Genomic DNA, 144,179 nt, shown 5'->3' on the forward strand with positions numbered 1-144,179 from the left:
AATATCTACACCACCATGTGTATAAACATGGAAATATCTACACCGCTATCTGTAGAAACATGCAAATATCTACACCGCTATCTCTATAAACATGGAATTATCTACACTGCTATATCTATAAAAATGGAAATATCTACACTGCCATCTCTATAAACATGAAAATATCTACACTGCCATCTCCATAAACATGGAACTATCTACACTGCGATATGTATAAACATGGAAATATCTACACCACCATCAGTATAAACATGGAAATATCTACACCGCAATCTGTATAAACATGGAAATATCTACACCGTGATCTTATAAACATGGAAATATCTACACCGCTATCTGTATAAACATGGAATTATCTACACAGCCATCTGAATAAATATGAAAATATCTACTCTGTTATCTCTATAAACAAGGAAATAACTACACCGCTATCCGAATAAACAAGGAAATATCTACACTGCTATCAGTATTAACATGGATATGTCTACACTGCCATCTGTATAAACATGAAAATATCTACACTGCCATCTGTATAAACATGGAAATATCCACACCGCTATCTGTGTAAAGATGGAAATATCTACACCGCTATCAATGTAAAGATGGAAATATCTACACCGCTCTAAGTGTAAAGATGGAATTATCTACACCGCTCTCTGTGTAAACATGGAAATATCTACCCCGCTATCTATATAAACATGGAAATACCTACACCACTATCTGTGAAAACGTGGAAATATCTACACCGCTATCTGTGGAAACATGGAAATATCTTCACCGCCATCTCTATAAACATGGAAATATCTATACTGCCATCTGTAGAAACATGGAAATAACTACACCGCCATCTGTATAAACATGGAAATATCTACACTGCCATCTGTATAAACATGGAAATATCAACACCGCTATCTGTATAAACATGGAAGTATCAACACTGCCATCTGTATAAACATGGAAATATCTACACCGCCATCTGTATAAACATGGAAATATCTACACCGCTATCTGTATAAACATGGAAATATCTACACCGCTATCACTATAAACATGGAAATACCTACAGCGCTATCTCTTTGAATGTGGAAATATTTAAACCGCTATCTCTATAAACATGGAAATGTCTTCACCATCATCTCTATAAACTTGGAAATATCTGCACCGCCATCTGAATAAACATGGAAGTATCTACACCGCCATCTGCATAAACATGGAAATATCTACACTGCCATCTGTATAAACATGGAAATATCTACACCGTCATCTGTATAAGCATGGAAATAGATACACTGCCATCTGTATAAAGATGAAAATATCTACACCGCGAGCTGTATAAACATGGAAATATCTACACCGCTATCTGTATAAACATTGAAATATCTACACTGCTATCTCTGTAAACATTGAAATATCTACACCGCTATCTCTATAAACATGGAGATATATACACCGCCATCTCTATAAACATGGAGATATCTACACCGCCATCTGCATTAACAAGGAAACATCTACACCGCCATCTACATAAACATGGAAATATCTACACCGCCATCTGCATAAACAAGGAAATATCTACACCGCCATCTACATAAACATGGAAATATATACACCGCAATCTGAATAAACATGCAGATGTCTATACTGCCATCTGTTGATAGACAGAAATACCTACACCGTGATCTGTATAAACATAGAAATATCTACACTGCTATCTGTATATACATGGAAATATCTACAACGCTATCTGTATAAATATTTAAATATGTACACCATGATCTGTATATACATGGAAATATCTACGCGGCTGTCTGTATAAAGATGGAAATATCTACACCGCTATCTGTATAAGCATGGATATATCTACACCGCTATCTGTATAAACATGGAAATATTTACAACGTTATCTCTATGAAGATGAAAATATCTACACTGTCATCTGTATAAACATGGAAATATCTACACCGACATCTCTATAAACATGAAAATATCTACACCGCCTTCTATATAAACATGGAAATATCTACACCGCAATCTGTACAAACATGGAAATATGTACACCGCCATCTGTATAAACATGGAAATATCTACACCGCCATCTGTTTAAACATGGAAATATCTACACCGCCATCTCTATAAACATGGTAATATCTACTCCTCCATCTGTATAAACATGGAAATATCTACACGGCTATCTGTATAAACATGGAAGTATCTACACCACTATCTGTATAAACATGGAAATATCTACACCACGATCTGTATAAACATGGAAATACCTACACAGGTATCTGTATAAAGATGGAAATATCTGGACCGCTATCTGTATAAACATGGAAATATCTACACCGCTATCTGTGTAAAGATGGAAATATCTACACCGCTATCTGTGTAAACATGGAAATATCTACACCGCTATCTATATAAACGTGGAAATATCTACTCCGCTATGTGTATATACTTGGAAATATCTACACCGCCATCTGTATAAACGTGGAAATATGTGCACCGCCATCTCTATAGACATGGAAATATCTACACCGCCATCTCTATAAACATGGAAATATCTACACCACCATCTGTATAAACATGGAAATATCTACACCGCCATCTGTATAAACATGGGAATATCTACACCGCCTTCTGTATAAACTTGGAAATATCTACACCCCTATCTGTATAAACATGGCAATATCTCCACCACCATCTGTATAAACATGGAAATACCTACACCGCGATCTATATAAACATGGAGATATCTACACCACGATGTGTATAAAAATGGAAATATCTACACCGCTATCTGTATAAACATGGTAATAACTACACCGCTGTCTGTGTAAATATGGAAATATCTACACCGCTATCTCTATAAACATGGAAATATCTACACCGCTATCTCTATAAACATGGAAATATCTACACCGCTATCTCTATAAACATGGAAATATCTACACCGCCATCCTTAAATACATGGAAATATCTTCACACTCATCTGTATAAACTTGGAAATATCTACACAACCATGTTTATAAACTTGGAAATATCTACACTGCCAGGAGCTCAAGAGCAGCCTGGGCAATACAGCTAGATCTCATCTCTACAAAAAACATAAGAAAAATTAGCTGGCCATGATGACATGCGCCTGTAGTCCCAGCTTCTTGGGAGGCTGACGTGGGAGGATCCACGGAGACCAGAAGTTTAAGGCTGCCGTGAGCTTGGATAACGTCTGCACTCCATCCTGGATGACAGAACAAGAACCTGTTTCAAAAAAGAAAAAGAAAAAAAACCTAAAAACTAAAAACTGGATGTAGTTTGCTAATAACTAAACAGCAAATTAATTGTAACATGCTTACATATCAACGATGTCTTTCTTCTTTGATCATAAACCTGCTCACTAAGAAGCTGCTGAAATCCATGGTAGTGACAGGTACATGTCTGCATCCTTGTCCTGACCTGCATCTTCTTTGATTGTCCCCATCTGTGTCTCCGACTGGCACTGCCGAACCGGCTTGCTACCTGATCAATGTTGTACTGAACCGGACTGCTAACTGATCAATGTTGTTGAGCTCACTGCACAAAGCTCTTCTTACAAGGTAGATTTCTGCCTGGAATAGTCATACTTACACTGTTTATATTCCTTACTCCTGACCCATCCAACGCAGCACAAGTTCTATTTATTGCCATAGAAACATAGGTCATTTGGAAACACCTCCTTCATTTCTATGGAATGTTCAAACATTTCTGACATTTTGGACTCTGTTCTAGCCTCTTGTTAAATATATCCAGAAAAGAGACAAAGCTTTATGGGGGGGCTATATGCACACATATGCTATAGAATAAGCTATCTAAATGTTTAAAAATACTTTCCATCTGGCACCGCACCTTAATAGGTAGACAGAAATTAAGTATGTGTATATCTATCTGTATAGATATTTATAAATATATATCCCCAAAACAAAAACTCATTCTCTTACTTATACATAGGTAGAATATAGGTGAATATATATATACATTTATAGGTAGAACAAAAAAAACCCCTCAGCCTCTTTAGGGGCATGTGTTTTCTCTGAGTAATTGTCACAATTAATTAAAATACATGTGTATGCCTTTTTAGATAAATTCCATCAGACCAGATTCTGTCTGGTTGGAAAATAATAACTGCCTATTTACTACGTGCCCCTGCCCCCATACTATGTTCCAGTGAACTAAAGACCTCTGGCAATCATATATTTACAACTCAGCAAGATTAAACAATTTATTGTTATTTATGACATCCAAGCTGGATCTTCTGTATTATATTCCACATTATCATCTATCACTTTACATTTTGGAGATCCTGTCCAAAAAATGATTATGCCTCCTAACGAAACATTCAGCAGGGCTGCAGGAACAGGCTCCCTGAACAAACATCCTGCCAAAGTACTTTAAAGCACCGTGAGCTGCCACAGCTGTGCATTTTCAGATGACTCAGCAGATTAGCGTGGAGTCTCTTAGCCTCTGCTTGGTCTGTTCCTTTCAGTGATCTCTCACATGGCCCAGGCCATTCGGTTTCAAAATCCTCATGAAATGAGCAGATTATGATCCGGCTTCAGTAGAGGGCCATGGGGTGGGCATGGAGGGGAGAGGGTTTGCTCTTAACACAGCCTGAGCCTCAGAAAGGTTTCAGATGGAAAAGCATGGCACTGACTCAGCTCATGCTTAACAGGAAATAATGCACAGACCACACCAAAAAAGCCCTTTATGTTGTGTGAAAGTCTATGCCGGAGCAGCTGCTGCCACCTCATGTACTGTGATAGAGTGTGCATGTGTGTGTTTGTGTGTGTAAGACTGTGAGTATGCACACAAATGTGTGCTGGGAGGGGGAGGAGATCACACCTTTCACAGTCGCCACCTCAGCCTTAGCTAGAAGCATGGAGAAATGCCAAAAGTCAAGAGGAAGCTGCACCAAAGCAACTGTGATCACCACATCAGCAGGCGCTTTCTGGTTAGTAAAGCTACTGGGACTGAAAAACACACACGATCTCGTCCTTCTTTTATTTTAATCAGAGCAAAATATTTTTATAATAATTGTGTTCTATGAATAAATAATTCATAACGCTGTAACCCATTATCACATTCAATCCTCCCAACAACCCTAGAAGATATGTAGACAAGTATTATTACTTTCCCTATTTTTATAAATGAGGAAATAAACCCCAGGAGGCTAGGCGACTTCCCCACGGTCATAGAAGTTGCAAACAGTAGTATCATGATTCAAATCCAAAGCTTCTCCTTTTGTCTTTATCATTTTAATTTTGAAGGTAATGCATATGCATGTATGATCTTTTAAATCCAGAGATGTATATGGAATAGATAGGAAAAGGGACTCTCCTTCCCCATTATACACCCCCTCCACCCAAGATATATACACTGTTGACTAGAGTATGTCCTTTCAATCCTATTTTCTATGCCTACATTATATACAGAAAAGCAGGATTACGTTACACACAATATTCCAGTCATTGCTGTTTTTCACCAACAAGCTATCATTCACATCTTTTTCATACTACATATAAATTTATATCCTTTATTTTAGTGGTGTATATTGTGCAGTTGTGTCATAAATTATGTACCTGTTCTCTGTTGAACATATAGATTTTTTCTGAGTTTTTCCTTAGCAAAATGCTGCAGTGAGTACCCTTGTACACAGATGTTTGTACATTTGTTCTAGAAAAATCTACAGTAAAGATTCTTAGATTAAGAGATTCCCAGGTTATTAGAAAACTACTCTATTAATTTAGATATATACTTCCAAATTGCCTGACCAAAAAGTTATGTCAATTTAACTTCTATGAACAGTATACAAACATGATAATTTTCCATCACCTACACCAACTCTGGGTAATTTCATCTTTTTTACAAGTTGATGGATTGTTTTAATTTATATTTCTCTGGTTATTAATAAGGTTGGCCACCTGTTCATGTGTTATTATTGATGATATTTGTATTGAAATGCTTGAATTTTCTTGATTTCAAAAAACGTTTTACATGTCATAGATATTAAATATTTGTTGTAAAACTCTCCTTCCAGTATTGTGTATGTGTTTGGTCAAGTAGAATAAACTCTCGTCCTCTGATTTCAGATTCCTTTCTCTTTCCATTAGAAATCCCTAAATGTAAAACTACATATTGATAGCTAAAAACCAGGATGTTTACTAGAGAAAAAGAATACAAAGGCAATAATTAAATATTATATTTATACAAAATACCTACTAGTACGAACTTAAAAAGAGAAAGTAAAAGTCAAATGCTTCTACGACTTCAGACTAAGAAAAAGAACTTTTGAGGTTGAATGTTCCTGAAATTTTTCTTTTCATACAACTACGGACATGACTTCACAAGTTGATGTGACTAAAAATGTAAGATATGAAAGATATTTGAAGACTCAGAGAAGGTGGATTTTCATTTTAACAAGTCACATATATATTCTAGATATCCTCTTATTCGTAACTAAGAGAGTCAAATCAGATGAAAGAATCTAAAAATTTCCCTTTGACTGTGTTAAGTAGAAGTAGTAGAGGCATATTGGCCAAATCTTGAGTGTTTGCAAATTGACTCTTAAGGCTATAGGCTGGCACAGGTCATTGAAGCCCTAGCTTTTTATCTTTAATTTTAAAATCCCCAAACAATTTATACTAATTTTTCCTGTCCATTATTTCCAAATAATCTTGTTTAAAGGTTATTACTGTGCTTGCTCATGTTACTGTTGTCTAACACAAGGGTATCCGGGGCCTTAAAACTGAGAGGGTTAGGATTAATGATTCCAATACCTATGCTTGGACATCTCCAAAAGTGGGTTCCAACTTCTTGTCCTCAAGTCTGTATAGAAACTAGCAAACTTCCAGAGTTCACAAAAGGCTCAAAGAGAACAGATGTTTTACAGAAAATTCTTAGAGCAAGTTTCACGCATAATGTTGCTGATGCGTGTCTGCCTTTTCAATAAACATCACTATGCTTTATCACAAGATTTAATAAAGCAGCTTAGTTAAAAATGCCATCTGGGTCTCTGGACCCATTAAACAAAGCTTAAAATAACCACCCCAGCAACTGGGAGGACCCAGCTGTTCTCATAATCTGTCCCACTCCTTTTACTTCCCCATAAAAAGAGTGAATGAAGACCACAGACTAAAAGCATCCAGAAGGAACTGACACAAACAGGGAGATAGATGGAGCCAAGGGCTCCTGTAAGTTTGCTATTGCTCACATAATAGATTTGCTAATTCCACAACCTGCAGATGGTGATTAAGAACGGGAAGCAGAAAGAGGGAAGAGAGAATCATAGAAGGGCTCATTCAAGTTTTCTAATGTATCACAAACCTGTCCTCCCTAATGTCTGGATCATAGCAGCCCATTCCATTCACCTATTCTCTAGGGAACTCCAATAGAAAATACAAAGCCATCACCACCCAGTTCTTTCTCCCTTCTAGAGATGAGCTATTAGCCACCCAATCCCAGATTCTCAGATCCATTCCAGGAAAGAAGCCCTAGGTATTGAAGCACAGCTTTCCCTCCCTCCCTTCTTTCTTCCACCCCAAGATTTGTTCCCCAGATAGTTCTAGTAAATGCAAAACCAAGTATATTCTCATTCTTTAGAGCAACCAGCATTTCATGGCCAACTGGAATCAAATACAACCTGCACAAACATCTATCTGGAGGACACTCCCAAGGCTCCTACTGAGCCAGCCTTCTGCATACCACTGCATTTCAGCTTCCTAGTTCACAAGACACTGAGACATTCTTGAATTCTGCAAGGTGCACTGTGTGTTAATATCTTGGCTGCTCATCATGTGGCCAATAAAGGGCATGACTAGTCAACAAATAAATTTTCTCTTGGCTAAAACTTGCAACAAAACTGTAAGCTGTTTACCAAGGGGCCCACTACAGGTTATATTCAATATATACAGTCAAATCCTAACTATCTGAGATATATTCAGTTGACCATGCAACTTTATATTTCAGTAAAAGTTCTTTACATTTCCCAGTGCTATCGATGTTACAAAGTGCTTTCATATGCAGTGCTTCATCTGATTTCCAGGATAATTAAATGATCCTGTCATACCTGATTTTTAGATGAGGAAACAAGTGGTTTCTGGGTATTTCAAGAGGCTAACGCATCTGCCCTCCAACTTGTATGTGAAAACCAAAAACAAAATTCCAAGGCCCCTCAACCATCTGAATGGAGTTTGACTCTTTTGGTCAATATATGGCAGAGCTAGGAAAAGAAGGTGAGTCTTCCAGCTTCTGATACAGGGTTTTTTCTGCCATACTCCATTACCTCCAAGGCTAAAGTCAAAAGAGGGTGTGGTTATCACATGAAAAAAATCTGGTTTGGATTTCCCAAATGTGTATGTAGTATTTGGGGATTTACCTTAATTTAACCTACAGTTCTTTGGGTTGTAACAGTCTGACTCCATTTTTGAAAACAAAACAAAATCGATTTTAAATGCTGAATTATAGATCTTTGCTGTCCAGTATGGTAGCTAATAACCACCTATGGTTATTTGCATTTCTATTTTAATTAATTAAAATTCAGTAAAATGCAAAATTCAGTTCTTCAGTTGCTCTAGCCACATTTCAAGTGTTACAGTAGTCACATATGGCTAGTGGCTGGGACAATGCAGATTATAGAACAGTTCCATCATCAAAGAAACTTCTATTGAACAGTGCTATTATATAATGTCATCTCCAGAGAAAGAAGAGTTTAGAAAAAGTCAGAAACGGCCGGGCGCAGTGGCTCACACGTGTAATCCCAGCACTTTGGGAGGCCAAGGCAGGCAGATCCCTTGAGGTCAGGAGTTCAAGACCAGCCTGGCCGACATGGTGAAACCCCGTCTGTAGTAAAAATACAAAAAATTAGCTAGGCGTGGTGGTGCATGCCTGTAACCCCAGCTACTCAGGAGGCTGAGTTGGGAGAATCACTGGAACCCAGGAGGCAGAAGTTGTATTGAGCCAAGATTGTGCCACTGCACTCTAGCCTGGGTGACAGAGCAAGACTCCATCTCAAAAAAAAAAAAAGACAAAGAAAAAGTCAGAAACATCTTGAGGCAGGCATAGTGCTGTCATCTGTCCAATATTGAAGATGATTTAAGAATAAGAAAGAAGAAGAGAACAAAGAAGAGAAAAAGAAGTTGCCTTAGGTGTACCTACCCAGAAAAGGACATAGGCATTCTTGTAGTCATTGTGTTGTATTTTAGCTCTTAAAATTTTTAAGAGATTAGAATAATTTGACGCATAGAAGATCTAAACCACTGAAGAGGCTCTGAAGCAGATAAAAGTAGAAAGAAAATAAAAAACTAGTTAGTTACAAACTAAGCTTAACCACAATTCGTTTAAACGATACTATTTACTCTTCACATGATTGGTTTTTCTTTTGCTTTATAGTATGACATAGTTTATATCTTTAAAGGGGAATTAAAATATTTCTGGGAATTTTTAAAAGTAAGTTCACACAGCCACATAAAAACTACAGAAACAGATAAAACCTATCTTCTCATTTATTCCCTAATCCATTCAAATTAAATATAAAAATCCAAGCAGCCACAGTGATATTCAAAAAAGCAAAAGTGAGACAAAACAAAATTCATTTGTCACCTGTGGAGGTAGTTAAGTCACCTAATCTTCACTCCAAACACCAGTAATTTTTAAAAGACAGAAATAAACATATGTTCTGCCTTCCCGGAAGGAACTATGTTTCAGGGTAGCCAAATAACCCAGTTGTGAAGAAAATGGTCTGCTTATAGAAAAATGCCAGCTAAAACATGTAGATAGAATTAGAGAATTAGAAATTCACCACTTTGAAACCCCTAATGAAATAATCAACTCAAGCAAGGATCATTAATAAATGCTAAAACAATCAAGTAACTATTGATACAGAATAAAACTGAATATACACATGGTACAAAGTTCACGTCACAGACTACTGGCTTGACCCAAGGGGGAATATAGCAGAGGGGATAGGCAGTGATCACCCTAACCTTGCGATCATCTCACCATCACTAATGATAGGATGTGAATACACATTATTGCCTATGAAATAGTCTTTAAAAAAAGAAGTTGAACCTGAATCTAACTAAACATGAAAATAACTACACCGCCATTTGCATAAGCATGGAACTATGTACACCGCCATCTGTATAAACATGCAAATACCTACACCACCATGTGTATAAACATGGAAATACCTACACCGCCATCTCTATACACATGGAAATATCTTCACCGCCATCTCTATAAACATGAAAATATCTACACCGCCATCTCCATAAACATGTAAGTATCTACACCGCCATCTGTATAAACACGGAAATATCTACACTGCTATCTGTATAAACATGGAAATATCTACACTGCCCTCTGTACAAAGGTGGAAATACCTACATTGCGAGCTGTATAAACATGGAAATATCTACACCGCCTTCTGTATAAACATGGTAATAACTACACCGTCATCTCTATAAACATAGAAATATCTACACCGCTATCTCTATACACATGGAAACATCTACACCGCTTTTTCTATAAACATAGTAATATCTACACCGCCATCTCTATAAACATGGAAATATCTACACCGCGATCTGCATGAACATGGAAATATCTACACCGCTATCTGTATAAAGATGGAAATACATACAGTGCCATCGGTATAAACATGGAAATATCTTCACTGTCATCTGTGGAAAGATGGAAATATCTACACTGCTATCTGTATAAACTTGGAAATATCTACACCACTATCTGTATAAATATGGAAATATCTACAATGCTATCTCTATAAACATGGAAATGTCTACACCGCTATCTGTATAAACATAGAAATATCTAAACCGCTATCTCTATAAACATGGAAAAATCTACAATGCCATGTTTATAAACATGGAAATATATACACCGCTATCTGTATAAACATGGAAATATCTACACCGTCATGGTTATAAAGATGGAAATATGTACTCCGCGAGCTGTATAAACATTTAAATATCTACACCGCTATCTGTATAAACATGGAAATACCTACACCGCCATTTCTATACACATGGAAATATCTACACCGCTATCTCTATAAACACACAAATATCTACACCGCCATCTCTATAAACATGTAAATACCTTCACAGCCATCTGCATGAACATGGAAATGTCTACACCGCTATCTGTATAAACATGGAAATATCTACAGCGCCATATCTATAAACATGGAAATATGTACACTGCCATCTGTGGAAAGATGGAAATATCTACACCACGATCTGTATAAACATGGAAATAACGACACCGCTACCTGTATAAACATGGAAATATCTACACCACTATCTGTACAAACATGGAAATATCTACACAATCATCTGTATACACATGAAAATATCTACAAAGCCATCTGTATAAACATGGAAATATCTACACCACTATCTCTATAAACATGTAAATATCTACACGCCATCTTTATAAACATGAAAATATCTACACTGCCATCTCCATAAACATGGAACTATCTACACCGTCATCTGTAAAAACATGGAAATACCTGCACTGCCCTCTGTACAAAGATGGAAATATCTACATTGCGAGCTGTATAAACATGGAAATATCTCCACCACTATCTTTATAAACATGGAAATATTTAAACCGCCATCTCTATAAACACGGAAATATCTACACCGCTATCTCTATAAACATAGAAATATCTACACCGCTATCTCTATAAACATGGAAATACCTACACCGCCATCTGCAGAAACACGGAACTATCTACACCGCCACCTGTATAAACATGCAAATACCTACACCGCCATCTGTATAAATATGGAAATACCTACACCGCCATCTCTATACACATGGAAATATATACACCGCCATCTCTATAAACATGAAAATAATTACACCGCCATCTCCATAAACATAGAATTATCTACACCTCCATCTGTATAAACACGGAAATACCAACACCGCTATCTGTATCGACAGGGAAATATCTACAATGCCATCTGTATAAAGATGGAAATATCTACACCCGGAGCTGTATAAATATGAAAATATCTACACAGATATTTGCATAAACATGGAAATACCAACACTGCTCTCTGTATAAACATGGAAATAACAACACCGCTATCTGTATAAACACGGAAATATCTACACTGCTATCTCTATAGAAATAGAAATATCTACAACGCCATCTCCATAAACATGGAAATATCTTCATCGCCATCTGCATGAACATGGAAATACCTACACCGTCACCTGTATAAAGATGGAAATATCTACACCGCTATCTGTATAAACATGGAAATAACTACACTGCCTTCTATACAACGATGGAAATATTTACATTGCGAGCTGTATAAACATGGAAATATCTACACCGCTATCACTAAAATCATGGAAATACACCGCCATCTCTATAAACATCTAAATATCTACACCGCTACCTCTATAAAAATAGAAATATCTACAACGCTATCTCTATAAACATGGAAAAATCTACACTGCCATCTGAATAAACATGGAAATCTCTACACCGCTATCTGTGTAAACATGGAAATTCCTAAACCGCTACCTGTATAAACATAGAAAAATCTACACTGCTTAGTATATAAACATGGAAATATCTACACCGCTATCTGTATAAATATGGAAATCTCTACACCGCCATCTGTATAAACATGGAAATATCGACACCGCTATATCTACAAACATGGAAATATCTACACCGTTATCTGTATAAACATGGAAATATCTACACCACCATCTGTATAAACATAGAAATATCTACACCGCCATCTGTAAAAACATGGAAATATCTACACCGACATCTGTATAAACATGGAAATATCTACACCACTATCTGTATAAATATGGAAATATGTACACCGCTATCTCTGTAAACATGGAAATACCTATACTGCTATCTGTATAAACATGGAAATATATACACCGCCATCTGTATACACATGGAAATATCTACACAGCCATCTGTATAAACATGGACATATCTACAGCGCAATATCTACAAACATGGAAATATCTACAACGTTATCCTTATAAAAATGGAAATATCTACACCAATATCTGTGTAAACATGGAAATATCTACACCGCCATCTGCATAAACATGGAAATATCTACACCGCTATATGTATAAACATGGAAATATCTACAACGCTATATGTATAATCATGGAAATATCTACACCGCTGTCTGTATAAACAAGGAAGTATCTACACTGCAATCCCTATAAACATGGAAATATCCACAGCGCTATCTCTATAAACATGGAAATATCTACACTGATATCTGTATAAACAAGGAAGTATCTACAACGCTATCTCTATAAATATGGAAATACCTACAGCGCTATCTCTATAAACATGGAAATATCTACACCGCTATCTGTATAAATGAGGAAAAAACTACACCCGTATCTCTATAAACATGGAAATATCTACTGCGCTATGTCTATATACATGGAAATATCTACTTGGCTATCACTATAAACATGGAAATATCTACACCACCATCTGTAGCAACATGAAAATATCTACAACGCTATCTCTATAAACATGGAAATATCTCCACCGCTATCAGTATAAACATGGAAATACCTACACAGCTATCTGTATAAAGACGGAAATATCTACAGTCCTATCCGTATAAACATGGAAATATCTACACCGCTATCTGTATAAACATGGAAATATCTACACCACGGTCTGTATAAAAATGGAAATATCTACACCGCTATCTGTATAAACATGGAAATATCTACACCGTTGTATGTATAAACATGGAAATATCTAAACCGATATCTCTATAAACATGTAAATATCTACACTGACATCTGTATAAACATGGAAATACCTACACAGTCATCTGTATAAACATGGAAATATCTACACCACCATCTGTATAAACATGGAAATATCTACAATGACATCTGTATAAAAATTGAAATATCTACACAGCCATCTCTATAAACATGGAAATATCTACACCGCTATCTGTATAAACATGGAAATAGCTACACCGCTATCTGTATAAACATGGAAAATCTAAACCGCAGTCTCTATAAACATGGAAATACCTAAGCCGCCATCTCTATAAACATGGAAATAGCTACACCGCTATCTCTATAATCATGGAAATATCTACACAGCCATTCTATAAACGTGGAAATATCTACACTGCCATCTGCATAAACATGGAAATATCTATACCACTATCTGTGTAAAGATGGCAATACCTACACCGCAATCTGTGCAAGGAGGGAAATATCTACACCGGTATCTGTATAAACTTGGAAATAACAAAACCGCTCTCTGTATAAACTTGGAAATATCAACACCGCTATCCGTATAAATATGGAAATACCTACACCACCATCAGTATAAACATGGAAATAACTACACAGTCATCTGTATAAACATTTAAATAACTACACCGCTACCTACATAAACGTAGAAATATCTACACGTCTATGTGTATAAACATCGGAATATCTTCACCGCTATATGTATAAACATGGAAAGGTCTACACCGCTATCTCTGTAAACTTTGAAACATCTACACCGCCATTTGTATAAACATGGGAATATCTACACTGATATCTGTATAAAGATGGAAATATCTACACCGCTATCCCTATAAACATGGAAATATCATCACCGCTATCCATATAAACATGGAAATACCTACACAGCTATCTGTATAAACATGGAAATATCTACATCGCTCTCTCTATAAACATGGAAATACCTAAAACGCTATCTCCATAAACATTGAAATATCTTCACCGCTATCTGTATAAACATGGAAATATCTACACAGCCATTCTATTAACATGGAAATATCTACACTGCCATCTGCATAAACATGGAAATATCTACACCACCATCTGCATAAACATGTAAATATATAAACCGCCATCTGTATAGACATGGAAATATCTCCACCGCTATCTGTATAAACATGGAAATATCTACACCGCTATCTGTATAAACGTGGAAATATCTACAACGCTATCTGTATAAACGTGGAAATATCTACATCGCTATCTGTATAAACATGGAAATATCTCCACCGCTATCTCTATGAACCTGGAAATATCTACAACGCTATCTGTATCAACATGGACATATCTACACCACCATCTGTATAATCATGGAAATATCTACAACGCTATCTGTGTAAACATGGAAATATCTACACTGCTATCTGTGTAAACTTGGAAAAATCTACCCTGCTATCTGTGTAAAGATGGCAATAACTACACCGCAATCTGTGCAAGGAGGGAAATATCTACACCGCTATCTCTGTAAACATGGAAATGTATACACCGCTATCTATCTGTATAAACATGGAAATATCTACATCGCCATCTGTATAAACATGGAAATATCTGCACAGCCATCTCTATAAACATGGAAATATCTACACCGCTGTCTCTATAAACATGGAAATACCTACACCGACATGTCTATAAACATGGAAATATCTACACCGCTATCTCAATAAACATGGAAATATCTACACCTCTATCTCTATAAACATGGAAATACCCACACCGCCATTTCTATAAACATGGAAATATCTACATCGCTGTCTCTATAAACATGGAAATATCTAAACCGCCATCTGTAAAAACATGGAAATATCGACACAGTCATCTGTATAAACATGAAAATATCTACACTGCCATCTCCATAAACTTGAAATATCCACACTGCCATCTGTATAAATATGGAAATATCTACACCACCATCTGTATAAACATGGAAATATCTACACCGCCATCTGTATAAAAATGGAAATATCCACACCGCTATCTGTAAAAACATGGAAATATCTACACAGTCATCTGTATAATCATGGAAATATCTACACCACCATCTCTATCAACATGGAAAAATCTACAATGCCATCTGTATACACATGGAAATATCTACACCGCCATCTGTAAACACATGGAAATATCAACACTGCTATCTCTATAAACATGGAAAAACCCACACCACTATCTCTATAAACTTGGAAATATCTACACCGCTATCTCTATAAACGTGGAAATATCTACACTGCCATCTCTATAAACATGAAAATATCTACACTGCCATCTCCATAAACATAGGACTATCCACACCGCCATCTACATAAACATGGAAATAACTACACCACTAACTCTATAAACATGGAAATACCTACACCACCATCTGAGAAAACAGGTAAATATCTACACTGTCATCTTTATAAAAATGGAAATTTCTACACCGCCCTCTGTATAAACATGGAAATATCTACACCGCCATCTGTATAAACATGGAAATATCTACACCGCCATCTGTATAAAAATGGAGATATCCACACGGCAAACTGTATAAACATGGAAATGTCTACTCCGCTATCTCTATAAACATGGAAATATCTACACCGCCATCTGCATGAACATGTAAATATCTTCACCGCTATCTGTATAAACATGGAAATATCTACAGTGCCATCGGTATAAACATGGAAATATCTACACTGCCATCTGTGGAAAATTGGAAATATGTACACCACTATTTGTATAAACATGGAAATATCTGCACCGCTATCTGTATAAACTTGGAAATATCTACACCACTATCTGTATAAATATGGTAATATCTCCACCGATATCTCTATAAACATGGAAATATCTACACCGTTATCTGTATAAACATGGAAATATCTAAACCGCTATCTCTATAAACATGAAAATATCAACACCACCATGTTTATAAACATGGAAATATATACACCGATATCTGTATAAACATGGAAATATCTACACCGCCATGGGTATAAAGATGAAAATATCTACTCTGCGAGCTGTATAAACATTTAAATATCTTAACCGCAATCTCTATAAACATGCAAATACCAACACCGCTATTTCTATAAACATGGAAATATCCACACCACTATCTGAATAAACTTGCAAATATCTACATCGCTATCTCTATAAACAGGGAAATACTTACACCGCCATCTCTATAAACATGGAAATACTTACACCGCAATCTCTGTAAACATGGAAATATCTACATCGCTATCTCTATAAAGATAGAAATATCTACACTGCAATCTCTATAAACATGGAAATAACTACACAGTCATCTGTATAAACATGGAAATATCTACACGGCTATGTTTATAAACATGGGAATATCTACACTGCTATACGTATAAACATGGAAATGTCTACACCGCTATCTGTATAAACATTGAAAAATATACATCGCTATCTGCGTAAAGATGGAAATATCTACAGCGTTATCTCTATAAACTTGGAAATATCTACACCGCCATTTGCATAAAGATGGGAATATCTACACCGCTATCTGTATAAACATGGAAATATCTACACCAAAATCTGTATAAACATGCAAATATCTACAATGCTATCTGTATAATCATGGAAATATCTACACCGCTATCTGTATAAACAAGGAAGTATCTACAATGCTATCCCTATAAACATGGAAATATCTACAGCGCTATCTCTATAAACATGGAAATATCTACACCGCTATCTGTATAAACAAGGAAGTATCTACAAAGCTATCTCTGTAAACATGGAAATATCAACACCACTATCTATATAAATGAGGAAATATCTACATACCTATCTCTATAAACATGGAAATATCTACAGCGCTATCTCTATACACATGGAAATATCTTCTTCGTTATCTCTATAAACATGGTAATATCTACACCCCCATCTGTACCAACATGAAAATATCTACAACGCTATCTCTATAAACATGGAAATATCCCCACCGCTATCTGTATAAACATGGAAATATCTACACCGCTATCTGTATAAAGAGGGAAATATCTACAGTGCTATCTGTATAAACATGGAAATATCTACACCGCTATCTGTATAAACTTGGAAATATCTACACCGCTATCTGTATAATCAAGGAAATATATACACCGCTATCTCTATAAACATGTAAATATCTACACTGACATCTGTATAAACATGGAAATATCTACCCAGTCATCTGTATAAACATGGAAATATCTACACCAACATCTGTATAAACATGGAAATATCTACAATGAAATCCGTATAAAAATTGAAATATCTACACAGCCATCTCTATAAACATGGAAATATCTACACCGCTATCTGTATAAATATGGAAATAGCTATAACGATATCTGTATAAACATGGAAATATCTAAACCGCTGTCTCTATAAACATGGAAATACCTAAACCGCTATCTCTATAAACATGGAAATATCTACACCGCTATCTCCATAAACATGGAAATATCTACACAGCCATTCTATAAACATGGAAATAACTACACTGACATCTGCATAAACATGGAAATATCTATACCGCTATCTGTGTAAAGATGGCAATATCTACACCGCAATCTGTGCAAGGAGGGAAATATCTACACCGCGATCTCTGTAAACATGGAAATATCTACACCGCTATCTGTATACACATGGAAATATCTACACCTCCATCTGTACAAACATGGAAATACGCACACCGCCATCTGTATCAACATGGAAATATCTACACGGACATCTGTATAAAGATGTAAATATCTGCACAGCGAGGTGTATAAACATGCAAATATCTACACTTCTATCTGTATAAACATGGAAATAACAATAACTCTATCTGTATAAACATGGAAGCCTGTACACCGCTATCTGTATAAACATGGAAATAACTACACCGCTATCACTATAAACTTGGAAATATTTACCATGCCATCTCTATAAACATGGAAATATCTACATCGCTATCTGAATAAACATGGAAATATGTACAACGCAATCTGTACAAATATGGAAATATCTACACCGCTATCTGTGTAAACATGGAAATACCCACACTGCCATCTCTATAAACATGGAAATATCTACACCGCCATCTGTATAAACATGGAAATATCTACAAAGCTATCTGTATGAATATGGAAATATCTACACCGATATATCTATAAACATGGAAATATCTACACCGCTATCATTATAAACATGGAAATATCTACACCGCTATCTCTATAAAGATGGAAATATCTACAACGCCATCTGTATAAACATGGAAATATCTACACAGTCATCTGTATAAACATGGAAATATTTACACAATCATCTGTTTAAACGTGGAAATATCTACACTGCCATCTGTATACACAAGGAAATATCTACACAGCCATCTGTATAAACATGGAAATATCTACACCGCCATCTCTATAAAGACGGAAATATCTACACCGCGAGCTGTATAAACATGGAAATATCAACACCGCTATCCGTATAAACATGGAAATATCTACACCGCCATCAGTATAAACATGAAAATACCTACACAGACATCTGTATACACATGGAAATATCTACACCGGTATCTATATAAACATGGAAATATCTACACGGCTATGTGTATAAACATCGGAATATCTTCACCGCTATATGGATAAACTTGGAAATGTCTTCACCGCTATCTATATAAACATGGAAATATATACATCGCAATCTGTGTAAACATGGAAATATCTACACCGCCATCTCTATAAAGTTGGAAATATCTACACCACCGTTTGTATAAATATGGGAATATCTACACCAAAATCTGTATAAACATGCAAATATCTACACCGTTATCTCTATAAACATGGAAACATCTAAACTGTGGTCTGTATAAACATGGAAATATCTACACCGCTCTCTGTATAAACCTGGGAATATCTACAGCGCTATCTGTATAAACATGGAAATATCAACACCGCGATCTCAATAAACATGCAAATATCTACACCGCTATCTGTATAAACATGGAAATATCTACACCGCTCTTTGTATAAACTTGGAAATATCTACAAAGCTATCTGAATAAACATGGAAATATCTACACCGCTATCTGTATAAACAAGGAAGTATCTACAATGCTATCTCTATAAACATGGAAATAACTACAGCGCTATCTCTATAACCATGGAAATATCTACACTGCTATCTGTATAGACATAGAAATATCTACACAGTCATATGTATAAACATGGAAATATCTACACCACAATCTGTATAAACATGGAAATATCTACGCTGCCATCTGTATAAACATGGAAATATCTCCACCGCCATCTGTATAAAGATGGAAATATCAACACCGCTATCTGTATAAACTTGGAAATAACTACATCGCTATCTGTATAACCATGGAATTACCTACACCACTATCCCTACAAACATGGAAATATCAACACGGCTATCTGTATAAACATGGAAATAACTAAACCGCTATCTGTATAAACATGGAAATATCTACAACGCTACTGTATAAACATGGAAGTATCTACAACGACATCTGTGTAAAGACGGAAATATCAACACCTCTATCTATGTAAACATGGAAATATCTACATCGCTATCTGTATAAACATGGAAATATCAACACCACTAGCTGTTTAAACATGGAAATATCTACTCTGTCATCTGTATAAAAATGGAAATATCTACACAGCGATCTGTATAAACATGGAAATATCTACACCGCTATGTGTATAAACATGGAAATACCAACACCGCTATCAGTATAAACATGGAAATTTCTACACCGGTATCTGTATAAATATGGAAATATCTACATCACTATCTCTATGAACATGGAAATACCTACACTGCCATTTCTATAAACATGGAAAGAACTACACCGCTATCTGTATAAACATAGAAATAACTACACCGCTATCTGTATATACATGGAAATACTTACACCACTATATCTATGAACAAGGAAATATCTACACCGCTATCCCTATAAATATGGAAATATCAATACCGCTATCTGTATAAACATGGAAATAACTACACCGCTATCTGTATAAACATCGAAATATCTACACCGCCATCTGTATAAACATGGAAATATCTACACCGCTATCTCTGTAAACATGGAAATATCTACCATGCTATCTGTTTAAACATGGAAGTATCTACACTGCCATCTCCATAAACATGGAAATATCTACACCGTGATCAGTATATACATGGAAATATCTACACCGCTATCTGTATAAACATGGAAATATCTCCACTGCTATCTCTATAAACATCGAAATATCTACACCGCCATCTGTATAAACACGGAAATACCTACACAGTCATGTGTATATACATGGAAATATCTACACCGCTATCTATATAAACATGGAAATAACTACACCGCTATCTGTATAAGCATGGAAATATCTACACCACCATCTACATATCCATGGAAAAATCTGCGCCGCCTTCTGTATGAACATGGAAATATCTACACAGTCATCTGTGTAGAGATGGAAATATCAACACCGCCATCTGTACAAACATGGAAATATCTGCACCGCTATCTGTATAAACATGGAAATATCTACACCGCGGTCTGTATAAACATGGAAATTTCTAAACCGCTATCTGTATAAACATGGAAATATCTTCACCGCTATCTCTATAAACATGGAAATAACTACACCGTGATCTGATTAAACATGGAAATATCTACACCGCTATCTCTATAAATATGGAAATATCTACACCGTTATCTGTATAAATATCGAAATATCTACACCCCTATCTCTATAAACATGGAAATATCTACACCGCGATCTGTACAAACATGGAAATATCTACACTGCTATCTCTATAAACATGGAAATATCTACAATGCCATCTGTAAAAACATGGAAATACCTGTACAGTCATATGTAGAAACATGGAAATATCTACAAGACCATCTGTATAAACATGGAAATATCTACAATGCCAACTGTATACACATGGAAATACCTACACGGCAATGTGTGTATAGATGGAAACATCAACACCGCCATCTGTTCAAACATGAAAATATCTATAACGCTATCTGCATAAACATGGAGATATCTACACTGCGGTCTGTATAAACATGGAAATTTCTACACCGGTATCTGTATAAATATGGAAATATCTACACCACGCTCTGTATAAACATGGAAATATCTGTACCGCTATCTCTATAAACATGGAAATATCTGCAAAGCCATCTGTATAAACATGGAAATACCTACACAGTCATGTGTAGGAACGTGGAAAAATCTACACTGCCATCTGTATAAACATGGAAATATCTACACAGCCCCCTGTATAAATATGGAAATATCTGCATAGGCATCTGTATAAACATGGACATATCTGCACCGCTATCTGTATAAACATGGAAATACCTACACCGCTGTCTCTATAAACATGGAAATACCTACACCACCATCTGTATAAACATGGAAATATCTACAATACCAACTGTATACACATGGAAATATCTACACAGACATCTGTATAAATATGGAAATATCTACACCGCCATCTGTATAAACATGAAAATATCTACACTGCCATCTCCATAAAGATGGAAGTATGTACTCCGCCATGTGTATAAACACGGAAATATCTACACCATCATCTGTGTAAACATGGAAATATCTTCGCCGCTATCTGTATAAACATGGAAATATCTACACCGCCATCTGCATATCCATGGAAATATCTACGCCGCCATCTGTATAAACATGTAAATATCTACACGGCCCTCTGTGTATAGATGGAAACATCAACATCGCCATACGTACATGGAAATATATACACCGCTATCTCTATAAACATGGAAATGTCTACACCTCCATCTCTATAAACATGAAAATATCTGCACTGCCACCTGTAAAAACATGGAAATACCTATACAGTCATCTGTATAAACATGGAAATATCTACAATGCCGTCTTTATACACATGGAAATATCTACACAGCCATCTGTATAAACATGTAAATATCTACACTGCTATCTCTATAAACATGGAAATATCCACACCGCAATCTTTATAAACATGAAAATATCTACACTGCCATCTCCATAAACATGGAACTATCCACTCCGCCATCTGTATAAACATGACAACATCTACACCGCCATCTGTGTGAATAAGGAAATATCTACAATGTCATCTGTATAAAGATATAAATATCTGAACAGCGAGCTGTATAAACATGGAAATATCTATATCACTATCTGTATAAACGTGGAAATACCAACACCGCTATCGGTATAAACATGGAAATGTCTACAACGCCATCTATATAAACATGGAAATATCTACACCGCTATGTCTATAAACATGGAAATACCTACACCGCTATCTCCATAAACATGGAAACATCCACACCGCCATCTGCATATCCATGGAAATATCTACAAAGCCATCTGTATAAAGATGGAAATATCTACACGGTAATCTGTGTACGGATGGAAATATCAACACCGCCATCTGTACAAACATGGAAATATCTACACCGCTATCTGTATAAACATACAAATATCTACACTGCAGTCTGGATAAACATGGAAATATCTACACCGGTATCTGTATAAACATGAAAATATCTACAGCACGATCTGTATAAACATGGAAATATTTACACCGCTATCTGTATAAACCTGGAAATATCTACACTGCTATCTCTATAAATATGGAAATATCTACACCGCCATCTGTATAGACATGGAAATAATTACACAGTCATGTGTAGGAACATGGAAATATCTACACCACCGTTTTTATAAAGATGGAAATATCTACAACGTTATCTCTATAAACATGGAAATATCTACACAGTGATCTGTATAAACATGGAAATATGTACAGCACTCTCTGAATAAAGGTGGAAATATTTACACCGCCATCTCTATAAACATGGAAATATCTACACCGCTATCGCTATAAACATGGAAATATCTACACCGTCATCTGTATTAACATGGAAATATCTACACAGTAATCTGTATAAACCTGGAAATATCTACACTGTCATCTATATAAACATGGAGATATCTACAGAGAACTCTGTATAAACATGGAAATATCTGCACAGCCATCTGTATAAACATGGAAATATCTACACCGCTATCTGTATAAACATGGAAATATCTACACCGCTATGTGTATTTACGTGGAAATATCTCCATCGCTATCTGTATAAACATGGACATATCTCCACCGCAGTCTGTATAAACATGAAAATATCTACAGCGCTATCTCTATAAACATGGAAATATCTACAATGCCATCTGTACAAACATGGAAATATCTACACAGTTATATGTAGAAACATGGAAATATCGACACCGCTATCTCTATAAACATGGAAATAACTACACCGCTATCTCCGTAAACATGGAAATATCTACACCGCTATCTCCATCAACATGGAAATATATACACCGCCATCTCTTTAAACTTGGAGATATCTACAATGACATCTACATAAAAAAGAAAATATCTACACCGCCATCTATATAAACATGGAAATATCTACACCGCCATCTGTATAAACGTGGAAATATCTACACCGCTATCTGTATAAACATGGAAATAACTACACCGCAATCTGTATAAACATGGAAATATCTACACTGCTATCTGTATAAATATGAAATATCTAAACCGCTATCTCTATAAAAATGGAAATATCTACACTGATCTCTCTATAAACATGGAAATATCCTCAATGCTATCTCTATGAACATGGATATATCTACACCGCTATCTAAATAAACATGGAAATATCTACGCTGCCATCTCTATAAACATGGAATTAACTACATCGCCATCTGAATAAACATGGAAATATCTACACCGCTATCTGTATAAACATGGAAATATCTACACCGCTATCTGTATAAACATGGAAATATCTACACCGCGATCTGTATAAAAATGGAAATACCTACACCACGATCTGTATAAACATGGAAATAACTTCACCACGATCTGTATAAACATGGAAATATCTACACCGATATCTGTATAAACATGGTAATATCTACACCACCATCTGTATAAACATGGAAATATCTACAATGCCATCTGTAGAAAGATGGAAATATCTACACGGCAATCTGTGTAAACATGAAAATATCTACACTGATATCTGTAAAAACATGGAAATATCTACTCCGCTATCTGTATAAACAAGAAATATCTACACTGCGATATGTATAAACATGGAAATATCTTCAATGCCATCTGTACAAACGTGGAAATATCTACACAGTTATCTGTAGAAACATGGAAATATCTACTCCGCTATCTCTATAAATATGGAAATAACTACTCCGCTATCTCTATAAACATGGAAATATCTACACCGCTATCTCCATTAACATGGAAATATATACACCGCCATCCCATTAAACATGGAGATATCTACAACTCCATCTACATAAACAAGAAAATATCTACACTGCCATCTATATAAACATGGAAATATCTACACCGCCATCTCTATAAACATGGAAATATCTACACTGCCATTTGTGGAAAGATGGAAATATCTACACCACCATCTGTACAAACGTGGAAATATCTACACCGCTATCTTTATAAACATGGAAATACCTACAACGCCATCTCTATAAACATGGAAATATCTGCACCGCTATCTGCATAAAAATGGAAATATCTACACAGCTATCTTTATAAACCTGGAAAGATCTACACAGCTATCTGCATAAATATGGAAATATCTACAACGGTGTCTCTCTAAACTTGGAAATGTCTACACCGCTGTCTGTATAAACATGGAAATATCTACATCGTTATCTCTATAAACCTGAAAATATCTACACTTGCATATGTATAAACATGGAAATAACTTCACAGTAATCTGTATAAACATGGAAATATCTACACCACCATCTGTATAAATATGGAAATATCTACACGGAAAGCTGTATAAACGTGGAAATATCTAGACAGTCATCTCCATAAACATGGAAATAACTATACCGCTATCTGTATAAACATGGAAATACACACACCGCTATCTGTATAAACATGGAAATAGCCACACCGCTATCTGTATAAACATGGAAATGTCTGCACCGCTATCTTTATAAACATGGAAATATCTGCAACTCTATCTGTGTAAACATAGAAATATCTACACGGCTATTTGTGTAAACATGGAAATACCTGCACCGCTATCTGTATAAACATGGAAATATCTACACCACTATCTGTAAAAGGTGAAAATATCTACACCGCTCTCTGTATAAAGCTGGAAATATCTACACCGATATCTGTATAAACAAGGAAATATCTACACCGCCATCTGTATAAACATGGAAATACCTACACCGCTATCTGTATAAATATGGAAATATCCACACGCTATCTCTATAAAAATGGAAATACCTACACCACTTTCTCTATAAACATGGAAATATCTTCACTGCCATCTGTATAAACATGGAAATATGTACACTGCCATCCGTATAAAGATGGAAATATCTACACCGCAATCAGTATAAATATGGAAATACGTACACCGCTACCTCTATAGATATGTAAATATCTACACCGCTATCTGTATAAACATGGAAATATCTACACTGCGATCTGTATAAAAATGGAAATATCTACACCACGAGCTGTATAAACATGGAAATATCTACAGCGCTATCTGTATAAACATGGAAATAGCAACACCGTTATCTGTATAAACATGGAAATATCTACACCGCTATCTCTATAAACATGAAAATACTTACACCACCATCTCTATATGCATGGAAATATTTACACCGCTATCTCTATAGACAAAGAAATAACTACACGGCCATCCCTATAAACATGGAAATATCTACACGGCCATCTGCATAAACATGGAAATATCCACACACTCATCTGTATAAACATGGAAATATCTACTCTGCCATCTGTATAAACTTGGAAATACCTACACTGACATCTGTAGAAAGATGGAAATGTCTACAAAGCGATCTGTATAAACATGAGAATTTCTACACCGCTACCTGTATAAACATGGAAATAACTACACCGCTATCTGCATCAACATGGAAATAACTACACCGCAATCTGTATAAACATGGAAATATCTTCAATGCTATCTCTGTAAACATGGAAATATCTACACAGCTATCTGTGTAAACATGGAAATATCTACACCGCCATCTGTATAAAGATGGAAATATCTACTCCGCAATCAGTATAAATATGGAAATACCTACACCGCTACCTCTATAGACATGTAAATATCTACACCGCTATCTGTATAAACATGGAAATATCTACACTGCCATCTGTATAAACATGGAAATATCTACAGCGCCATCTGTATAAATGTGGAAATATCTACACTGCCATCTGTACACACGTGGAAATATCTACACAGCCATCTGTATAAACATGAAAATATCTACACTGCTATCTCTGTAAACATGGAAATATCTACACCGCTATCTGTATTAACATGGAAATAACTACATCGCTATCTGTATAAACAGGGAAATATCTCCACTGCTGTCTGTATAAACATGGAAATATATACAATGCTATCTGTGTAAACATGGAAATATCTACACAGCTATCTGTGTAAACTTGGAAATATCTACCCAGCTATATGTGTAAAAATGGAAATATCTACACAGCAATCTGTGCAAAGATGGAAATATCTACACCGCTATCTCCGTAAACATGGAAATATCTACACCGCTATCTGTATAAACATGGAAATATCTATACCGCAGTCTCTATAAACATGGAAATATCTCCACTGCTACCTGTATAGACATGAAAATATCTACACCGCTATCTGTATAATCATGGACATATCTACACCGCAATCTGTATAAACATGGAAATACCTATCACGCAGTGTGTGTAAACATGGAAATATCTACACCGCGGTCTCTATAAACATGTTAATATCTACACCACTATCTGTATAAACATGGAAATATCTACACCGCTATCTGTATAAACATGGAAATATCTTCACCGCTATCTGTGCAAACATGAAAATATCTACACCGCCATCTCTATAAACATGGAAATATCTACACTGCCATCTCTATAAGGATGGAAATATCTACACCGCGAGCTGTATAAACATGGAAATATCTACAATGCTAGATGTATAAACATGGAAATACCAACACCGCTCTCTGTATAAACATGGAAATACCTACACCGCTATCTGTATAAACATGGAAATATCTACACAACTATCTCTATAAACATGGAAATACCTACACCGCCATCTCTATACACACAGAAATATCTACACCGCTATCTCTATAAACATAGAAATATCTTCACCGCCATCTCTATAAAGATGGAAATATCTTCACCGCCATCTCTATAAAAATGAAAATATCTACACCGCCATCTTCAGAAACATGGATGGATCTACACCGCTATCTGTATAAACATGGAAATATCTTCACTGCCGTCTGTATAAACATGGAAATATCAACACCGCCATCTGTGTAAAGATGGAAATATCTACACCGCTATCTCTGTAAACATGGAAATATCTACACCACTACCTCTATAAACATGGAAATATCTACATCGCTATCTGTATAAACATGGATATATCTACACCGTTATCTGTATAAACATAGAAATATCTACACCGCTTTCTGTATAAATATGGAAATATCTACACCGCCATTTGTGTAAACATACAAATATCTAGAGAGTCATCTGTATACACATGGAAATATCCACACAGCCATCTGTTTAAACATGGATGTATCTACACAACTATCTGTATAAACAAGGAAGTACCTACAGCGCTATCTCTATAAACATGGAAATATCAACACCACAATCTCTACAAACACGGAAAGATCTACACCGCCATCTATATAAACATGAAAATATCTACACTGCCATCTCCATAAACATGGAACTATCTACACCGCCATCTGTATAAACATGGAAATATCTACACCGCTATCTGTATAAACATGGAAATTTCTACACCACTATCTCTATAAACATGGAAATATCTACACCGCCATCTGTATAAGCATGGAAATATCTACACCGCTATCTGTATAAACATGGAAATATCTACACATCCATGTGTACATACATGGAAATATCTAGACCGCTCTCTATATAAACATGGAAATAACTACACCGCTATCTGTCTATACATGGAATTATCTACACCGCTATCTCTATAAACATGGAAATATCTACACCGCTATCTTTATAAACATGGGAATATCTACACCGCTATGTCTATAAACATGGAAATACCTACACCGTGATCTGTATAAACATGGAAATATTTACACTGCTATCTGTATAAACATGGAAATATCTACACCGTGATCTGTATAAATGTGGAAATATCTACACCACTATCTCTATAAACATGGAAATATCTACACCGCCATCTGTATAAACATCGAAATATCTACACTGCTATCTCTATAAACATGGAAATATCTACAATGCCATCTGTAAAAACCTGGGAATACCTATAGAGTCATGTGTATAAACATGGAAATATCTACACCACCATCTGTATAAACATGGAAACATCTACAATCCCATCTGTATACACATGGAAATACCTACACGGCAATCTGTGTATAGATGGAAACATCAACACCGCCATCTGTACAAACATGGAAATATCTACACCGCTATCTGTATAAACATGGAAATATCTACACTGCAGTCTGTATAAACATGGAAATTTCTACACCGGTATCTGTATAAACATGGAAATATCTACACCACGACCTGTATAAACATGGAAATATTTACACCGCTATCTGTATAAACATGGAAATATGTACACCGATATCTCTATAAACATGGAAATATCTACAATGCCATCTGAATAAACATGGAAATACCAACACAGTCATGTGCAGGAACATGGAAATATCTACACCGCGATTTGTATAAACATGGAAATATCTACACCGCGATCTGCATACACATGGAATTATCAACACAGCTATCTGTATAAACATGGAAATAGCTACAAAGTCTTCTGTATAAACATGGAAATATCTACACAGGCATCTGTATAAACGTGGAAATATCTACACAGCCGTCTGTATATACATGGAAATATCTACACCGCTATCTGCATAAACATGGAAATAAATACACCGCTGTTTGTATAAACAAGGAAATATCTACATCACCATCTGTTTAAACATGGAAATATCTACATAGACATCTGTTTATACATGGAAATATCTACACCGCTATCTGTATAAACATGCTAATAACTACACCGCTATCTGTATAAATGTGGAAATATATGCACCGCTATGCTTATAAACATGGTAATATCAACACCGCGATCTGTATAAACATGGAAATATCTACACCATGATCTGTATAAACATGGAAATATCTACAGCGTGATCTGTATAAACATGGAAATATCTACAACGCTATCTGTGTAAACATGGAAATATCTACACAGCTATCTGTGTAAACTTCGAAATATCTACACAGGTATCTGTGTAAAAATGGAAATATCTACACGGCAGTCTTTGCAAAGAGGGAAATATCTACACCGCTTTCTCTGAAAACATGGAAATATCTACACCGCTATCTGTATAAACATGGAAATATCTACACCGCTATCTGTATAAACAAGGAAATATCTACACCGCCATCTGTAGAAACATGGAAATGTCTACACCGCCATTTGTATAAACATGGAAATACCTACACCGCTATCTGCAGAAATATGGAAATATCTACACCGCTATCTCTATAAACATGGAAATACCAACACCGCTTTCGCTGTAAACATGGAAATATCTACATCGCAATCTCTATAAACATGGAATTATCTACACCGCCATCTCTATAAACATGAAAATATCTACACCGCCATCTTCAGAAACATGGCTGTATCTACACCGCCATACGTATAAACATGGAAATATCTACACCAATATCTGTATAAACATGGAAAAATCTTCACTGCCATCTGTGTAAAGATGGAAATATCTGCACTGCGAGTTGTATAAACATTGAAATATCTACACCGCTATCTCTAAAAACATGGAAACACCTACAACGCCATCTCTATATACATGTAAATATCTACACTGCTATCTGTATAAACATGGAAATATCTACACCGCTATCTGTATAAACCTGGAAAGATCTACACCGCTATCTGTATAAATATGGAAATATCTACAATTCTATCTCTGTAAACATGGAAATGTCTACACTGCTATCTGTATAAACATGGAAATATCTACATCATTATCTCTATAAACATGAAAATATCTACACTGACATATGTGTAAACATGGAAATAACTTCACAGCCATCTGTATAAACATGGATATATCTACACCACCATCTGTATAAGCTTGGAAATATCTACACGGAAAGCTGTATAAACATGGAAATATCTAGACAGTCATCCCTATAAACATGGAAATATCTGTACCGCTATCTGTATAAACATGGAAATAGCCACACCGCTATCTGTATAAACATGGAAATATCTGCACCGCTATCTTTATAAACATGGAAATATCTGCAACTCTATCTGTGTAAACATAGAAATATCTACACGGCTATTTGTGTAAACATGGAAATATCTGCACCTCTATCTGTATAAAGATGGAAATATCTACACCACTATCTGTAAAACGTGGAAATATCTACACCGCTCTCTGTATAAACCTGGAAATATCTACACGGATATCTGTATAAACAAGGAAATATCTACACCGCCATCTGTATAAACATGGAAATACCTACACCGCTATCGGTATAAATATGGAAATATCCACACCGCTATCTCTATAAACATGGAAACACCTACACCGATTTCTCTATAAGCATGGAAATATCTACACTGCGATCTCTATATACATGGAAATATCTACACCGCCATCTCTGTAAACATGAAAATATCTACACCGCCATCTTCAGAAACATGGATATATCTACACCGCCATCTGTATAAACATGGAAATATCTACACCACTATCTATATAAACATGGAAATAAATTCACTGCCATCTGTATAATCATGGAATTATCTTCACCGCCATCTGTATAAAGATGGAAATATCTACACTGCAATCTGTATAAATATGGAAATACCTACACGGCTACCTCTATAGACATGTAAATATTTACACCGCTATCTGTATAAACATGGAAATATCTACACTGCCATCTGTATAAAGATGGAAATATCTACAGTGTGAGCTGTATAAACATGGAAATATCTACACCGCAATCAGTATAAACATGGAAATATCTACACCGATATCTCCATAAGCATGGAAATATCTACACCGCTATCTGTATAAAAAAGGAAATAACTCCACCGCTATCTGTATAAACATTGAAACATCTACACATCTATATCTATAAACATGGAATTATCTACACCGCTATCTGTTTAAACATGGAAATGTCTACAAAACTATCTCTGTAAACATGGAAATATCTACACCGTTATCTGTGTAAACATGGAAATATCTGCACCGCAATCTGTGCAAAGATGGAAATATATACAACGCTATCACTATAAACATGGAAATATCTGCACCGATATCTGTAAATATGGAAATATCTACACCGCTATCTCTATAATCATGGAAATATTTACACCGCCATATGTAGAAACATGGAAATATCTACACAGTCATCTGTATATTCATGGAAACATCTACAACACCATCTCTATAGACATGGAAATATCTACAACACCATCTATATAATCATGGAAATATCTACACCGCCAGCTGTAGAAACAGGGAAATAACTACACAGGCATCTGTATAAATATGGAAATATCTACACCGCCATCTGTATAAACATGGAAATAACTACACTGCCATCTGTAGAAAGATGGAAATACCTACACCGCTATCTCTATAGATATGGAAATATCTACACCGCCATCTCTATAAACATGAAAATATCTACACTGCCATCTCCATAAAGATGCAAGTATCTACTCCGCCATGTGTATAAACACGGAAATATCTACACCACCATCTGTGTAAACATGGCAATATCTACACCGCTATCTGTATAAACATGGAAATACCGAAACCGCCATCTTCATGTCCATGGAAATATCTACGCCGCCATCTGCATAAACGTGGAAATATCTACACGGCCATCTGTGTATAGATGGAAATATCAACACCGCCATATGTACAAACATGGAAATATGTACACCACTATGTCTATAAACATGGAAATATCTACACCGCCATCTCTATAAACATGAAAATATCTTCACTGCCATCTGTAAAAACATGGAAATACCTATACAGTAATCTGTATAAACATGGAAATATCTACAATGCCGTCTATATACACATGGAAATATCTACAGAGCCATCTGTATAAACATGTAAATATCTACACTGTTATCTCTATAAACATGGAAGTATCTACACCGCAATCTCTATAAACATGGAAATATCTACACTGCCATCTCCATAAACATGGAACTATCTACTCCGCCATGTGTATAAACATGGAAACATCTACACCGCCATCTGTGTGAATAAGGAAATATCTACAATGTCATCTGTATAAAGATATAAATATCTGAACAGCGAGCTGTATAAACATAGAAATATCTACATCACTATCTGTATAAACGTGGAAATACCAACACCGCTATCGGTACAAAGATGGAAATATCTACAAAGCCATCTATATAAACATGGAAATATCTACACCGCTATGTCTATAAACATGGAAATACCTACACCGCTATCTCTATAAACGTGGAAACATCCACACCGCCATCTGCATATCCATGGAAATATCTACAACGCCATCTGTACAAACTTGGAAATATCTACACCGCTATCTGTATAAACATACAAATATCCACACTGCAGTCTGTATAAACATGGAAATATCTACACCGGTATCTGTTTAAACATGGAAATACCTACACCACGATCTGTACAAACATGGAAATATGTACACCACTATCTCTATAAACATGGAAATATCTACACCGCAATCTGTATAAACATGGAAATATCTACAGTGCCATCTGTAGAAAAATGGAAATATCTACACCGCAATCTGTGTACAGATGGAAATATCTACACCGATATCGGTAAAAACATGGAAATATCTACACCGTGATCTGTATAAACATGGAAATATCTACACCGTGATCTGTATAAACATGGAAATATCTACACCGCCATCTGTATAAACATGGAAATATCTACACAGCTATCTCTATAAACATGGAAATATCTACACCGCCATCTGTATAAACATGGAAATACCTACAAAGTCATCTGTAGAAACATGGAAACATCCACACAGCCATCTGTATAAACATGGAAATATCTACACAGCCATCTGTATATACATGGAAATATCTACACCGCTATCTGTATAAACATGGAAATAACTACACCGCTATTTGAATAAACAAGGAAATATCTACACCGTGATCTGTATAAACATGGAAATAACTACAACGCTATTTGTATAAACAAGGAAATATATACACCGTGATCTGTATAAACATGGAAATATCTACACCGCTATTTGTATAAACAAGGCAATAACTACACCGCTATCTGTATAAGCATGGAAATAACTACACCGCTATTTGTATAAACAAGGAAATATCTACACCGTGATCTGTATAAACATGGAAATAACTACAACGCTATTTGTATAAACAAGGAAATACCTACACCGTCATCTGTTTAAACATGGAAATATATACACAGACATCTGTTTATACGTGGAAATATCTACACCGCTATCTGTATAAACATGCTAATAACTACACTGCTATCTGTATAAATTTGGAAATATTTGCACCGCTATCCCTATAAACATGGTAATATCAACACTGCGATCTGTATAAACATGGAAATATCTACACCATGATCTGTACAAACATGGAAATACCTACACCGCGATCTGTATAAACATGGAAATATCTACACCGCGATCTCTATGAACATGGAAATATCTACACTGCCATCTCTATAAACATGGAAATATCTACACCGCGATCAGTATAAACGTGGAAATGTCTACAACACTATCTGTATAAACATGGAAATATCTCCACTGCTATCTCTATAAACATCGAAATATCTACACCGCCATCTGTATAAACATGGAAATACTTACAAAGCTATCGGTATAAACATGGAAATATCTACACGTCCATCTGTATAAACATGGAAATATCTACACAGCCATGTGTATATACATGGAAATATCTACACCGCTATCTATATAAACATGGAAATATCTACACCGCCATCTACATATCCATGGAAATATCTGCGGCGCCATCTGTATAAACATGGAAATATCTACACGGTGATCTGTGTATAGATGGAAATATCAACAACGCCATCTGTACAAATATGGAAATATCTGCACCGCTATCTGTATAAACATGGAAATATCTGCACCGCGGTCTGTATAAAAATGGAAATATCTAAACCGCTATCTGTATAAACATGGAAATACCTACACCGCTATCTCTATAAACATGGAAATACCTACACCGTGATCTGTATAAACATGGAAATATTTACAACGATATCTGTATAAACATGGAAACTTCTACACCGTTATCTGTATAAATATGGAAATATCTATTCCGCTATCTCTGTAAACTTGGAAATATCTACACCGCCATCTGTATAAACATGGAAATACCTATACAGTCGTCTGTGTAACCATGGAAGTATCTACACCACCATCTGTATAAACATGGAAATATATACAATACCATCTGTATACACATGGAAATACCTACACGGCAATCTGTGTATAGATGGAAACATCAACACCGCCATCTGTACAAACATGGAAATATCTACACTGCTATCTCTATAAACATGGAAATATCTACACTGCGGTCTGTATAAACATGGAAATATATACACCGGTATCTGTATAAACATGGAAATATCTACACCACGATCTGTATAAACGTGGAGATATATACACCACTATCTGTATAAACATGGAAATATCTGCACTGCTATCTCTATAAACATGGAAATATCTACAAAGCCATCTGTGTAAACATGGAAATACCTACACAGTTATGTGTAGGAACATGGAAATATCTACACTGCCATCTTTATAAACATAGAAATATCTACACAGCCCTCTGTATAAATATGGAAATATCTGCATAAGCATCTATATAAACATGGAAATATCTGCACCGCTATCTGTATAAACATGGAAATACCTACACCGCTGTCTCTATAAACATGGAAATATGTACACCGCTATGTGTATAAACATGGTAATATCTCCACTTATCTCTGTGTAAACATGGAAATATCTCCACCGTTATTTGTATAAACATGGAAATATCTATAGCCCCATCGCTATAAACATTGAAATATCTACACTGCCATCTGTAAAAACATGGAAATATCTACACAGTCATCTGAATAAACATGGAAATATCTACACCACCATCTGTATAAACATGGAAATACCTACAATACAATCTGTATACACATGGATATATCTACACAGACATCTGTATAAATATGGAAATATCTACACCGCCAGCTGTATAAACATGAAAATATCTACATTGCCATCTGTAGAAAGATGGAAATATCTACACCGCTATCTCTATAAATATGGACATATCTACACCGCCATCTCTATAAAAATGAAAATATCTACACTGCCATCTCCATAAAGATAGAAGTATCTACTCCGCCATGTGTATAAACACGGAAATATCTACACCACCATCTGTGTAAACATGGAAATATCTACACCGCTATCTGTATAAACATGGAAATATCTATACCGCCATCTGCATGGCCATGGAAATATCTACGCCGCCATCTGTATAAACATGGAAATATCTACACGGCCATCTGTGTATAGATGGAAATATCAACACCGCCATCTGTACAAACTTGGAAATATCTACACCGCTTTCTCTATAAACATGGAAATATCTGCACTGCCATCTGTAAAAACATGGAAATAGCTATACAGTCATCTGTATAAACATGGAAATAACTGCAATGCCATCTGTATACACATGGAAATATCTACACAGCCATCTGAAAAACATGTAAATATCTGCACTGCTATCTCTATAAACATGGAAATATCTACACCTCCATCTCTATAAACATGAAAATATCTACACTGCCATCTCCATAAAGATGGAACTAACTACTCCGCCATCTGTATAAACATGGAAACATCTACACCGCCATCTGTGTGAATAAGGAAATATCTACAATGCCATCTGTATAAAGATATAAATATCTGCACCGCGAGCTGTATAAACATGGAAATATCTACATCACTATCTGTATAAATGTGGAAATACCAACACCGCTATCGGTATAAACATGGAAATATGTACAACGCCATCTATGTAAACATGAAAATATCTACACCGCTATGTCTATAAACATGGAAATACCTACACCGTTATCTGTATAAACATGGAAATATCTACACCGCGATCTGTATAAACATGGAAATATCTACACCACGATCTGTATAAGCATGGAAATATCTTCACCGCGATCAGTATAAACATGGAAATACCTACACAGACATCTGTATAAACATGGAAATATCTACACTACCATCTGTATAAACTTGGAAATATCTACACTGACATCTGTAGAAAGATGGAAATAGCTACAAAGCGATCTGTATAAACATGGGAATTTCTACACCGCTACCTGTATAAACATGGAAATATTTACAGCGCTATCTGTATCAACATGGAAATAACTACACCGCAATCTGTATAACCATGGAAGTATCTACAATGCTATCTCTGTAAACATGGAAATATCTACACAGATATCTGTGTAAACTTGGAAATATCTACACCGCTAACTGTGTAAATTTGGCAATATCTACACCGCAATCTGTGCAAAGATGGAAATACCTACACCGCTATCTCTGTAAACATGGAAATATCTACACCGATATCTGTATAAACATGGAAATATCTACACTGCCATCTGTATAAACATGGAAATACCTACAACGCTTTCTCTATAAACATGAAAATATCTACACTGCTAACTCTATACACATGGAAATATCTACACCTCCATCTCTATAAACATGAAAATATCTACACCGCCATCTTCAGAAACATGGATGTATCTACACCGCCACCTGTATAAACATGGAAATATCTACACCACTATCTGTATAAACATGGAAATATCTTCAATGCCATCCGTATAAACATGGAAATATCTACACCACCATCTGTATAAAGATGGAAATATCTAAACCGCAATCTGTATAAATATGGAAATTATTACTCCGCTATCTCTATAGACATGGAAATGTCTACACCGCTATCTGTATAAACATGGAAATATCTACACTGCTATCTCTATAAACATGAAAATACTTACACCACCATCTCTATAAACATGGAAATATTTACACAGCTATCTCTACAAACTTAGAAATAACTCGACCGCCATCTCTATAAACATGGAAATATCTACACCGCCATCTTCAGAAACATGGATATATCTACAACACCATCGGCATAAACATGGAAATATCTTCACAGACATCTGTATAAACATGGAAATATCTACACCGCCATCGCTAAAAACATGAAAATACCTACACCGCCATCTTCAGAAACATGGATGTATCTACACCGCCATCTGTATAAACATGGAAATATCTACACCAATATCTGTATAAACATGGAAATATCTTCACTGCCATTTGTATAAACATGGAAATATCTACACCGCCATCTGTATAAAGTTGGAAATATCTACACCGCAATCTGTATAAATATGGAAATACCTACACCGCTATCTCTATAGACATGGAAATATCTACACCGCTATCTGTATAAACATGGAAATATCTACACTGCCATCTGTATAAAGATGGAAATATCTACACCGTGAGCTGTATAAACATGGAAATATCTACACCACTATCTGTATAAACATGGAAATACCAACACCGTTATTTGTATAAACATGGAAATATCTACACCGCTATCTCTATAAACATGAAAATGCTTACACCAACATCTCTATAAACATGGAGATATTTACACCGCTATCTCTATAAACATAGAAATAACTACACGGCCATCTCTGTAAATATGGAATTATCTACACCGCCATCTGCATAAACATGGAAATATCTACACAGACATCTGTATAAACATGGAAATATCTACACCGCCATCTGTATAAACATCAAAATATCTACACTGCCATCTTCAGAAACATGGATGTATCTACACCGCCATCTGTATGACATGGAAATATCTACACCACTATCTGTATAAACATGGAAATATCCTCACTGCCATCTGTATAAACATGGAAATATCTACACCACCATCTGTATAAAGAAGGAAATATATACACCGCAATATGTATAAATATGGAAATAGCTACACCGCTATCTCTATAGACATGGAAATATCTACACCGCTCTCTGTATAAACATGGAAATATATACACTGCCATCTGTATAAAGATGGAAATATCTACACTGCGAGCTGTATAAACATGGAAATATCTACACCACTATCTGTATAAGCATGGAAATACCAACACCGTTATCTTTATAAAAATGGAAATATCAACACCGCTATCTCTATAAACATGAAAATACTTACACCACCATCTCTATAAACATGGAGATATTTACACCGCTATCTCTATAAACATAGAAATAACTACACCGCCATCTCTATAAACATGGAAATATCTACACCGCCATCTGCATAAACATGGAAATATCTACACAGACATCTGTATAAACTTGGAAATATCTACACTGACATCTATAGAAAGATGGAAATGTCTACAAAGCGATCTGTATAAACATGGGAATTTCTACACCGCTACCTGTGTAAACATGGAAATATCGACAGCGCTATCTGTATCAACATGGAAATAACTACACCGCAATCTGTATAAACATGGAAATATCTACAATGCTGTCTCTATAAACGTGGAAATATCTACACAGCTATCTGTGTAAACTTGGAAATATCTGCTCCGCTATCTGTGTAAATTTGGCAATACCTAAACCGCAATCTGTGCAAAGATGGAAATACCTACACCGCTATGTCTGTAAACATGGAAATATCTACACCGCCATCTGCGTATCCATGGAAATATCTACGCCGCCATCTGCATAAACATGTAAATATCTGCACGGCCATCTGTGTATAGATGGAAATATCAACACTGCCATCTGTACAAACTTGGAAATATCTACACCGCTATCTCTATAAACATGGAAATATCTGCACTGCCATCTGTAAAAACATGGAAATACCTACACAGTCATCTGTATAAACATGGAAATATCTACAATGCCATCTGTATACACATGGAAATATCTACACAGCCATCTCTATAAACATGTAAATATCTACACTGCTATCTCAATAAACATGGAAATATCTACACCGCCATCTCCATAAACATGAAAATATCTACACTGCCATCTCCATAAACATGGAACTATCTACTCCGCCATCTGTATAAACATGGAAACACCTACACCGCCATCTGTTTGAATAAGGAAATATCTACAATGCCATCTGTATAAAGTTATAAATATCAGCACCGTGAGCTGTATAAATATGGAAATATCTACATCGCTATATGTATAAACGTGGAAATACCAACACCGCTATCGGTATAAACATGGAAATATCTACAACGCCATCTATATAAATACGGAAATACCTACACCGCTATCTCTATAAACATGGAAATATCCACACCGGCATCTGCATATCCATGGAAATATCTACAACGCCATCTGTATAAAGATGGAAATATCTACACGGCAATCTGTGTACAGATGGAAATATCAACACCGCCATCTGTACAAACATGGAAATATCTACACCGCTATCTGTATAAACATAGAAATATCTACACTGCAGTCTGTATAAACATGGAAATATCTTCACCGGTATCTGTATAAACATGGAAATATCTACACCACGATCTGTATAAACATGGAAATATTTACAACGCTATCTATATAAACCTGGAAATATCTACACTGCTATCTCTATAAATATGGAAATATCTACACGCCATCTGTATAAACATGGAAATAACTACACCCTCATGTGTAGGAACATGGAAATATCTACACCACCGTTTGTATAAAGATGGAAATATCTACAACGTTATCTGTATAAACATGAAAATATCTACACTGTGATCTGTATAAACATGGAAATAAGTACAGCACTTTCTGAATAAAGATGGAAATACCTACACCGCTATCTGTAAAAACATGGAAATGTCTACTCTGCTATCTGTATGAATATGGAAATATCTACACCGCTATCTCTATAAACATGGAAGTGACAACACCGCTATCTGTATATACATGGAAATATCTACACGGCTATCACTAAAAACATGGAAATATCTTCACCGTATACAAATCTACAACGCTATCTGTATGAACAGGGAAATAGCTACACCGCGATCTCTATAAACATGGATATGTCTACACCGCTATCTTTATAAACATGGATATATCTACACTGCCATCTGTATAAACATGGAAATACCTACACAGCCATCTGTATACCCATGGACATATCTACACAACCATCTGTATAATCATGGAAATATCTACACCGTTATCTCTATAAACATGGAGATACCTGCACCACTATCTCTATAAACATGGAAATATCTATACTGCCATTTCCATAAACATGGAACTATGTACACCACCATCTGTATAATCATGGAAATATCTACACTGCCATCTGTAGAAAGACGTAAATATCAACACCGCGAGCTGTGCAAACATGGAAATATCTACACTGCTATATGTATAAACTTGGAAATATCTACACTGCTATATGTATAAACTTGGAAATACCAACACCGCTATCTGTATAAACTTGGAAATCTCTACAACGCTATCTGTATAAACATGGAAATATCTACTCCGCTATCTCTATAAACATGGAAATACCTACACCGCTATCTCTGTAAACAAGGAAATATCTACACCGCTATCTGTATAAACATGGAAATGTATACACCGCCATCTCTATAAAGATGGAAAAATCTACACCGCCATCTACATAAACAAGGAAGTATCTACACCGCCATCTCTATAAACGTGGAAATATCTACACCGTTATCTGTATAAACGTGGAAATATCTACAACACTATCTGTGTAAACATGGAAATATCTACTCAGCTGTCTGTGTAAACATGCAAATATGTACACCATTATCTGTGTGAAGGTGGAAATATCTACAAGGCAATCTGTGCAAAAATGGAAATATCTACAACTCTATCTCTGTAAACATGGAAATAGCTACACCGCTATCTGTATAAACATGGAAACATCTACATCGATATCTGTATAAACATGGAAATAGCTAAACCGCTATCTGTATAAACATGGAAATATCTACACCGCTATCTGCATAAACATGCACATATCTACAGCACTATCTGTATAAACATGGAAATATATCCACCGCTATCTGTATAAACATGGAAATATCTACACCACAATCTCTATAAACATGGAAATATCTACACCGCTATCTGCATAAACTTGGAAATATCTACACCACCATATCTATAAACATAGAAATATCTCCACCGCCATCTGTATAAACATGGGAATATCTCCACCGCTCTCTGTATAAACATGGAAATATCTACACCGCTATCTGTATAAACTTGGAAATATCTACACCGCTATGTGTATTAACGTGGAAATATCTCCATTGCTATCTGTATAAACATAGACATATCTCCACCACAATCTGTATAAACATGAAAATATCTACACCGCTATCTCTATAAACATGGAAATATTGACATTGCCATCTGTACAAAGCTGGAAATATCTACACAGTCATCTGTAGAAACATGAAAATATCAACACCTCTATCTCTATAAACATGGAAATAACTACACCGCTTTCTCTATAAACATGGAAATATCTACACCGCTATCTCCATCAACATGGAAATATATTCACCGCAATCTCTTTAAACATGGAGATATCTACAATGCCATCTACATAAACAAGAAAATATCTACACTGCCATCTATATAAACATGGAAATATCTACACCGCCATCTCTATAAACATGGAAATAACTACACTGCCATTTGTAGAAATATGGAAATATCTACACGGCTATCTGTATAAATATGAAATATCTAAACAGCTATCTGTATAAAAATGGAAATATCTACACTGCTATCTGTATAAACATGGAAATATCCTCACCGCTATCTCTGTGAACATGGATATACCTACACCGCTTCCTCTATAAACATGGAAATATCTACACCGCCATCTGTATAAATATGGAAATATCTACACCTGCATCTGCATAAACATGGAAATATCTACACTGCGATGTATACACATTGAAATATCTACACAGCCATGTGTATAAAAATGGAAATATCTACACCGCTACCTCTATAAACATGGAAATACCTACAATGCAATCTGTATAAACATGGAAATATCTACATCGCTCTCTGTGTAAAAATGGAAATATCACCACCGCTATCTGTTTAAATATGGAAATACCTACACCGCTATCTGTATTAACATGGAAATATCTCCACACTCAACTGTATATACATGGAAATGTCTACACCACCATCTCTATAAACATGGAAAAAACTACACTGCCATCTGTATAAACATGGAAATATCTACACAATCATCTGTATATACATGGAAATATCTACTCCACCTTCTCTATAAACATCGAAATATCTACACTGCCGTCTGTATACACATGGAAATGTCTACAGAGCCATGAGTATAAACATGGAAACGTCTTCACCGCTATCTCTACACACATGGAAATACCTACACTGCAATCTGAATAAACATGGAAATATCTACACCACAAACTCTATAAACATGGAAATATCTACACCGCCATCTCTATAAACATGAAAATATCTACACCGCCATCTCCATAAACATGGAACTATCTATATCGCCATCTGTGTAAACATGGAAATATCTACACTGCCGTCTGTATAAAGATGGAAATATCTGCATCCCGTGCTGTATAAACATGGAAATATCTGCACTGCTATCTGTATAAACAGGGAAATACCAACACCACTATCTGTATAAACGTGGAAATATCTACACCACGATCTGCATTAACATGGAAATATCTACAAGTCTCTCTGTATAAACATGGAAATAAATACACCGCTATCTGTATAAACATGGAAATATCTACACTGCTATCTCTATCAATATGGAAATATATACACCGCTATCACTATAAACATGGAAATATCTATGCCGCCATGTGTATAAACATGGAAATATCTACACAGTCATCTGTATAAACATGGAAATATCTGCACCACCATCTCTATAAACATGGAAATATCTAGACTGCCATCTGTATAAACATGGAAATATGTACACAGCCATCTGCATAAACATGGAAATAACTACACCGCTATCTCTATACAGATGGAAATAATTACACAGCCATCTCTATAAACATGGAAATATCTACACCGCCATCTCTATAAACCTGGAAATATCTACACTGACATATTTATAAACATGAAAATATCTACACCACCATCTCCATAAACATGGAACTGTCTACACCACCATCTGTGTAAAAATGGAAATATCTAAACCGCTATCTGTATAAACATGGAAATATCTACACCACTATCTCTATAAACATGGAAATATCTGCACTGCCATCTCTAAAAACATGGAATTATCTACACCACTATCTCTATAAACATAGAAATAACTACACCGCCATCCCTATAAACATGGAAATATGTACATCACTATCTCTATAAACATATAAATATCTACACCGCCATCTCTATAAACATGGAAATATCTAAACCGCCATCTGCATAAACATGGTAATATCTAGACCGCCATCTGTATAAACATGGAAATATCTATGCCGCCGTCTGTATAAACATAGAAATATCTACACTGCCATCTGTGGAAAGATGGAAATGTCTACACCGTGATCTGTATAAACTTGGAAATATCTACACTGCTACTTGTATAATCATGGAAATAACTACACCGCTATCTATATAAACATGGAAACATCTACACCACGATCTGTATAAAAATGGAAATATCTACACTGCTATCTGTATAAACATGCAAATATCTACACCGAGATCTATATAAATATGGAAATATCTACACCGCTATCTCTGTAAATATGGAAATGTCTATACCGCTATCTGTTTAAACAAGGAAATATCTACAAGGCTAACTCTATAAATATGGAAATACCTCAACCGCCTTCTGTATAAACATGGAAATAACAACACAGTCATCTGTATAAACATGGAAATATCTACAGTGCCATCTGTGAAAACATCGAAATATCTACACCGCCATCTGTATAAACATGCTAATATCTCCACCGCTATCTGTATAAACATGGAATTTTCTCCACTGCTATCTGTATAAACATGGAAATATCTATACCACGATCTGTATAAACATGGAAATATCTCCACCGCTTTCTATATAAACATAGAAACATCTATACCGATATCTTCCTAAACATGGAAATATCTACACCGCTATCTGTGTAAACATGCAAATATCTACAACGCTATCTGTGTAAACATGGAAATATCTACACTGCTATCTGTGTAAACATTGAAATATCTACACTGCTATCTGTGTAAAGATGGAAATATCTACACTGCAATCTGTGCAAAGGTGGAAATACCTACACCCCTATCTTTGTAAAGTAGGATATATCTACACCACAATCTGTGCAAAGATGGAAATATCTACACCGCTATCTGTGTATACATGGTAATATCTACACCACTCTCTGTATAAGCATGGAAATATCTACACTGCTATCTGTATAAAGATGGAAATATCTACACCACCATCTGTAAAAACGTGGAAATATCTACACCACCATCTGAATAAACATGGAAATATCTACACCGCTAACACTATAAACATGGAAATATCTACACCGGTATCTCTATAAGCATGGAAATATCTACACCGATATTTGTATAAACAAGGAAATAACTCCACCGCTATCTGTATAAACATTGAAACATCTACACAGCTATATCTATATACATGGAATTATCTACACCGCTATCTGTTTAAACATGGAAATGTCTACAACGCTATCTGTGTAAACATGGAAATATCTACACCGTTATCTGTGTGAGCATGGAAATATATGCACCACAATCTGTGCAAAGTTGGAAATATATACAACGCTATCTCTATAAACATGGAAATATCTGCACCGCTATCTGTAAACATGGAAATATCTACACCGCTATCTCTATAATCATGGAAATATCTACACCGCCATCTGTAGAATCATGGAAATATCTACACAGTCATCTGTATACACATGGAAATATCTACAACACCATCTCTATAGACATGGAAATATCTACAACACCATCTCTATAATCATGGAAATATCTACACCGCCAACTGTAGAAACATGGAAATAACTACACTGCCATCTGTATAAAGATGGATATAGCTACACCGCGAGCTGTATAAAGATGGAAATATCTACACAGCTATGTGTATAAACATGGAAATACCAACACCACTATCGGTATAAACATGGAAATATCTACAGCGCTGACTGTAAACATGGAAATATCTCCCCCACTATCTCTATAAACATGGAAATACCTACACCGCCATCTCTATAAACATGGAATTATCTACACCACTATCTCTTTAAACATAGAAATATCTACAACGAATCTCAGTAATCATGGAAATATCTACAACGCCATCTGCATAAACTTGGAAATAGCTACACCGCGATCTGTGTAAAAATTGAAATATCTACACCGCCATCTGTATAAACGCAGAAATATCTACACTGCCATCTGTAGAAAGATGGAAATATCTACACCTTGATCTGTATAAACATGGAGATATCTACACCTCTTCCTGTATGAACATGGAGATATCTACACCGCTATCTGAATAAATATGGAAATATCCACACCGCTCTCTATAAACATGGAAATGTCTACATGGCTATCTGTATAAACATGGAAATATCTACATGACTATCTGTATGAACTCGGAAATATCTACACTGCCTTCTGTACATACATGGAAATAGCTACAGAGTCATTTGTATAAACATGGAAATATCTACACCACTATCTGTATAAACATGGAAATATCTACACTGCAATCTGTATAAACATGGAAATATCATGACAGCCATCTCTATAAACATGGAAATATCTTCACCGCTATCCTTATAAACAGGGAAATAGTGACACCGATATCTGTATAAACATGGAAATATCTACACCACAATCTGTATAAACATGGAAATATCTACAACACTATCTGTGTAAACATGGAAATATGTACACAGCTGTCTGTTTAAACATGGAAATATGTACACCGCAATCTGTGTGAAGATGGAAACATCTACACAGCAAACTTTGCAAATATGGAAATATCTACACCTCTATCTCTGTAAACATGGAAATATCTACACCACTCTCTGTATAAACATGGAAATATCTACACCGCTATCTGTATAAACATGGAAATATGTACTCCACAATGTGTATAAACATGGATATATCTACACAGCTATCTGTATAAACATGGAAATACCTACACAACTATCTGAATAAACATGGATCTACACCACTGTCATTATAAACATGGAAATACCTACACCACCATCTCTATATACATTTAAATATTTACACCGCTATCTCTATAAACACAGAAATGTCAACACAGCCATCTCTGTAAACATGGAAATAACTAAACCGCCATCTGTATAAACATGGAAATATCTAAACTGCCATCTGAGGAAAATGGAAATATCTACACCACGATCTGTATAAACATGGAAATATGAACACCGCTACCTTTATAAACATGGAAATATCTACACGGCTCTCTGTATAAACATAGAAACATCTACAACACGATCTCTGTAAACAAGGAAATATCTCCACCGCTATCTGTATAAACATGGAAATATCTACACCGCCATCTGTATAAACATGGAAGTATCTTCACAGTCATCTCTATAAAAATGGAAATATCTACACCACCATCTCTATAAACATGAAAATATCTACACCGCCATATCCATAAACATGGAACAATCTACACCGCTATCCGTATAAACATGGAAATAACAACACAGCTATCTGTATAAACATGGAAATACCTAAACCACTATCTGTATAAACATGGAAATATCTATAATGCTATCTGTGTAAACATGGAAATGTCTACAGAGCTATCTGTGTAAACATGGAAGTATCTACAACGCTATCTGAATAAACATGGAAAAATCCACACCGCAATCTCTTCAAAGATGGAAATATCTACACCGTTATCTGGGTAAACATGGTAATATCTACACCGCTATCTGTGTAAACATGAAAGTATCTACACCGCCATCTCTATAAACATGGAAATGTCTACACCACGATCTGTATAAACATAGAAATATCTGCAAAGCTATCTGTATGAATACGGAAATATATGCACCGCTATCTGTATAAACATGGAAATACCTACACCGCTATCTGTATAAACATGGAAATATCTACACCACTATCTCTATAAACATGGAAATACCTACACCACCATCTATATAAACAAGGAAATATCTACACAGTCATCTCTATAAACATGGAAATATCGACACCACCATCTGCTTAAACATGGAAATATCTACACTGCCATCTGTATGCACAAGGAAATATCTACACAGCCATCTGCATTGACATGGAAATATCCTCACCGCCATCTCTATAAACACGGAAATACCTATACCGCTATCTCTATAAACATGGAAATATCTACACCGCCATCTCTATATACGTGGAAATATCTACACCGCCATCTCTATAAACCTGAAAATATCTACACCGTGATCTCCATAATCATGGAAATATCTACACCACCATCTGTATAAACACGGAAGTATCTACACCGCTATCTGTAAAAACATGGAATTATCTACACTGCCATCTCTATAAAGATGGAAATAACAACACCGCGAGCTGTATAAACATGGAAATATCAACAATGCTAGATGTAAAAACATGGAAATACCAACACCACTATCTGTAGAAACATGGAAAAATCTACATCGCTATCTGTATAAACATGGATATATCTACACCGTTATCTGTATAAACATGGAAATATCTACAACGCTATCTTTATAAATATGGAAATATCTCCACCGCTATCTGTATAAACATGGATATATCTACACTGCCATCTGTATAAGCATGGAAATATCTACACCGCCATCTGTATAAACATGGAAATATCTACACCGCCATCTCTATAAACATGGAAATATCTACACCGCCATCTCTATAAACGTGAAAATATCTACACGGCCATCTCCATAAACATGAAACTATCTACACCGCCATCTGTATAAACTTGGAAATAACTTCTACGCTATCTGAATAAACATGGAAGTGTCTTCACCACTATCTCTATATACACGGAAATAACTACAGCACTATCTCTATACACATGGATATACCTACACCGCTATCTCTATAAACATAGAAATATCTACACCACCATCTCTGTAAACATGGAAATATCTACACCGCCTGGTGAATGAACATGGAAATATCTACACCGCTGTCTGTATAAACATGGAGATTTCTACACCGCCATCTGTATAAACATGGAAATATCTAAACTGCCATCTGAGGAAAATGGAAATAACTACACAACGATCTGTATAAACATGGATATATGTACACTGCTACCTGTATAAACATGGAAATATCTACACCACCATCTGTATATACATGGAAATATCTACACAGTCATCTGTATAAACATGGAAATATCTACACCACGATCTGTATAAACATGGAAATATTTACACCGCTATCTCTATAAAAATGGAAATATCTGCACCGATATCTCTATAAACATGGAAATATCTACATTGCCATCTGTATAAACATGGAAATACCTACACAGTCATGTCTAGGAACATGGAAATATCTAGACTGCCATCTGTATAAACATGGAAATAGCTACACAGCCCTCCGTATAAATATGGAAATATCTGCATAGGCATCTGTATAAACATGGAAATACCTACACCGCTGTGTCTTTAAACATGGAAATATGTACACAACTCTCTGAGTAAACATGGAAATATCTACACCGCTATCTGTGTAAAGATGGAAATATCTACTCCGCAATCAGTGCAAAGATGGAAATATCTACAACGCTATCTGTATAAACATGGAAATATCCTCACCACTATCTGTATAAGCATGGAAATATCTACACTGCTATCTGTATAAACATGTAAACACCTACACCGCTATCTGTATAAACATGGAAATATCTACACCGCTATCTGTATAAATATGGAAATATCTACACTGCTATCTCTATAAACATGGAAATGTCTACACCGGTAACTGTATAAACATGGAAATATCTACATGGCTATCTCTATAAATATTGAAATATCTACACCGCCATCTGTATAAACATGGAAATACCTACACAGTCATCTGTATAAACATGGAAATATCTACACCACTATCTGTATAAACATGGAAATATCTACACTGCCATCTGTATACACATGGAAATATCTACACAGCCATCTGTATAAACATGGAAATATCTACACCGCTATATCTATAAACTTGGAAATACCTACACTGCATTCTGTATACACATGGAAATAGCTACACAGCAATCAGTATAAACATGGAAATACCTACACCGCTATCTGTATAAATTTGGAAATATCTACAACGCTATCTTTGTAAACATGCAAATATCTACACAGCTATCTGAAACTTGGAAATATCTACGCCGATATATGTGTAAAGATGGAAATATCTACACCGCTATCTGTATAAACATGGAAATATCTACATCGCTATCTCTATAAACATGGAAATATCTCCACCGCTATCTGTATAAACATGGAATATCTACACCGCTATCTGTATAAACATGGAAATATCTACACGGCCATGTGCATAAACATGGAAATATCTACACCGCTATCTGTATAAACATGGAAATATCTACATCGTTATCTGTATAATCATGGAAATATCTTCACTGCCATCTGTATAAACATGGAAATATCTACACAGCTCTCTGTATAAACATCGAAATATCTACATCGCTATGTGTATAAACATGGAAATATCTCCACCACTACCTGTATAAACATGAAAATATCTACACTGCTATCTGTAAAATCATGGAAATATCAAAACCGCTATCTGTATAAACAGGGAAATATCTACAGTGCTATCTCTATAAACATGGAAATATCTACACCGCCATCTGCATAAACATCTAAATATCTACACCGCCATCTGTATATACATGGAAATACCTACACCGCCATCTATATAAACTTGGAAATATGAACACCGCCTTCTGTATAATCATGGAAATATCCACACCGCTATCTGTATAAAAATGGATATATCTACACCGACATCTGAAAAACATGGAAATATCTACACAGTCATCTGTAGAAACATGGAAATATCTACATCTCCATCAGTATAAACATAGAAATATCTACAGAGCCATCAGTATAAACATGGAAATATCTACACCACCATCTCTGTAAACATCGAAATAATTACACTTTTATCTTTATAAACATGGAAATATCTACACCGCTATCAGTATAAACATGGAAATATCTACATCGCTATCTGCATAAACATGGAAATATCTCCACCGCTATCTGTATAAAATTGGAAATGTCTACAACGCTATCTGTGTAAACATGCAAATATCTACACAGCTATCTGTAAACATGGAAATATCTACCCTGATATATGTGTAAAGATGGAAATATCTACACCGCTATGTGTTTAAACATGGAAATATCTACATCGCTATCTGTATAACATGGAAATATCTCCACCGCTATCTGTATAAACATGGAAAATCTACACCGCTATCTGTATAAACATGGAAATATCTACACGGCCATGTGCATAAACATGGAAATATCTACACCGCTATCTGTATAAACATGGAAATATCTACATCGCTATCTGTATAAAAATGGAAATATCTCCACCGCCATCTGTATAAACATGGAAATATCTACAACGCTACCTTTGTAAACATGCAAATATCTACACAGCTATCTGAGTAAACATGGAAATATCTACACCGATATCTGTGTAAATATGGAAATATCTACACCACAATCTGGGCAAAGATGGAAATATGTACACCGCTATATGTATAAATATGGAAATATCTGCACCGCAATCCGTATAAACATGGAAATATCAACACTACCATCTGTATAAACATGGAAATGTCTACACAACCATCTGTATAAACATGGAAGTATCTACACAGCCATCTCTATAAGCATGGAAATATCTACATCGCTATCTGTATAAACATGGAAATATCTACACGTCAATCTGTTTAAACATGGAAATACCTACACCGCAATCCGTATAAACATGGAAACATCTACACCGCTACATGTATAAACATGGAAATATATACACTGCTATCTGTACAAACATGAAAATATCTACAATGCTATCTGTGTAAACATGGAAATATCTACAAAGCTATCTGTATAAACATGGAAAGATCTACACCGCAGTCTACATAAACATGGCAATATCTACACCACTATCTTTATAAACATGGAAATAGTTACACCGCTATCTGCATGAACATGGAAATATCAACAACAATATCTGTATAAACATGGAAATATCTACATGGCTATCTCTATAAACATGGAAATATCTACACGGCCATCTGTATAAACATGGAAATATCTACACAGTCATCTCAATAAATGTGGAAATATCTACACCGCTATCTGTATAAACATGGAAATAGCAACACCACTATCTGTAGAAACATGGAAATATCTACACGGACAACTGTAAAAATATGAAAATACCTACAGAGTAATCTGTATAAACATGGAAATATCTACACCTCCATCTGTATAAACATGGAAATATCTACACTGCCATCTGTATACACATGGAAATATCTACACAGCCATCTGTATAAACTTGGAAATATCTACACCGCTATCTCAGTATACATGGAAATACCTACACCGCAATCTGTATAAACATGGAAATATCTACACAGCTATCTGTACAAACATGGAAATATCTACACCACTATCTGTATAAACTTGGAAATATCTACACCGCTATCTCTATAAACATGGAAATATCTATACCGCCATCTGCATAAAAATGGATATATCTAAACAGTCATCTGTATAAACATGGAAATATCTACACCACTATGTGTATAAACATGGAAATACCTTCACTGCCGTCTGTATAAACTTGGAAATATCTACACAGCCATTTCTATAAACATGGAAATATCTACACTTCTGTCTGTATAAACATGGAAATATCTAGACCGCCATCTGTAAAAACATGGAAATATATACACAGTCATCTCTATAAACAGGGAAATATCTACACCACCATGTTTATAAACATGGAAATATCTACACTGCCATCTGTAAACTCGTGGAAATATCTACTCAGCCATCTGTAGATAAATGGAAATATCTACACCGCTATCTCTATAAACGTGGAAATATCTACACCGCAATCTGTATCAACATTGAAATATCTACACCGCTATCTGTATAAACATGGATATAACTACACCACTATCTGTATAAACATGGAAATATCTACACCGCCATCTGTATAAACATGGAAATATCTCCACTGCTATCTGTTTAAACATGGAAATATCTACTCCGCTATCTGTGTAAACATGGAAATATCTACACCGCTATCTGTATAAACATGGAAATATTTACACTTCCATCTGTATACACATGGAAATATCTACACAGCCATCTGTATAAACTTGGAAATATCTACACCGCTATCTCTGTAAACATGGAAATACCTACACCGCAATCTGTATAAGCGTGGTAACATCTACGCCGTATTTCTGTATAAACATGGAAATATCTACACTGCTATCTGTACAAACATGCATATATCTACAACGCTATCTGTGTAAACATGGAAATACCTACACCGCTATCTGTGTAAGTATCGAAATATCTACAATGCTTTCTGTGTAAACATGGAAAGATCTACACCGCTGTCTGTATAAACATGGAAATATCTACATCGCTGTCTGTATAAACATGGAAATATCTCCACCGCTATCTCTATAAGCATGGAAATATCTACACCACTATCTTTATAAACATGGAAATATTTACACTGCTATCTGCATAAACATGGAAATATCAACAACAATATCTGTATAAACATGGAAATATCTACATGGCTATTTCTATGAACATGGAAATATCTACACCGCCATCTGAATAAATATGGAAATACCTACACGGTCATCTGTATAAACATGGAAATATCTACACCACTATCTGTATAAACATGGAAATATCTACATGGCTATCTCTATACACATGGAAATATCTACACGGCCATCTGTATAAACATGGAAATATCTACAGAGTCATCTGTATAAACATGGAAATATCTACAACAATATCTGAATAAACATAGAAATATCTTCACTGCCATCTGTATAAACATGGAAATATCCACACAGTCATCTCTATAAACGTGGAAATATCTACACCGCTATCTGTATAAACATGGATATAGCCACACCGCTATCTGTAGAAACATGGAAATATCTACACCGCCATCTATAAAAATATGAAAATATCTGCAGATAAATCTATATAAACATGGAAATATCTACACCTCCATCTGTATAAACATGGAAATAACTACACTGCCATCTGTATACACATGGAAATATCTACACAGCCATGTGTATAAACTTGGAAATATCTACACGGCTATCTCTGCAAACATGGAAATAACTACACCGCAATCTGTATAAACATGGAAATATCTACACAGCTATCTGTACAAACATGGAAATATCTACACCACTATCAGTATAAACTTGGAAATATTTACACCGCTATCTCTATATACATGGAAATATCTACACCGCCATCTGCATAAAAATGGAAATATCTAAACAGTCATCTGTATAAACACGGAAATATCTACACCACTATGTGTATAAACATGGAAATACTTTCACTGCCATCTGTATAAACTTGGAAATATCTACACAGCCATTTCTATCAACATGGAAATATCTACACTGCTATCTGTATAAACATGGAAATATCTAGACCGCCATCTGTAAAAACATGGACATATACACACTGTCATCTGTATAAACAGGGAAATATCTACACCACCATCTTTATAAACATGGAAATATCTACACTGCCATCTGTATACTCATGGAAATATCTACACAGCCACCTGTAGATACATGGAAATATCTTCACCGCTATCTCTATAAACATGGAAATAGCTACACCGCAATCTGTATCAACATGGAAATATCTACACCGCTATCTGTATAAACATGGAAACATCTACACCATTATCTCTATAAACATGGAAATATCTACACCACTATCCTTATAAACATGGAAATATCAACAACACTATCTGTATAAACATGGAAATATCTCCACCGCTATCTGTTTAAACATGGAAATATCTACTCCGCTATCTGTGTAAACATGGAAATATCTACACCTCTATCTGTATAAACATGGAAATATCTACCCTGCCATCTGTATACGCATGGAAATATATACACAGCCATCAGTATAAACATGGAAATAACTACACTGCTATCTCTATAAACATGGAAAATCCTAAACCGCAATGTGCATAAACATGGAAATATCTACACCGCTATCTGTATAAACATGGAAATATCTGCACTGTTATCTGTATAAACTTGGAAATATCTACACTGCCATCTGTATAAACATGGAAATATCTCCACCGCTATCTGTACAAACATCGAATTATCTATACCGCTATCTGTATAAACATGGAAATACCTACACCGCTATCTGTATAAACTTGGAAATATCTACACCGCGATCTCTATAAACATGGAAATATCTACAACGCCATCTGAAGAAACATGGAAATAACTACACAGTCATCTGTATAAACATGGAAATATCTACACCAATATCTGCATAAACATGGAAATATCTACATGGCTATCTCTATAAACATGGAAATATATACACGGCCATATGTATAAACATGGAAATATATACAGAGTCATCTGTATAAACATGGAAATATCTACACCAATATCTGAATAAACATAGAAATATCTACACTGCCATCTGTATAAACATGGAAATATCTACACAGTCATCTCTAGAAACGTGGAAATATCTACACCGCTATCTGTATAAACATGGAAATAGCCACACCGCTATCTATAGAAACATGGAAATATCTACACCGCTATCTGTATAAACATGGATATAACTACACCACCATCTGTATAAACATGGAAATATCTACACCGCCATCTGTATAAACATGGAAATATCTCCACGGCTATCTGTTTAAACATGGAAATACCTACACAGCCATCTGTAGAAACATGGAAATATCTATACTGCTATCTGTATTAACATGGAAATATCTACACCACTATCTGTATAAACCTGGAAATATCTACACCGCCATCTGTATAAACATGGAAATATCTCCACCGCTATCTGCATAAACATGGAAATAACCCAACCACTATCTGTATAAACATGGAAATAACTACACAACTATCTCTATAAACATGGAAATATCTACTCCGCTATCTGTATAAACATGGAAATATCTACACCGCTATCTGTATAAACGTGGAAATATCTACACCGCTATCTGTATAATCGTGGAAATATCTACACCGCTATCTGTATAAACATGGAAATATCTACACCGCTATCTGTATAAACATGGAAATAACTACACTTCCATCTGTATACACATGGAAATATCTACACAGCCAACTGTATAAACTTGGAAATATCTACACCGCTATCTCTGTAAACATGGAAATACCGACACCACAATCTGTATAAACATGGAAACATCTACACCGCTATCTGTATAAACATGGAAATATCTACCCTGCTATCTGTACAAACAAGCAAATATCTACAACGCTATCTGTGTAAACATGGAAATACCTACACCGCAATCTGTGTAAACATGGAAATATCTACAACGCTATCTGTATAAACACGGAAATATCTACACCGCTGTCTGTATAAACATGGAAATATCTACATCGCAGTCTGTATAAACATGGAAATATCTCCACCGCTATCTGTATAAGCATGGAAATTGCTACACCACTATCTTTATAAACATGGAAATATTTACACCTCTATCTGCATAAACATGGAAATATCAACAACAATATCTGTATAAACATGGAAATATCTACACAGCCATCTCTATAAACATGGAAATATCTACACCGCTATGTGTATAAACATGGAAATATCTACACCACGATCTGTATGAACATGGAAATATCTACACCTCAATCTGTATAAATATGGAAATATCTACACCGCTATTTCTACAAACCTGGAAATGTCTACACCGCTATCTGAGTAAACATGGAAATATCTACATGGCTATCTCTATAAACATGGAAATATCTACAACGCCATCTGTATAAATATGGAAATAACTACACCGACATCTGTATAAACATGGAATTTTCCACACCACTATCTGTATAAACATGGGAAAATCTACACAGCCATCTGTATAACCATGGAAATATCTACACAACCATCTGTATAAGCATGGAAGTATCTACACAGCCATCTCTATAAGCATGGAAATATCTACACCGCCATCTGTGTAAATAAGGAAGTACCTACACCGTCTTCTGTATAAACATGGAAATATCTACACCATTATCTGCATAAACAAGGAAACATCTACACTACCATCTGTGTAAACACGAAATATCTACACAGCCATCTCTATAAACATGGAAATATCTACCCCGCTATCTGTATAAACATGGAAATATCTACACCACGATCTGTATAAACATGGAAATATCTACACGGATATCTGTATAAACATGGAAAAATCTCCACCACTATGTGTATAAACATGGAATTACCTCCACCGCTATGTTTATAAACATGGAAATATCTACACCGCTATCTCTATAAACATGGAAAAATCTCCACCGCTATGTGTATAAACATGGAATTACCTCCACCGCTATGTTTATAAAATGGAAATATCTACAACGCTATCTGCATAAACATGGAAATATCTACACCACTATCTGTATCAACATGGAAATACCTACATGACTATCTATATAAACATGGAAATATCTACATCGCTATCTGTATAAACATGGAAATATCTCCACTGCTATCTCTATAAAGATGGAAATATATACACTGCTATCTTTGTAAACATGGAAATATCTACATTGCTATCTGTATGAACTTGGAAATATCTACAACACTATCTTAGTAAACATGGAAATATCTACACAGCTATCTGTGTAAACATGGAAATCTGTACTCCGTTATCTGTGTAAAGATGGAAATATCTACATCGCAATCTGTGCAAATACGGAAATATCTACAGTGCCATCTCTGTAAACATGTAAATATCTACACCGCTTTCTGTATAAACATGGAAATATCTACACCGCTATCTGTATAAACATGGAAATGTCTACACCGCTATCTGTATAAATATGGAAATTTCTACACCGCTATCTCTATAAACATCGAAATGTCTACACCGCTGTCTGTATAAACATGAAAACATCCACATGGCTATGTCTATAAACATGGAAATGTCTAAACTGCCATCTGTATAAACATGGAATTACCTACACAGTCATCTGTATAAACGTGGAAATATCTACACCACTATCAGTTTAAACATGGAAAATGTACACTGCCATGTGTATAAACATGGAAGTATCTACAAAGCCATCTGCATAAACATGGAAATATCTACACAGCCATCTCTATAAACATGGAAACATCTACACCGCTATCTGTATAAACATGGAAATATCAACAACGCCATCTGTAAAAACATGGAAATATCTGCAGAGTCATCTGTATAAACTTGTAAATATCTACACCTCCATCTGTATAAACATGGAAATATCTACACCGCTATCTAAATAAACCTGCAAATACCTACACCGCAATCTGTATAAACTTGGAAATATCTACACGGCTATCTTTATACACATGGAAATATCTACTCCGCTATCTGTATAAACATGGAAATATCTACAACAATATCTGTGTAAACGTGGAAATATCTACACAGCTATATAAACATGGAAATATGTACTCCGCTATCTGTGGTAAGATGGAAATATCTACACCGCAATCTGAGAAAATACGGAAATATCTACAGCGCTATCCGTGTAAACATGGCAATATGTACCCCGTTATCTGTATAAACATTGAAATATCTCCACCGCTATCTCTATAAAAATCGAAGTGTCTACATCGCTATCTGTATAAACATGGAAATATCCACATGGCTATGTCTGTAAACATGGAAATGCCTACACTGCCGTCTGTATAACCATGGATATAACTACACAGTCGTCTGTATGAACATGGAAATATCTACACCGCTACCTGTATAAACATGGAAATACCTTCTCCGCCATCTGTGTAAACATGGAAATATCTACACCGCTATCTGTATAAACATGGAAATATCTACACCGCTATCTGTATAAACTTGGAAATATCTACACTGCCATCTGTATAAACATGGAAATTTCTCCACCGCTATCTGTATAAAAATTGAAATATCTCCACCGCTATCTGTATAAACATGGAAATATCTGCACTGCTATCTTTATAAACACGGTAATATCTACACCTATATCTGTATAAAGTTGGAAATAGCTACACCGCTATCTCTATAAACATGAAAATATCTACATCACTATCTGTATAAACCTGGAAATATCTCCACTGCTATCTCTATAAACATGGAAATATGTACAACACTATCTTTAAAAACATGGAAATATCTACACAGCTATTTGTATAACCATGGAAATATCTACCACGCTATCTATGTAAACATGGAAATATCTACACAGCTATCTGTGTAAACATGGAAACATGTACACCGCTATCTCGTGTAAAGATGGAAATATCTACACCGCAGTCTGTGCAAAGATGGCAATATCTGCACTGCCACTCTCTCTGTAAACATGGAAATATCTACACCGCTTTCTGTATAAACATGGAAATATCTACACCGCTATCTGTGTAAACATGGAAATGTCTACACCGCTATCTGTATAAATATGGAAATTTCTACACCGCTATCTCTATAAACATCGAAATGTCTACACCGCTGTCTGTATAAACATGAAAACATCCACATGGCTATGTCTATAAACATGGAAATGTCTAAACTGCAATCTGTATAAACATGGAATTACCTACACAGTCATCTGTATAAACGTGGAAATATCTACACCACTATCAGTTTAAACATGGAAAATGTACACTGCCATCTGTATAAACATGGAAGTATCTACAAAGCCATCTGCATAAACATGGAAATATCTACACAGCCATCTCTATAAACATGGAAACATCTACACCGCTATCTGTATAAACATGGAAATATCAACAACGCCATCTGTAAAAACATGGAAATATCTGCAGAGTCATCTGTATAAACTTGTAAATATCTACACCTCCATCTGTCTAAACATGGAAATATCTACACAGCCATCTGTGTAAACATGGAAACATCTACACCGCTATCTAAATAAACCTGGAAATACCTACACCGCAATCTGTATAAACTTGGAAATATCTACACGGCTATCTTTATACACATGGAAATATCTACTCCGCTATCTGTATAAACATGGAAATATCTACAACAATATCTGTGTAAACGTGGAAATATCTATACAGCTATGTAAACATGGAAATATGTACTCCGCTATCTGTGGTAAGATGGAAATATCTACACCGCAATCTGAGAAAATACGGAAATATCTACAGCGCTATCTGTGTAAACATGGCAATATGTACCCCGCTATCTGTATAAACATTGAAATATCTCCACCGCTATCTCTATAAAAATCGAAGTGTCTACATCGCTATCTGTATAAACATGGAAATATCCACATGGCTATGTCTGTAAACATGGAAATGCCTACACTACCGTCTGTATAACCATGGATATAACTACACAGTCGTCTGTATGAACATGGAAATATCTATACCGCTACCTGTATAAACATGGAAATACCTTCTCCGCCATCTGTGTAAACATGGAAATATCTACACCGCTATCTGTATAAACATGGAAATATCTACACCGCTATCTGTATAAACTTGGAAATATCTACACTGCCATCTGTATAAACATGGAAATTTCTCCACCGCTATCTGTATAAAAATGGAAATATCTCCACCGCTATCTGTATAAACATGGAAATATCTGCACTGCTATCTTTATAAACACGGTAATATCTACACCTATATCTGTATAAAGTTGGAAATAGCTACACCGCTATCTGTATAAACATGAAAATATCTACATCGCTATCTGTATAAACCTGGAAATATCTCCACTGCTATCTCTATAAACATGGAAATATGTACAACACTATCTTTAAAAACATGGAAATATCTACACAGCTATTTGTATAACCATGGAAATATCTACCACGCTATCTATGCAAACATGGAAATATCTACACAGCTATCTGTGTAAACATGGAAACATGTACACCGCTATCTCGTGTAAAGATGGAAATTTCTACACCGCAGTCTGTGTATATATGAAAATATATACAACGCTATCCCTGTAAACATGGAAATATCTACAACGCTATCTGTATAAACATGGAAATATCTAGACCACTATCTGTATAAACATGGAAATATCTACAACACGATCTGTGTAAACATGGAAATATCTACACCGCCATTTGTATAAACATGGAAATATCTTCACCGCTATCTCTATAAACATGGAAATAGCTACACCGCTATCTGTATAAATATGGAAATATCTACACCGCTATCTCTGTAGACATAGAAATGTCTACACATCTATCTGTATAAACATGGAAATAACTACATGGCTACCCATATAAACATGGAAATATCTACTCCGCCAACTGTATAAACATGGAAATAACTACACAATCATCTGTATAAACATGGAAATATCTACTCCACTATCTGTATAAACATGGAAATATCTACACTGCTATCTGTATACATATGTAAATATCTACACAGCTATCTCTATAAACATGGAAAACTCTCCACCGCTATCTATATAAACATGGAAATACCTCCACCGCTATCTGTATATATAGGGAAATATCTACACCGCTGTCTGTATAAACATGGACATATCTACACGGCTACCTCTATAAACATGGAAATACCTACACCGCAATCTGTATAAACATGGAAATATCAACACAGCCATCTGTATAAACATGGAAGTATCTACACAGCCATCTGTATAAACATGGAAATATCTATACAGCCATCTCTATAAAAATGGAAATATCTACACCGCTATCTGTATAAACATGGAAATACCCACACCACTGTCTGTATAAACATGGAAATATCAACACCGCCATCTGTATATACATGGAAATATCTCCTCCGCTATCTCTATAAAAAAGGAAATATCTACACCCCCATCAGTCTAAACATGGGAAATCTACACTGCCACCTGTATTCACATGGAAATATCTATACAGCCATCTCTATAAAAATGGAAATAATTACACCGCTATCTATATGAACATGGAAATACCTACGCCAAAATCTTTATGAACAAGGAAATATCTACGCCGCTATATATATAAATTTGGAAATACCTACACCGTTATCTGTATAAATATGGAAATATCTACACCGCTATCTTTATATACATGGAATTGTCTACACCGCTATCTGTATAAACATGGAAATAACTGTACTGCTATCTGTATAAACTTGGAAATATCTACACCGCTATCTTTATAAACTTGGAAATATCTACACCACCGTCTGTATAAACAAGGCAATATCTCCACCGCTATCTGTATAAACATGGAAATATCTCCACCGATATCAGTATAAACATGGAAATATCTACACCGCTATCTCTATAAACATTGAAATATCTTCACCGCTATCTGTATAAACATGGAAATACCTACACTGCTATCTGTATAAACATGGAAATATCTACATCGCTATCTGTATAAACATGGAAATATCTCCTCCGCTATCTCTATAAAAAAGGAAATATCTACACCTCCATCAGTCTAAACATGGGAAATCTACACTGCCACCTGTATTCACATGGAAATATCTACACAGCCATCAGTATAAACATGGAAATAACTTCACTGCAGTCTCTGTAAACGTGGAAATAAGTACACCGCTGTGGGTGTAAACATGCAAATATTTACACCACTATCTGCATAAACATGGAAATATCTACACCGCTCTCTCTATATACATGGAAATGTCTACACCGCTATCTGTATAAACATGGAAACACCTACATGGCTATCTCTATAAACATGGAAATATATACACGGCCATCTGTATAAACATGGAAATAACTACACAGTCTTCTCTATAAACATGGAAATATCTACACCACTATCTGTGTAAACATGGAAATATCTACACAGTCATCTGCATAAACATGGAAATATCTACAAAGCCATCTCTATAAACATGGAAATATCTACACAGTTATCTGCTTAAACATGGAAATATCTACACAGCCATCTCTATAAACATGGAAATATCTCCACTGCTATGTGTATAAACATGTAAATAGCCACACAGCTATCAGTATAAACAATGAAATATCTACACCGCCATGTGTAAAAATATGAAAATATCTTCACAGTCATCTGTATAAACATGGAAATATCTACACCGCCATCTGAATAAACCAGGAAATATCTACACCGCTATCTGTATAAATATTTAAATATATACAACGCTGTCTCTATAAACATGGAAATATCTGCACCTCTATCTTTATAAACATGGAAATATCTACACCACTATCTCTATAAACATGGGAATATCTACAACGCCGTCTGTATAAGTATGGAAATACCTTCACTGTCATCTGTATAAACATGTAAATATCTACACTGCAATCTCCATAATCATGAAAATATCTACACTGCCATCTCCATTAATATGGAATTATCCACAGCACCAGCTGTGTAAAAATGGAAATATCTACACCGCTATCTGTATAAACATGGAAATATCTAAACTGCCATTTGTATAAAGATGGAAATATCTACACCGCGAACTGTATGAACATGGAAATATCTACACCGCTATCTCTATAAACCTGAGAATACCTACACGGCCTTCTCTATAATCATGGAATTATCTACACCGATATCTCTATAAACATAGAAATATATACACGGCCATCTCTATATACATGGAAATATCTACTCCAACATCTGCATAAACATGGAAATATCTACACAGCCATCTGTATGAACATGGAAATATCTACACCGCTATATCTATAAACATAGAAATATCTACACCGCTATCTCTGTAAACATGGAAATATCTACACCGCTATCTATATAAACATGGAAATATCTACACTGCCATCTGTATAAACATGCAAATACCTACCCAGTCATCTGTATAAACATGAAAATATCTACACCGCCATCTCTATAAACATGAAAATATCTACACCGCCATCTCCAGAAACATGGAACTATCTACACCTCCATCTGTATAAACATGGAAATATCTACAACGCTATCTGTGTAAACATGAAAATATCTACACAGCAATCTTTATAAACATGGAAATATCTCCAACGTTATCTCTATAAACATGGAAATATCTACACCGCCGTCTGTATAAACATGCAAATGTCTACACAGTCATCTGTATAAACATGAAAATAACTACACCAGCATCTCTATAAACATGGAAATATCTACACTGCCATCTGCATACATGGAAACAACTACACAGCCATCTGTATAAACGTGGAAATATCTACACCGCTTTGTCAGTAAACATGGAAATAACTACACCGCTATCTCTATAAATTTGGAAATATCTACACCGCAATCTCTATAAACATGAAAATATCTACACCGCCATCTCTATAAACATGGAAATATCTGCATCGCTATCTGTATAAACATGGAAATATCTCCACTGCTATCAGTATTAAAATGGAAATATCTATACCGCTATCTCTGTAAACATGGAAATATCTACACGGCCATCTGTATTAACATGGAAATATCTACACCGCCATCTGTATAAACAAGGAAATATCTACACCGCAATCTCTATAAACAAGGAAATATATACACCGACATCTCTATAAACATGAAAGTATCTACACCGCTATCTGTGTAAACATGGAAATATCTAAAATGCTATCTCTATAAACATGGAAATGTCTACACCGCCATCTCTATAAACATGGAAATATCTACACCGCCATCTCTATAAACATGAAAATATCTATACCGCCATGTGCAGAAACATGGAACTATCTACATCGCCCTCTGTATAAACATGGAAATACCAACAACACTATCTGTATAAACAAGGAAATATCTACACCGTTATCTGTATAAACATGGAAATATCTTCACCACTATCTCTATAAACATGGAAATGCCTCCACCGCCATCTCTATACACATGAAAATATCTACACCGCTATCTCTATAAACAGAGAAATACCTACACCCCCATCTATATAAACATGGAAATATCTACAACGTCATCTGCATGAACATGGAAATATCTTCACTTCTATCTGCATAAACATGGAAATATCTACACCACCATCTGTATAAACATGGAAATATCTACACTACCATCTCTGGAAAGATGGAAATATCTACACCGTGATCTGTATAAACTTGGAAATATCTACACCGCTACCTGTATAAAAATGGAAATATCTACACCACGATTTGTATAAACAAGGAAATAGCTCCACCATCATCTGTATAAACATGGAATTATCTACACCGCTATCTGTATAAACATGGAACTATCTACACCGCTATCACAATAAACATGGAAATACCTACAATGCTATATCTATAAACACGGAAATATCTACACCGCTATCTCTATAAACATGGAAATATCTACACTGCCATTCTATAAACTTGGAAATATCTACACCGCCATCTTCTTAAACATGGAAATATCTACACCACCATCTGCATAAACATGGAAATATCTACACTGCCATCTGTATAAACATGGAAATACCTACACCGCTATCTGTATAAACATGGAAGTATCTGCAACACTATCGGTATAAACATGGAAATATCCACACCGTTATGTATAAAACGTGGAAATATCAACACCGCTATCTGTATAAACGTGGAAATATCTACACTGCGTTATCTATAAAGATGGAAATATCTACAGCGTGAGCTGTATAATCATGGAAATATCTACACCGCTATCTGTATAAACATGGAAATGAGAACACCGCTATCTGTATAAATATGGAAATATCTACATGGCTATCTGTATAAACATGGAAATATCTACAACGCTATCTGTGTTAACATGGAAATGTCTACACAGCTATCTGTGAAAACTTGGAAATATCTACACAGCTGTCTCTCTGAAGATGGAAATATCTACACGGCAATCTGTGTAAAGATGGAAATACCTACACCGTTATCTCTGTAAACATGGAAATATCTACACCGCTATCTGTATAAACATGGAAATGGCTACAACGCTATCTCTATAAACATGGAATATCTACACAACCAACTGTATAAACATGCAAATATCTAAACAGTCATCTTTATAAACATGGAAATATCTACGCCACCATATCTATAAACGTGGAAATACCTTCACTGCCATCTGTATACCCATGGAAATACCTACACAGCCGTCAGTGTAAATATGGAAATATCTGCTCCGCGATCTCAATAAACATGGAAATACCTACACCGCTATCTCTATAAACATAGAAGTATCTATGCCACCATCTCTATAAACATGGAAATATCTACATCGCTATCTGTATAGACATGGAAATATCTAAACCGCTATCTGTAAAACGTGGAAATATCTACACCGCTATCTGTATAAACATGGAAATATCTACAACGCTATCTGTATAAATGTGGAAATATTTAGATCAATATCTGTATAAACGTGGAAATATCTACACCGCTATCAGTATAAACATGGAAATATATACAAAGCTATCTACATAAACATGGAAATATCTACAACGCTATCTGTGTAAACATGGAAATATCTACACAGCTATCTGTGTAAACTTGGAAATATCTACACAGCTATCTGTGTAAAGATGGAAATATCTACACCGCAATCGGTGCAAAGATGGATATATCTGCAACGCTATCTCTGTAAACATGGAAATATCTACACCGCTATCTGCATAAACATGGAAATATCTACACAGCTATCTGTATAAACAAGGAAATATCTACACCACCATCTGTATAAACATGGAAATATCTACACCACAATCTGTATAAACATGGAAATATCTAAACCGCTATATGTATGAATATGGAAATATCTACACCGCTATCTCTATAAACATGGAAATATCTACACCGCTATCTTTATAAACTTGGAAATATCTACAATGTTATCTCTATAAACATGGAAATATCTAAACCGCCATCTGTATAAACAAGCAAATATCTACAGAGTCATCTGTATAAACATGGAAATATCTACACCACCATCTCTATAAATATGGAAATATCTACACTGCCATCTGTATAAACATGGAAATATCTACAAAGCCATCTGTATAAACTTGGAAATATCTTTTCCGCTATCTCTATAAACATGGAATTACCTACACCGCTATCTGTATAAATATGGAAATATCTACACCGCAATCTCTAAAAACAAGGAAATGTCTACACCGCCATCTCTATAAACATGAAAATATCTACACAGCCATCTCCAGAAACATGGAACTATCTACACCGCCATCTGTATAAACATGGAAATATCGTCACCATTATCTGTATAAACATGGAAATATCTACACTGCCATCTGTGTAAAGGTGGAAATATCTACACCGCGAGCTGTAGAAACTTGGAAATATCTACACCGATATCTCTACAAACATGGAAATGCGAACACTGCTATATGTATACTCATGGAAATATCTAAACTGCTATCTGTATAAACATGGAAATATCTACAACGCTATCTGTGTAAACCTGGAAACATCTACAACGCTATCTGTGTAAACTTGGAAACATCTACACAGCTATCTGTGTAAACTGGGAAATATCTACACCGCAATCTGTGCAAAGATGCAAATATCTACACCGCTATCTCTGTAAACATGGAAATATCTACAGCGCTATCTGTATAAACATGGAAATATCTACACCGCTATCTGTATAAACATGGAAATACCAACACCACTATCCGTATAAACATGGAAATATCTACACCGCTATCTGTATAAACATAGAAATATCTACACCACGATCTGTATAAACATGTAAATATCTACAACGATATCTGTATACACATGGAAATAACAAGACCGCTCTCTCTATAAACATGGAAATATCTACCCCGCTATCTGTATAAACATGGAAATACCTACAGTGCTGTCGCTATAAACTTGGAAATATCTCCACCGCCATCTGTATAAACATGCAAATATCTACACATTCACCTGTATAAATATGTAAATATCTACAACACCATCTCTATTAACATGGAAAAATCTACACTTCCATGTGTATACCCATGGAAATACCGACACAGCCATCTGTGTAAACATGGAAATACCTACTCCGCTAACTCTATAAACATGGAAATACCTACACCGCTATCTCTAAAAACATGGAAATATCTACACCGCTATCTCTGTAAATATGGAAATATCTACACGGCTATCTGCATAAACATGGAAATATCTACACCGCTATCTGTATAAACAAGGAAATATCTACACCACCATCTGTATAAACGTGGAAATATATTCACTACCATCTGTATAAACATGGAAATATCTACACCGCTATCTGTATGAATATGGAAATATCTGCACCGCTATCTCTATAAACATGCAAATATCTACACTGTTATCTTTATAAACATGGAAATATCTACTCCGCTAACTCTATAAACATGGAAATACCTACACCGTTATCTCTAAAAACATGGAAATATCTACACGGCAATCTCTATAAACATGGAAATAACTTCACCGCGATATCTATAAACATGAAAATATCTAGACAGGCATCTCCAGAAACATGGAACTATCTACACCGCCATCTGTATAAACATGGAAATATCTACATCACCATCTGTATAAAAATGGAAATATCTAAAATGCCATCTGTATAAACATGGAAATATCCACACAGCAAGCTGTATAAACACGAAAATATCTATACCGCTATCTGTATAAACATGGAAATACCAACACCACTTTCTGTATAAACATGGAAAAATCTACACCGCTATCTGTATAAAGAAGTAAATATCTACATCGCTATCTGTATAACGTGGAAATATCTACACCGCTATCTATATAAACATGGAAATATCTACAACGATATCTGTATAAACGTGGAAATATCTACACCGCCATCTGCATAAACATGGAAATATCTACACCGACATGTGTATAAACATGGAAATACCTACACTGCTATCTGTATAAATATGAAATTATCTAAACTGCTATCTCTATAAACATGGAAATATCTACATCGCTATCTTCGTAAAGATGGAAATACCTACACTGTTATCTCTATAAACATGGAAATATCTACATCGCCATCTGTATAAATATGCAAATATTTACACAGTCATCTGTTTAAACATGGAAATATTTACACCACCATCTCCATAAACTTGGAATATCTACACTGGCATCTGTAAACACATGGAAATATCTGCACAGCCATCTCTATAAACATGTAAATATCTACAACACTATCTCCATAAACATGGAAATGCCAACACCGCTACCTATATAAACATGGAAATATCTACACCGCCATCTCTATGAACATGAAAATATCTATATCGCCATCTCCAGTTCCATGGAAATATCTACACCGCCATCTGTATAAACATGGACATAACTACACCACTATCTGTATAAACATGGATATATCTACAAGGCCATCTGTATAAAGATGGAAATATCTACACCGGGAGATGTATAAACATGGAAATATCTACACCGCTATCTTTATAAACATGGAAACACCAACACCGCTATCTGTTTAAACATGGAAATAACTACACCGCTATCTGTATAAACATGGAAATATCTACAATGCTATCTGTGTAAACATGGAAATATCTACAGAGCTATCTGTGTAAACTTGGAAATATCTACACTGCTATCTCTGTAAAGATGGAAATATCTGCATCGTAATGTGTGCAAAGACGGAAACATCTACACCGCTATCTCTGCAAACATGGAAATATCTACACCGCTATCTGTACAAACCTGGAAATATCTACAACGCTATCTGTGTAATCATGGAAATACCAACACCGCTATCTGTACAAACATAGAAATATTGGCACCGCAATTTGTATAAACATGGAAATATCTTCACCACTATCTCTGTAACCATGGAAATAACTACACCGCCATCTCTATACACATGGAAATATCTACACCGCTATCTCTGTAAACTTAGAGATATCTACACCACCATCTCCATAAACATGGAAATATCTACACCGCTATCTGTATAAACATGGAAATATCTACACTGACATCTGTGGAAAGATGGAAATATCTACCCCACGATCTGTATAAACATGGAAACATCTACACTGCAACCTGTATATATTTGGAAATACCTACACTGCTATCTCTATAAACACGGAAATATCTACACAGACATATGTAAAAACATGGAAATATCTCCAACGCTATCTGTATAAACATGGAAATACTTACAACGGTATCTGTATAAACATGGAATTACCTACACCGTTATCCCAATAAACATGGAAATATCAACACCGCTATCCATATAAACATGAAAATATCTACACAGCTATCTGTGTAAACTTGGAAATATCTGCACCGCTATCTGTGTAAATTTGGCAATAGTTACACCGCAATCTGTGCAAAGATGGAAATCTCTACACCGCTATCTCTATAAACATGGATTTATCTACACCGCTATCTCTATAAACATTGAAATATCTACACCGCCATCTCTATAAACTAGGAAATATCTACACCGCCATCTGCATAAGCATGGAAATATCTACACCGCCATCTGCATAAACATGGAAATATCTACACCGACATGTGTATAAACATGGAAATATCTACATGGCTATCTGTATAAACATGGAAATATCTGCAACACTATCTGTATAAACGTGGAAATATCTACACCGCTCTCTGTATAAACGTGGAAATATCTACACCGCTATCTATATAAATGTGGAAATATCTACGCTATATGTATAAACGTGGAAATATCTACATCGATATCTGTATAACCTTGGAAATATCTCCACCGCTGTCTTTATAAACGTGGAAATATCTACACCGCTATCTGTATAATCCTGGGAATATCTACACTGCTATCTGTATAAACATGGAAATACTTACACCGCTATCTGCATAAACATGGAAATATCTACAGCGCTGTCTGAATAAACATGGAAATATCAACACCGCTATCCGTATAAACATGGAAATATCTAAACCGCCATCTGTATAAACATGGAAATAAATACAGAGTCTTCTGTATGAACATGGAAATATCTACACCACTATCTGTATAAACATGGACATAACTACACTGCCATCTGTATAAAGATGGAAATATCTACAAGGCGAGCTGTGTAAACATGGAAATATCTACACCGCTATCTGTGTAAACATGGAAATATCTACACCCCTATCTCTATAAACATGGAAATAACTACACCGCCATTTCTCCAAACATGGCAATATCTAAACCGCTATCTGTAAACATGGAAATATCTACATGGCTATCTGTATAAATATGGAAATATCTTCACCACGATCTGTATAAACATGGAAATATCTACACCGCTATCTGTATAAACATGGTAATATCTACACCGCGATCTGTGTAAACATGGAAATATCTACAATGCCATCTGTAGAAAGATGGAAATATCTACACCGCAATCTGTGTAAACATGGAAATATCTACACCGATATCTGTAAAAACTTGGAAATATCTACACCGCTATCTGTATAAACATGGAAATATCTACACCACGATCTGTATAAACATGGAATTATCTACACCGTGATCTGTATAAACATGGAAATGTTTACACCTCTATCTGTATAAACATGGAAATATCTGCACTGCCATCTGTAAAAACATGGAAATATATATACAGTCATCTGTATAAACATGGAAATATCTACAATGCCATCTGTATACACATGGAAATATCTACACAGCCATCTGTATAAACATGTAAATATCTACACTGCTATCTCTATAAACATGGAAATATCTACACCGCCATCTGTATAAAAATGTAAATATCTACACTGCTATCTCTATAAACATGGAAATATCTACACCGCCATCTCTATAAACATGAAATTATCTACACTGCCATCTCCATAAACATGGAACTAACTAATCCGTCATCTGTATAAACATGGAAACATCTACACCGCCATCAGTGTGAATAAGGAAATATCTACAATGCCATCTGTATAAAGATATAAATATCTGCACCGTGAGCTGTATAAACATGGAAATATCTACATCGCTATCTGTACAAACGTGGAAATACCAACACCGCTATCGGTATAAACATGGAAATATCTACAACGCCATATATATAAACATGGAAATATCTACATCGCTATGACTATAAACATGGAAATACCTACACCGCTATCTCTACAAACATGGAAATATCTACACCGCTATCTGTATTAACATGGAAATATCTACACCGCTATCTGTATAAACATGGAAATATCTACACCGCGATCTGTATAAACATGGAAATATATACACCGCGATCTGTATAAACATCGAAATATCTTCACCACGATCTGCATAAACATGGAAATATCTACACCACTATCTGTATAAACATGGTAATATCTACACCACCATCTATATAAACATGGAAATATCTACACTGCCATCTGTATAAACATGGAAATATCTACAATGCCATCTGTAGAAAGATGGAAATATCTACACCGCAATCTGTGTAAACATGGAAATATCTACACCAATATCTGTAAAAACATGGAAATATCTACACCGCTATCTGTATAAACATGGAAATATCTACACCGCGATCTGTATAAAGATGGAAATATCTACAGCGCCATCTCTATAAACATTGAAATATCTACACTACCATCTGTAAAAACATGGAAATATCTACACAATCATCTGAATAAACATGGAAATATCTACACCACCATCTGTATAAACATGGAAATACCTACAATACCATCTGTATACACATGGAAATATCTACACAGACATGTGTATAAATATGGAAATATCTACACCGCCATCTGTATAAACATGGAAATACCTACACGGCCATCTGTGTATAGATGGAAATATCAAAACCGCCATCTGTACAAACATGGAAATATCTACACCTCTATCTCTATAAACATGGATATATCTGCACTGCCATCTGTAAAAACATGGAAACACCTATACAGTCATCTGTATAAACATGAAAATATCTACAATGCCATCTGTATACACATGGAAATATCTACAGAGCCATCTGTATAAACATGTAAATATATACAATGCTATCTCTATAAACATGGAGATATGTACACCGCCATCCCTATAAACATGAAAATATCTACACTGCCATCTCCATAAACTTGGAACTAACTACTCCGCCATCTGTATAAACATGGAAACATCTACACCGCCATCTGTGTGAATAAGGAAATATCTACAATGCCATCTGTATAAAGATATAAATATCTGCACCACGAGCTGTATAAACATGGAAATATCTACATCGCTATCTGTATAAATGTGGAAATACCAACACCGCTATCGGTATAAACATGGAAATATCTACAACGCCATCTATATAAACATGGAATATCTACACCGCTATGTCTGTAAACATGGAAATACCTACACCGCTATCTCTATAAACATGGAAATATCTACACTGCTATCGGTATAAACATGGAAATATCTACACCGCTATCTGTATAAGCATGGAAATATCTACACCGCGATCTGTATAAACATGGAAATATCTACACCGCCATCTGTATAAACATGGAAATATCTACACAGCTATCTCTATAAACATGGAAATATCTACACCGCCATCTGTATATACATGGAAATACCTACAAAGTCATCTATAGAAACATGGAAACACCTACACAGCCATCTGTATATACATGGAAATATCTGCACCGCTATCTGTATAAACATGGAAATAACTACAGCGCTATTTGTATAAACAAGGAAATATCTACACCGTGATCTGTATAAACATGGAAATAACTACAACGCTATTTGTATAAACAAGGAAATACCTACAGCGTCATCTGTTTAAACATGGAAATATATACACAGACATCTGTTTATACGTGGAAATATCTACACCGTTATCTGTATAAACATGCTAATAACTACACTGCTATCTGTATAAATTAGGAAATATTTGCACCGCTATCGCTATAAGCATGGTAATATCAACACCGCGATCTGTATAAACATGGAAATATCTACACCATGATCTGTATAAACATGGAAATACCTACACCGTGATCTGTATAAACATGGAAATATCTACACCGCGATCTGTATAAACATGGAAATATCTACACCACAATCTCTATAAACATGGAAATATATACACCCCTATCTGTATAAACATGGAAATATCCACACCGCTATCTCTATAAACACGGAAAAATCAACACCGCTATCTGTATGAACATGGAAATATCTACACCGCCATCTCTATAAACATGGAAATATCTACACCGCGATCAGTATAAACGTGGAAATGTCTACAACACTCTCTGTATAAACATGGAAATATCTCCACTGCTATCTCTATAAACATCGAAATATCTACACCGCCATCTGTATAAACATGGAAATACTTACAAAGTTGTCGGTATAAACATGGAAATATCTACACGTCCATCTGTATAAACATGGAAATATCTACACAGCCATGTGCATATACATGGAAATATCTACACAGCTATCTATATAAACATGGAAATAACTACACCGCTATCTGTGTAAACATGGAAATATCTACACCGCCATCTACATATCCATGGAAATATCTGCGGCGCCATCTGTATAAACATGGAAATATCTACACGGTCATCTGTGCATAGATGGAACTATCAACAACGCCATCTGTACAAACATGGAAATATCTGCACCGCTATCTGTATAAACATGGAAATATCTACACCGCGGTCTGTAAAAACATGGAAATATCTAAACCGCTATTTGTATAAACATGGAAATATCTACACCGCTATCTCTATAAACATGGAAATATCTACACCATGATCTGTATAAACATGGAAATATTTACACCGCTATCAGTATAAACATGGAAATTTCTACACTGTTATCTGTATAAATATGGAAATGTCTACACCGCTATCTCTATAAACATGGAAATATCTACACCGCCATCTGTATAAACATGGAAAGACGTATACAGTCATCTGTGTAAACATCGAAATATCTACACCAATATCTGTAAAAACATGGAAATATCTACACCGCTATCTGTATAAACATGGAAATATCTACACCGCGATCTGTATAAACATGGAAATATCTACAGCACCATCTCTATAAACATGAAAATATCTACACTGCCGTCTCCATAAAGATGGAAGTATCTACTCCACCATGTATATAAACACGGAAATATCTACACCACCCTCTGTGAAAACATGGAAATATCTACACCGCTATCTGTATAAACATGGAAATATCTACACCGCTATCTGCATGTCCATGGAAATATCTATGCCGCCATCTGTATAAACATGGAAATATCTACACGGTCATCTGTGTATAGATGGAAATATCAACAATGCCATCTGTACAAACATGGAAATATCTACAGCGCTATCTCTATAAACATGGAAATATCTGCACTGCCATCTGTAAAAACATGGAAATATATATACAGTCATCTGTATAAACATGGAAATATCTACAATGCCATCTGTATACACATGGAAATATCTACACAGCCATCTGTATAAACATGTAAATATCTACACTGCTATCTCTATAAACATGGAAATATCTACACCGCCATCTGTATAAAAATGGAAATATCTACACTGCTATCTCTATAAACATGGAAATATCTACACCGCCATCTCTATAAACATGAATTATCTACACTGCCATCTCCATAAACATGGAACTAACTAATCCGTCATCTGTATAAACATGGAAACATCTACACCGCCATCAGTGTGAATAAGGAAATATCTACAATGCCATCTGTATAAAGATATAAATATCTGCACCGTGAGCTGTATAAACATGGAAATATCTACATCGCTATCTGTACAAACGTGGAAATACCAACACCGCTATCGGTATAAACATGGAAATATCTACAACGCCATATATATAAACATGGAAATATCTACATCGCTATGACTATAAACATGGAAATACCTACACCGCTATCTCTACAAACATGGAAATATCTACACCGCTATCTGTATTAACATGGAAATATCTACACCGCTATCTGTATAAACATGGAAATATCTACACCGCGATCTGTATAAACATGGAAATATATACACCGCGATCTGTATAAACATCGAAATATCTTCACCACGATCTGCATAAACATGGAAATATCTACACCACTATCTGTATAAACATGGTAATATCTACACCACCATCTATATAAACATGGAAATATCTACACTGCCATCTGTATAAACATGGAAATATCTACAATGCCATCTGTAGAAAGATGGAAATATCTACACCGCAATCTGTGTAAACATGGAAATATCTACACCAATATCTGTAAAAACATGGAAATATCTACACCGCTATCTGTATAAACATGGAAATATCTACACCGCGATCTGTATAAAGATGGAAATATCTACAGCGCCATCTCTATAAACATTGAAATATCTACACTACCATCTGTAAAAACATGGAAATATCTACACAATCATCTGAATAAACATGGAAATATCTACACCACCATCTGTATAAACATGGAAATACCTACAATACCATCTGTATACACATGGAAATATGTACACAGACATGTGTATAAATATGGAAATATCTACACCGCCATCTGTATAAACATGGAAATACCTACACGGACATCTGTATATAGATGGAAATATCAAAACCGCCATCTGTACAAACATGGAAATATCTACACCTCTATCTCTATAAACATGGATATATCTGCACTGCCATCTGTAAAAACATGGAAATACCTATACAGTCATCTGTATAAACATGAAAATATCTACAATGCCATCTGTATACACATGGAAATATCTACAGAGCCATCTGTATAAACATGTAAATATATACAATGCTATCTCTATAAACATGGAGATATCTACACCGCCATCCCTATAAACATGAAAATATCTACACTGCCATCTCCATAAACTTGGAACTAACTACTCCGCCATCTGTATAAACATGGAAACATCTACACCGCCATCTGTGTGAATAAGGAAATATCTACAATGCCATCTGTATAAAGATATAAATATCTGCACCACGAGCTGTATAAACATGGAAATATCTACATCGCTATCTGTATAAACGTGGACATACCAACACCGCTATCGGTATAAACATGGAAATATCTACAACGCCATCTATATAAACATGGAATATCTACACCGCTATGTCTGTAAACATGGAAATACCTACACCGCTATCTCTATAAACATGGAAATATCTACACTGCTATCGGTATAAACATGGAAATATCTACACCGCTATCTGTATAAGCATGGAAATATCTACACCGCGATCTGAATAAACATGGAAATATCTACACCGCCATCTGTATAAACATGGAAATATCTACACAGCTATCTCTATAAACATGGAAATATCTACACCGCCATCTGTATAAACATGGAAATACCTACAAAGTCATCTGTAGAAACATGGAAACATCTACACAGCCATCTGTATAAACATGGAAATATCTACACAGCAATCTGTATATACATGGAAATATCTGCACCGCTATCTGTATAAACATGGAAATAACTACAGGGCTATTTGTATAAACAAGGAAATATCTACACCGTGATCTGTATAAACATAGAAATATATACACAGACATCTGTTTATACGTGGAAATATCTACACCGTTATCTGTATAAACATGCTAATAACTACACTGCTATCTGTATAAATTTGGAAATATTTGCACCGCTATCCCTATAAGCATGGTAATATCAACACCGCGATCTGTATAAACATGGAAATATCTACACCATGATCTGTATAAACATGGAAATACCTACACCGCGATCTGTATAAACATGGAAATATCTACACCGCGATCTGTATAAACATGGAAATATCTACACCACAATCTCTATAAACATGGAAATCTATACACCCCTATCTGTATAAACATGGAAATATCCACACCGCTATCTCTATAAACACGGAAAAATCAACACCGCTATCTGTATGAACATGGAAATATCTACACCGCCATCTCTATAAACATGGAAATATCTACACCGCGATCAGTATAAACGTGGAAATGTCTACAACGCTCTCTGTATAAACATGGAAATATCTCCACTGCTATCTCTATAAACATCGAAATATCTACACCGCCATCTGTATAAACATGGAAATACTTACAAAGTTGTCGGTATAAACATGGAAATATCTACACGTCCATCTGTATAAACATGGAAATATCTACACAGCCATGTGCATATACATGGAAATATCTACACCGCTATCTATATAAACATGGAAATAACTACACCGCTATCTGTGTAAACATGGAAATATCTACACCGCCATCTACATATCCATGGAAATATCTGCGGCGCCATCTGTATAAACATGGAAATATCTACACGGTCATCTGTGCATAGATGGAACTATCAACAACGCCATCTGTACAAACATGGAAATATCTGCACCGCTATCTGTATAAATATGGAAATATCTACACCGCTATCTCTGTAGACATAGAAATGTCTACACATCTATCTGTATAAACATGGAAATAACTACATGGCTACCCATATAAACATGGAAATATCTACTCCGCCAACTGTATAAACATGGAAATAACTACACAATCATCTGTATAAACATGGAAATATCTACTCCACTATCTGTATAAACATGGAAATATCTACACTGCTATCTGTATACATATGTAAATATCTACACAGCTATCTCTATAAACATGGAAAACTCTCCACCGCTATCTATATAAACATGGAAATACCTCCACCGCTATCTGTATATATAGGGAAATATCTACACCGCTGTCTGTATAAACATGGACATATCTACACGGCTACCTCTATAAACATGGAAATACCTACACCGCAATCTGTATAAACATGGAAATATCAACACAGCCATCTGTATAAACATGGAAGTATCTACACAGCCATCTGTATAAACATGGAAATATCTATACAGCCATCTCTATAAAAATGGAAATATCTACACCGCTATCTGTATAAACATGGAAATACCCACACCACTGTCTGTATAAACATGGAAATATCAACACCGCCATCTGTATATACATGGAAATATCTCCTCCGCTATCTCTATAAAAAAGGAAATATCTACACCCCCATCAGTCTAAACATGGGAAATCTACACTGCCACCTGTATTCACATGGAAATATCTATACAGCCATCTCTATAAAAATGGAAATAATTACACCGCTATCTATATGAACATGGAAATACCTACGCCAAAATCTTTATGAACAAGGAAATATCTACGCCGCTATATATATAAATTTGGAAATACCTACACCGTTATCTGTATAAATATGGAAATATCTACACCGCTATCTTTATATACATGGAATTGTCTACACCGCTATCTGTATAAACATGGAAATAACTGTACTGCTATCTGTATAAACTTGGAAATATCTACACCGCTATCTTTATAAACTTGGAAATATCTACACCACCGTCTGTATAAACAAGGCAATATCTCCACCGCTATCTGTATAAACATGGAAATATCTCCACCGATATCAGTATAAACATGGAAATATCTACACCGCTATCTCTATAAACATTGAAATATCTTCACCGCTATCTGTATAAACATGGAAATACCTACACTGCTATCTGTATAAACATGGAAATATCTACATCGCTATCTGTATAAACATGGAAATATCTCCTCCGCTATCTCTATAAAAAAGGAAATATCTACACCTCCATCAGTCTAAACATGGGAAATCTACACTGCCACCTGTATTCACATGGAAATATCTACACAGCCATCAGTATAAACATGGAAATAACTTCACTGCAGTCTCTGTAAACGTGGAAATAAGTACACCGCTGTGGGTGTAAACATGCAAATATTTACACCACTATCTGCATAAACATGGAAATATCTACACCGCTCTCTCTATATACATGGAAATGTCTACACCGCTATCTGTATAAACATGGAAACACCTACATGGCTATCTCTATAAACATGGAAATATATACACGGCCATCTGTATAAACATGGAAATAACTACACAGTCTTCTCTATAAACATGGAAATATCTACACCACTATCTGTGTAAACATGGAAATATCTACACAGTCATCTGCATAAACATGGAAATATCTACAAAGCCATCTCTATAAACATGGAAATATCTACACAGTTATCTGCTTAAACATGGAAATATCTACACAGCCATCTCTATAAACATGGAAATATCTCCACTGCTATGTGTATAAACATGTAAATAGCCACACAGCTATCAGTATAAACAATGAAATATCTACACCGCCATGTGTAAAAATATGAAAATATCTTCACAGTCATCTGTATAAACATGGAAATATCTACACCGCCATCTGAATAAACCAGGAAATATCTACACCGCTATCTGTATAAATATTTAAATATATACAACGCTGTCTCTATAAACATGGAAATATCTGCACCTCTATCTTTATAAACATGGAAATATCTACACCACTATCTCTATAAACATGGGAATATCTACAACGCCGTCTGTATAAGTATGGAAATACCTTCACTGTCATCTGTATAAACATGTAAATATCTACACTGCAATCTCCATAATCATGAAAATATCTACACTGCCATCTCCATTAATATGGAATTATCCACAGCACCAGCTGTGTAAAAATGGAAATATCTACACCGCTATCTGTATAAACATGGAAATATCTAAACTGCCATTTGTATAAAGATGGAAATATCTACACCGCGAACTGTATGAACATGGAAATATCTACACCGCTATCTCTATAAACCTGAGAATACCTACACGGCCTTCTCTATAATCATGGAATTATCTACACCGATATCTCTATAAACATAGAAATATATACACGGCCATCTCTATATACATGGAAATATCTACTCCAACATCTGCATAAACATGGAAATATCTACACAGCCATCTGTATGAACATGGAAATATCTACACCGCTATATCTATAAACATAGAAATATCTACACCGCTATCTCTGTAAACATGGAAATATCTACACCGCTATCTATATAAACATGGAAATATCTACACTGCCATCTGTATAAACATGCAAATACCTACCCAGTCATCTGTATAAACATGAAAATATCTACACCGCCATCTCTATAAACATGAAAATATCTACACCGCCATCTCCAGAAACATGGAACTATCTACACCTCCATCTGTATAAACATGGAAATATCTACAACGCTATCTGTGTAAACATGAAAATATCTACACAGCAATCTTTATAAACATGGAAATATCTCCAACGTTATCTCTATAAACATGGAAATATCTACACCGCCGTCTGTATAAACATGCAAATGTCTACACAGTCATCTGTATAAACATGAAAATAACTACACCAGCATCTCTATAAACATGGAAATATCTACACTGCCATCTGCATACATGGAAACAACTACACAGCCATCTGTATAAACGTGGAAATATCTACACCGCTTTGTCAGTAAACATGGAAATAACTACACCGCTATCTCTATAAATTTGGAAATATCTACACCGCAATCTCTATAAACATGAAAATATCTACACCGCCATCTCTATAAACATGGAAATATCTGCATCGCTATCTGTATAAACATGGAAATATCTCCACTGCTATCAGTATTAAAATGGAAATATCTATACCGCTATCTCTGTAAACATGGAAATATCTACACGGCCATCTGTATTAACATGGAAATATCTACACCGCCATCTGTATAAACAAGGAAATATCTACACCGCAATCTCTATAAACAAGGAAATATATACACCGACATCTCTATAAACATGAAAGTATCTACACCGCTATCTGTGTAAACATGGAAATATCTAAAATGCTATCTCTATAAACATGGAAATGTCTACACCGCCATCTCTATAAACATGGAAATATCTACACCGCCATCTCTATAAACATGAAAATATCTATACCGCCATGTGCAGAAACATGGAACTATCTACATCGCCCTCTGTATAAACATGGAAATACCAACAACACTATCTGTATAAACAAGGAAATATCTACACCGTTATCTGTATAAACATGGAAATATCTTCACCACTATCTCTATAAACATGGAAATGCCTCCACCGCCATCTCTATACACATGAAAATATCTACACCGCTATCTCTATAAACAGAGAAATACCTACACCCCCATCTATATAAACATGGAAATATCTACAACGTCATCTGCATGAACATGGAAATATCTTCACTTCTATCTGCATAAACATGGAAATATCTACACCACCATCTGTATAAACATGGAAATATCTACACTACCATCTCTGGAAAGATGGAAATATCTACACCGTGATCTGTATAAACTTGGAAATATCTACACCGCTACCTGTATAAAAATGGAAATATCTACACCACGATTTGTATAAACAAGGAAATAGCTCCACCATCATCTGTATAAACATGGAATTATCTACACCGCTATCTGTATAAACATGGAACTATCTACACCGCTATCACAATAAACATGGAAATACCTACAATGCTATATCTATAAACACGGAAATATCTACACCGCTATCTCTATAAACATGGAAATATCTACACTGCCATTCTATAAACTTGGAAATATCTACACCGCCATCTTCTTAAACATGGAAATATCTTCACCACGATCTGTATAAACATGGAAATATCTACACCGCTATCTGTATAAACATGGTAATATCTACACCGCGATCTGTGTAAACATGGAAATATCTACAATGCCATCTGTAGAAAGATGGAAATATCTACACCGCAATCTGTGTAAACATGGAAATATCTACACCGATATCTGTAAAAACTTGGAAATATCTACACCGCTATCTGTATAAACATGGAAATATCTACACCACGATCTGTATAAACATGGAATTATCTACACCGTGATCTGTATAAACATGGAAATGTTTACACCTCTATCTGTATAAACATGGAAATATCTGCACTGCCATCTGTAAAAACATGGAAATATATATACAGTCATCTGTATAAACATGGAAATATCTACAATGCCATCTGTATACACATGGAAATATCTACACAGCCATCTGTATAAACATGTAAATATCTACACTGCTATCTCTATAAACATGGAAATATCTACACCGCCATCTGTATAAAAATGTAAATATCTACACTGCTATCTCTATAAACATGGAAATATCTACACCGCCATCTCTATAAACATGAAATTATCTACACTGCCATCTCCATAAACATGGAACTAACTAATCCGTCATCTGTATAAACATGGAAACATCTACACCGCCATCAGTGTGAATAAGGAAATATCTACAATGCCATCTGTATAAAGATATAAATATCTGCACCGTGAGCTGTATAAACATGGAAATATCTACATCGCTATCTGTACAAACGTGGAAATACCAACACCGCTATCGGTATAAACATGGAAATATCTACAACGCCATATATATAAACATGGAAATATCTACATCGCTATGACTATAAACATGGAAATACCTACACCGCTATCTCTACAAACATGGAAATATCTACACCGCTATCTGTATTAACATGGAAATATCTACACCGCTATCTGTATAAACATGGAAATATCTACACCGCGATCTGTATAAACATGGAAATATATACACCGCGATCTGTATAAACATCGAAATATCTTCACCACGATCTGCATAAACATGGAAATATCTACACCACTATCTGTATAAACATGGTAATATCTACACCACCATCTATATAAACATGGAAATATCTACACTGCCATCTGTATAAACATGGAAATATCTACAATGCCATCTGTAGAAAGATGGAAATATCTACACCGCAATCTGTGTAAACATGGAAATATCTACACCAATATCTGTAAAAACATGGAAATATCTACACCGCTATCTGTATAAACATGGAAATATCTACACCGCGATCTGTATAAAGATGGAAATATCTACAGCGCCATCTCTATAAACATTGAAATATCTACACTACCATCTGTAAAAACATGGAAATATCTACACAATCATCTGAATAAACATGGAAATATCTACACCACCATCTGTATAAACATGGAAATACCTACAATACCATCTGTATACACATGGAAATATCTACACAGACATGTGTATAAATATGGAAATATCTACACCGCCATCTGTATAAACATGGAAATACCTACACGGCCATCTGTGTATAGATGGAAATATCAAAACCGCCATCTGTACAAACATGGAAATATCTACACCTCTATCTCTATAAACATGGATATATCTGCACTGCCATCTGTAAAAACATGGAAACACCTATACAGTCATCTGTATAAACATGAAAATATCTACAATGCCATCTGTATACACATGGAAATATCTACAGAGCCATCTGTATAAACATGTAAATATATACAATGCTATCTCTATAAACATGGAGATATGTACACCGCCATCCCTATAAACATGAAAATATCTACACTGCCATCTCCATAAACTTGGAACTAACTACTCCGCCATCTGTATAAACATGGAAACATCTACACCGCCATCTGTGTGAATAAGGAAATATCTACAATGCCATCTGTATAAAGATATAAATATCTGCACCACGAGCTGTATAAACATGGAAATATCTACATCGCTATCTGTATAAATGTGGAAATACCAACACCGCTATCGGTATAAACATGGAAATATCTACAACGCCATCTATATAAACATGGAATATCTACACCGCTATGTCTGTAAACATGGAAATACCTACACCGCTATCTCTATAAACATGGAAATATCTACACTGCTATCGGTATAAACATGGAAATATCTACACCGCTATCTGTATAAGCATGGAAATATCTACACCGCGATCTGTATAAACATGGAAATATCTACACCGCCATCTGTATAAACATGGAAATATCTACACAGCTATCTCTATAAACATGGAAATATCTACACCGCCATCTGTATATACATGGAAATACCTACAAAGTCATCTATAGAAACATGGAAACACCTACACAGCCATCTGTATATACATGGAAATATCTGCACCGCTATCTGTATAAACATGGAAATAACTACAGCGCTATTTGTATAAACAAGGAAATATCTACACCGTGATCTGTATAAACATGGAAATAACTACAACGCTATTTGTATAAACAAGGAAATACCTACAGCGTCATCTGTTTAAACATGGAAATATATACACAGACATCTGTTTATACGTGGAAATATCTACACCGTTATCTGTATAAACATGCTAATAACTACACTGCTATCTGTATAAATTAGGAAATATTTGCACCGCTATCGCTATAAGCATGGTAATATCAACACCGCGATCTGTATAAACATGGAAATATCTACACCATGATCTGTATAAACATGGAAATACCTACACCGTGATCTGTATAAACATGGAAATATCTACACCGCGATCTGTATAAACATGGAAATATCTACACCACAATCTCTATAAACATGGAAATATATACACCCCTATCTGTATAAACATGGAAATATCCACACCGCTATCTCTATAAACACGGAAAAATCAACACCGCTATCTGTATGAACATGGAAATATCTACACCGCCATCTCTATAAACATGGAAATATCTACACCGCGATCAGTATAAACGTGGAAATGTCTACAACACTCTCTGTATAAACATGGAAATATCTCCACTGCTATCTCTATAAACATCGAAATATCTACACCGCCATCTGTATAAACATGGAAATACTTACAAAGTTGTCGGTATAAACATGGAAATATCTACACGTCCATCTGTATAAACATGGAAATATCTACACAGCCATGTGCATATACATGGAAATATCTACACAGCTATCTATATAAACATGGAAATAACTACACCGCTATCTGTGTAAACATGGAAATATCTACACCGCCATCTACATATCCATGGAAATATCTGCGGCGCCATCTGTATAAACATGGAAATATCTACACGGTCATCTGTGCATAGATGGAACTATCAACAACGCCATCTGTACAAACATGGAAATATCTGCACCGCTATCTGTATAAACATGGAAATATCTACACCGCGGTCTGTAAAAACATGGAAATATCTAAACCGCTATTTGTATAAACATGGAAATATCTACACCGCTATCTCTATAAACATGGAAATATCTACACCATGATCTGTATAAACATGGAAATATTTACACCGCTATCAGTATAAACATGGAAATTTCTACACTGTTATCTGTATAAATATGGAAATGTCTACACCGCTATCTCTATAAACATGGAAATATCTACACCGCCATCTGTATAAACATGGAAAGACGTATACAGTCATCTGTGTAAACATCGAAATATCTACACCAATATCTGTAAAAACATGGAAATATCTACACCGCTATCTGTATAAACATGGAAATATCTACACCGCGATCTGTATAAACATGGAAATATCTACAGCACCATCTCTATAAACATGAAAATATCTACACTGCCGTCTCCATAAAGATGGAAGTATCTACTCCACCATGTATATAAACACGGAAATATCTACACCACCCTCTGTGAAAACATGGAAATATCTACACCGCTATCTGTATAAACATGGAAATATCTACACCGCTATCTGCATGTCCATGGAAATATCTATGCCGCCATCTGTATAAACATGGAAATATCTACACGGTCATCTGTGTATAGATGGAAATATCAACAATGCCATCTGTACAAACATGGAAATATCTACAGCGCTATCTCTATAAACATGGAAATATCTGCACTGCCATCTGTAAAAACATGGAAATATATATACAGTCATCTGTATAAACATGGAAATATCTACAATGCCATCTGTATACACATGGAAATATCTACACAGCCATCTGTATAAACATGTAAATATCTACACTGCTATCTCTATAAACATGGAAATATCTACACCGCCATCTGTATAAAAATGGAAATATCTACACTGCTATCTCTATAAACATGGAAATATCTACACCGCCATCTCTATAAACATGAATTATCTACACTGCCATCTCCATAAACATGGAACTAACTAATCCGTCATCTGTATAAACATGGAAACATCTACACCGCCATCAGTGTGAATAAGGAAATATCTACAATGCCATCTGTATAAAGATATAAATATCTGCACCGTGAGCTGTATAAACATGGAAATATCTACATCGCTATCTGTACAAACGTGGAAATACCAACACCGCTATCGGTATAAACATGGAAATATCTACAACGCCATATATATAAACATGGAAATATCTACATCGCTATGACTATAAACATGGAAATACCTACACCGCTATCTCTACAAACATGGAAATATCTACACCGCTATCTGTATTAACATGGAAATATCTACACCGCTATCTGTATAAACATGGAAATATCTACACCGCGATCTGTATAAACATGGAAATATATACACCGCGATCTGTATAAACATCGAAATATCTTCACCACGATCTGCATAAACATGGAAATATCTACACCACTATCTGTATAAACATGGTAATATCTACACCACCATCTATATAAACATGGAAATATCTACACTGCCATCTGTATAAACATGGAAATATCTACAATGCCATCTGTAGAAAGATGGAAATATCTACACCGCAATCTGTGTAAACATGGAAATATCTACACCAATATCTGTAAAAACATGGAAATATCTACACCGCTATCTGTATAAACATGGAAATATCTACACCGCGATCTGTATAAAGATGGAAATATCTACAGCGCCATCTCTATAAACATTGAAATATCTACACTACCATCTGTAAAAACATGGAAATATCTACACAATCATCTGAATAAACATGGAAATATCTACACCACCATCTGTATAAACATGGAAATACCTACAATACCATCTGTATACACATGGAAATATGTACACAGACATGTGTATAAATATGGAAATATCTACACCGCCATCTGTATAAACATGGAAATACCTACACGGACATCTGTATATAGATGGAAATATCAAAACCGCCATCTGTACAAACATGGAAATATCTACACCTCTATCTCTATAAACATGGATATATCTGCACTGCCATCTGTAAAAACATGGAAATACCTATACAGTCATCTGTATAAACATGAAAATATCTACAATGCCATCTGTATACACATGGAAATATCTACAGAGCCATCTGTATAAACATGTAAATATATACAATGCTATCTCTATAAACATGGAGATATCTACACCGCCATCCCTATAAACATGAAAATATCTACACTGCCATCTCCATAAACTTGGAACTAACTACTCCGCCATCTGTATAAACATGGAAACATCTACACCGCCATCTGTGTGAATAAGGAAATATCTACAATGCCATCTGTATAAAGATATAAATATCTGCACCACGAGCTGTATAAACATGGAAATATCTACATCGCTATCTGTATAAACGTGGACATACCAACACCGCTATCGGTATAAACATGGAAATATCTACAACGCCATCTATATAAACATGGAATATCTACACCGCTATGTCTGTAAACATGGAAATACCTACACCGCTATCTCTATAAACATGGAAATATCTACACTGCTATCGGTATAAACATGGAAATATCTACACCGCTATCTGTATAAGCATGGAAATATCTACACCGCGATCTGAATAAACATGGAAATATCTACACCGCCATCTGTATAAACATGGAAATATCTACACAGCTATCTCTATAAACATGGAAATATCTACACCGCCATCTGTATAAACATGGAAATACCTACAAAGTCATCTGTAGAAACATGGAAACATCTACACAGCCATCTGTATAAACATGGAAATATCTACACAGCAATCTGTATATACATGGAAATATCTGCACCGCTATCTGTATAAACATGGAAATAACTACAGGGCTATTTGTATAAACAAGGAAATATCTACACCGTGATCTGTATAAACATAGAAATATATACACAGACATCTGTTTATACGTGGAAATATCTACACCGTTATCTGTATAAACATGCTAATAACTACACTGCTATCTGTATAAATTTGGAAATATTTGCACCGCTATCCCTATAAGCATGGTAATATCAACACCGCGATCTGTATAAACATGGAAATATCTACACCATGATCTGTATAAACATGGAAATACCTACACCGCGATCTGTATAAACATGGAAATATCTACACCGCGATCTGTATAAACATGGAAATATCTACACCACAATCTCTATAAACATGGAAATCTATACACCCCTATCTGTATAAACATGGAAATATCCACACCGCTATCTCTATAAACACGGAAAAATCAACACCGCTATCTGTATGAACATGGAAATATCTACACCGCCATCTCTATAAACATGGAAATATCTACACCGCGATCAGTATAAACGTGGAAATGTCTACAACGCTCTCTGTATAAACATGGAAATATCTCCACTGCTATCTCTATAAACATCGAAATATCTACACCGCCATCTGTATAAACATGGAAATACTTACAAAGTTGTCGGTATAAACATGGAAATATCTACACGTCCATCTGTATAAACATGGAAATATCTACACAGCCATGTGCATATACATGGAAATATCTACACCGCTATCTATATAAACATGGAAATAACTACACCGCTATCTGTGTAAACATGGAAATATCTACACCGCCATCTACATATCCATGGAAATATCTGCGGCGCCATCTGTATAAACATGGAAATATCTACACGGTCATCTGTGCATAGATGGAACTATCAACAACGCCATCTGTACAAACATGGAAATATCTGCACCGCTATCTGTATAAATATGGAAATATCTACACCGCTATCTCTGTAGACATAGAAATGTCTACACATCTATCTGTATAAACATGGAAATAACTACATGGCTACCCATATAAACATGGAAATATCTACTCCGCCAACTGTATAAACATGGAAATAACTACACAATCATCTGTATAAACATGGAAATATCTACTCCACTATCTGTATAAACATGGAAATATCTACACTGCTATCTGTATACATATGTAAATATCTACACAGCTATCTCTATAAACATGGAAAACTCTCCACCGCTATCTATATAAACATGGAAATACCTCCACCGCTATCTGTATATATAGGGAAATATCTACACCGCTGTCTGTATAAACATGGACATATCTACACGGCTACCTCTATAAACATGGAAATACCTACACCGCAATCTGTATAAACATGGAAATATCAACACAGCCATCTGTATAAACATGGAAGTATCTACACAGCCATCTGTATAAACATGGAAATATCTATACAGCCATCTCTATAAAAATGGAAATATCTACACCGCTATCTGTATAAACATGGAAATACCCACACCACTGTCTGTATAAACATGGAAATATCAACACCGCCATCTGTATATACATGGAAATATCTCCTCCGCTATCTCTATAAAAAAGGAAATATCTACACCCCCATCAGTCTAAACATGGGAAATCTACACTGCCACCTGTATTCACATGGAAATATCTATACAGCCATCTCTATAAAAATGGAAATAATTACACCGCTATCTATATGAACATGGAAATACCTACGCCAAAATCTTTATGAACAAGGAAATATCTACGCCGCTATATATATAAATTTGGAAATACCTACACCGTTATCTGTATAAATATGGAAATATCTACACCGCTATCTTTATATACATGGAATTGTCTACACCGCTATCTGTATAAACATGGAAATAACTGTACTGCTATCTGTATAAACTTGGAAATATCTACACCGCTATCTTTATAAACTTGGAAATATCTACACCACCGTCTGTATAAACAAGGCAATATCTCCACCGCTATCTGTATAAACATGGAAATATCTCCACCGATATCAGTATAAACATGGAAATATCTACACCGCTATCTCTATAAACATTGAAATATCTTCACCGCTATCTGTATAAACATGGAAATACCTACACTGCTATCTGTATAAACATGGAAATATCTACATCGCTATCTGTATAAACATGGAAATATCTCCTCCGCTATCTCTATAAAAAAGGAAATATCTACACCTCCATCAGTCTAAACATGGGAAATCTACACTGCCACCTGTATTCACATGGAAATATCTACACAGCCATCAGTATAAACATGGAAATAACTTCACTGCAGTCTCTGTAAACGTGGAAATAAGTACACCGCTGTGGGTGTAAACATGCAAATATTTACACCACTATCTGCATAAACATGGAAATATCTACACCGCTCTCTCTATATACATGGAAATGTCTACACCGCTATCTGTATAAACATGGAAACACCTACATGGCTATCTCTATAAACATGGAAATATATACACGGCCATCTGTATAAACATGGAAATAACTACACAGTCTTCTCTATAAACATGGAAATATCTACACCACTATCTGTGTAAACATGGAAATATCTACACAGTCATCTGCATAAACATGGAAATATCTACAAAGCCATCTCTATAAACATGGAAATATCTACACAGTTATCTGCTTAAACATGGAAATATCTACACAGCCATCTCTATAAACATGGAAATATCTCCACTGCTATGTGTATAAACATGTAAATAGCCACACAGCTATCAGTATAAACAATGAAATATCTACACCGCCATGTGTAAAAATATGAAAATATCTTCACAGTCATCTGTATAAACATGGAAATATCTACACCGCCATCTGAATAAACCAGGAAATATCTACACCGCTATCTGTATAAATATTTAAATATATACAACGCTGTCTCTATAAACATGGAAATATCTGCACCTCTATCTTTATAAACATGGAAATATCTACACCACTATCTCTATAAACATGGGAATATCTACAACGCCGTCTGTATAAGTATGGAAATACCTTCACTGTCATCTGTATAAACATGTAAATATCTACACTGCAATCTCCATAATCATGAAAATATCTACACTGCCATCTCCATTAATATGGAATTATCCACAGCACCAGCTGTGTAAAAATGGAAATATCTACACCGCTATCTGTATAAACATGGAAATATCTAAACTGCCATTTGTATAAAGATGGAAATATCTACACCGCGAACTGTATGAACATGGAAATATCTACACCGCTATCTCTATAAACCTGAGAATACCTACACGGCCTTCTCTATAATCATGGAATTATCTACACCGATATCTCTATAAACATAGAAATATATACACGGCCATCTCTATATACATGGAAATATCTACTCCAACATCTGCATAAACATGGAAATATCTACACAGCCATCTGTATGAACATGGAAATATCTACACCGCTATATCTATAAACATAGAAATATCTACACCGCTATCTCTGTAAACATGGAAATATCTACACCGCTATCTATATAAACATGGAAATATCTACACTGCCATCTGTATAAACATGCAAATACCTACCCAGTCATCTGTATAAACATGAAAATATCTACACCGCCATCTCTATAAACATGAAAATATCTACACCGCCATCTCCAGAAACATGGAACTATCTACACCTCCATCTGTATAAACATGGAAATATCTACAACGCTATCTGTGTAAACATGAAAATATCTACACAGCAATCTTTATAAACATGGAAATATCTCCAACGTTATCTCTATAAACATGGAAATATCTACACCGCCGTCTGTATAAACATGCAAATGTCTACACAGTCATCTGTATAAACATGAAAATAACTACACCAGCATCTCTATAAACATGGAAATATCTACACTGCCATCTGCATACATGGAAACAACTACACAGCCATCTGTATAAACGTGGAAATATCTACACCGCTTTGTCAGTAAACATGGAAATAACTACACCGCTATCTCTATAAATTTGGAAATATCTACACCGCAATCTCTATAAACATGAAAATATCTACACCGCCATCTCTATAAACATGGAAATATCTGCATCGCTATCTGTATAAACATGGAAATATCTCCACTGCTATCAGTATTAAAATGGAAATATCTATACCGCTATCTCTGTAAACATGGAAATATCTACACGGCCATCTGTATTAACATGGAAATATCTACACCGCCATCTGTATAAACAAGGAAATATCTACACCGCAATCTCTATAAACAAGGAAATATATACACCGACATCTCTATAAACATGAAAGTATCTACACCGCTATCTGTGTAAACATGGAAATATCTAAAATGCTATCTCTATAAACATGGAAATGTCTACACCGCCATCTCTATAAACATGGAAATATCTACACCGCCATCTCTATAAACATGAAAATATCTATACCGCCATGTGCGGAAACATGGAACTATCTACATCGCCCTCTGTATAAACATGGAAATACCAACAACACTATCTGTATAAACAAGGAAATATCTACACCGTTATCTGTATAAACATGGAAATATCTTCACCACTATCTCTATAAACATGGAAATGCCTCCACCGCCATCTCTATACACATGAAAATATCTACACCGCTATCTCTATAAACAGAGAAATACCTACACCCCCATCTATATAAACATGGAAATATCTACAACGTCATCTGCATGAACATGGAAATATCTTCACTTCTATCTGCATAAACATGGAAATATCTACACCACCATCTGTATAAACATGGAAATATCTACACTACCATCTCTGGAAAGATGGAAATATCTACACCGTGATCTGTATAAACTTGGAAATATCTACACCGCTACCTGTATAAAAATGGAAATATCTACACCACGATTTGTATAAACAAGGAAATAGCTCCACCATCATCTGTATAAACATGGAATTATCTACACCGCTATCTGTATAAACATGGAACTATCTACACCGCTATCACAATAAACATGGAAATACCTACAATGCTATATCTATAAACACGGAAATATCTACACCGCTATCTCTATAAACATGGAAATATCTACACTGCCATTCTATAAACTTGGAAATATCTACACCGCCATCTTCTTAAACATGGAAATATCTACACCACCATCTGCATAAACATGGAAATATCTACACTGCCATCTGTATAAACATGGAAATACCTACACCGCTATCTGTATAAACATGGAAGTATCTGCAACACTATCGGTATAAACATGGAAATATCCACACCGTTATGTATAAAACGTGGAAATATCAACACCGCTATCTGTATAAACGTGGAAATATCTACACTGCGTTATCTATAAAGATGGAAATATCTACAGCGTGAGCTGTATAATCATGGAAATATCTACACCGCTATCTGTATAAACATGGAAATGAGAACACCGCTATCTGTATAAATATGGAAATATCTACATGGCTATCTGTATAAACATGGAAATATCTACAACGCTATCTGTGTTAACATGGAAATGTCTACACAGCTATCTGTGAAAACTTGGAAATATCTACACAGCTGTCTCTCTGAAGATGGAAATATCTACACGGCAATCTGTGTAAAGATGGAAATACCTACACCGTTATCTCTGTAAACATGGAAATATCTACACCGCTATCTGTATAAACATGGAAATGACTACAACGCTATCTCTATAAACATGGAATATCTACACAACCAACTGTGTAAACATGCAAATATCTAAACAGTCATCTTTATAAACATGGAAATATCTACGCCACCATATCTATAAACGTGGAAATACCTTCACTGCCATCTGTATACCCATGGAAATACCTACACAGCCGTCAGTGTAAATATGGAAATATCTGCTCCGCGATCTCAATAAACATGGAAATACCTACACCGCTATCTCTATAAACATAGAAGTATCTATGCCACCATCTCTATAAACATGGAAATATCTACATCGCTATCTGTATAGACATGGAAATATCTAAACCGCTGTCTGTAAAACGTGGAAATATCTACACCGCTATCTGTATAAACATGGAAATATCTACAACGCTATCTGTATAAATGTGGAAATATTTAGATCAATATCTGTATAAACGTGGAAATATCTACACCGCTATCAGTATAAACATGGAAATATATACAAAGCTATCTACATAAACATGGAAATATCTACAACGCTATCTGTGTAAACATGGAAATATCTACACAGCTATCTGTGTAAACTTGGAAATATCTACACAGCTATCTGTGTAAAGATGGAAATATCTACACCGCAATCGGTGCAAAGATGGATATATCTGCAACGCTATCTCTGTAAACATGGAAATATCTACACCGCTATCTGCATAAACATGGAAATATCTACACAGCTATCTGTATAAACAAGGAAATATCTACACCACCATCTGTATAAACATGGAAATATCTACACCACAATCTGTATAAACATGGAAATATCTAAACCGCTATATGTATGAATATGGAAATATCTACACCGCTATCTCTATAAACATGGAAATATCTACACCGCTATCTTTATAAACTTGGAAATATCTACAATGTTATCTCTATAAACATGGAAATATCTAAACCGCCATCTGTATAAACAAGCAAATATCTACAGAGTCATCTGTATAAACATGGAAATATCTACACCACCATCTCTATAAATATGGAAATATCTACACTGCCATCTGTATAAACATGGAAATATCTACAAAGCCATCTGTATAAACTTGGAAATATCTTTTCCGCTATCTCTATAAACATGGAATTACCTACACCGCTATCTGTATAAATATGGAAAAATCTACACCGCAATCTCTAAAAACAAGGAAATGTCTACACCGCCATCTCTATAAACATGAAAATATCTACACAGCCATCTCCAGAAACATGGAACTATCTACACCGCCATCTGTATAAACATGGAAATATCGTCACCATTATCTGTATAAACATGGAAATATCTACACTGCCATCTGTGTAAAGGTGGAAATATCTACACCGCGAGCTGTAGAAACTTGGAAATATCTACACCGATATCTCTACAAACATGGAAATGCGAACACTGCTATATGTATACTCATGGAAATATCTAAACTGCTATCTGTATAAACATGGAAATATCTACAACGCTATCTGTGTAAACCTGGAAACATCTACAACGCTATCTGTGTAAACTTGGAAACATCTACACAGCTATCTGTGTAAACTGGGAAATATCTACACCGCAATCTGTGCAAAGATGCAAATATCTACACCGCTATCTCTGTAAACATGGAAATATCTACAGCGCTATCTGTATAAACATGGAAATATCTACACCGCTATCTGTATAAACATGGAAATACCAACACCACTATCCGTATAAACATGGAAATATCTACACCGCTATCTGTATAAACATAGAAATATCTACACCACGATCTGTATAAACATGTAAATATCTACAACGATATCTGTATACACATGGAAATAACAAGACCGCTCTCTCTATAAACATGGAAATATCTACCCCGCTATCTGTATAAACATGGAAATACCTACAGTGCTGTCGCTATAAACTTGGAAATATCTCCACCGCCATCTGTATAAACATGCAAATATCTACACATTCACCTGTATAAATATGTAAATATCTACAACACCATCTCTATTAACATGGAAAAATCTACACTTCCATGTGTATACCCATGGAAATACCGACACAGCCATCTGTGTAAACATGGAAATACCTACTCCGCTAACTCTATAAACATGGAAATACCTACACCGCTATCTCTAAAAACATGGAAATATCTACACCGCTATCTCTGTAAATATGGAAATATCTACACGGCTATCTGCATAAACATGGAAATATCTACACCGCTATCTGTATAAACAAGGAAATATCTACACCACCATCTGTATAAACGTGGAAATATATTCACTACCATCTGTATAAACATGGAAATATCTACACCGCTATCTGTATGAATATGGAAATATCTGCACCGCTATCTCTATAAACATGCAAATATCTACACTGTTATCTTTATAAACATGGAAATATCTACTCCGCTAACTCTATAAACATGGAAATACCTACACCGTTATCTCTAAAAACATGGAAATATCTACACGGCAATCTCTATAAACATGGAAATAACTTCACCGCGATATCTATAAACATGAAAATATCTAGACAGGCATCTCCAGAAACATGGAACTATCTACACCGCCATCTGTATAAACATGGAAATATCTACATCACCATCTGTATAAAAATGGAAATATCTAAAATGCCATCTGTATAAACATGGAAATATCCACACAGCAAGCTGTATAAACACGAAAATATCTATACCGCTATCTGTATAAACATGGAAATACCAACACCACTTTCTGTATAAACATGGAAAAATCTACACCGCTATCTGTATAAAGAAGTAAATATCTACATCGCTATCTGTATAACGTGGAAATATCTACACCGCTATCTATATAAACATGGAAATATCTACAACGATATCTGTATAAACGTGGAAATATCTACACCGCCATCTGCATAAACATGGAAATATCTACACCGACATGTGTATAAACATGGAAATACCTACACTGCTATCTGTATAAATATGAAATTATCTAAACTGCTATCTCTATAAACATGGAAATATCTACATCGCTATCTTCGTAAAGATGGAAATACCTACACTGTTATCTCTATAAACATGGAAATATCTACATCGCCATCTGTATAAATATGCAAATATTTACACAGTCATCTGTTTAAACATGGAAATATTTACACCACCATCTCCATAAACTTGGAATATCTACACTGGCATCTGTAAACACATGGAAATATCTGCACAGCCATCTCTATAAACATGTAAATATCTACAACACTATCTCCATAAACATGGAAATGCCAACACCGCTACCTATATAAACATGGAAATATCTACACCGCCATCTCTATGAACATGAAAATATCTATATCGCCATCTCCAGTTCCATGGAAATATCTACACCGCCATCTGTATAAACATGGACATAACTACACCACTATCTGTATAAACATGGATATATCTACAAGGCCATCTGTATAAAGATGGAAATATCTACACCGGGAGATGTATAAACATGGAAATATCTACACCGCTATCTTTATAAACATGGAAACACCAACACCGCTATCTGTTTAAACATGGAAATAACTACACCGCTATCTGTATAAACATGGAAATATCTACAATGCTATCTGTGTAAACATGGAAATATCTACAGAGCTATCTGTGTAAACTTGGAAATATCTACACTGCTATCTCTGTAAAGATGGAAATATCTGCATCGTAATGTGTGCAAAGACGGAAACATCTACACCGCTATCTCTGCAAACATGGAAATATCTACACCGCTATCTGTACAAACCTGGAAATATCTACAACGCTATCTGTGTAATCATGGAAATACCAACACCGCTATCTGTACAAACATAGAAATATTGGCACCGCAATTTGTATAAACATGGAAATATCTTCACCACTATCTCTGTAACCATGGAAATAACTACACCGCCATCTCTATACACATGGAAATATCTACACCGCTATCTCTGTAAACTTAGAGATATCTACACCACCATCTCCATAAACATGGAAATATCTACACCGCTATCTGTATAAACATGGAAATATCTACACTGACATCTGTGGAAAGATGGAAATATCTACCCCACGATCTGTATAAACATGGAAACATCTACACTGCAACCTGTATATATTTGGAAATACCTACACTGCTATCTCTATAAACACGGAAATATCTACACAGACATATGTAAAAACATGGAAATATCTCCAACGCTATCTGTATAAACATGGAAATACTTACAACGGTATCTGTATAAACATGGAATTACCTACACCGTTATCCCAATAAACATGGAAATATCAACACCGCTATCCATATAAACATGAAAATATCTACACAGCTATCTGTGTAAACTTGGAAATATCTGCACCGCTATCTGTGTAAATTTGGCAATAGTTACACCGCAATCTGTGCAAAGATGGAAATCTCTACACCGCTATCTCTATAAACATGGATTTATCTACACCGCTATCTCTATAAACATTGAAATATCTACACCGCCATCTCTATAAACTAGGAAATATCTACACCGCCATCTGCATAAGCATGGAAATATCTACACCGCCATCTGCATAAACATGGAAATATCTACACCGACATGTGTATAAACATGGAAATATCTACATGGCTATCTGTATAAACATGGAAATATCTGCAACACTATCTGTATAAACGTGGAAATATCTACACCGCTCTCTGTATAAACGTGGAAATATCTACACCGCTATCTATATAAATGTGGAAATATCTACGCTATATGTATAAACGTGGAAATATCTACATCGATATCTGTATAACCTTGGAAATATCTCCACCGCTGTCTTTATAAACGTGGAAATATCTACACCGCTATCTGTATAATCCTGGGAATATCTACACTGCTATCTGTATAAACATGGAAATACTTACACCGCTATCTGCATAAACATGGAAATATCTACAGCGCTGTCTGAATAAACATGGAAATATCAACACCGCTATCCGTATAAACATGGAAATATCTAAACCGCCATCTGTATAAACATGGAAATAAATACAGAGTCTTCTGTATGAACATGGAAATATCTACACCACTATCTGTATAAACATGGACATAACTACACTGCCATCTGTATAAAGATGGAAATATCTACAAGGCGAGCTGTGTAAACATGGAAATATCTACACCGCTATCTGTGTAAACATGGAAATATCTACACCCCTATCTCTATAAACATGGAAATAACTACACCGCCATTTCTCCAAACATGGCAATATCTAAACCGCTATCTGTAAACATGGAAATATCTACATGGCTATCTGTATAAATATGGAAATATCTTCACCACGATCTGTATAAACATGGAAATATCTACACCGCTATCTGTATAAACATGGTAATATCTACACCGCGATCTGTGTAAACATGGAAATATCTACAATGCCATCTGTAGAAAGATGGAAATATCTACACCGCAATCTGTGTAAACATGGAAATATCTACACCGATATCTGTAAAAACTTGGAAATATCTACACCGCTATCTGTATAAACATGGAAATATCTACACCACGATCTGTATAAACATGGAATTATCTACACCGTGATCTGTATAAACATGGAAATGTTTACACCTCTATCTGTATAAACATGGAAATATCTGCACTGCCATCTGTAAAAACATGGAAATATATATACAGTCATCTGTATAAACATGGAAATATCTACAATGCCATCTGTATACACATGGAAATATCTACACAGCCATCTGTATAAACATGTAAATATCTACACTGCTATCTCTATAAACATGGAAATATCTACACCGCCATCTGTATAAAAATGTAAATATCTACACTGCTATCTCTATAAACATGGAAATATCTACACCGCCATCTCTATAAACATGAAATTATCTACACTGCCATCTCCATAAACATGGAACTAACTAATCCGTCATCTGTATAAACATGGAAACATCTACACCGCCATCAGTGTGAATAAGGAAATATCTACAATGCCATCTGTATAAAGATATAAATATCTGCACCGTGAGCTGTATAAACATGGAAATATCTACATCGCTATCTGTACAAACGTGGAAATACCAACACCGCTATCGGTATAAACATGGAAATATCTACAACGCCATATATATAAACATGGAAATATCTACATCGCTATGACTATAAACATGGAAATACCTACACCGCTATCTCTACAAACATGGAAATATCTACACCGCTATCTGTATTAACATGGAAATATCTACACCGCTATCTGTATAAACATGGAAATATCTACACCGCGATCTGTATAAACATGGAAATATATACACCGCGATCTGTATAAACATCGAAATATCTTCACCACGATCTGCATAAACATGGAAATATCTACACCACTATCTGTATAAACATGGTAATATCTACACCACCATCTATATAAACATGGAAATATCTACACTGCCATCTGTATAAACATGGAAATATCTACAATGCCATCTGTAGAAAGATGGAAATATCTACACCGCAATCTGTGTAAACATGGAAATATCTACACCAATATCTGTAAAAACATGGAAATATCTACACCGCTATCTGTATAAACATGGAAATATCTACACCGCGATCTGTATAAAGATGGAAATATCTACAGCGCCATCTCTATAAACATTGAAATATCTACACTACCATCTGTAAAAACATGGAAATATCTACACAATCATCTGAATAAACATGGAAATATCTACACCACCATCTGTATAAACATGGAAATACCTACAATACCATCTGTATACACATGGAAATATCTACACAGACATGTGTATAAATATGGAAATATCTACACCGCCATCTGTATAAACATGGAAATACCTACACGGCCATCTGTGTATAGATGGAAATATCAAAACCGCCATCTGTACAAACATGGAAATATCTACACCTCTATCTCTATAAACATGGATATATCTGCACTGCCATCTGTAAAAACATGGAAACACCTATACAGTCATCTGTATAAACATGAAAATATCTACAATGCCATCTGTATACACATGGAAATATCTACAGAGCCATCTGTATAAACATGTAAATATATACAATGCTATCTCTATAAACATGGAGATATGTACACCGCCATCCCTATAAACATGAAAATATCTACACTGCCATCTCCATAAACTTGGAACTAACTACTCCGCCATCTGTATAAACATGGAAACATCTACACCGCCATCTGTGTGAATAAGGAAATATCTACAATGCCATCTGTATAAAGATATAAATATCTGCACCACGAGCTGTATAAACATGGAAATATCTACATCGCTATCTGTATAAATGTGGAAATACCAACACCGCTATCGGTATAAACATGGAAATATCTACAACGCCATCTATATAAACATGGAATATCTACACCGCTATGTCTGTAAACATGGAAATACCTACACCGCTATCTCTATAAACATGGAAATATCTACACTGCTATCGGTATAAACATGGAAATATCTACACCGCTATCTGTATAAGCATGGAAATATCTACACCGCGATCTGTATAAACATGGAAATATCTACACCGCCATCTGTATAAACATGGAAATATCTACACAGCTATCTCTATAAACATGGAAATATCTACACCGCCATCTGTATATACATGGAAATACCTACAAAGTCATCTATAGAAACATGGAAACACCTACACAGCCATCTGTATATACATGGAAATATCTGCACCGCTATCTGTATAAACATGGAAATAACTACAGCGCTATTTGTATAAACAAGGAAATATCTACACCGTGATCTGTATAAACATGGAAATAACTACAACGCTATTTGTATAAACAAGGAAATACCTACAGCGTCATCTGTTTAAACATGGAAATATATACACAGACATCTGTTTATACGTGGAAATATCTACACCGTTATCTGTATAAACATGCTAATAACTACACTGCTATCTGTATAAATTTGGAAATATTTGCACCGCTATCGCTATAAGCATGGTAATATCAACACCGCGATCTGTATAAACATGGAAATATCTACACCATGATCTGTATAAACATGGAAATACCTACACCGTGATCTGTATAAACATGGAAATATCTACACCGCGATCTGTATAAACATGGAAATATCTACACCACAATCTCTATAAACATGGAAATATATACACCCCTATCTGTATAAACATGGAAATATCCACACCGCTATCTCTATAAACACGGAAAAATCAACACCGCTATCTGTATGAACATGGAAATATCTACACCGCCATCTCTATAAACATGGAAATATCTACACCGCGATCAGTATAAACGTGGAAATGTCTACAACACTCTCTGTATAAACATGGAAATATCTCCACTGCTATCTCTATAAACATCGAAATATCTACACCGCCATCTGTATAAACATGGAAATACTTACAAAGTTGTCGGTATAAACATGGAAATATCTACACGTCCATCTGTATAAACATGGAAATATCTACACAGCCATGTGCATATACATGGAAATATCTACACAGCTATCTATATAAACATGGAAATAACTACACCGCTATCTGTGTAAACATGGAAATATCTACACCGCCATCTACATATCCATGGAAATATCTGCGGCGCCATCTGTATAAACATGGAAATATCTACACGGTCATCTGTGCATAGATGGAACTATCAACAACGCCATCTGTACAAACATGGAAATATCTGCACCGCTATCTGTATAAACATGGAAATATCTACACCGCGGTCTGTAAAAACATGGAAATATCTAAACCGCTATTTGTATAAACATGGAAATATCTACACCGCTATCTCTATAAACATGGAAATATCTACACCATGATCTGTATAAACATGGAAATATTTACACCGCTATCAGTATAAACATGGAAATTTCTACACTGTTATCTGTATAAATATGGAAATGTCTACACCGCTATCTCTATAAACATGGAAATATCTACACCGCCATCTGTATAAACATGGAAAGACGTATACAGTCATCTGTGTAAACATCGAAATATCTACACCAATATCTGTAAAAACATGGAAATATCTACACCGCTATCTGTATAAACATGGAAATATCTACACCGCGATCTGTATAAACATGGAAATATCTACAGCACCATCTCTATAAACATGAAAATATCTACACTGCCGTCTCCATAAAGATGGAAGTATCTACTCCACCATGTATATAAACACGGAAATATCTACACCACCCTCTGTGAAAACATGGAAATATCTACACCGCTATCTGTATAAACATGGAAATATCTACACCGCTATCTGCATGTCCATGGAAATATCTATGCCGCCATCTGTATAAACATGGAAATATCTACACGGTCATCTGTGTATAGATGGAAATATCAACAATGCCATCTGTACAAACATGGAAATATCTACAGCGCTATCTCTATAAACATGGAAATATCTGCACTGCCATCTGTAAAAACATGGAAATATATATACAGTCATCTGTATAAACATGGAAATATCTACAATGCCATCTGTATACACATGGAAATATCTACACAGCCATCTGTATAAACATGTAAATATCTACACTGCTATCTCTATAAACATGGAAATATCTACACCGCCATCTGTATAAAAATGGAAATATCTACACTGCTATCTCTATAAACATGGAAATATCTACACCGCCATCTCTATAAACATGAATTATCTACACTGCCATCTCCATAAACATGGAACTAACTAATCCGTCATCTGTATAAACATGGAAACATCTACACCGCCATCAGTGTGAATAAGGAAATATCTACAATGCCATCTGTATAAAGATATAAATATCTGCACCGTGAGCTGTATAAACATGGAAATATCTACATCGCTATCTGTACAAACGTGGAAATACCAACACCGCTATCGGTATAAACATGGAAATATCTACAACGCCATATATATAAACATGGAAATATCTACATCGCTATGACTATAAACATGGAAATACCTACACCGCTATCTCTACAAACATGGAAATATCTACACCGCTATCTGTATTAACATGGAAATATCTACACCGCTATCTGTATAAACATGGAAATATCTACACCGCGATCTGTATAAACATGGAAATATATACACCGCGATCTGTATAAACATCGAAATATCTTCACCACGATCTGCATAAACATGGAAATATCTACACCACTATCTGTATAAACATGGTAATATCTACACCACCATCTATATAAACATGGAAATATCTACACTGCCATCTGTATAAACATGGAAATATCTACAATGCCATCTGTAGAAAGATGGAAATATCTACACCGCAATCTGTGTAAACATGGAAATATCTACACCAATATCTGTAAAAACATGGAAATATCTACACCGCTATCTGTATAAACATGGAAATATCTACACCGCGATCTGTATAAAGATGGAAATATCTACAGCGCCATCTCTATAAACATTGAAATATCTACACTACCATCTGTAAAAACATGGAAATATCTACACAATCATCTGAATAAACATGGAAATATCTACACCACCATCTGTATAAACATGGAAATACCTACAATACCATCTGTATACACATGGAAATATCTACACAGACATGTGTATAAATATGGAAATATCTACACCGCCATCTGTATAAACATGGAAATACCTACACGGACATCTGTATATAGATGGAAATATCAAAACCGCCATCTGTACAAACATGGAAATATCTACACCTCTATCTCTATAAACATGGATATATCTGCACTGCCATCTGTAAAAACATGGAAATACCTATACAGTCATCTGTATAAACATGAAAATATCTACAATGCCATCTGTATACACATGGAAATATCTACAGAGCCATCTGTATAAACATGTAAATATATACAATGCTATCTCTATAAACATGGAGATATCTACACCGCCATCCCTATAAACATGAAAATATCTACACTGCCATCTCCATAAACTTGGAACTAACTACTCCGCCATCTGTATAAACATGGAAACATCTACACCGCCATCTGTGTGAATAAGGAAATATCTACAATGCCATCTGTATAAAGATATAAATATCTGCACCACGAGCTGTATAAACATGGAAATATCTACATCGCTATCTGTATAAACGTGGACATACCAACACCGCTATCGGTATAAACATGGAAATATCTACAACGCCATCTATATAAACATGGAATATCTACACCGCTATGTCTGTAAACATGGAAATACCTACACCGCTATCTCTATAAACATGGAAATATCTACACTGCTATCGGTATAAACATGGAAATATCTACACCGCTATCTGTATAAGCATGGAAATATCTACACCGCGATCTGAATAAACATGGAAATATCTACACCGCCATCTGTATAAACATGGAAATATCTACACAGCTATCTCTATAAACATGGAAATATCTACACCGCCATCTGTATAAACATGGAAATACCTACAAAGTCATCTGTAGAAACATGGAAACATCTACACAGCCATCTGTATAAACATGGAAATATCTACACAGCAATCTGTATATACATGGAAATATCTGCACCGCTATCTGTATAAACATGGAAATAACTACAGGGCTATTTGTATAAACAAGGAAATATCTACACCGTGATCTGTATAAACATAGAAATATATACACAGACATCTGTTTATACGTGGAAATATCTACACCGTTATCTGTATAAACATGCTAATAACTACACTGCTATCTGTATAAATTTGGAAATATTTGCACCGCTATCCCTATAAGCATGGTAATATCAACACCGCGATCTGTATAAACATGGAAATATCTACACCATGATCTGTATAAACATGGAAATACCTACACCGCGATCTGTATAAACATGGAAATATCTACACCGCGATCTGTATAAACATGGAAATATCTACACCACAATCTCTATAAACATGGAAATCTATACACCCCTATCTGTATAAACATGGAAATATCCACACCGCTATCTCTATAAACACGGAAAAATCAACACCGCTATCTGTATGAACATGGAAATATCTACACCGCCATCTCTATAAACATGGAAATATCTACACCGCGATCAGTATAAACGTGGAAATGTCTACAACGCTCTCTGTATAAACATGGAAATATCTCCACTGCTATCTCTATAAACATCGAAATATCTACACCGCCATCTGTATAAACATGGAAATACTTACAAAGTTGTCGGTATAAACATGGAAATATCTACACGTCCATCTGTATAAACATGGAAATATCTACACAGCCATGTGCATATACATGGAAATATCTACACCGCTATCTATATAAACATGGAAATAACTACACCGCTATCTGTGTAAACATGGAAATATCTACACCGCCATCTACATATCCATGGAAATATCTGCGGCGCCATCTGTATAAACATGGAAATATCTACACGGTCATCTGTGCATAGATGGAACTATCAACAACGCCATCTGTACAAACATGGAAATATCTGCACCGCTATCTGTATAAACATGGAAATATCTACACCGCGGTCTGTAAAAACATGGAAATATCTAAACCGCTATTTGTATAAACATGGAAATATCTACACCGCTATCTCTATAAACATGGAAATATCTACACCATGATCTGTATAAACATGGAAATATTTACACCGCTATCAGTATAAACATGAAAATTTCTACACTGTTATCTGTATAAATATGGAAATGTCTACACCGCTATATCTATAAACATGGAAATATCTACACCGCCATCTGTATAAACATGGAAAGACCTATACAGTCATCTGTGTAAACATCGAAATATCTACACCAATATCTGTAAAAACATGGAAATATCTACACCGCTATCTGTATAAACATGGAAATATCTAAACCGGGATCTGTATAAACATGGAAATATCTACAGCACCATCTCTATAAACATGAAAATATCTACACTGCCATCTCCATAAAGATGGAAGTATCTACTCCACCATGTGTATAAACACGGAAATATCTACAACACCATCTGTGATAACATGGAAATATCTACACCGCTATCTGTATAAACATGGAAATATCTACACCGCCATCTGCATGTCCATGGAAATATCTATGCCGCCATCTGTACAAACATGGAAATATCTACACGGCCATCTGTGTATAGATGGAAATATCAACACTGCCATCTGTACAAACATGGAAATATCTACAGCGCTATCTCTATAAACATGGAAATATCTGAACTGCCATCTGTAAAAACATGGAAATACATATACAGTCATCTGTATAAACATGGAAATATCTACAATGCCATCTGTATACACATGGAAATATCTACACAGCCATCTGTATAAACATGTAAATATCTACACTGCTATCTCTATAAACATGGAAATATCTACACCGCCATCTGTATAAACATGTAAATATCTACACTGCTATCTCTATAAACATGGAAATATCTACACCGCCATCTCTATAAACATGAAATTATCTACACTGCCATCTCCATAAACATGGAACTAACTAATCCGCCATCTGTATAAACATGGAAACATCTACACCGCCATCAGTGTGAATAAGGAAATATCTACAATGCCATCTGTAGAAAGATGGAAATACCTACACCGCAATCTGTGTAAACATGGAAATATCTACACCAATATCTGTAAAAACATGGAAATATCTACACCGCTATCTGTATAAACATGGAAATATCTACACCGCGATCTGTATAAACATGGAAATACCTACAGCGCCATCTCTATAAACATTGAAATATCTACACCGCCATCTCTATAAACATGAAAATATCTACACTTCCATCTCCATAAAGATGGAAGTATCTACTCCGCCATGTGTATAAACACGGAAATATCAACACCACCATCTGTGTAAACATGGAAATATCTACACCGCTGTCTGTATAAACATGGAAATATCTACAACGCCATCTGCATGTCCATGGAAATATCTATGCCGCCATCTGTATAAACATGGAAATATCTACACGGCCATCTGTGTATAGATGGAAATATCTACACCGCTATCTGTATAAACATGGAAATATCTACACCGCTATGTGTATTAACGTGGAAATATCTCCATTGCTATCTGTATAAACATGAACATATCTTCACTGCAATCTGTATAAACATGAAAATATCTACTCCGCTATCTGTATAAACATGGAAATATCTGCACTGCCATCTGTAAAAACATGGAAATATCTATACAGTCATCTGTATAAACATGGAAATCTCTACACTGCTATCTCTATAAACATGGAAATATCTACACCGCCATCTTTATAAACATGGAAATATCTACACCGATATCTGTATAAACATGGAAATATCCACACCGGTATCTCTATAAACATGGAAAAGTCAACACCGCTATCTCTAAGAACATGGAAATATCTACACCGCTATCTGTATAAACGTGGAAATATGTACACCGCAATCTGTGCAAATATGGAAATATCTACACCGCCATCTCTATAAAAATGAAAATATCTACAATGCCATCTCCATAAACATGGAACTAACTACTCGGCCATCTGTATAAACATGGAATCATCTACAACGCCATCTGTGTGAATAAGGAAATATCTACAATGCCACCTGTATAAAGATATAAATATCTGTACCGCGAGCTGAATAAACATGGAAATATCTACATCTCTATCTATATAAACGTGGAAATACCAACACCGCTATCGGTATAAACATGGAAATATCTACAACGCCATCAATATAAACATGGAAATATCTACACCGCTATGTCTATAAACTTGGAAATACCTACACCGCTATCTCTATAAACATGGAAATATCCACACCGCCATCTGCATATCCATGGAAATATCTACAACGCCATCTGTATAAAGATGGAAATATCTACACTGCGGTCTGTATAAACATGGAAATATCTACACCGGTATCTGTATAAACATGGAAATATCTACACCACGCTATGTATAAACATGGAAATATTTACACCGCTATCTGAATAAACATGGAAATATCGCCACCGCTATCTCTATAAACATGGAAATAGCTACAAAGCCATCTGTATAAACATGGAAATATCTACACCGATATCTGTATAAAGATGGAAATATCTACACCGCTAACTCTATAAACATGGAAATATCTACACAGCCATCTGTATAAACATGGAAATATCAACACTGCTATCTCTATAAACATGGAAATATCTACACCGCTATCTGTATAAACATGGAAATATCTACATCGCTATCTTTATAAACAGGGAAACATCTCCACCGCTATCTGTATAAACATGGAAATATCTACACCGCTATCTGTATAAACATGGAAATATCTACACCGCTATGTGTATGAACATGGAAATATCTACAACGCTATCTGTGTAAACATGGAAATATCTACACAGCTATCTGTGCAAACTTGGAAATATATTCACAGGTATCTGTGTAAAAATGGCAATATCTACACAGCAATCCGTGCAAAGAGGGAAATATCAACACCGCTATCTCTGAAAACATGGAAATATCTACACCGCTATCTGTATAAATATGGAAATATCTACACTACTATGGGTATAAACAAGGAAATATCTACACCGCCATCTGTAGAAACATGGAAATATCTAAAACGCCATCTGTATAAACATGGAAATACCTACACCGCTATCTGTAGAAATATGGAAATATCAACACCGCTATCTCTATAAACATGGAAATGCCAACACTGCTTTCTCTATAAACATGGAAGTAACTACACTGCAATCTCTATAAACATGGAATTATCAACACCGCCATCTCTATAAACATGAAAATATCTACACCGCCATCTTAAGAAACATGGCTGTATCTACACCGCCATCTGTATAAATATGGAAATATCTACACCACTATCTGTATAAACATGGAAAAATCTTCACTGCCATCTGTATAAAGATGGAAATATCTGCACTGCGAGTTGTATAAACATGGAAATATCTACACCGCTATCTCTATAAACATGGAAATACCTACAAAGCCCTCTATATAAATATGGAAATATCTACAACGCTATCTGTTTAAACATGGAAATATCTACACCGCTGTCTTTATAAACGTGGAAATATCTACACTGCTCTCTGTATAAACCTGGAAATATCTACACCGATATCTGTATAAACAAGGAAATATCTACACCGCCATCTGTATAAACATGGAAATATCTACACCACTATCTCTATAAATATGGAAATATCCACACCGCTATCTCTATAAACATAGATATACCTACACAGATTTCTCTATAAACATGGAAATACCTACACAGATTTCTCTATAAACATGGAAATATCTACATTGCAATCTCTATATACATGGAAATATCAACACCGCCAACTCTATAAACATGAAAATATCTACACCGCCATCTTCAGAAACATGGATGTATCTACACCTCCATCTGTATAAACATGAACATATCTACACCACTATCTGTATAAACATGGAAATATCTTCAATGCCATCTGTATAAACATGGAAATATCTACACCGCCATCTGTATAAATATTGAAATATCTACACCGCAATCTGTATAAATATGGAAATACCTATACCAATACCTGTATAGACATGTAAATATCTACACCGCTATCTGTATAAACATGGAAATATCTACACTGCCATCTGTGTAAAGATGGAAATATCTACACCGCAAGCTGTATAAACATGGAAATATCTACACCGCAATCTATATAACATGGAACTATCTACAATGCTATCTCTGTAAACATGGAAATATCTACACAGCTATATGTGTAAACTTGGAAATATCTACACCGCTATCTGTGTAAATTTGGCAAAACTTACACCGCAATCTGTGCAAAGATGGAAATATCTACACCGCTATCTCTGTAAACATGGAAATATCTACACCGCTATCTTTATAAACATGGAAATATCTACACTGTCATCTGTATAAACATGGAAATATCTAGAGCGCCATCTGTATAAACATGGAAATATCTACACTGCCATCTGTACACACATGGAAATATCTACACAGCCATCTGTATAAACATGGAAATATCTACAACGCTATCTCTATACACATGGAAATACGTGCACCACTATCTCTATAAACATGGAAATATCTACACTGCCATTTCTATAAACATGAAAATACCTTCACCGCCATCTCCATAAACATGGAACTATCTACACCGCCATCTGTGTAAACATGGAAATACCTACACCGCTATCTCTATAAACATGGAAATATCTACACCGCCATCTGTGTAAACATGGAAATATCTACACCGCTATCTGTATAAACATGGAAATATCTACACCGCTGTATGTATAAACATGGAAATACCAACACCGCTATTTGTAAACATGGAAATATCTACACCGTTTCTGTATAAACATGGAAATATCTACACCACTATCTCTATGAACATGGAAATACCCACACCGCCATCTCTATAAACAGGGAATTATTTACACTGCTATCTCTATAAACATGGAAATATCTACACCATGATCTGTATAAATATGGAAATAGGTACACAGTTCTCTGTATAAAGATGGAAATATCTACACCGCTATCTTTGTAAACATGGAAATATCTACATCACTATCTGTATAAATATGGAAATATCTACAGAGCCATCGGTATAATAATGCAAATATTTACACTGCTATCTGTACAAACATGGAAATAACTACACCGCTATCCCTACAAACATGAAAATATCAACACCGCTATCTGTATCAACATAGAAATATCTACACCGCTATCTATATAAACGTGGAAATATCTACACCGCTATCACTATAAACTTAGAATTACCTACACCGCTATCTCTATAAACTTGGAAATATCTTCAGTGGAATCTGCATAAACATGGAAATACCTGCACCGCCATATGCATATCCATGGAAATGTCTACTCCGCCATCTTCATAAACAAGGAAATATCTGCACCGCCATCTGTATAAACATGGAAATATTTACACCGCGATCTGTGTAAACATGGGAATATCTACACCGCTATCTGTATAAACTTGGAATACCAACACCGCTATATGTAAAAACATGGAAATATCTGCACCGCTATCTGTATAAACATGGAAATCTCTACACCAGTATCACTAGAAATACGGAATTACCTACACCGCTATCTCTATAAACATGGAAACATCCACACTGCACTGTCTATAGACATGGAAACATCTATACTGCCATCTCCATAAACATGAAACTATCCATACCGCCATCTGTATAAACATGGAAATACCTACAACGCTGTCTGTATAAACATGGAAATATCTAGAACGCTATCTGTATAAACATGGAAATATCTACACCATTATCTGTATAAACATGGAAATAACTACACTGCTATCTGTATAAACGTGGAAATATTTACACTGCTATCTGTATAAATATGGAAATATCTACACCGCTATCTCTATAAACATAGAAATATCTTCACCGCTATCTGTATAAACATGGGAATATCTACAGCGCTATGTCTATAAACATGGAAATATCTACACCGCTATCACTATAAACATGGAAATACCTACGCCGCCATCCCTATAAACATGAAAATAGCTACACCGCCATTTGCATAACCATGGAACTATCTACACCGCCATTTGCTTAAACATGGAAATATCTACAGGGTCATCTGTATAAACATGGAAATATCAACACCACTATCTGTATAAACATGGAAATATCTACACCGCTATCTGTATAAACATGCAAATATGTACACTGCGATCTGTATAAATATGGAAATATCTACACTGCTATCTGTATAAACATGGAAATATCTACATCACGATCGGTATAAACATGGAAATAACTACACCACTATCTGTATAAACATGGAAATATATACAACGCTATCACTATAAACATGGAAATATATTCACCGCTATCTGTATAAATATGAAAATATCTCAACCGCTATCTTTATAAACATTGAAATATCTGCACTGCCATCTGTAGAAACATGGAAATATCTACACCGCGATCTGTATAAACATGGAAATATCTACACCGCTACCTGTATAAACATGGAAATATCTACACCGCTCTCTTTATAAACATGGAAATATCTACAATGATATCGTTATAAACATGAAAATATCAACACCATGATCTGTATAATCATAGAAATAGATACAGCGCCCTCTGTATAAAGACGGAAATATATACAAAGCTATCTGTATAAACATGGAAATATCTACAAGGCTATCTGTATAAAAATGGAAATATCTACACCGCCATCTCTATAAACATGAAAATATCTACACCGCCATCTCCATAAGCATGGAACTATCTACACCGCCATCTGTGTAAACATGGAAATATCTACACCGCTGTCTGTATAAACATGGAAATATCTACACAGCCATCTGTATAAAGTTGGAAACATCTACACCGCGAGCTGTAAAAAAATGGAAATATCTTCACCGCTATCTGTATAACCAAGGAAACATCAACACCGCCATCTGTACAAACATGTAAATATCTACCCAGTCATCTCTATAAACTTGGAAATATCTAGACTGCCATCTGCATAAACATGGAAATATCTACACCGCCATCTGTATAAACATGGAATCATGTACACCGCCATCTGTTTAAACATAGAAATATCTACAAGGCCATCGGTAGAAACATGGAAATATCTACACCACGATCTGTAAAAACATGGAAGTATGTACACCTCTACCTGTATAAAAATGGGAATTTCTACACCGGTATCTGTATAAACATGGAAATATCTACACCACGATCTGTATAAACATGGAAATATCTACCCCGCTATCTGTATAAACATGGAAATATCTACACCGCTATCTGTATAAACGTGGAAATATCTACATGGCTTTCTCCATAAACATGGAAATATCTACACCGCCATCTGTATAAACATGGAAATATCTACACCGCCATCTCTATTAACATGTAAATATCTACACTGCCATTTCTATAAACATGAAAATATCTACAACGCCATCTCCATAAACGTGGAACTATCTACACCGCCATCTGTGTAAACATTTAAATATCTACACCGCTATCTGTGTAAATATGGAAATATCTACACTTCTATCAGTGTAAGGATGGAAATATCTACACCGCAGTCTGTGCAAAGATGGAAATATCTACACCGCTATCTGTGTAAACATGGAAATACCTACACCGCTATCTGTATAAACATGGAAATATCCACACCGCTATCTATATAAACATGGAAATATCTACAGCGCAATCTCTATAAACATGGAAATATCTACACCGTCATCTGTATAAACTTGGAAATAGCTACACCTCCATCTGTATAAACATGGAAATATCTACAATGCCATCTGTATACACCTGGAAATATCTACACAGCCATCTGTATAAACAAGGAGTTATCTCCAACGCTATCTGAAAAACATGGAAATATCTACACCGCTATCTTTATAAACGTGGAAATATCTACAACACTATCGGTATAAACATGCAAATATCTACAAATCTTTCCGTGTAAACATAGAAATATCTACACAGCTATCTGTGTAAACAAGGAAATATGTACACCTCTGGCTGTGTAAAGATGGAAACATCTACACCGCAATCTCTGCAAATATGGAAATATCTACACCGCTATCTCTATAAACATGGAAATACCTGCACCGCTATATCTATAAACATGGAAATATGTACACCGCAATCTCTATAAACATGGAAATATCTACACTGCCATTTCTATAAACATGAAAATATCTACACCGCCATCTCCATAAACATGGAACTATCTACACTGCCATCTGTGTAAACAAGGAAATATCTACACCGCTATCTGTATAAACATGGAAATACCAACAACACTATTTGTAAACATTTAAATATATACACCGCTTTCTGTATAAACATGGAAATATCTACACCACTAGCTCTATGAACTTGGAAATACCCACACTGCCATCTCTATAAACAAGGAATTATCTACACTGCCATCTGCATAAACATGGAAATATCTACACCGCCATCTGTATAAACATGGAATCATCTACACCACCATCCGTATAAACATAGAAATATCTGCATTGCCATCGGTAGAAAGATGGAAATATCTACACCGCGATCTGTATAAACATGGAAGTATCTACACCTCTACCTGTATAAACATGGAAATTTCTACACCGCTATCTGTACAAACATGGAAATATCTACACCACGATCTGTATAAACATGGAAATATCTTCACTGCTATCTGTATAAATATGGAAATATGTACACCGCTATCTGTATAAACATGGAAATATCTACACCGCTATCTGCATAAATATGGAAATAACTACACCGCTATCTCTGTAAACATTGAAATGTTTACACCGCTATCTGTATAAACGTGGAAATATCTACATGGCTATCTCTATAAACATGGAAATATTTACACCACCATCTGTATAAACATGGAAATATCTACACCGCCATCTCTATTAACATGGAAATATCTACACTGCCATTTCTATAAACATGAAAATATCTGCAATGCCATCTCCATAATCGTGGAAATATCTACACCGCCACCTGTGTAAACATGGAAATATCTACACAGCTATCTCTGTAAACATGGAAATATATACACTTCTATCAGTGTAAGGTTGGAAAGATCAACACCGCGAGCTGTGTAAACATGGAAATATCTACACCGCTATCAGTATAAACATGGAAATACCAACACCGCTTTCTGTAAATATATGGAAATATCTACACAGCTCTCTGTATAAACATGGAAGTATCCACACCGCTATAACTATAAACATGGAAATACCTACACCGCTATCTCTATAAACATGGAAACATCCACACTGCACTCTCTATAAACATGGAAATATCTACACCGCCATCTCTAAAAACATGAAAATATCTACACTGCCATCTCCATAAACATGGAAATATCCATACTGCCATCTGTATAAACATGGAAATATTTACAACGCTGTCTGTATAAACATGGAAATATCTAGAATGCTATATGTATAAACATGGTAATATCTACACCATGATCTGTATAAACATGGAAATATCTACATCGCTATCTGTATAAACATGGAAATATCTACAGCGCTATCTGTATAAACATGGAAGTATCTACACCGCTATCTGTATAAATATGGAAATATATACACCGCTATCTCTATAAACATGGAAATATCTACACCGTTATCTGTATAAACATGGAAATATCTACACCACTATGTCTATAAACATGGAAATATCTACACCGATATCACTATAAACATGGAAATACTTACACCGCCATCTCAAAAAACATGAAAATATCTACACTGCCATCTCCATAAACATGGAAATATCTACACCGCCATTTGTATAAACATGGAAATATCTACACCGCAATACGTATAAAAATGGAAATATCTACACCGCTATCTGTATAAATATGGAAATATCTACACCGCTATCTCTATAAACCTGGAAACAACTACACCACTATCTGTATAAACATGGAAATATCTACAACGCTACCAATGAAAACATGGAAATATCTACACCGCTATCTCTATAAACATGGAAATATCTACACCGCTATCTCTATAAACATGGAAATATCTACACAGCCATCTGTATAAACAAGGAAATATCTACACCACCAACTATATAAACATGGAAATATCGACACAGTCATCTGTATAAACATGGAAATATCTACAGCTCCATTTGTATAAACACGGAATATCTACACTGCCATCTATATACACATGTAAATATGTGCATCGCGAGCTGTATAAACTTGGAAATATCTACAACGCTATCTGTATAAACTTGGAAATACCAACACCGCTATCTCTATAAACATGGTAATATCTACACCACTATCGGTATAAACATGGAAATGTGTACTCCGCTATCTCTGTTAACATGGAAATAACTACACTGCTATCTCTATAAACATGGAAATACTTACACTGCTATCTCTATTAACATGGAAATATCTACACCGCCATCTCTATAAACATGGAAATATCTACACCGCCATCTACATAAACAAGGAAATATCTACACCGCCATCTATATAAACATGAAAATATGTGCACCGATATCTCTATAAACATGGAAATATCAACACTGCCATCTGTAAAAACATGGAAATGTCTACAAAGTCATCTGTATAAACATGGAAGTATCTACACCACCATCTGTATAAACATGCAAATAGCTACACTGATATCTGTATACACATGGAAATATCTACACTGCCATCTGTATAAACATGGAAATATCTACACCGCTATCTCTATAAACATGGAAATAACTACACAGATATGTCTATAAACATGGAAATATCTACACCGACATATACATAAACAAGGAAATATCAACACCGCCATCTATATAAATATGGAAATATCTACACCGCCATCTGCATCAACATGGAAATATCTACTGCGCCATCTCTATAAACATGGAAATATCTACCCTGCCATCTGCAGAAAGTTGGAAATACCTACACCGCGATCTGTATAAACATGGAAATATCTACACCGCTATCTCCATAAACATGGAAATATCTACAACGCTGTCTGTATAAACATGGAAATATCTACACCGTTATCTGTATAAACATGGAAATATCTACACCGCTATCTGTATAATCATGGAAATTTCTACACCGCGATATGTATAAACATGGAAATATCAACACCGCGATCTCTATAAACATGGAAATACCTACGCCGCCCTCTGTATAAACATGGAAATAACTACGCCGCTATGTCTATAAACATGGAAATACCTACACTGCCATCTGTAAAACATGGCAATATATACACAGTCATCTGTATAAATATGGAAATATCTGCACCACCATCTGCATAAACATGGAAATACGTAAAATGCCTCCTGTATTCACCTGGGAATATCTACAAAGCCATCTGTATAAACATGGAAATATCTACACCGCTATCTCTATAAACATGGAAATATCTACACCACTGTCTCTATAAACATGGAAATATTTACACCGCCATCTCTATAAACATGAAAATATCTACACTGCCATCTCCATAAACATGGAACAATCTACACCGTCATCTGTATAAACAGGGAAATATCTACATTGCCCTCTGTATAAAGATGTAAATATCTACAACGCTATCTCTATAAACATGGAAATATATACACCGCCATCTTCATAAACAAGGAAATATCTACACGGCCATCTATAAAAACATGGAAATATCTACACCGCCATCTCTATAAACATGGAAATATCTACAAAGTCATCTGTATGAACATGGAAGTATCTACACCACCATCTCTATAAACATGGAAATATCAATACTGCCATCTGTGTACACATGGAAATATCTACACAGCTATCTGCAGAAAACAGGAAATATCTACACCGCTATCCCTATAAACATGGAAACACCTACACCGCTATCTGTATAAACATGGAAATATCTACACTGCTATCTCTGTAAACGTGGAAATATAGACACCGCCATCTCTATAAACATGGAAATATCTTCACCGCCATCTCCATAAACTTGGAAATATCTACACCGCCATCTGCATGAACATGGAAATATCTACACCGCCATCCGCATAAACATGGAAATATCTACACCGCCATCTCCGTAAACTTGGAAATATCTACACCGCCATCTGCATAAACATGGAAATACCTACACCGCCATCTGTGTAAACATGGAAATATCTACACCGCCTTCTGTACAAACATGGAAATACCTACACTGCCATCTGTATAAACATGGAAATATATACACCGTGAGCTGTATAGACATGGAAATATCTACACCGCTATCTGTATAAACATGGAAATACCCACACCACTATCTGTATAAACACGGAAATATTTACAATGCTATCTATGTAAACATGGAAAATCCTACACCGCTATCTCTGTAAACATAGAAACATCTACACCGCTATCTGTGTATAGAGGGAAATATCTACACCGCTATCACTGTAAAGATGGAAATATCTACTCCGATATCTGTGTAAAGATGGAAATACCTACACCGCTATCAGTGTAAAGATGAAAATATCTACACCGCCATCTGTATATACATGGAAACTTCTGCAACGCCATCTGAATATAGAAATAACACCGCTATCTGTATAAACATGGAAGTATCAACACCGCCATCTGTATAAACATGGAAATATTTACACTGATATCTGTATAAACATGGAAATATCTACACCACGATCTGTATAAACATGGAAAGTTCTACACCGCTATCTCCATAAACATGGAAGTATCTTCACCGTTATCTCTATAAACATGGAAATATCTACACAGATATCGGTATAAACATGGAAATATCCACAACGCCATCTCTATAAATATGGAAATATCAATACCACTATCTATATAAACATGGAAATAACTACACCGCCATCTGTATAAACATGGAAATATCTACACCGCTATCTCTATAAACATCAAAATATCTACACCGCCATCTGAAAAAACATGGAAATATCTACACAGTCATCTGTATAAACATGGAAATATCTACACCACCCTCTCTATAAACATGAAAGTATCTACAATGCCATCTGTATACACATGGAAATATCTACACCGCTTTCTGTAACAACATGGAAATATCTTCAAAGTCATCTGTATAAACATCGAAATATCTACACTGCCATCTCTATAAACATGGAAATATCTACACTGCCATAGGTATAAAGATGGAAATATCTACACCGTGATCTGCATAAACATGGAAATATCTACACCTCTATCTCTATAAACATGGAAATATCTACAACGCTATCTGTATAAACATGGAAGTATCTACAACATGATCTGTATAAACATGGAAATATCTACACCGCTATCTGTATAAACATGGAAATATCTACACCGCTATCTGTAAACATAGAAATATCTACACTGCGATCTGTATAAACATGGAAATATGTACACCGCTATCTGTATAAATATGGAAATATCCACGCCGCTATCTCTCTAAAGATGGAAATACCTACACAGCCATCTGTAAAAACATGGAAATATCTACACAGTCGTCTGTATAAACATGGAAATATCTACCCCACCATCTGTATAAACATGGAAATACCTACACTGCCTTCTGTATACACATGGAAATACCTACAGAGCCATCTTTAGAAACATGGAAATATCTACACCGCTATCTCTATAAACATGGAAATCACTACACCGCTATCTCTGTAAACATGGAAATATCTACACCACTATCTCTATAAACATGGAAATGTATACACCGCCATCTGTATAAACATGAAAATACCTACACAGTCATCTCTATAAACATAGAAATATCTACATCACTATCTGTACAAACATGGAAATATCTACATTACCATCTGTATAAACATGGAAGTATCTACACAGCCATCTCTATAAACATGGAAATACCTACACCGCTATCAGTATAAACATGGAAATAGCCACACCGCTATCTGTATAAACATGGAAATATCTTCTCCGCCATCTGTAAAAACATGGAAATATCTACACTGCCATCTCTACACACATGGAGATATCTACACAGCCATCTGTATAAAGATGGAAATATCTACACCGCTATATCTGTAAACATGGAAATACCTACACCGATATCTGTATAAACATGGAAATATCTACAGCGCTATCTGTACAAACATGGAAATATCTATACCGCCATTTCTATAAACGTGGAAATATCTACATTGCCATCTGTATAAACATGGAAATATCTCCACCGCTATCTATATAAACATGGAAATATTTGCACTGCCGTCGGTATAAAGATGGAAATATCTACACCGCGATATGTATAAACATGGAAATATCTACATCTCTACCTGTATAAACATGGAAATAACTACACCGCTATTTGTATAAATATGGAAATATCTATGGCGCTATCTCCATAAACATGGAAATGTCTACATCGCTATCTATATAAACATCGAAATACCTACACCTCTATCTGTATAAACATGAAATATCTACACCGCTATCTGTATAAACATGGAAATTGCTATAGCGCTATCTGTATAAACTTGGAAATATGTACACCACTATCTGCATAAATATGGAAATACCTACACTGCCATCTGTATCATCATGGAAATACCTCCACCGCTATCTGTAAAAACATGGAAATAACACAACTGCTATCTATATAAACATGGAAATATCTACACCGCTATCTGTATAAACATGGAAATATCTACACCGCTATCTGTATAAACATGGAAATATCTACACAGCTATCTGTATAAACATTGAAATATCTCCACCGCTATCTGTATAAAGACGGAAATATCTACATCGCTATTTGTATAAACATGGAAATATATCCACCGCTATCTGTATAAACATGGAAACATCTACACTGCTATCTGTATAAACATGGAAATATCTACACCACTATCTGTATAAACATGGAAATATCTACAATGCTGTCGATGTAAACATGGAAATATCTACACCGCTATCTGTGTAAAGATGGAAATATCTACACGTCAGTCTGTGCAAATATGGAAATACCTACAATGCTATCTCTATAAACATGGAAATATCTGCACCGCTCTCTATATAAACATGGAAATATCTACACTGCTATCTCTATAAACATGGAAATATCTAGACTGCCATCTGTATACACATGGAAATATCTACACAGTCATCTGTATAAACATGGAAATATCTCCACCGCCATCTGAATAAACATGGAAATATCTACACCGCTATATGTATAAACATGGAAATATCTACACCGGTATCTCTATAAACATGGAAATATCTACACCACTATCTCTATAAACAAGAAAATATCTACACCACCATCTCTATAAACATGGACTTATCTACTTTGCTATCTCTATAAACATAGAAATATCTACACCATCATCTCTATAAACATGGAAATATCTACACCGCCATCGGCATAAGCATGGAAATATCTACAAGGCCATCTGTATAAACATGGAAATAGCTACACAGCCATCTGTAGAAAGATGGAAATATCTACACCGCTACCTGTATAAACATGGAAATATCTACACTACCATCTGTATAAACATGGAAATATCTGCACCGCTATCTGTATAAATGTGGAAATATGAACACTGCTATCTGTATAAACATGGAAATATCTAAATAGCTATATCTATAAACCTGGAAATATCTACACAGCCATCACTATAAACATGGAAATAGCTACAGAGTCATCTGTATAAACATGAAAATGTCTACATCACCATCTGTTTAAACATGGAAATATCTACACCGCCATCTGTACAAAGATGGAAATATCTACACAGCCATCTTTGTAGACATGGAAATAGCTACACCGCTATCTGTATAAACATGGAAATAGCGACACTGCCATCTGTATAAACATGGAAATATCTACACCGCTATCTGTAAAAACTTGGAAATAACTACACAGTCATCTTTATAAACATGGAAATATCTACACCTCCATCTGTATAGACATGGAAATATCTACGCTGCCATCTGTATACACATGGAAATATCTACACAGCCATCGGTATAAACATGGAAATATCTACACCGATATCTGTATAAACATGGAAAAATTTACACCACTATCTCTATAAACATGGAAATATGTACACCCCCATTTGTACAAACGTGGAAATACCTACACAGTCATCTGTATAAACATGGAAATATCTCCAGCGCTATCTGTATAAACATGGAAATAACTACAATGATATCTGAATAAACATGGAAATATCTACACCGTTATCTGTATAAACATGGAAATATCTACATCGCTATCTGTATAAACATGGAAATATCTCCACCACTATCTGTATAAACATGGAAATATGTACACTGCTACCTGTATAAACACGTTAATATCTACACCGATATCTGTATAACCATGGAAATATCTACAACGCTATCTGTGTAAACATGGAAATATCTACACAGCTACCTGTGTAAAGATGGAAATATCTACACAGATATCTGTGTAAACATGGAAATGCCTACAACGCTATCTGTGTAAAGATGGAAATAACTACACCACAATGTGTGCAAAGATGGAAATAACTATACCGCTATCTGTGTAAACTTGGAAATATCTACACAGTCATCTTTATAAACATGGAAATATCTACACCTCCATCTGTATAAACATGGAAATATCTACACTGCCATCTGTATACACATGGAAATATCTACACAGCCATCTGTATAAACGTGGAAATATCTACACAGCTATCTCTATAAACATAGAAATACCTACACCGCCATCTGTATAAACATGAAAATATCTACACCGCTATCTGTATAAACATGGAAATATGTACACTGTTATCTGTATAAACATGGAAATATCTACACCGCTATATGTACAAACATGGAAATAACTACACAGCTATCTCTATAAACATTGAAATATCTACACCACTATCAGTATAAACTTGGAAATAATTACACCGCTATCTCTATAAACATGGAAATAACAACACATCCATCGGTATAAACGTGGAAATCTCTACACAGTCACCTGTGTAAACATGGAAATGTCTACAAAGCTTTCTGTATAAATATGGAAATATCTACACCACTATCTATATAAACAGGGAAATATCTACACCACCATCTCTATAAACATGTAATTATCTTCTCCGCTATCTCTATAAACATAGAAATATCTACACCGTCATCTCTATAAACATGGAAATATCTACACTGCCATCTGCATAAGCATTGAAATATCTACACCGCCATCTGTATAAACATGGAAATATCTACACAGCCATCTGTAGAAAGACGGAAATATGTCCACCGCTACCTGTATAAACATTAAAATATCAACACCGTTATCTGTATAAATATGAAAATATCTACACCACAATTTGTATAAACATGGAAATATCTGCACTGCTGTCTGCATAAACATGGAAATATCTACAACGCTCTCTGTGTAAACATGGAAATATCTACACAGCTATATGTGTAAAGATGGAAATATCTACACAGATATCTGTGTAAACATGGAAATATCTACACAGATATCTGTGTAAACATGGAAATATCTATACCGCTATCTGTGTAAAGATGGAAATATCTACACCGCAATGTGAGCAAAGATGGAAATATATATACCGATATCTGTGTAAACGTGGAAATAACTACACCGCTATCTGTATAAACATGGAAATATCTACACCGCTATTTGTATAAACTTGGAAATATCTACACCGCTATCTGTATAAATATGGAAATATCTACACCGCTATCTCTATAAACATGGAAAATATACACCGCTGTCTGTATAAACATGGAAATAACTACACCGCCATCTGTATAAACATGGAAATACCTACACAGTCATCTGTATAAACATGGAAATATCTACACCAACGTCTCTATAAACATGGAAATATCTACACTGCCATCTGTATACGCAAGGAAACATCTACACAGCCATCTGTATAAACACGGAAATATCTTCACCGCTATCTCTATACACAGGGAGATAACTACACAGCTATCTCTAAAAACGTGGAAATATCTACACCGCCATCTCTATAAACATGGAAATATCTATACCGCCATCTGTATAAAAATGAATATATACACACCGCCATCTCCATAAACATGGAACTATCTACACGGCCATCTCTGTAAACATGGAAATATCTACACCGCTATCAGTATAAACATGGAAATATCTACACTGCCATCTGTATAAAGCTGGAAATATCTACACCGCGAGCTGTATAAACATGGAAATATCAACACCGCAGTCTCTGTAAACATGGAATTACCAACACCGCTATCTGTATAAACATGGAAATATCTACACCACTATCTCTATAAACATGGAAATAACTACACTACCATCTCTACAAACATGGAAATATCTACACCGATATCTGCATAGACATGGAAATAATTACACCGTTATCTCTATAAACTTGGAAATAACTACACATCCATCTGTATAAACGTGGAAATATCTACAAAGTCATCTGTATAAACATGGGAATATCTACACAGCTTTCTGTATAAATATGGAAATATCTACACCGCTATCTCTATAAACATGTAAATATCTACACCGCCATCTGCATAAACATCTAAATATCTACACAGCCATCTGTATACACATGGAAATATCTGCACCGTCATCTGTATAAACATGGAAATATCAACACCGCCATCTGTATAATCATGGAAATATCCACACCGCTATCTGTATAAACATGGAAAATCTACACCGCCCTCTGAAAAAACATGGAAATATCTACACAGTCATCTGTATAAACATGGAAATATCTGCACCTCCATCACTATAAACATGGAAACATCTACACTGCCATCTGTATACACATTGAAATATCTACACAACCATCAGTATAAACATGGAAATATCTACACCTCTATCTCTATAAACATGGAAATACCTACAAGGCTATCTGCATAAAAATGGACACTTCTACACCGCTATGTGTATAAACATGGAAATATTTACACGGCTATATGTATAAACTTGGAAATGTCTACACCGCTGTCTGTATAAACATGAAAATATCTACACCGCCATCTGTATAAACATGGAAATATCTCCACCGCTATCAGTATAAACATGGAAATATCTCCACCGCTATCTGTATAAACATGGAAACAACTACATCGCTATCTGTATAAACATGGAAATATCTACAACATTACCTGTATAAACATGGAAATATCTACAACGCTATCTGTAAAAACATGGGAATATCTCCACCGCTACCTGTATAAACATGGAAATATCTACACTGCTACCTGAATAAACATGGAAATATCTACACCAATATCTGTGTAAACATGGCAATAGCTACACAGCTATCTGTGTAAAGATGGAAATATCTAAACAGATATCTGTGTAAACATGGAAATATCTACAACGCTATCTGTGTAAAGATGGAAATATCTACACCGCAATGTGTGCAAAGATGGAAATATTTATACCGCTATCTGCGTAAACATGGAAATATCTACACCGCTATCTGTATAAACATGGAAATATCTACACCGCTATTTGTATAAACTTGGAAACATCTACACGGCCATCTGCATAAACATGGAAATATCTACACCGCCATCTGAATAAACATGGAAATAGCTACACCGCTATCTGTATAAATATGGAAATATCTACACCGCTATCTCTATAAACATGGAAAATCTACACCGCTATCTGTATAAACCTGGAAATATCTACACAGACATCTGTATAATCATGGAATTATATACACTGCCATCAGTATACACAGGGAAATATCTACGCCAACTGTATAAACATGGAAATATCTACACCGCTATCTCTATAAACATGTAAATAAATTCACTGCTCTCTGTATAAACATTGAAATACGTACACCGTTATCTGTATAAACATGGAAATATCTACAGCGCTATATGTACAAACATGGAAATTACTACACAGCCATCTCTATAAACATGGAAATATGTACGCCGCTATCTGTACAAATATGGAAATAACTACACAGCTATCTCTATAAACTTGGAAATATCTACACCGCAAACTGTATAAACATGGAAATAATTACACCGCTATCTCTATAAACATGGAAATATCTACACCTCCATCTGTATAAACGTGGAAATACCTACACAGTCATCTGTATAAACATGGAAACCGCTCTCTCTATAAACATCTAAATATCTACAAAGCCATCTGCATAAACATGGAAATATCTCCACCGCTATGTGTATAAACATGGAAATAAGTACATCGCTATCTGTAAAAACATGAAAATATCTACACCGCCATTTGTATAAACATGGAAATATCTCCACCATTATCAGTATAAACATTGAAATATCTCCAGCGCTATCTGTATAAACATGGAATATCTCCACTGCTACCTGAATAAACATGGAAATAACTACACCGATGTCTGTGTAAACATGGAAAGATCTACACCGATATCTGGGTAAACATGGAAATATCTACACAGCTATCTGTGTAAAGATGGAAATATCTATACCGCTATCTGTGTAAACATGGAAATATCTAAACCGCTATCTGTATAATCGTGGAAATATCTACACCGTTATTTCTATAAACTTGGAAATATCTACACGGCCATCTGCATAAATATGGAAATATCTACACCGCCATCTGAATAAACACGGAAATACCTACACTGCTATCTGTATAAATTTGGAAACATCTACAAAGCTATATCTATAAACATGGAAAAACTACACCGCTATCTGTATAAACATGAAAATATCTACACAGTCACCTGTATAAACTTGGAAATATCTACACCACCATCTCTATAAACATGGAAATATCTACACTGCCATCTGTATACGCATGGAAACATCTTCACAGCCATCTGTATATACATGGAAATATCTACACCGCTATCACTATACACCGGGAAATAACTACACTGTTATCTCTATAAACATGGAAATATCTACGCCGCCATCTCTATAAACATGGAAATATCTATACCGCCATCTCTATAAAAATGAAAATATCTATTGCGCCATCTCCATAAACATGGAACTATCTACACTGCCATCTCTGTAAACCTGGAAATATCTACACCACTATTTGTATAAACTTGGAAATATCTCCACCGCTATCAGTATGAACATGGAAATATCTCCACTGCTATCTGTATAAACATGGAAATATCTACACGGCTATGTGTATAAACATGGAAATATCTACACCGCTATCTGTATAAACATGAAAATCCCTACACTGCTATCCGTATAAACATGGAAATATCTACATCGCTATCTGTATAAACATAGAAATATCTATGCAACTGTCTGTATAAATATGCAAATATCTACACCGCTATATGTAAACATGCAAATATCTACAACGCTATCTGTGTAAACATGGAAACATCTACACCCCTATCTGTGTAAAGATGGAAATATCTACACCGCAATCTGTGCAAAGATGGAAATATCTAAACCTCTATCTGTGTAAAGATGAAAATATCTACACTGCAATCTGTGCAAAGAGGGAAATATCTGCACAGCTATTTCTGTAAACATGGTAATATCTACACCGCTATCTGTATAAACATGGAAATATCTACACCGCTATCTCTATAAATATGGAAATATTTACACCGCTATCTCTATGAACTTGGAAATATCTACACCGCAATCTGTGCAAAGATGGAAATATCTAAACCGATATCTCTGTAAAGATGAAAATATCTACACTGCAATCTGTGCAAAGAGGGAAATATTTGCACTGCTATCTGTGTAAACATGGTAATAACTGCACCGCTATCTGTATAAACATGGAAATATCTACACCACTATCTCTATAAATATGGAAATATTTACACCGCTATCTCTATGATCATGGAAATATCTACACCGTTATCTGTATAAATTTGGAAATATCTACACCGCCATCTGTATAAACATGGAAATAACTTCACTGCCATCTGTATAAACATGGAAATATCTACACCACCATCTGAATAAACAAGGAAATATCTACACCGCTATCTGTATAAATATGGAAATATATACACCGCTATCTCTATTAACATGGAAATATCTACACCGCTATCTGTATAAACACGGAAATATCTCCACAGCTATCTGTATAAACATGGAAACGCCTAACCGCTATCTGTATAAACATGGAAATATCTACACCGCCATCTGTATAAACATGGAAATATCTACAACGCCATCTGTATAAACAGGAATATCTACACTGCCATCTGTAGAAAAATGGAAATATCTACACCACTATCTGTATAAAAATGGAAGTAACTACACCTCTAAATGTATAAACATGGAAATTCCTACACCACTATCTGAATAAACATGGAAATATCTACAGCACGATCTGTATAAACATGGAAATATCTACACCGCTATCTCTATAAACCTGGAAATATCTACACCGCTATCTGTGTAAACATGGAAATATCTACACCACTATCTCTATAAATATGGAAATATTTACACCGCTATCTCTATGATCATGGAAATATCTACACCGTTATCTGTATAAATTTGGAAATATCTACACCGCCATCTGTATAAACATGGAAATAACTTCACTGCCATCTGTATAAACATGGAAATATCTACACCACCATCTGAATAAACAAGGAAATATCTACACCGCTATCTGTATAAATATGGAAATATATACACCGCTATCTCTATTAACATGGAAATATCTACACCGCTATCTGTATAAACACGGAAATATCTCCACAGCTATCTGTATAAACATGGAAACGCCTAACCGCTATCTGTATAAACATGGAAATATCTACACCGCCATCTGTATAAACATGGAAATATCTACACCGCCATCTGTATAAACAGGAATATCTACACTGCCATCTGTAGAAAAATGGAAATATCTACACCACTATCTGTATAAAAATGGAAGTAACTACACCTCTAAATGTATAAACATGGAAATTCCTACACCACTATCTGAATAAACATGGAAATATCTACAGCACGATCTGTATAAACATGGAAATATCTACACCGCTATCTCTATAAACCTGGAAATATCTACACCGCTATCTGTGTAAACATGGAAATATCTACACCAAAATCTGTGCAAAGATGGAAATATCTACACCGCTATCAGTGTAAAGATGGTAATATCTACACCACAATCTGTATAAACATGGAAATAACTACACCGCCAACTGTAAACATGGAAATATCTACAACACCATCTGAATAAACATGGAAATATCTACAACGCTATCTGTATAAACATGGAAATATCTACACCGCTATCTGTGTAAAGATGGAAGTATCTACAACGCAATCTGTGCAAAGATGGAAATATCTACACCGCTATCTGTGTAAAGATGACAATATCTACACCGCAATCTGTGCAAAGAGGGAAATATCTACATTGCTATCTGTGTAAACATGCTAATATCTATTCTGCTATCTGTATAAACATGGAAATATCTACACCGCCACCTGTATAAACATGGAAATATCTACACCGCCATCTGAAAAAACATGGAAATATCTACACCGCTGTCTGTATAAATATGGAAATATTTACACCGCCATCTCTATTAACATGGAAATATCTACACCACAGTCTGTATAAACATGGAAATATCTCCACCGCTATCTGTATAAACATGGAAACGTCTAAATGGTTATCTGTATAAACATGCAAATATCTACACCGCCATCTGTATAAACATGGAAACCTCTACACCGCCATCTGTATAAACATAGAAATATCTACCGTGCCATCTGTAGAAATATGGAAATATCTACACCACTATCTGTATAAACATGGAAGTAACTACAACTCTAAATGTATAAACATGGAAATTTCTGCACCGCTCTCTGTATAAACATGGAAATATCTACACAACGATCTGTATAAACATGGAAATATCAACACCGCTATCTGTATAAACATGGAAATATCTACACCACTATCTGTATAAACATGGAAATATCTACACCGCTATCTGTATAAATATGGAAATATCTACACCGCTATCTCTATAACATGGAAATGTCTACACCACTATCTGTATGAACATGGAAATATCTACATGGCTATCTCAATAAACATGCAAATATCTACTCCGCCATCTGTAATTACATGGAAATACCTATACAGTCATGTGTATAAACGTGGAAATATCTACAGCACTATCTGTATAAACATGGAAATATCTACACTGCCATCTCTATAAACATGGAAATATCTACACATCCATCTCTATAAACATGAAAACATCTACACCGCTATCTGTTTAAATATGGAAATTGGGACAAAGGTGTCTGTATAAACATGGAAATATCTACAACGCCATCTGTAAAAACAAGGAAATATCTACAGAGTCATCAGTATAAACACGGAAATATCTACACCCCAATCTGTATAAACCTGGAAATATCTACACCGTTATCTCTATAAACATGGAATTGTCTACACCGCTATCTGTATAGACATGGAAATATCTAAACCACTATATGTACAAACATAGAAATATCTACACCCCAATCTGTATAAACATGGAAATATCTACAACGTTATCTCTATAAACATGGAATTGTCTACACCGCTATCTGTATAGACATGGAAATATCGAAACCACTATCTCTACAAACATGGAAATATCTAAAACGCTATCTGTGTAAAAATGGAAATATCTACACCATGATCTGTATAAACATGGAAATATCTACATCGCTATCTGTATAAACTTGGAAATAACTACACCGCTATCTGTGTAAAGATGGAAGTATCTACAACGCAATCTGTGCAAAGATGGAAATATCTACACCGCTATCTGTGTAAAGATGACAATATCTACACCGCAATCTGTGCAAAGAGGGAAATATCTACATTGCTATCTGTGTAAACATGCTAATATCTATTCTGCTATCTGTATAAACATGGAAATATCTACACCGCCACCTGTATAAACATGGAAATATCTACACCGCCATCTGAAAAAACATGGAAATATCTACACCGCTGTCTGTATAAATATGGAAATATTTACACCGCCATCTCTATTAACATGGAAATATCTACACCACAGTCTGTATAAACATGGAAATATCTCCACCGCTATCTGTATAAACATGGAAACGTCTAAATGGTTATCTGTATAAACATGCAAATATCTACACCGCCATCTGTATAAACATGGAAACCTCTACACCGCCATCTGTATAAACATAGAAATATCTACCGTGCCATCTGTAGAAATATGGAAATATCTACACCACTATCTGTATAAACATGGAAGTAACTACAACTCTAAATGTATAAACATGGAAATTTCTGCACCGCTCTCTGTATAAACATGGAAATATCTACACAACGATCTGTATAAACATGGAAATATCAACACCGCTATCTGTATAAACATGGAAATATCTACACCACTATCTGTATAAACATGGAAATATCTACACCGCTATCTGTATAAATATGGAAATATCTACACCGCTATCTCTATAACATGGAAATGTCTACACCACTATCTGTATGAACATGGAAATATCTACATGGCTATCTCAATAAACATGCAAATATCTACTCCGCCATCTGTAATTACATGGAAATACCTATACAGTCATGTGTATAAACGTGGAAATATCTACAGCACTATCTGTATAAACATGGAAATATCTACACTGCCATCTCTATAAACATGGAAATATCTACACATCCATCTCTATAAACATGAAAACATCTACACCGCTATCTGTTTAAATATGGAAATTGGGACAAAGGTGTCTGTATAAACATGGAAATATCTACAACGCCATCTGTAAAAACAAGGAAATATCTACAGAGTCATCAGTATAAACACGGAAATATCTACACCCCAATCTGTATAAACCTGGAAATATCTACACCGTTATCTCTATAAACATGGAATTGTCTACACCGCTATCTGTATAGACATGGAAATATCTAAACCACTATATGTACAAACATAGAAATATCTACACCCCAATCTGTATAAACATGGAAATATCTACAACGTTATCTCTATAAACATGGAATTGTCTACACCGCTATCTGTATAGACATGGAAATATCGAAACCACTATCTCTACAAACATGGAAATATCTAAAACGCTATCTGTGTAAAAATGGAAATATCTACACCATGATCTGTATAAACATGGAAATATCTACATCGCTATCTGTATAAACTTGGAAATAACTACACCGCTATCTGTCTAAAGGTGGAAATATTTACACCGCTATCTGTATAAATGTGGAAATATCTACACCGCTATCTCTATACACATAGAAATATCTTCACCACTATCTGTATAAACATGGGAATATCTACAGCGCTATATGTATAAACATGAAAATATCTACACCGCTATCCCTATAAACATGGAAATACCTACAACGCCATCCCTATAAACATGAAAATAGCTACACCGCCATTTGCATAACCATGGAACTATCTACAACGCCATCTGCTTAAACATGGAAATAACTACACGGTCATCTGTATAAACATGGAAATATCAACACCGCCATCTGTATAAACATGGAAATATCTTCACAGTCATCTGTGTAAACATGGAATTAGGTACACCGCAATCTGTGTAATGATGGAAACATCTACACCACAGTCTGTGCAAATATGGAAATACCTAGACTGCTATCTCAGTAAACATGGAAATATCTACCCCGGTATCTGTATAAACATGGAAATATCCACACCGCTATCTGTGTAAACATGGAAATATCTACACCACGATCTGTGTAAACATGGAAATATCTACATCGCTATCAGTATAAACATGGAAATATGTACACCGCTATCTGTATAAACATGGAAATATCTTCATCGCTATCTGTATAAGTATGGAAATATCTACACCGCCATCTGAATAAACTTGGAAATATCTAAATCGCTATCTCCATAAATAGGGAAATATCTACACCGCTATCTCTATAAACATGGAAATGTCTACACCGCTATCTGTATAAACATGGAAATATCTCCACCGCTATCTGTATAAACATGGAAACATCTACACCGCTATCTGTATAAACATGGAAATATCTCCACCGCTATCTGTATAAACATGGAAATATTTCCAACGCTTTCTCTATAAACATGGAAATATCTACACAGATATCTCTGTAAAGATGGAAATATCTACACCGCTATCTCTATAAACATGAAAAGATCTACACCGCTATCGGTATAAACATGGAAATATCTACAATGCCATCTGTATAATTATGGAAATAGCTACACCGCCATTTGTATAAACATGGAAATATCTACACGGCTATCTGTATAAACATGGAAATATCTACACCGCTAACTCTATAAACAGGGAACTATCTTCAACGGTATCTGTATAAACATGTAAATATCTTCACCTCTATCTGTGTAAACATGGAAATATCTACACCGCCATCTGTGTGAACATGGAAATATCTAAAAGTCATCTGTATAAACATGGAAATATCTACACCATCATCTCTATAAACATGGAAATATCTACACTGCCATCTGTATGCACATGGAAATATCTACAAATCCATCTGTGTAAACATGGAAATATCTACACCGCTATCTCTATAAACATGGAAATATCTACACTGTCATCTGTGTAAAGACGGAATTTTCTACACCGCGAGCAGTATAAACAAGGAAATATGTACACCGCTATCTGTATAAACATGGAAACACCAACACCGTTATCTGTATAAACATGGAAATATCTACACTGCTATCTGTATAAACATGGAAATATCTACACCGCTATCTCTATAAACATGGAAAATCTACAATGCTGTCTCTATAAACATAGAAATATCTACACCGCCATCTCTATAAACATGGAAATATCTACACCGCCATCTGCTTAAACATGGATATATCTGCACCGCCATCTATATAAACATGGAAATATCTAAACCGCCACCTGTATAAACACATAAATATCTACACTGCCATCTGTAGAAAGATGGAAATATCTACAGCGTAATCTGTATAAACATGGAAATTTCTACACTGCTACGTGTATAAACATGGAAATATCTACACCACGATCTGTATAAACATGAAAATATCTTCACCACTATCTGTATAAACATGGAAATATCTACAACCCTATCTGTATAAACATGGAAATATCTACACCGTGATCTGAATAAATATGGAAATATCTACACTACCATCTCTATAAACACGGAAATGTCTACACCGATATCTGTATAAACATGGAAATATATAAACCGCTATCTCTATAAACATGGAAATATCTACAACGCTATCTGTGTGAACATGGAAATGTCTACACAGCTGTCACTGTATACATGGAAATATATTTACAGCTACCGGTGTACAGATGGAAATATCTACACCGAAATCTGTGCAAAGATGGAAATATCTACACCGCTATCTCTGAAACATGGAAATATCTGCAGCGCAATCTGTATAAACATGAAAATATCGACACCACTATCTGTATAAACATGGAAATATCTATACCGCCATCTCTGTAAACATGGAAATATCTACATCGCCATGTGTAAACATGGAAATATCAACACCGCTATCAGTATAAATATGGAAATATCTTCACTGCTATCTATATAAACATGGAAATATCTACATCGCTATCTGTATAAACATGGAAATATCTACACCGCTATCTGTATAAACATGCAATTATCTACAACGCTATCTGTGTATACATGGAAATATCTACACCGCTATCTGTGTAATCATGGAAATATCTACACCGCAATCTTTGTAAAGATGAAAATATCTAAACCGAATTCTGTGCAAAGAGGGAAATATCTACACTGCTATCTGTGTAAACATGGTAATATCTACTCTGCCATCTGTATAAACATAGAAATATCTACACCGCCATCTGTATAAACATGGAAATATCTACACTGCATCCGTATAAACATGGAAATATTTACACCGCCATCTGAATAAACATGGAAATAACTAAACCGCCATCTCAATAAACATGGAAATATCTACACCGCCATCTGTATGAACATGGAAATATCTACACTGATATCTGTATAAATATGGAAATATCTACACCGATATATGTATATACATGGAAATATCTACTCCGCTATCTGTATAAACATGGAAATATCTACACCACCATCTCTGTAAACATGAAATATCTGCACTACCATCTGTATAAACGTGGAAATATCTACACAGCCATCTGTATAAACATGGAAATACCTACACCGCTATCTCTATAAATATGGAAATACCTACACAGCTATCTCTATAAACATGGAAATATTTAAACCGCAAACTATATAAACATGGAAATATATACACCACCATCTCTATAAACATGGAATTATCTACACCGCCATCTCTATAAACATGAAAATATCTACACCGACATTTCCATAAAAATGGAACTATCTACACCGCCATCTGTATAAATATGGAAATATCTACACCGCTATCAGTATAAACATGGAAATCCCTACACCGCTATCTGTATAGACATGGAAATATCTACACAGCCATCTCTATATACTTGGAAATATTTACACCGCTATCTTTATAAACATGGAAATACCTCCACCGCTATCTGAATAAACTTGGAAATATCTACACTGCTATCTGTATAAACATGCAAATATCTACAACGCTATCTGTGTAAACATGGAAATATCTACACCGCTATCTGCGTAAAAAAGGAAATATCTAAACCGCTATCTGTGTAAAGCTGGAATTATCTGCACAGCTATCTGTGTATAGATGAAAATATCTACATCGCAATCCATGCAAAGAGGGAAATATCTACACTGCTATCTGTGTAAACATGGTAATATCTCCACCGCTATCTGTATAAACCTGGAAACGTCTACACTGCTATCTGTATAAGCACGGTAATATCTACACCGCTACCTGTATAAACTTGGAAATGTCTACAGCACTATCTGTGTAAAGATGGAAATATCTCCACCGCAATCTCTGCAAAGATGGAAATATGTACACTGCTGTCTCTATAAACATGGAAATATATGCACCGCTATCTGTATAAACATGGATATATCTACACCGCTATCTCTTTAAACATGGAAATAACTTCACAGTCATCTGTATAAACATGGAATTGTCTACACCACCATCTCTATAAACATGGATATATACACACTGCCATCTGTATACACATGGAAATGTCTACACAGCCATCAGTATAAACATGGAAACATCTGCACCGCTGTCTCTATACACATGGATATACCTGCACCGCTATCTCTATAAACATGGAAATATCTACACTGCAATCTCTATTAACATGGAAATATCTACACTGCCATTTCTATAAACATGAAAATATCTACACCGCAATCTCCATAAACATGGAATTATCTACACCGCCATCTGTGCAAATTGGATATATATACTCCGCTATCTCTATAAACATGGAAATACCTACACTAGTATCTGTATAAAGATGGAAATATCTACACCGCTATCTGTGTAAACAGGGAAATATCTAAACCGCTATCTGTGTAAAGATGGAATTATCTACATAGCTATCTGTGTAAAGATGAAAATATCTACACCGACGTCTGTGCAAACAGGGAAATATCTACACTGCTATCTGTGTAAACATGGTAATATCTCCACCACTATCTGTATAAACATGGAAACGTCTACAACACTCTCTGTGTAAAGATGGAAAGGTCTACACCGCAATCTGTGCAAAGAAGGAAATATCTACACTGCTGTCCCTATAAACATGGAAATATTTGCACCGCTATTTGTATATACATCGATAGATCTACACCGCTATCTGTATAAACATGGAAATATCTACACTGCCATCTGTATACACATGGAAATATCTACACAGTCATCTGTATAAACATGGAAATATCAACACCACCATCTCTATAAACATGGAAATACCTACACGGCCATCTGTATACACGTGGAAATATCTACACAGCCATCAGTATAAACATGGTAACATCTGCACCGCTATCTCTATACACATGGAAATACCTACACCGTTATATCTATAAAAAAGGAAATATCTACACCGCAATCTCTATAAAATGGAAATATCTACACGGTCATAACTATAAACAAGGAACTATCTCCACCGACATCTGTGTATACATGGAAATATCTACATGGCTATCTGTATAAACATGGAAATATCTGCACTGACGTCTGTATAAAGATTGAAATATCTACACCGCAAGCTGTATAAACACGGAAATATCTACACCGCTATCTGTAAAAACATTGAAATAGCAACACCGTTATCGGTATAAACATGGAAATAGCAACACTGCTATCTATATAAACATGGAAATATCTACAACACTATCTCTATCAACAGGGAAACAACTACACCGCCATCTCTATAAACATGGAATTCTCTACACCGCTCTCTCTGTAATCATGGAAATATCTAAACCACCATCTCTATACATATGGAAATAGCTACACCGCCATCTGCATAAACATGGAAATGTCTACACAGCCATCTTTATAAACGTAGAAATATCTACAATGCCATTTGTAGAAAGATGGAAATATCTACACCGCGATATGTATAAACATGGAAATGTCTACAAGTCTACCTGTATAAACATGGAAATACCTACACCGCTGTCTGTATAAATATGGAAATATGTACAACGATATCTCTATAAACATGGAAATGTCTACACCGCTATCTCTATAAACATGGAAATATCTACATGGCTAACTCTATGAACATGGAAATATCTACACCGCCGTCTGTATAAACATGGAAATACCTACACAGTCATTTGTATAAACATGGAAATATCTACACCACTATCTGTATAAACATGGTAATTTCTACACCGCTACCTGTATAAACATGGGAATACCTACACCGCTATCTGTATAAACATGGAAATATCTACATGACGATCTGTATAAACACGGAAATATCTACACCGCTATCTGTATAAACATGGAAATATCTACAACACTATCTCAATATATATGGAAATATCTACACCGCTATTTGTAAACATGGAAATATCTACATCGCTTTCTGTATAAACATGGAAATATCTGCACCACTATCTCTATGAACATGGAAATACACACACCGCCATCTCTATAAACATGGAAATGTCTACACCGCTATCTGTAAACGTGGAAATATCTACATGGCTATCTCTATAAACATGGAAATATCTACACCACCATCTGTATAAACATGGAAATACCTAAACAGTCATCTGTATAAACATGGAAATACCTACAACACCATCTGTGTAAAGATGGAAATATCTACACAGCAATCTGTGCAAAGATGTAAATATCTACACTGTTGACTCTATAAACATTGAAATATCTGCAACGCAATCTGTATAAACATGGATATATCTACACCGCTATCTGTATAAACATGGAAATATCTACAGAGCTATCTGTGTAAACATGGAAATATCTACACATCTATCTGTGTAAAGATGGAAATATCTACACCGCCATCTGTGCAAAGATGGAAATATCTGCAATGCTATCTGTGTAAACAAGGAAATACATCCACCGCTATATGTATAAACATGGAAATACTTACACCGCTACCTGTATAAACAGGGAGATATCAACACAGCCATCTGTATAAAAATGGAAATATCTACACCGCCATCTGAATAAACTTGGAAATATCTACACCGCTATCCGTATAAATATGGAAATACCTACAACGTTATGTCTATAAATATGGAAATATCTACACCGCTATCTCTATAAACATGGAAATATCTACACCGCCATCAGTATAAACATGGAAATATCTACACTGCCATCTCTATAAACATGGAAATATCTACACAGCCATCTGTATAAACATGGAAATACCTACACCGCTATCTCTATAAACATGGAAATAACTACACTGCTATCTGTATGAACATGCAAATATCTACAGTGCTATCCGTACAAACATGGAAACATCTACACCGCTATCTGTGTAAACATGGAATTATCCACACCGCTATCTGTGTAAACATAGAAATATCTTCAACTCCATCTGTATAAACATGGAAATATCTACACCGCCATCTGAATAAACATGAAAATATCTGCACCGCTGTCGGAATAAATATGGAAATATCTACACTGCCATCTCTATAAACATGCAAATGTCTACATCGCTATCGGTATAAACATGGAAATATCTACACCTCTACCTGTATAAACATGGAAATGTCTACACCGATATCTCTAAAAACATGGAAATGTCTGCACCGCTATCTGTATAAACATGGAAATGTCTACATGACTATCTGTATAAACATGGAAATATCTACATGACTATCTGTATAAACATGGAAATATCTACACCGCCACCTGTATAAACATGGAAATACCTACACAGTCGTCTGTATAAACATGGAAATATCTACACCACTATCTGTATAAACATGGAAATATCTACACTGCCAACTGTATAAACATGGAAATATCTCCACCGCTATCTGTGTAAACATTGGAATATCTACACCGCTATCTCCATAAACATGGAAATATCTACACCGCTATCTGTTTAAAAATGGAAATATCTAAACCGGTATTTGTATAAACATGGAAATATCTACATTGCCATCTGTATAAAGATGGAAATATCTACACCGCGAGCTGTATAAACAAGGAAATATCTACACCACAATCTGTATAAACATGGAAATACCAACACCGCTATCTGTATAAACATGGAAATGTCTACCCGACTATCTCTATAAACATGGAAATATCTACACCGCCATCTCTATAAACATGGAATTATCTACACCGTTATCTCTATAAACATAAAATTATCTACACCGCCATCTCTATAAACATGGAAATATCTACACCGCCATCTGTATAAACATGGAAATATCTTCACCGCCATCTGTATAAACATAGAAATATCTACACAGCCATCTGTAGAAAGATGGAAATCTCTACACCACGATCTGTATAAACATGGAAATATCTACACCTCTACCTGTATAAATATGAAAATATCTGTACCACTCCCTGTATAAATATGGAAATATCTACACCGCCATCTCCATAAACATGGAACTATCTACACCACCATCTGTGTAAACATGGAAATATCTACACTGCTATCTGTATAAACATGGAAATATCTACAATGCCATCTGTATAAAGATGGAAATATCTGCACTGCGAGCTGTATAATCATGAAAATATTTACACCACTATCTCTATAAACATGGAAATACCAACACCGATATCTATATAAACATGGAAATATCTACAACGCTATCTGTATGAACATGTTAATATCTTCACCGCTATCTGTATAAACATGGAAATATTTACACCGCTATCTGTACAAACATGGAAATATCTACAACGCTATCTGTATAAACATGGAAATATCTACACCGCTATCAGTATAAACATGGAAATATCTACACTGCCATCTGTATAAAGATGGAAATATCTACACGGCGAGCTGTATAAACAAGGAAATAGCTACACCACTATCTGTGTGAACATGGAAATACCAACACCGCTATCTGTATAAACATGGAAATATCTACAGCGCTATCTGTATAAACATGTAAATAGCTACACCGCCATCTCTGTAAACATGGAATTATCTACACTGATATCTCCATAAACGTAGAACTATCTACACAGCCATCTCTATAAACATGGAAATATCTACACCGCCATCTGTATACACATGGAAATATCTTCACCGCCATCAGTACAAACATAGAAATATCTACACTGCCATCTGTAGAAAGATGGAAATATCTACACCGCGATCTGTATGAACGTGGAAATATCTACACCTCCACCTGTATAAATATGGAAATATATACACCGCTATCTCTATAAAAAAGGAAATGTGTACGCCGCTGTCTGTATAAACATGGAAATACCTACATGGCTACCTCAATAAACATGGAAATATCTTCACCGCCCTCTGTATAAACATGGAAATACCTACAGAGTCGTCTGTAAAAACATGGAAATATCTACATCACTATCTGTATAAACATGGAAATATCTACACTGCAATCTGTATAGACATGGAAATATCTACACAACCATCTCTATATACATGGAAATATTTACACCGCTATCTTTAAAAACATGGAAATACCTCCACCGCTATCTGAATAAACTTGGAAATATCTACACCGCTATCTGTATAAACATACAAATATCTACAACGCTATCTGTGTAAACATGGAAACATCTACACCGCTATCTGCGGAAAAAAGGAAATATCTAAACCGCTATCTGTGTAAAGCTGGAATTATCTGCACAGCTATCTGTGTATAGATGAAAATATCTACATCGCAATCCATGCAAAGAGGGAAATATCTACACTGCTATCTGTGTAAACATGGTAATATCTCCACCGCTATCTGTATAAACATGGAAATATCTACACCGCTATCTGCATAAACATGGAAATATCTACACCGCTCCCTGCATAAACATGGAAATATCTACACCAGGATCTGTATAAACTTGGAAATAACTACAACACTATCTGTATAAACATGGAAATATCTTCACAGCTATCTGTGTAAACATGGAAATATGTACACCGCTATCTGTGTAAAGATGGAAATATCTACACCGCAGTCTGTGCAAATATGGAAATATCCACAGCGCTATCCCAGTAAACATGGAAATATCTACCCCGCTATCTGTATAAACATGGAAATATCTACACCGCTATCTGTATAAACATGGAAATATGTACACCACGATCTGTATAAACATGGAAATTTCTACATGGCTATCTCTGTAGACATGGAAATATCTACACCGCTATCTGTAAACATGGAAATATCTACATCGCTGTCTGTATAAACTTGGAAATATCTACACCGCTATCTTTGTAAAGATGGAAATACCCACACCGCCATTTGTATAAATTTGGAAATATCTACATCGCCATCTGTATAAACACGGAAATATCTCCTCCCCTATCTTTATGAACATGGAAATATCTGCAAAGCCATCTCTATAAAGATGGAAATATCCACACCGCGATACGTATTAACATGGAAATATCTACACCTCTACCTGTATAAACATGGAAATATCTACACCGCTATCTGTATAAATATGTAAATATCTACACCGCTATCTGTATAAACATGGAAATATCTACAACACTATCTGTATAAACCTGGAAATATCTACAACACTATCTGTGTAAACATGGAAATATGTACACCGCTATCTGTGTAAAGATGGAAATATCTACACAACAGTCTGTGCAAA

Source organism: Pan troglodytes, chromosome 14, assembly GCF_028858775.2.
Source record: "Pan troglodytes isolate AG18354 chromosome 14, NHGRI_mPanTro3-v2.0_pri, whole genome shotgun sequence".
Lineage (NCBI taxonomy): Eukaryota > Metazoa > Chordata > Mammalia > Primates > Hominidae > Pan > Pan troglodytes.